Source organism: Oncorhynchus tshawytscha, linkage group LG09 (genome assembly GCF_018296145.1).
Source record: "Oncorhynchus tshawytscha isolate Ot180627B linkage group LG09, Otsh_v2.0, whole genome shotgun sequence".
Lineage (NCBI taxonomy): Eukaryota > Metazoa > Chordata > Actinopteri > Salmoniformes > Salmonidae > Oncorhynchus > Oncorhynchus tshawytscha.
The window spans coordinates 78,933,844-79,063,841 of record NC_056437.1 but is presented as its reverse complement, the minus strand read 5'-3'; the positions used below and the strand labels follow the sequence as shown (position 1 = coordinate 79,063,841).

At 41.9% G+C, this 129,998-nt stretch overlaps 8 protein-coding genes, 2 long non-coding RNA genes and 1 other non-coding gene across 18 annotated transcripts; 6 read left to right on the top strand and 5 right to left on the bottom strand.

Annotated features, from left to right (window-relative positions):
- The first annotated feature begins 22,394 nt into the window (after positions 1–22,394).
- Positions 22,395–25,886, top strand: LOC112258796 (cdc42 effector protein 1). Its single transcript, XM_042327544.1, has 2 exons — positions 22,395–22,848; positions 23,937–25,886. The coding sequence occupies exons 1-2, from the start codon at positions 22,395–22,397 to the stop codon at positions 24,578–24,580; spliced, it is 1,098 nt and encodes a 365-aa protein (XP_042183478.1). The 3' UTR covers positions 24,581–25,886.
- An 11,076-nt stretch (positions 25,887–36,962) lies between these two features.
- LOC112258798 (galectin-2) lies at positions 36,963–44,925 on the bottom strand. Of its 4 annotated transcripts, XM_024433388.2 has the most exons (6): positions 44,718–44,925; positions 44,407–44,504; positions 38,607–38,706; positions 38,123–38,202; positions 37,502–37,673; positions 36,963–37,236 (listed from the first exon to the last, which is right to left on the bottom strand). In XM_024433388.2, exons 3-6 carry the CDS (start codon positions 38,619–38,621, stop codon positions 37,090–37,092), a joined length of 414 nt encoding a protein of 137 aa, XP_024289156.1. In that variant the 5' UTR covers positions 38,622–38,706; positions 44,407–44,504; positions 44,718–44,925; the 3' UTR covers positions 36,963–37,089. The 4 variants fall into 4 exon arrangements, with proteins under 4 accessions (XP_024289156.1, XP_024289157.1, XP_024289158.1 ...); XM_024433389.2 differs by lacking the exon at positions 44,718–44,925 and having other exon boundaries at positions 44,407–44,508; XM_024433390.2 differs by lacking the exons at positions 44,407–44,504; positions 44,718–44,925 and adding an exon at positions 39,229–39,316.
- LOC112258797 (PRKCA-binding protein) lies at positions 40,049–50,278 on the top strand. 3 transcript variants are annotated; one of them, XM_024433386.2, is made up of 13 exons: positions 40,049–40,229; positions 40,915–40,980; positions 44,101–44,212; positions 44,429–44,557; positions 45,559–45,625; positions 46,274–46,363; positions 46,888–46,941; positions 47,034–47,096; positions 47,298–47,431; positions 47,623–47,715; positions 47,843–47,893; positions 48,022–48,166; positions 48,721–50,278. In XM_024433386.2, exons 2-13 carry the CDS (start codon positions 40,940–40,942, stop codon positions 48,978–48,980), a joined length of 1,239 nt encoding a protein of 412 aa, XP_024289154.1. In that variant the 5' UTR covers positions 40,049–40,229; positions 40,915–40,939; the 3' UTR covers positions 48,981–50,278. The 3 variants fall into 3 exon arrangements, with proteins under 3 accessions (XP_024289154.1, XP_024289153.1, XP_024289155.1); XM_024433385.2 differs by having other exon boundaries at positions 40,911–40,980; XM_024433387.2 differs by lacking the exon at positions 40,049–40,229 and adding an exon at positions 40,561–40,654 and having other exon boundaries at positions 40,911–40,980.
- A 3,859-nt stretch (positions 50,279–54,137) lies between these two features.
- Positions 54,138–54,210, top strand: trnar-ccu. Its single transcript has one exon. It is a non-coding gene; the product is annotated as a tRNA-Arg (tRNA).
- A 4,159-nt stretch (positions 54,211–58,369) lies between these two features.
- LOC112259434 lies at positions 58,370–61,964 on the top strand. The gene is made up of 3 exons (XR_002954846.2): positions 58,370–58,557; positions 58,945–59,109; positions 61,079–61,964. It is a non-coding gene; the product is annotated as an uncharacterized LOC112259434 (long non-coding RNA).
- Positions 61,965–62,492: 528 nt separating this feature from the next.
- Positions 62,493–84,801, bottom strand: LOC112258800 (heat-stable enterotoxin receptor). The gene is made up of 27 exons (XM_024433392.2): positions 84,078–84,801; positions 83,803–83,915; positions 76,623–76,690; positions 76,174–76,392; positions 75,847–75,965; positions 75,569–75,665; positions 75,365–75,470; positions 75,088–75,244; positions 74,375–74,460; positions 74,141–74,258; positions 72,327–72,408; positions 71,795–71,897; positions 71,459–71,521; positions 70,332–70,403; positions 69,829–69,933; positions 69,489–69,575; positions 69,052–69,184; positions 68,780–68,917; positions 68,416–68,504; positions 68,235–68,326; positions 67,258–67,416; positions 66,313–66,505; positions 64,347–64,521; positions 64,073–64,171; positions 63,841–63,935; positions 63,674–63,750; positions 62,493–63,562 (listed from the first exon to the last, which is right to left on the bottom strand). The coding sequence occupies exons 1-27, from the start codon at positions 84,352–84,354 to the stop codon at positions 63,358–63,360; spliced, it is 3,327 nt and encodes a 1,108-aa protein (XP_024289160.2). The 5' UTR covers positions 84,355–84,801; the 3' UTR covers positions 62,493–63,357.
- Positions 84,802–89,207: 4,406 nt separating this feature from the next.
- LOC112258801 (phosphomannomutase 1-like) lies at positions 89,208–105,085 on the top strand. Its single transcript, XM_042327546.1, has 8 exons — positions 89,208–89,632; positions 91,730–91,847; positions 92,665–92,741; positions 92,967–93,058; positions 96,713–96,812; positions 97,240–97,315; positions 102,616–102,731; positions 103,079–105,085. Exons 1-8 carry the CDS (start codon positions 89,552–89,554, stop codon positions 103,199–103,201), a joined length of 783 nt encoding a protein of 260 aa, XP_042183480.1. The 5' UTR covers positions 89,208–89,551; the 3' UTR covers positions 103,202–105,085.
- On the top strand, positions 97,854–98,066 carry LOC121847228. The gene is made up of 2 exons (XR_006084167.1): positions 97,854–97,884; positions 97,953–98,066. It is a non-coding gene; the product is annotated as an uncharacterized LOC121847228 (long non-coding RNA).
- Positions 105,086–105,490: 405 nt separating the features above from the next.
- On the bottom strand, positions 105,491–110,281 carry LOC112258802 (cold shock domain-containing protein C2). Of its 2 annotated transcripts, none has more exons than XM_024433395.2 (4): positions 109,675–110,281; positions 107,947–108,298; positions 107,605–107,727; positions 105,491–107,374 (listed from the first exon to the last, which is right to left on the bottom strand). In XM_024433395.2, the coding sequence occupies exons 2-4, from the start codon at positions 108,126–108,128 to the stop codon at positions 107,200–107,202; spliced, it is 480 nt and encodes a 159-aa protein (XP_024289163.1). In that variant the 5' UTR covers positions 108,129–108,298; positions 109,675–110,281; the 3' UTR covers positions 105,491–107,199. The 2 variants fall into 2 exon arrangements, with proteins under 2 accessions (XP_024289163.1, XP_024289164.1); XM_024433396.2 differs by having other exon boundaries at positions 107,947–108,295.
- Positions 110,282–110,447: 166 nt separating this feature from the next.
- Positions 110,448–117,237, bottom strand: LOC112258804 (DNA-directed RNA polymerase III subunit RPC8). 2 transcript variants are annotated; one of them, XM_024433398.2, is made up of 7 exons: positions 117,033–117,237; positions 116,650–116,764; positions 116,383–116,479; positions 114,210–114,296; positions 112,184–112,247; positions 111,754–111,970; positions 110,448–111,144 (listed from the first exon to the last, which is right to left on the bottom strand). In XM_024433398.2, the coding sequence occupies exons 2-7, from the start codon at positions 116,758–116,760 to the stop codon at positions 111,094–111,096; spliced, it is 627 nt and encodes a 208-aa protein (XP_024289166.1). In that variant the 5' UTR covers positions 116,761–116,764; positions 117,033–117,237; the 3' UTR covers positions 110,448–111,093. The 2 variants fall into 2 exon arrangements, with proteins under 2 accessions (XP_024289166.1, XP_024289165.1); XM_024433397.2 differs by having other exon boundaries at positions 117,037–117,236.
- A 1,472-nt stretch (positions 117,238–118,709) lies between these two features.
- Positions 118,710–128,905, bottom strand: LOC112258805 (aconitate hydratase, mitochondrial). The gene is made up of 16 exons (XM_024433400.2): positions 128,783–128,905; positions 127,102–127,244; positions 126,564–126,822; positions 125,926–126,018; positions 125,520–125,678; positions 125,234–125,384; positions 124,965–125,069; positions 124,722–124,813; positions 124,501–124,606; positions 124,123–124,280; positions 123,840–124,025; positions 123,468–123,746; positions 123,020–123,211; positions 122,770–122,902; positions 122,239–122,360; positions 118,710–122,119 (listed from the first exon to the last, which is right to left on the bottom strand). The coding sequence occupies exons 1-16, from the start codon at positions 128,882–128,884 to the stop codon at positions 121,988–121,990; spliced, it is 2,412 nt and encodes an 803-aa protein (XP_024289168.2). The 5' UTR covers positions 128,885–128,905; the 3' UTR covers positions 118,710–121,987.
- Positions 128,906–129,998: the final 1,093 nt, after the last annotated feature.

Sequence of the window (129,998 nt, the reverse complement as noted above, 5' to 3'; positions counted from 1 at the left end):
TGTTTTGTGTTGGGTTTTGTGGGTGGTTGTCTCCTGTGTCAGTGTTTGTACCACACGGGACTGTTTCGGGTTTTCTTGTTTTGTAGTTTATTCATGTATAGTTTCATTATTAAAGAACCATGAATTATAACCACGCTGCATTTTGGTCCGCCTCTCCTTCCCAGGAAGAATCCCGTTACAAATTCACCTTTCTTTCGTCAATATCTTTGGAAGTTCCATTGCTCACACCAATAACACCAGTTGTTTTTATTACATCTTTGATTAATTCTATTGAATATATAAGACAGTTTAGTCCTATGTTATGTTTTGTTAGATAGCTATACCCAGGGGCTCTTGCCCAGCATGTGACTCACCCTGGCCTGGTCCACTGAGCACTGACTTATTCATGGTCTCTCTTACTACAAGATCTTGAATCATGATGAAAACCTATTACCTATAACTGCTGTAGCAGTCTACGATAGAGGGACCACGCCTTACATACACAATTACCAATCATTTCAATATTATGTAATTGCTTTTGAAAGGCTGCTGCTACCTTAGGAATGATATTTAGATAAGCCCACTTAACGCGTACAGTTAAGACTGATAGTGTGTTAGCGCTTACAATTCGACAGATTCTGTGTTATTACAATAGAAGTCAGCAGTGACAATGCAGAGGCATTCAGGCTGATGCGTCTGGCCTGGGCACAGTAGGGTGGTTTAAACGGGGAAGGTGTTAACACCCTGTACTCTATCTGTGTGGTGCACTTTGTTTTGTTGTCTGTGTAAACCCTGATCAAAATTGTTTACACAATTCTAATAAAAAAAGATAATTACAAAAAAAGGCTAAAAAATTACATTTAATAATAATAAATAAACTGGGAATGTGTCTCTCAGTTACAGTGCAATGTGAGATAGGAATTGCGGGGTGCCTGACAAACGAATGTGTCTTTCTCTTGACACACTGAAAGGAAATGTCAACCTACCCTCAGTCCCTGGGCCTCCCCTGAATAAACAAGCAGACCAGTGTCTCAGAGCTGCTGGACTGAAGCAGGGCCTACAGCACAGAAGCCAAAGCACTGGGGCCTACAAAAAACAAAACAAACATACGTTACTTTGTTTTTAGATATTCATAGGCGCCTTAATGTTCAGAAATAGATGTTTGAAACAACTTTAGCACGTCCTCTCCCCATCTCTCTTTCATTTTCATATTTTCTCAAAGCCCTCCCCTGCTTCTCACATTCAGAAGCACTACGGCCACAGGCCAGGCCCAGAGGGGACATCATTCTTCTAATTTCTGAGGTGACAGAAACAGAGAGGGCATTGAGAGAGCCCCAGAGCCCAGTGCTGCAGTGGTGGAATACGTTGTCCCAGTCCAGCACAACCACACTGGCCTTCACCCAGTAGACCCACAGCCCCATCTCTGACTCGGGCCTCACTGTCGGCTCTGCTGCAGCAGAATCAACCCTTTGTCCCCACAAAGAATGTGTCTTTCCTCACTTTTTGGGGGATAACAGAGAACAAAAGAGGGATGGGTGGCATGAGTAAATTCAAATCTTGCTCTGTAATTTATTCTCCTCTAATTGTCCCCATATGATATGGAAGAGATTATGCATTTTCTGTTTTAGATTCAGATCAACACAAAAGATGCAACAACACCAAGGAGGATCCAGAGTGTCAGAGTGTAAGGAATTGTTTATTTAAACAAACAGAAGTCTGAGGAAAAACAAAGAAGAGAGAAAAATAGGAATGCTTCTATACAGAAAGAAAATTCCTCAGCCCATCAGAGGAGGCTCTCTTTGGGCATTATGCACTGTTTTCAAAAGTTGGAGGGGCTCTCTTTCAATGGATTCACCCCGAGTGATTTGTGATTCAAATAAGTCAGCTGGGTAGTGACATCTTTCAAAAGCCATTAACTCTCAGATAGAGGCTGATGATGAGGGCAGGGCCCACTGTGATGGTCAGGTGTCTCAGCAGCCGCTCACTCCAGTCCAGATAACACAGCAGCTTCTAGCATTCTGGCTGTCGCCAAGCTCAGTCAGTCAGAAAAATAACGATTTCCTGGAGACACAGTGACTGCTCCTCAAAAAACGGCAATGCACTTCACTAAGGCATGCGTGCCTAACTGTGGAAGCGCTGAGAGTAAACAGGAAAGGAGCAGGCGTTTCTCAAGATCCCGTGCTGACCCCCCTGCATTTCTTGATGTCTATACAAAGTTCTAGTGAGAGAACACAGCACTGTGAAATAGGTTAGCACTCTCACTTAACCCACATTATTTCCTAAGTCCTATAATTAGTAACAATTATAGTCTGTATAGTTTTTTTTATGATTGGGCAGGTCTCACAAGCTCAGAGGAAACAGGATGTTTGCTGAGGGGTGAGTGACTGTCACTGGCAGCTTCTTTGTTTTGCTTTGTCAACGGCTGCTCAGCCAGCAATTACAAAACACAGATATACTTCACACAAATGAGTTCAGTCCACTTTCTTGCCAACAAGTTCAAACCCTGTGGTGAATAATAAAAAATAAAAATACAGGGTTACACACTTAGAAAATAGGTTTCCTCAAGGATTATTTGGTAAGGGTTTGTGCCCTTTAATGGTTCTTTGCAGTTCAGGAAAGGGTTAGTTTATCTTTTTGTGATAATTAAAATGTAGTGGCGGCAGTTCATTTGAATATTTTGGGGTGTGGTTTTACCGTGAGTGAGAGTGTCATTCCAGTTGATCTAACCTGTTGTGTTATGTTTTTAAATGTTAATTATGACTATGGCCAATAACGGTGTCTTGTGAAAGACTCACTCACGTATGGCCTTGTGTCAATTGAGAACTGTTGACTTAATCAGTGGTTCTCAATTCTCCCCTCAGGGACCCCTAGGTGTTCCAGAGCTGGCATGCCTGATCCAACTGGTCAAGTAACACAATAATAACACCTATGGAATTTTAGCAATATAACATGCCTAACCAGAATTTTAAAAACTTGCATGGTTATCCAAAAGGTTCTTTGTAGAGCCTCTGAGTTTGAGAAAGGTTCTTTATTTAACTGTTCTCCATAAAGGTTTCGCTATGGTTCTTTATAGAACCATTAAAAAGGGTTCTATCTAGCACCCAAAAGGGTTATAACCATAGTTAAACTCTGCTGTATGTATATGAGTATGGTTCTTTATAGAACCTTAAAAAAGGTTCTATATACCACCAAAAAGGGATCCGCTTTGGTTAAAAGCCAAAGAACCCTTATTTTGCACTATATATATATATATATTTATTTTTTTGTGTGTGTGTGTGTGTAGGTCATAGAACTTCCATTAGAACAGAGGCTTCTTTGGAACAGTGTTTGAATCAACTCTGTCAATCACCAAAGCACCATGAAGAAGCTGATAGCTGCCAACTGAAATATAAAGGAACTGGCCACGGATCAGAGACTTTGAGCCAGCCAATGTCAAGTTGTTAAAAAATCTAAAATGGATGAAAGGATGCAATTAATGTAAAACATTTCAGTGAAGACCAAAGGTATCTGTATATGTCCCACTACTGGCAACTGAGTGAGAGAAGAAAGGTTTGAGAAAGGTTCTTTATATAAGAACAACTTCTCTCCCTCTCCTTCCATGGTTCTCCTCACTATAAATGTATTTTTCAGTCAGAAAAACCATCCAACACCATTAAACTCAGCCCATTGTGTTTTGTAGATCTAGTAACCATTCCAGGACATTCCCTCTCTCCTAACCACAGAACACTATACTGGGATCTGGGCACAGAGCCATGGGTAGCAGAGCAGCCACATCCACAGACCTGTCTGTGTTTTCCATCAGGCCCTGTGTAGCGCAGGACGCAGACTGTAACATAAAGCCCAGTTAAAAATGGAGCATATTGGCATTAGTGGTTCAGTTTGTATAGTTAGAGAATTTGCGGAGGGGTCATGGGTTGAAATTTGAGGCCTTATTTGTCTTAATAACTCCCTCACTCACACACACCTAAAAGAAAACACACCTAAAAGAAAACATCCCTCTACCCAAAATGTACATACCTTGCACATGTACACAAATGCACCACCCAACATCACCTTATTCAATATTAGCCTCATGCCAGCTATATCTTTATCACTTTCTTTCCAAAAACATGTGGTTGTCATTAACCTTTAAATTATAGGATGTACTGTATGTAGCATGCATGGCTATCTAAATGTAAGCACTGCCACACATATGAACTGCATTTATAGACAGCTTTGTTGACCACTCAGACTTCATAAAACATTTTGATTTTAGAATGTTCCTTTTCATGTTTTCATGTTTAGTGTTGTGCTAAATGGGTTTTATACACATTTTAGAAAAAGCACTCAAACAGAAATGGAAAGTTGTGGCAAGGCCACACAATAAATACTGAATTTTTTTTCTTTCCTATTAGAGGGACTCCCAGTAACGTTGAAAATGGAACAGTAATACTTGGCTGACCAGTTACAGTCGCATCTGAAATTATTGGCACATTTGATAAAGATGAGCAAAAAAGACTATATAATAAATAATACATATACTGACCTATATTGTAAGCTCCAAAAAAATGTTTTTTATTTTGATTTGGTACCTATACAATTGAGAAAAATATTTTGTTTAAAGGCCCAGTACAGTCAAAAACACGATTTACCAGGTTTTATATATATCCCCACACTGAGGTTGGCATAATACAGTGAAATTGTGAAAATTATGATAATGCCCTTTTAGTGTAAGAGCTGTTTGAAAAGATTGCTTGAAAATTTCCCCTGTTTTGGTGGGATGGAGTTTTGGTGACATCATCATTAATAGACCATTAAGAAAGAGAGTTCCAAACCTCTACCAATGACAGCTAGTTTTCAGTTTCCCCCAAAAAGAGAAGTGTCAAAATTATTAGCACCCTTGTTTTCAATACTTTGTGCCCCCCCTCCCCTTGCGAGGACAACTGCACTTAGCCTTTTTCAAATAAATTGCATGAGATTGAAGAACACATTGGGAGGAATCTTAGACCATTCCTCCATACAGAATCTTTCCAGATCTTTGATATCCAACAGTTTGCACTTATGGACTGACCTCTTCAATTCAAACCACAGGGTTGGTGTTCAAGTCCAGAGACTGAGATGGCCACTGCAAAATGTGGATTTTGTGGTCAATTAATAGTTTCTTTGTGGATTTTGATATGTGCTTATGGTCATTGTCTTGCTGGAAGATCCAGTTGTGGCCATGTTTTGGCTCGTGGCAGAGGCAACCGGGTTCTTTGACTAAAATGTCCGGGTACTTGGTATAGTTTATGATGCCATTGACCTTAAAAAACTCCACAGGACCAGTTGAAACAAAACAGCCCCATAACATCAAACATCTACAACCATATTTTACAGTAGGTATGAGGTTCTTTCCTGCATATATGCATCCTTCTTCGGGCATGGCCAAAGAGCTCTGTTTTCATCTCATCTGGCCATAGCACCCAGTTCCAATCCAAGTACCAATGCTGTTTAGAAAACTCCAGTTGTTAACATTTGTGTGTGTGTGTGTGTGTGTGTGTCAATAAAGTATTTTTATGGCAACCCTTCCAAATAGCCTATTGGCATGAAGGTGGTGTCTAATTGTAGATTTGGTGACCCCAAAATGCGACCAAGTTCTGTAATTCTCCAACTGTGGCTCTCGGACATTTATTTTCTTCCTGAACCATCTTCCTCACTGTGCATGGGGACAATATACACTTGGGCCCAATACCAGGCAAGTTCACCACTGTTCCAGTAGTTTTAAACTTAATGTTGCCCTAATTGTGGTAAGTGGTATACAGTGGCTTCAGAAAGTATTCATACCCCTTGACTTATTCCACATTTTGTTGTGTTACAACCTGAATTCAAAATGGATTAAATAGATTTTGACAAAGTTAACCTATTTTTCGACATTTTAGCAAATATAAAATAAACAAAAAATACAGACATATCTTATTTGCATAAGTATTCACACCCCTGTGTCAATACATCTTAGAATCATCTTTGGCAGCCATTACAGCTGTGGGTCTTTCTGGGTAAGTCTCTAAGACCTTTGCACACCTGGATTGCACAATTTTTGCACATTATTCTTTAAAAATTCTTCAAGCTCAGTCAAGTTGGTTGTTGGTCATTGCTAAAACCGCCATAAAAAAAGCCAGACTAAGGTTCGCAACTGCACATGGGGACAAAGATCGTACTTTTTGGAGAAATTTCCTCTGGTCTGATGAAACAAAAATAGAACTGTTTGGCCATAATGACCATCATTATGTTTGGAGGAAAAAGGGGGAGGCCTGCAAGCCGAAGAACACCATCCCAACCGTGAAGCACAGGGGTGGCAGCATCATGTTGTAAGGGTGCTTTGCTACAGGAGGGACTGGTGCACTTCACAAAATAGATGGCATCATGAGGACAGAAAATTATGTGGATATATTGAAGCAACATCTCAAGACATCAGTCAGGAAGTTAAAGCTTGGTCAAAAATGGGTCTTCCAAATGAACAATGACCCCAAGCATACTTCCAAAGTTGTGGAAAAATGGCTCATGGACAACAAAGTCAAGGTATTGGAGTGGCCATCCAAAGCCCTGACCTCAATCCTATAGAACATTTGTGGGCAGAACTGAAAAAGCATGTGCGAGCAAGGAGGCCTACAAACTTGACTCAGTTACACCAGCTCTGTCAGAAGGAATGGGCCAAAATTCACACTTATTGTGGGAAGCTTGTGGAAGGCTACCCGAAACGTTTGACCCAAGTGACCCAAGACCCGAATGTGATGACTGAAATAAACTCTGAAAAAATCATTCTCTTCACTATTATTCTGACATTTCACATTCTTAAAATAAAGGGGTGATCTTAACTGAGCTAAGACAGGGAATTTGTACTGGAATTAAATGTCAGGAATTGTGAAAAACTGAGTTTCAATGTATTTGTCTAAGGTGTATGTAAACTTCCGACTTCAACTGTATATATTTCTTTGGAGCATACAATATTGCTCAGTATTTGTATTATTTATTTTATATAGTCTTTTTCTGCTCATCTTTATCAGAGATAATATGCCAATGAGTGTGTGTCTGTTACTGTGTGTGAGCACGGGCATGCAAACACATTTGCATGTGCGTATTAGAGAAGCAAGACATAGAAATGTCTCAGAGTGGTCTAGACCCTCAGTCACAGGTCAACAGTTAAAGGTCACACAGGGACATTTTTCATGACTCTTGACGGCAAACATCCCACTCCTCACATTCCCTTGGCCCAAGAGAATCCCACTAAATCTGTAATAAAGTCAGCAAGCAGGCACAGAAGTGTCATCTCTCATGAGGATCATAACAATGGGAAGAGTGGTGGGGACGGGATGGGAGAATGCAGGGTAACAGCAGGATATGCTGTTGTATTAGTGTGTGTGCATTTTATCTGTTATAATTAGATGAGTGACACTATTTAGGAATTGTGTTTGTACGTTAACGTTTTAGACAGACATATTTTCATACTTCAGTATACTGTGTAGGGGAACGTCTCACACAATGAACCACAGTGCACTAATGCATCCAGCACAACCGTTGAAGGACTGTTTTGATGTGTGCGTGTCTGGACCATGAATGTGTGCATGTTTAGGCGCACAATGGGCTGTTTCATACAATGGACTGTCTCGACCAGACATCCAAATACAGAGAAAGGGAGAGGGTATGAACCCCTGTGTCTCTATGACTCACCCATGACTCAAACTGGAAGACTCCACTCCACTATTGTCCCCTCTTTTCAACTGGGTTCCTCTGACCCCGTCCGTTCAATCCACCCCTCTTCTTCCACCTTTGACTGGAGAAACCTGGTTCTCTAGTTTCTTTGGTGTGTCAGTAAAACATACAGTACCGTTCAAAAGTTTGGGGTCCTCTAGAAATGTCCTTGCCACATTGAGCCTGTAATCGAACCCACAAATGCTGATGCTCCAGATACTCAACTAGTCTAAAGAAGGCCAGTTTTATTGCTTCTTTAATTAGAACAACAGTTTTCAGCTGTGCTAACATAATTGCAAAAGGGTTTTATAATAATCAATTAGCCTTTTAAAATGATAAACTTGGATTATTAGATAACACAACGTGCCATTGGAACACAGGAGTGATGGTTGCTGATAATGGGCCTCTGTACGCCTATGTAGATATCCCATTAAAAATCAGCTGTTTCCAGTTACAATAGTCATTTACAACATTAACAATGTCTACACTACATTTCTGATCAATTTGATGTTATTTTAATTGACAAAAAAAAAGCTTTTCTTTCAAAAACAAGGACATTTCTAAGTGACCCCAAACTTTTGAACGGTAGTGTATCTGTTGATTGGTGTGTTAAAGTGAGCATCTAATACTATAAGTGCATATGAGACTATTTACCTTTGATAGAGAATATGTCTTTGAAAGAGTTCTAACTTTTAGAATCCCCCTGTTTGGTTCTTTGAGGAGCCCTGACTGCAAGATATGCCTAAATTATGGTTGAATTTCCTTGGAAAAATTGTACGGAAAAAGACGTACTGGAAGAAGGAAAAGTAGTGGAAGGGGAAGGATTGCAGGATACCTTAAGGGCTCGATACTGTGCCGGATCATCTGTCAAGTCATGTTCAGTGTATCATCTGACCCCGGAGACACACAGGGCTATATATAGCCTGGCTCGTAAAAACACAGAGGTGAATTTCAGAGTCTCACAGCCTCTCAGTGTGTGTGATTGAATTTTTCAATGTGTGTCACTGCATGAGTGTGCATGTCTGAGTATATGTGTATTTGTGCACACTCAAGTCAGTCTTCCTGTTTTAGCCTGACAGGAGCGGTGGCTGGACAGCACAATGATCCATTGTCTCTGAGCCAAGCATGGCTTCCTGACCGGTCAGAATTCACGGAAATAGGGGTGCAGTCCAAACAAAAACAAAGGGTGGAGACTTTGACCCACAGTCCCTTAGTATGTACCCCCTAACCCAACCTTTACATACATGACTCTTTCAACCACAGACACACACACACACACACACACACACACACACGCACGCACCCACACACACACATGCACACACACACATTTGTTTTACTATCCTTGTGGGGACCAAACAATTAATTCCCTTTCAAAATTATATTTTCCCTAACCCCTAAACCTAATCCTAAACCGCAGCCTTAACCCTAACCTTAACCGCTAACACTAAACCTATCCCTAACCCTAAACCTTAACCTTAACCCTAACCTTAACCCCTAAAACTAAACTTAACCCTAAACCTAAGCCTATACCCTAACCCTAATTCTAACTTTAATTCTAACCTTAACTCTAACCCTAACCCCTGAGCCTAAAATAGCCTTCTCCTTTTGGGGACTGGTGAAATGCCCCCATAATTTTCCTTGTTTTACTATCCTTGTGTGGACTTCTGGTCCCCACAAAGATAGTAAAACCAAACACATGCACACACACACACACATGCACACACACTGTCTCTGTCTGGATGGGAGTCAAACTGAGGAGATCCTATTCCTCCTACACAAAGAGGACAAATAAATCTGAAAGGGAAATGTATGTGACACAGTGAATGGGTTCATATACGCTAGTACTAGGAACCTTCAGTATACCAGAGACCAATTGAGTCTGTCAGAGCTATGATCCCCCTCTTCCTATTTTACCACAGACTGTGCGATGCCATCCCATCCATAGTGTGGTTATGACAGAGCGGTAGCTGCATAATTCTGAGATCCTGCAGGGAAACCCTTGACTCTGGGTCCGAAGAGACGTTTCCCCAATGGCACCACCATGGTCTCCCTGAATCCCCCTCGTACATCCCTCCCCTCCCCTCCCTGGCTGTCCCCTACGTTCCAGGAGAACATCTGGGTTTCATAAGGGATTCTAACTCCAGCCCTGCTCTCCACAGCTCTCCTAATGCACTTTAATAGCACGCCTGGCAAGGTAGCGCTGGAAGAGAGGCAGAGGAAAATACAGAAATGAACCATTTGTATTTGAAAAATATGTTGATGTATTTTTCCATATCCCACCAGCTTTGTACTGTATGTTTGATTGACTGTTCTAGATACAGGTTAGTGGCTAGTTTTAGTAAGGACTGAAGAGGCTTTGAACAGACCAGTAGGGGACTGGAAAGCATTCATAGACACACATTATGCCCCCTGCCCTTGGCCATGCTGCTCTTGGCCCATGCTGTACTAAAGTATATTCTTGGTATTGTTTTGTTTGGCCAGCTAAAGAGATGGTCGATGCAACATAATTCAAAACTGTTTTCATTCCGGTGATCACACACAAATAATTCATCTTAACTGAGGGATGTGGTCTGCGGAGTGGTGACTGATGCATACTGGTCTGCCACTTCGATTTATGCTCTGGGTGCAGTGGATAGATGATTGTATGAACATAGTGCAGCATCAGCACCACTACTCTACAATATGACTTTATTAAAGATAACCCACTAGACATAGACATCAGTTCAAAGTTTAGTTTTGATGAACATTTCATTGAATTGTCATCTAATGTGAATTCAACGTGATATCAACAAAAATGTTAAATATGTAATTGGATTTAGGTTAAAAGTTTTGGTAAAAAAGACAAACATTCCCAAAATGTCTTTGCGTTTATGACTCTTTGCAAATTCAATCAGTTTTATCCGTTTTACATGTTGATTCAACGTCACTGCATTGAATTTCGTTGAAATGATGTGGAAACAATGTGGATTCAACCAGTTTGTGCCAAGTGGGAGAGCACGTTTAATGCCCACAAGTATTTTGATGTACTTGCAACAGTGAGCACTCAATTGGAAACATGTGTGGTAGAAATGAGCAATACAGCATCACACATTAAACAATAACTTTAGTATGACAAGCCAAATTAAGTAGTTGTTCCTATTACAATCAACTAACAAAACGTTCATATCTTACAATTTAGCGTATTTCTACTGTAGTTAAACCATATACAGTAAGTTAGTGAAAGTGTTTCTTGGCAGCCTGTAAAAACTGTGTGAAAGTAATTTCCTGAGGAGAAATCCCTTTTCTGTCTGAGAGACTTCTCATCCTGTTTTACTAGCCCTCCTTCCCCTCTACCTCCCTCACGTTCCTCCTCTCATGCCCACAAGGCCTCCCCTCCTCCTTGCTCTATCTTCCTTCATCTTTTGCTCTCCATGTCTCTATGTCCGTTCATCCTCTTTTTATGCATGTCTCTTGGCTCTTCTTGTTTCTCTCTCATCTTTTTCTCCCTCTCCCTCTCCCTTCCTTGTTTCCCTCATTTTATTTTGTTCATGTGGCTCCCCTTAAAAGAAATGGAACACTGGTTGACAGAATTCCGAGCTTTCTTTTGGATGTGAAATTTCTGCTCAGCTCCAGCTCTCTCTCTCTCTCTCTTTCTGTCTGTGTGACTGGCATGGGTCCAGCTCTAAACCCCCTCTAGTTTCAATCTAAAATGTCTAAATCTCAACAGGAAAACAACAACAGTGTCAGCCTGAGGCCATCAAAGCAAATCACTCTTACAAACAGAGATACTCAACACTGTGTACATTCCCACATGTGAGTGCTGTGTACGCAGCGGCGACTGTGGGTGTATATGACTACAAGAGGATCCTATAATAATAAGCAGTTGTGACTGTTCCCAGGCCAGTGTGTGTGCGTGTATATGCTAGCGCATTTGTGCATTTGTGCGCATGTGTGTATATTTTATCAGCATATGAAAGTGAAAAGCCCTCCAGTCTCTGAACTCAGCAGATTCCCGTCTTAACCTCAGGGCTTCTGGTGTGAAGAGGGCCTGCTGTTCCCAGGCTGCATCTGTACTCTCTGCATCAGGGTGTCAGATGACATCACATTGCTCATTTGTCACCAGCAATCCCCTTCAATCCCTTCGATTCTAGGGTCTGTCACACTTCAGGTGGTTTGTTTTGGGGATGCATGCGAATGCACACTCATCTCATTACTGTAAATCATGACAAGACAACTGGTATTGCATAGATACCTCATCAAAACTTATTTTGCACAGTAAAACATATTGGCACAGAACTCACGTACAATTGAAAGGAAACACACGTATCCATGCTTGCACATGTAACAGTATAACTTTAGACCGTCCCCTCGCCCATACCTGGGCGCGAACCAGGGATCCTCTGCACACATCAACAACAGTCACCCTCCAAGCATCGTTACCCATCGCTCCACAAAAGCCACGGCTCTTGCAGAGCAAGGGGAACTACTACTTCAAGGTTTCAGAGCAAGTGACGTCACCGATTGAAACGCTATTTAACGCGCACCGCGAACTAAGCTAGCCGTTTCACATCAGTTACACACACAAACAAGCACACACACACACATTCACACACTCAAAAGCTGCCAGTGGAGCTTAAAAATATATGTTCCCCTAATTGGTCACAAAGGAGCCATCAGTCCTTTTCAACTCCTCTCTCATTCCCACTGTGTAAACAGTGTGTGTGTGTGTGTGTCTGTGTGTGTGTGTGTGTGTGTGTGCGTGTGTGTGAGTGCGAGTGTGAACTGTGGAGATCATACTCCATTAGTACCCAGCCACTGTAGGCTACTCTGAGGCAGATCTAATGAGCCACAACATCACACAGGCGTGTATGAAGAAAAGCATAGACGTATGGGTAAATTACTAAACAAGAAGTCCAAGAGAATAGCACTTCCTAAAACAGGAAAATGAAGGAATAGATAGAAATGCAAAAAGAATGCAGAGACATGCAGACCAAGACCCTTTATTCTGTATAATTTGACTGATCTATGTATCCATTTACCATGTGTTACTACTGTATGTGTTATGCATTATTAACTTGACTGACCCTTGACTGACTTCAGTTGCTTCAGTAAGTGGTTGATTGGATTCTGGCCTGCTGACTGGTTTATGAGTGAAGTGGGTCAAGTGGGAGCACCGATATCATCATGAGGGATCAGGACCTGAAGAACATGGGAATAGAAACTTCACAGCCACCAAAAACTATGCAGAATCAGTCAGAATTCACTCTGTGACAGTCAAGTCTACACTCAAAACTTTAGAACAACAGTGCTGTATGTGCCAATGCCTCAACCAGCATACAGGGTGTCCCATAAAAACGGTCCTATAAGTTTGCCAGACTTTGCCACTGTACAAAGATATCCTGGGTGATTCTGAACATCCCAACGATGTGGATATTGTTTGTTCTCACCCTCAGATCATCAGTTCATATTTTACTTCAACTTTGCACCAAGGCTTCTGGGGTTCGTGGATGTGCCTGTGGTTTCACTGACGCCTACTTCAGGAAGGCCTGGCAGCTGGAGAACTGAACAAATAGAGACTAATGGCAGGAGAGGCTTTCATAGTTGCCTGGGAAATAAGTGATCAGTGGAGAAATCCATTTCCCATGAAGGGGAATGTGCCGGAACCTCAGAAGCCAATAGGGAGGGATGGAGAGAGGGAGGGAGGGAAGGAGGGAAGGAGGAGTGGGTGTAAAGGATGGATTTGGGGGCTGATGAGGTCAGACAGACTTCTGTAAATGTATGAGGACTACCAGGTCCTGTTGACAACAGCTGCAGAACACAAGTATCTCTAATTCTGAATGAGAGCATGGAGGGGAGAGCATGAGAAAAGGTGATTAAAAAGGTGAGGATTAGAAAGTTGAGAGGGTACAAAAAGAGAGGAGAGCGATGGAAAATGGCAAATAGTGTGTGAGGAATTAATTCTATGTATGAGAAAGTGTGAGAGGGAGAAAGCGTAAAAGAGGGGGTTGTAATCTTGCCATCCTTTAGGGACCAATGTCTGTCCAGGGTCCAAAACTGTCATGCTCTTTTTTGTTGAAGGACCGGCATACTCAGCCCAAGACTGTTTTCCTTGGGATAGAGTGGAGTGGGAAATTGTGAGGGAGAAAAAATAAGGAAAAGAGGGAGGGAGGGAGCTGACTTAGAGAGGGTTGTATGAGTAAGGGAAATCAAGGTTCCAAACTATGCCTCATCGTTCTGGTCTCAGGGTGTCTTCGGTGTCTGACATCCTTTACACCCCCTCTTCTTTCTGCCTTCTAACTTCAGCCCAGTGGTATGTGGTTTTGTGTTTTGGGGACAGACATGAAATGTAGCACATTGACCCCCAGACACTCCAGAGCTGCCTGCCTTCCTGCTGTTCGCCTGATGTTTTGAGAAACAGCCAACAGCCCAGGTCACCAGGGCTCAAGGAGTTTTACAAGATTAGCCCAATCACTAACCACTTTGGAATTTGGAAACTATTTGTTGGCACATCAAGGCTTTGTCGATTCTTGGGCATTCCTGACGAGGCTGTATCCATTTGGAGTGTCCAGCAGTGCAACCCCCCGCCTACCCCCCCGCCCACCCCCTAACCCCCTCCATCTAACTCCCTGTTCCAAGCTCTTGCTGGCTGGAATGGATGGCAATGCTTTGTAGACATCAAGACCTACAATCTAGGGAAAAAAGGGTTCCAAAATGGTTCTTTGGGTGTCCTCATAGGAGAACACTTTTTGGTTCCAGGAAGAACCCTTTTGGATTCCATGTAGATACCTCTATGGAAAGAGTTCTACATGGAACCCAAAAGTGTTCTACCTGGAACCGAAAAATGTTCTTCAAAGGTTTCTCTTATGGGGAGAGTCAAATAACCATTTTAGATTCTAGATATCACCTTTTTCAAGAGTGTACAAATAATTAGTGGCACGTTTTTGTATTGGACTAAAAAACATCCTTCAGGAACTAAAATAAAGAGAACGTATCAATTGAATTTAAAAGCCGGAGTTGATTAACAACCACATTGTATTTGAAAAAAGAAAATACAATTAATTGATGTATCATAAAGGCGCTTGCTGCTGCAACAGTACAGCGATTACTGTGCATAAATGTTACAAGACTTCCAAGTCCCCTCCCAATTGATTTTTTTTACGGTGAACGTTTGTTGAAGGCGTCATTCAAATCCTGATTTGACAACTGTTTTGTCGCTCACGTTCCTGCGGCGCAAACATGTATCTCCTTCCCATCTTCCAGCGAAACAATTTCTAAGCAGCATCGCAACACCTCTGCACAGCACATTATGGACTTTACTGGAAACCTTTTAATACATCGAAGCATATCAAAGAAGACAAGGGTGGCACACATTGAAAATACTATTTTCTATATACCTTTTCCCTTTATAGCTTATGCAGCGATAACGAACTTTCAGCGGATTTTATGGTAAGATTACATCGGAATAAATTATTACACTGTCTGTACTTCGTATGGAAATGACTTTATTCACATATATTTATCCTAACTGCTGATACATTATTATAGGCTAATGCATAAATAAACTGTAAAGTATAGACAAATTGAAACAATTTGTTTTCAATTTAGTTGCTGATGGGTAATGTACTGGTATAAATCACGTTGATCAGTCCCTTAAATTTTGTATCAAATCTGTAACGTATAGTAATTTTCTACATCGAGACAAGGTAGACTGTCGGATATTCTAGACGGGAGTTGGGATCCGTTGTGTCCCTGGAGCGCATAATTGTGTGTAGAGAGAGAGAGAGCTGACAGTGGCGCATAGCTGGGGACAGAGGGACCAGTACACAAGGTGACACCAACCGCCACTTAGTGAATGTTCTCAGTCCAGTTACCAAAATATCATTAGAAATTGTTATTGTGTTTCAGTGATTATAATTTCAAGTAGGCTAAAGGAAGGTAGGCTAATTATTTTGGAGTCTGGGACCATCATCTCTTATGCATTAATGTTTTATTGTGAGTGTCTGTGTGTGTGTGTGTGTGTGTGTGTCACCAACAATGGAAGCTCTGGAAATTTGAAATCCAATCTCTGTGGGAGATAAGTTGTGTTTGTGTTTTGATATTTTCTTTCTCCAATCAAATTTGTGGCCCATTACATACTTACATTCTCAACATCCCCAGGTGCATACTGTAGAATGAACCTAAAACCAGACCACTCATCTTGGCTGCATGTACATGTTTAAGAAACTGTATATCAGGGTTAACTTACAAAATGAGGTCCAAGTTGATTAACATTGATTGATTTCCTCTGAATGTGTGCACCCCTACATCAGGGAATTACTACCCACTGCCAGTATTCAGCATGATGTGTAAATAGAACAAGAGTAACCAAAAGCCTAATTCATTGTCCTGTAACAATTTGAATATGTAATTCTAACTCAATCCTCTCTCATTTAAATTCTATAGAGGTTAATTATTTCACAAACAGGTGTCTTAAAATCTCTATGGCTTTCAATTGGACCCCAAGAAACCCAATACTTCGAAACAGTGAAATCAATTGGCTACTGCTGGTGTGTCATGGCACAACTGTACTGAGATCCTGCCAGCATCACAGGCCAGTGAATAGTGAGGCTTGCCTCACACAATCACTCTGATAAGAACTGATCTGAGAGCAGCAAGAAGGGAGCAACATTTCTGATGGTATTTCTGTAAATGGCCTCTACTGATGTTTGCTATGTGGAAGTTTAGAGAGCAAACACTCTCTGGTCTGGTGGTCTAACATGCTATTGAAATGGAATGTATTACACTCCACTGTTGTTCTGACTTATTGCCCCTCTGTTGTGTTAACATACAGTAAGTATGGTCAAGAAGACACTGGTTAATGACGAGAGAAAGTGTTGGCAAATTAACATCTTTGGAGATTTATTTGAGCATTAGGCAATGCAGTGTTGAAATGTTGCAATCTACTGCATCAAGGGAATTATGGGGAGGGAGGACTATGTACACACACACACACACACACACACACACACACACACACACACACACACACACACACACACACACACACACACACACACACACACACACACACACACCACACCACTAGGGGACCTGGCAGACCTTCTATAGCCACGTCGCAAAAGTAGATCCTCGTAAACTAAGTGACAGTATTTGGAGTCATGCGTCTTAACCCACAGCCTGGTGGTGCAATGCTCTAAAACCGGGATAATCAACTAGATTCTGCTGTGGGACGGATTTTTCTTGAGCAGATGTATATTTTTAGAATAAAACAAAATAATTTCAAACGTTGCTTACATTTTGTATATGGTCACATGTCTCTCTATAATGCGTGGGAATACCTGCAAACAGATTTACAAAATTAAAATCACTTGGAGCTGATTTCCTCCTTTTTTATGTCCATCAATTATTAATTTTTCTTTATAAATCGGGGGGGGACCCGGGTGCGGTTGAAAGGGACCAGGACTATCCAGTGGAAGCAGCCTCAGAGCTGACCCACTGTGGCTGGACCGTCCCAGTGCAGAGCTCAGTTCTGCAATTTGCGGGCTTTGTGGTACCAGCTGTTCCTCTGAAAACTAAACCCATTTACTGGGCAAGCAGGAGGACAAAGAGAGGGAAAAGAAGAAAGAAAGAAAGAAAGAAAGAAAGAAAGAGAGAGAGAAAGAAAGAAAGAAAGAAAGAAAGAAAGAAAGAAAGAAAGAAAGAGAGAAAGAGGCAAGGAAAGAGTGACGAGAGAGAAAAAAGAGTAAAGGGAGACAGAGAATGAAAACATTTACAAGAAAGGGAGATTAAAAGTGTTTCCATTCAAAGCTTTAGGTCCTTTATTTGACGGCCATAATGAAGCTCGCCCGGCTGTCTTCCCCTCACACACTGCTCCCATCACAGTTTCAGATCGCCATGTCTCCCATAGTTTAGATACAATCAGACAGGCTGCCCTCGCCAGCCTTGCGGCATAACTCATCTTGTTTACGGATGTGTGCCGGTACAATTAAATAATAAATATAATGTTTAGCAGTGCCATGCATCTCCCTGTGAGTCTTTAACCAGTCCATGTACTGTATAAAGAGCCTGCAGTGGATTCCTGATCTGCAGTATAGGGTTTATGAGCACAGAGGCATCTAAAAGCTCACAGAAAGTTGTGGAAGTACTGATAAAGAGAGGGAGAGATGGGACCGTGTAAAATGTCAGGGTAGGAGAAGGAGGGAGCCATTTAGTGTGAGATTAGAAGAGCTTGCAGAGGTGCTATAAGAGACAGAGACACCCACTGTGAACGATAGGAGTGGCAACTAGCCAAGGACAGGCATCCCTTACAACAGATTGGTTTTGACGCACCAGGCACCCAGCCAGCATCGACCGTCCCTCCTCCCTGTCACTCGTACGCTACCGTCGCAGACGACTAATCAGCCTCTTAATTGAATTGCAGCTAATCGTTAATGAGAAGACGAAACAGTACAGGCGCCAACGACAAACATCCTCAGCCCTCCTTCCCCCTTTCCTTCCCTCACTATCCTAAGCCCGAGTAGCAGCAGCCACAGGTGCCTCTACTCTAACCCCTGTACTCCAAATGAGACACCACGTCACACTGACAGGCCGTGACACTAATCCTCAGAGACGCTGTGGAGCAGTCAGCCAAAGCCACATGGGGCTAAGTTAGGTGTTCACTTCCTCAGCATGCAGGAAGAACATGGCAGACTAGAGTAGACCTACATAAACATGGCTACCTTGTACCTACACAGTCCTGAAGTGCCTTAAATACAGTTAGTGGTGTAAAATTAGAGGTATATTGTAACTCTAGAATACATAATTGTCATTCCGCATTCTTCCTAGGGTGTCAATTTAGTTAAGAGGGTTTGAGACAAACCTGACAGTTAAACAATTAAGATTCTATAAAGCAGGGATCACCAACTAGATTCAGCTGCGGACTGATTTCTTTTCTCGAGCGGATGGTCAGGGTCCCGGAACATAATTACAAATAATTTGTAGACTGCAAATTGACCGCAAGAAGCCTGAAAAACTATCATGTTTGACCAAAACATAATCACATTACATTTGAATTAAATCACACATCTCTCTATTGTACTTGGGAATAGTTTGGAACAGATTTCCAAAATCACTTAGAGCTGATTTTCTGGTGTTTTTACAGTCTTTTATGCTTTTTTTTGCTCAGAAAACGGGAGGACGAATAAAATCACCTGACCTGCAAGTTGAACCCTGCTGTAAAGACCTCTGTGTGAAGTGGTCTTGTTGAAATGGATATATTGCATTTGGAGACTGGCAATGACATGCAAGGCTCTCTAAAATGTGTCATGGTGCTCTCTTATTTAGGAAAACAACTCACATACCAAAAAACAAACATTTTATGACCTGTTGGCCGTAAGAAGTGACTCATGAGCCAAAACTGGGGGAAAAGAAGCATTCCCAAAATAAGTCAATCTAGATGTTCAGCAACCGGACACATTTATGTGACCCCATTTATGTGTCCTATTAATGGTTGCCTTTTCTCTAACTCTGTAACTCTCTGTGAAGTCTTCTCCAGGCAGCCCTGACGTGGTCTCAATGAAGAAAGAGAGAGGAGCCACTTACCTGTATCTCAAAACACTATCTGGATTGTGAGAGGCAGAGAACGAGAGAGGAGCCACTTACCTGTATCTCAAAACACTATCTGGATTGTGAGAGGCAGAGAACGAGAGAGGAGCCACTTACCTGTATCTCAAAACACTATCTGGATTGTGAGAGGCAGAGAACGAGAGAGGAGCCACTTACCTGTATCTCAAAACACTATCTGGATTGTGGGAGGCAGAGAACGAGAGAGGAGCCACTTACCTGTATCTCAAAACACTATCTGGATTGTGAGAGGCAGAGAACGAGAGAGGAGCCACTTACCTGTATCTCAAAACACTATCTGGATTGTGGGAGGCAGAGAACGAGAGAGGAGCCACTTACCTATATCTCAAAACACTATCTGGATTGTGGGAGGCAGAGAACGAGAGAGGAGCCACTTACCTGTATCTCAAAACACTATCTGGATTGTGGGAGGCAGAGAACGAGAGAGGAGCCACTTACCTGTATCTCAAAACACTATCTGGATTGTGGGAGGCAGAGAACGAGAGAGGAGCCACTTACCTGTATCTCAAAACACTATCTGGATTGTGGGAGGCAGAGAACGAGAGAGGAGCCACTTACCTGTATCTCAAAACACTATCTGGATTGTGGGAGGCAGAGAACGAGAGAGGAGCCACTTACCTGTATCTCAAAACACTATCTGGATTGTGGGAGGCAGAGAACGAGAGAGGAGCCACTTACCTGTATCTCAAAACACTATCTGGATTGTGAGAGGCAGAGAACGAGAGAGGAGCCACTTACCTGTATCTCAAAACACTATCTGGATTGTGAGAGGCAGAGAACGAGAGAGGAGCCACTTACCTGTATCTCAAAACACTATCTGGATTGTGAGAGGCAGAGAACGAGAGAGGAGAGGGAGGAATGGAGAGAGGGATTAGAAACTAATCCAGGACACAGCCAATCCCAGAGGAGCTCCTTTTCTTCCAAGACGCAGACAAAACAGTCGCACGGATTACTGCACTTTAGTGTATTGCCTTTTTTAAAGCATTATCCCTTTTTGTATGGTGTTTCATTGTCCCTAAATGCCTGGTGTCCCGGGCCTGTGGTAAATTTGCTGAACTGTACAACAAAGGATAAAAGAGAACAACAGTCCCGGTGAGAGGGGAGCGAAGTGACAGGATGTCCCATGGACTGTGCGGTGCCACACGCAGATAAAGCGCTTTAGTGGAGACGACATGTGTGAACGGACCCCCTGCTCTTTCTGCTGGGTCTCAGAGGGACTGAAAGCTGACACCCCTGTGGACGGTACATTCAAGATTAAACTTCTATGAGGGAATACTAAAACGACTGAGCGGCTAGTGAGTGACAGGTTGGAGATATTTTAGTTGTTGATTACAGGGGAGTATAAGGTGAGGTTGCTTTCAAAGCAGGATTACAAATTCGTTTCTGGAAACACTTACTGTATCTGAAGGGAAGAAGGACTTGATTGAGGGGACCTGCGGCAGCCTAGAAACTTCCATCACTAATGGGCAGGACCTGAGTTGTCAGTTAAGTGACTAAGTATCAAGTGTGTGTTTTGGTATTTGAGTGCAGTGTGTTCATGTGTGTAGGTGCATTAGAGAAGATTATTAGCTGACAATCAAAGGTGTCAGCCTATTGAGTCACTCCTCAATAAGCCACATCTAAAGTGACCTGGTTGGTGAGAGTTGTTGTCTTGGTGTTGTCTTGGTGTTGTCTTGGTGTTGAAACCTGTAGTGGTAAGAAGAGAAAGCACTGGGTGATTGTGAAGTGGTAATAGAGGTTGTTTTAAAGCTGACACAATCCCATTACAGTTCCTTAACAAGTTATTTATAATCTCCAACAACTTTATTGGACAGAGCACACAGGGCCAAGCAGCTTAAACATAACCACTTTCAGATGTACAACACAGCCTGACTCCTATCTACTGTACTGTGTACTGGATGGTTTTCACAGAAAGGGGTCTCTAGGTAACACAGCCTGACTCCTATCTACTGTACTGTGCCAAGTCAAGAAGGAATTTTAACTAGGTTTACAGAAAACATAAATAGTTCTTCTCATTTACGAGGATCTCGTAAACCTCTGGCAAGGTGATTAGTGTCTAGACGGGTGGGATGTTCGTTAACTGTTTGTAAACAAGACCTTGGATGGTTTTCACAGAAAGGGGTCTCTAGGTAACACTGCTGGCTGTCCAGCCTTGACAGAAGACATCGGTGCTCATTTTAAAGGAGGTAGGTATAGACTTCAGTTTGGACTGATCCTAAAAAGAGAAGAACAAGAATATTTTTTTTGTAAAGCCTCATTGCTTAACTTTGAGAGGGACGTTTAAGGACCTGTATATTTTTGTTGCTGAAGGGAAAGGTGCATTTAAGTGACCTAATTATAGAAATAGTTGTGCACGTCTAATATTGATTTAGCTCTAGAAACGTTCACAGGTATGAGCTTGCCAACAGAGAGAGCATCATAGTTATACTGTTAGTGTTCACAAGCAGAAACACAAGTTCAAAATAGTGAAATGTATTTTGTCTGATGGACAGAATATGAGCATCTCTTGGTATTCTCTCACTCTTTCACTGCACAAATACTGGATGAGTTATGTTTCACTGTCAGTATATATTTGATAGCCGCAACTGGATATATTTTCTGAACTGATATTCAAAAACCCACCGTCTGGAAAAAGCCTAGTGGATCACAAGCTCTCAGACCACATAGGCTGTGGTTATTCCAGAATCCCTGGGATGTGTCATTCCTCCTCTTTTTATTCCTCATGACTGAAAGCTGCTGGGAAGGACAGGCCTCTTTGAGGCTGGAGTCATTCTAAAGCACAGAATTGGCCCTGAGAGAGAACGCTTTGAATGTTGACTGACTCCAATAGATAACCATCATTCAGCTGAAAACTTCAGTGGGACTTCCTAAAGCCAAACTGCAGGCTTACGCTCGATGAATAGCTGGCACTTGCTGCCGTGTGGAGAATGTAATTCTACACACATTCTCAGCACACAATTTGTGTTTTTCTTTTTTTTAAGGATCCAGAAAGTTGTTTAAGTGTCTTTTAACACTCCTTTTACATTGGAAAAGTTGACTGATTTCTTACTGGATTTATTATCCCCGTGATTAATTATATTTAAAGGGTATTCATCTCTGCTACCATGAGTCTGGGAAAACTGCCAGGAATTAAAGGCCTAGTGTCGGGCTCTCAGGGGAAGAGGCGCTTTAAGAGCGAACTCTCCGTGGACATGATCAGCCCACCGCTCCCAGACTTTCGCCACACCATGCACGTGGGCCGCGGTGGCGATGTGTTTGGAGACACCTCCTTCCTTAGCAACCATGGGGGCAAAGGGGAATCAGTGAGCCCCGATTCACCCACCAGCAGCACAAAGACCACCAGCTTCTTCTCCCGCACCTTGAGGCATGTACGCCGGTCCCCTGTGCCCCGTGCCAGGATCGGTTCCCGTGATCTTTCACCCCCACCGCCTCCTGTCTCACCCATCATCAAGAACGCCATCTCACTGCCCCAGCTGAACATTGACATGCCCAACGGCTACCAGAGGGTGCTGTTCCCCAGCTCAGAGAGCTCCCCAGATACCTCCCTCTACAGCTACGGTAAGAACATCTGTAAAGGAAAAAGCACATATTGCACGCACACACACACACACACACACACACACACACACACACACACACACACACACACACACACACACACACACACACACACACACACACACACACACACACAGGTTGCCATTTCCTCTTCTCAAATCACCAAACAGTCAACAAACAGATTATTTTGTTCTGAGTCATCTGCAATTACCTTGGTTACACCTGTGCACAATTACACCTATAAACACAAACAAACACAGCTGGGGAGAGAAAGATACCGAGAGGGCATTTCCTGTCATCTTTAGTGTTTGTGTGCTGCTTGACTGCACCGCATAAACCCAACACTCATTTCCCTTTTAAATCACTGCTGGTACAGCAAAACTGTGTGTGTGTGTTCAGGGGTAGGGTTTTTAGAATAGTATGTGGGATGTCTGGAATTCCCCCCAGACACTGGAATAGTTACCCAACTCAGATGGAATGTACCCAAATAAAGAGCACCAACAGAGGGCACAGAGAGCTTGATGATCTGGGGGATCTGTGATGTACATGTTCATTTGTATATTCTGGTCATTTCTTTAGCTCTTCTTTCTATCCTCTCCTGTCCTATTTTCCTCTCATTCTTTTTCTAGTCTCCACATCATCAACTTTTTAAAAACTTTAAGTTCCTTTCTCTTTCCCTCTCTGGTATCCTCTTTATATATCTTTCTGGGTCCTCCCCTCACTTCTCTTTCAGTAGCGGCTGAGAACTGTCCACTATGCATAAAACCAAGCCCCCCAGGGAGCATTCAGAACCAGGAACCAGTGAAGTCATGGCACTGTGGAATGTGTGTGGGTTGGGCTGGTGCTCTGAAAACACTAAACACCTTGCTTGTTTTATACTGTCACCCTCTGGCGATTGTGGCAAACTGCAAGGCTCCCTGACATGATTTTCAATGCACTAATTTGATAGTTGGTTTCTCTGTCTAATGAAAGTAATTGGATATTATACTGTAGATGCATTAATAGAATAGACAATTGACTTTTTCAAGGCATGAACTGTTCTAAAAATGTTTTACATTTGAATATGTTTGTCTCCTTCCTGTCTGAAGGTCTGCAGTCTGGTTTCGTCACACTACCCCGCCACTCCCGCCTTGATAAACAGCTGCAGGACGGCACCGGACTGTTCGCTCAGAACTTTAGCTGTGGCTCGCTCCCAGACAACGACAGCTTCGCGCTAACTCGCTCCGACTCCTTCACTTCATTCACAGTGGACCTTGGTCCCTCCCTCATGAGTGAGGTTCTGGGAATGATTGACAGCCCCGGTTGCCTCACTATGCCCAATCACAACTGGGAGTTGGGGGAAGAGGAGGAAGAGGAGGAGCAGAGCTCTGTGTTTGAGCTGGCTGTGCAAAGCCCCATGCTAAGCTCATCAAACCCTTCCATGTCAAGCACTCCGCTCAAAGTGAATGTGAACAACAGTGGGCGCTCTTGCAGCTCAGAGTGGGCAGAGGGAGAGGAGGAGGATGAGAGGGCTCTTAAGACGCCAGATGCATCTATGGGGTCTCCTACACAGGTAGAACCAGTTATGGAAGCTGAGAGGTTCCAGAGAGCAGCTGACATGCTGGCGCGTCACTACGGGGGAGGTTCCTTCTCCAGGAGTCATCGCAGCGATTCTGCCTCCTCCTCCTCCTCACCCCTCAGCCAGCCTAAAGCCCCTTACGCCTTCCCTGAGGAAGAGGAGATCAAAGTCTGAAACATTTACCAAATGTCTACCATTGTGAGGAGAAGAACCCATTTGATCGTTAGACTACTTACTAGGTGACCTTGGTTCTGAATCCTTGCACTCAAGACCTTCAGAGGGATCCATGTTTTTCTATAAACCTTTTACATGAATAATTTGAATTGGAAAGCTCCTCCTCATAATGATAAGAGCTCTCTTGTCTACCATCTAACAACTGGATCAATACTGTCTCTTGTTCAGTTCTAGAGAAGCTTGTGTAGAGTTTCTCAGACATGATCTGACAGCAACATTGGACAGGGTACATATAAAAAACAACCTTTAAAACATGACAGTTTTCATTATATCTTCATAAGAAATATACCTTATACTAAGCAGATTCCATTAAACTGTCATTAAATTCTGTGATGGAACAATCTCTTGATATTGCGCAACTCTGTGCTATAGCAGCTGCAGTACAACAGTCACACAAGATCCCGTACAACAACCAGAAGGAAGGGCACAGGTGTCATGAGCCAAGGCTGTGTCTGTCAAAAGCACTCGTAGTGGTCATTCACAGAAGTAAGGAACATAATACGTTTTATTTTTAGAAGACAAAGGTAGGATTTCCAGCCTAATGACACACTCCTGTGAAAAGGATTGAAAAGGGAAATAAAACATGACTATCTGCAAAACTATTTGTCACAGTATGTGGATACTAAAGGGACAATACATTTTGTTTTGTTTGATTGTGTTTCTATCCACCTGACCTAAATTGACATATCTTCAGTGAGTTCAGTGGTCACAGTTTTTTACTTTCATTTAGACCTAACACAAAGCCAGTTTCATCATTTATCATTTCCTGAGAAAAGTTTGAAAGGAATAAAGCTTTTCTCACTAATATCTGGAATAATATCTGAGATTGTACTGCATGCTAAGGTGGAAATGAAGGGCGTGCCCTGTAAAATGTATCAAACTAATTTGGGTTACACAGCCCTATAATCGTTTAAACCTATAGCTGCCTTACAGTGATAGTTATTGTCAAGTACTTTTTCCAAGTATGTTTGTTCTCAGTGTTATGTTCATACATGGGAGTATACATTTTTTTTAATAACAAGGAAACGAATGCATTGTCATACATGAAGGTAATCAAATTAAGTTGAATATTAGCTATGTTCATAAGACTACAGGCACTATACTTAAAATGACCAGTACAGACTTGTATGTGATGTCACATATGAATACAGTATGTATACGGAATAAAATATGACGGTATAATTTGATCCATTTACCAGTAGCTGTCATAGCAGTCATATTCTTAATAAATACCGTTTTTTAATAAGCATTGGTTCTGTCCTTTTTGACACATTGAGTGGATAAAGAAAATATACAGATACAAGCAGTGATTTTCAACCAGGAATGGATATTCACTATAGACCAGAGGTAACTTGATTCAGCCGTGGGACAATTTATTTCTGAGTGAATAGGGGGCCGGAACATAACGATAATCATTTGTACACTGCAAATTGACCACAAGTAAGACCAGATAGATATTGTATTTGGAAATAACATTATCATTTCATACCATACATTTAGACACTATCACATGTCTCTCTCCTTATTCAAGGGAATACCTGGGAACAGATTTACTAGATTAACATCATAATTTGTACTAAAAACTACATTAGACATACAAATACTATATTGTCCCTTCATTCAGATGTAGAAGCTAAACACTCAAATTCCACTTTCTGAGATCCCAATGACTAAGAATGAGGACTCCATGGCACCTGTTGTATAGGACTGGGCAGAGCTGCTTTTAGTTCAGAGCAGAGGCACTGCATCTCTTCCTCTCTCTCTGTCAACTACTTCCTGCACACACACACTTGAGGTTATCTTGGTGCAAGTAAGATGACATTTCACAAAAGCATTCACAGACAAGCACGTGTATGAACACAAATGCACTTCTACATCTACCCACCACAGCCCACACACACAATGCTATGCAATTTCTCAGAGCAAACGAAACTCATTATCCTTGTAAACCTGCTTTATAAAGGTGAGTCATTCAACTCTGTCTTCATCATATGATAGGGTGGGGGTATGCATTCTCAAAGGTCTACAGTTGAAGTCGGAAGTTTACATACACCTTAGCCAAATACAAATATAACCAAACTCCGTTTTTCACAATTCCTGACATTTAATCCTAGTAAAAAAAGTCCCTGTCTTAGGTCAGTTAGGATCACCCCTTTATTTTAAGAATGTGAAATGTCAGAATTATAGTAGAGAGAATTATTTATTTCAGCTTTTATTTCTTTCATCACATTCCCAGTGGGTCAGAAGTTTACATACACTCAATTAGTATTTGGTAGCATTGCCTTTGAAATTGTTTAACTTAGGTCAAACGTTTCAGGTAGCCTTCCACAAGCTTCCTACAATAAGTTGGGTGAATTTTGCCCACTGAGCTGGTGTAACTGAGTCAGGTTTGTAGGCCTCCTAGCTCATACACACGTTTTCAGTTCTGCCCACAAATTCTCTATAGGATTGAGGACAGGGCTTTGTGATGGCCAATCCAATAGCTTGACTTTGTTGTCCATGAGCCATTTTGCCACAACTCTGGAAGTATGCTTGGGGTCATTGTCCATTTGGAAGACCCATTTGCGACCAAGCTTTGACCTCCTGACTGATGTCTTGAGATGTTGCTTCAATATATCCACATCATTTTCTGTCCTCATGATTCCATCTATTTTGTGAAGTGCACCAGTCCCTCCTGTAGCAAAGCACCCTCACAACATGATGCTGCCACCTCCGTGCTTCACGGTTGGGATGGTGTTCTTTGGCTTGCAAGCCTCCCCCTTTTTCCTCCAAATATAATGATGGTCATTATGGCCAAACAGTTCTATTTTTGTTTCATCAGAGCAGAGGAAATTTCTCCAAAAAGTATGATCTTTGTCCCCATGTGCAGTTTCAAACCGTAGTCTGGCTTTTCTATGGCGGTTTTGGAGCAGTGGCTTCTTCCTTGCTGAGTGGCCTTTCAGGTTATGTCGATATAGGACTTGTTTTACTGTGGAAATAGATACTTTTGTACCTGTTACCTCCAGCATTTTCTCAAGGTCATTTGCTGTTGTTCTGGGATTGATTTGCACTTTTCGCACCAAAGTACGTTCATCTCTAGGAGACAAAACACGTATCCTTCCTGAGTGGTATGACAGCTGCGTGGTCCCATGGTGTTTATACTTGAGTACTATTGTTTGTACAGATAAACGTGGTACCTTCAGGCATTTGGAAATTGCTCCCAGAGATAAACCAGACTTGTGGAGGTCAATTTATTTTCTGAGGTCTTGGCTGATTTCTTTTTATTTTCCCAGAATGTCAAGCAAAGAGGCACTGAGTTTGAAGGTAGGCCTTGAAATACATCCACAGGTACACCTCCAATTGACTCAAATGATGTCAATTAGCCTATCAGAAGCTTCTAAAGCCAAGACATAATTTTCTGGAATTTTCCAAGCTGTTTCAAGGCACAGTCAACTTAGTGTATGTAAACTTCTGACCCACTGGAATTGTGATACAGTGAGTTACAAGTGAAATAATCTGTCTGTAAACAAATGTTGGAAAAATTACTTGTGTCATGCACAAAGAAGATGTCCTAACCAACTTGCCAAAACTATAGTTTGTTTAACAAGAAATTTGTGGAGTGGTTGAAAAAACAGTTTCAATGACTCCAACCTAAGTGTATGTAAACTTCCGACTTCAACTGTATATAACTTTTAAATTAGGTCAAATTTATACTGCATTACACAAATTCATGAGTTTTGTTTTCCTACCACTCCAATAAAGGATTGTGTGCTAACACACCTTTGATTGGGATTTGTTTCGCTGATTTGGGGGTGTTTGAAGGATCTACGTTTGTAAGTGCCATTGCATTGAGCGCAGCTTGTAGTTTCCATCCGGTAGAGGTGTTGTGCGGTGGTAAATGTTGGTAAATTTTGTCAATTTAAATTTTGGGGTGGTAAATCAGAGTTTAACAATTGTGCTCTGAGATTTCTGTCCCGTGAGAATATGTCAGAAAACACATTACCGATTTCAGAATGTGCCAATATTTGCAAACGATGTCCCTTAATTTGTTCATAGCTCTTGATTTTAACCTTCATTTACCTAGGCAAGTCAGTTATGAACAAATTTTTATTTTTACTTGCGGTCTTGTTCAGGGGCAGAATAACAGATTTTAAAAAACCTAAATAGCAGGTAGTAAGAATGCTTATTTTCTTCTTTCCTTTTTGATCTGACCATTTGTGTACTCGCTCTCCTTGAATTTACTTTGCATCTCAGCCATATTTCTCTCGAAATCTGATCGTTTTTTGCAAATTCTTTTGATTCGACAGAATTGGTTGTAGGGAAAACTGTTTTTCAAGGGAACAGCTATCAGCCCTCAACAAACTCTTACGATCAGTAGGTTTCCTGTATAGATCAGAGTACAGAACATTATCCTCACACAAAATCAGAAGATCAAGGAAACGGATTTGACGTGTGCCAGACTGCATAGTAAATCTCAGGTGCTCAGAACAAGAGTTAAGAAAAGCATGGAATGCCTGGAGCTGTTTTTCATCACCCCTCCATAGAACAAAAATATCAATGAACCGTTTCCATATAATAATGTTAGGCAATACATCTTTTTTTGAGTATTGAGTACTGTTTCACATACAAATTAGCATAGTTAGGAGCCAATGGATGATCCCATAGCAGTACTCTTGGTCTGAATGAAGAAATAATTTATAAACATTGAATAGTTTCTAAACATGTGTGAGTACTATTTCAGTAAATGTTATAATGCATGCACTGGAAGGTAGTTCGTTAGGGTAAGGTTGCAGAAGAATATGTTACATGGTTTCAATACCGCCCTCGTGTGGAATATTCGTGTATAAGGATTCAACATCAAAAGTAACTAAGTATTCACAGGGAGAGAATCAATAGATTCAATAATAGAGATCATACTGCTGGTGTCCTAAGGAGGGGAGCTGTTCTGCGAGTGGTCTAATAAAAAAAGTCAACAAAAGTTGATAAAGGGGCAGTTACTGCGTCAATGCCCGCTACAATAGCATGCTCTGGAGGTTTAGTAACATTCTTGTGTCATTTCGACAAAGTATAGAAAGTGACAATTTTAGGGTGATGAATAGCCCTTGGGTTTGAAGTGAATGCAATCTGATCACTACCTTTTAATTTACACAGTAACTATAACAAAATACTTGTAGAAATGTTTGTACTCAAATGATGTAATCCAAATATGTATTTTGATACTCCCATGATAATGATTCACCCACTACAACTATTTCTATAGTTGGAACCTGAGGGCCTTGACATCACAGACAAAGATGAAGAAAAGACAGACATCACAACAATTTCTTCTAATTTCCCACAAAGCAGTAAGATAGGTGGGAGCGTTTTAGTCAACCATCATTTAATGATCACAGTATATCTTTGATTTAGAGATACTTCTCTAAATTGCTCTTATTATTATGCACTATATTTTTTGTGACACACCTGATAATTGCATTGTTTGGTGACATTGATTCTGTTGGCTCTATTCTCTGCTGGTGCCAAGGCGGTTATTGTCAAACAGTTAGTTAGTTAGTAATTTTGGCTTGTAAAAACTGGCGCTCTGGCATTTTCCACCTTTTGCACCACGGTTGGCAATTTATCTGTCTAACATCAGCTCGTTTGCGCAGGTGTGAGAGGGGTGGCAGGTGAGGACATTTGAGAACCACTCAAATCACCTCTTTTCCCAAACGCAGATGATTACAGCATGGATTTTGTCAGCGGTGGCCATGGTGCAATGCCCATGTAAATATATATATTTTTGTACATCTTAATCACCAAAGATTTATCAAAACCATGTTTGTGAGCAGCAAAACAGTGAGCGGACATTCCCTTTTTATCTATGTATTGGACATTATTTTATCCAGTTCCTGTTATTATTTTGGATGTGCGTAAAACCCCCTCCATGGACATATGCCCACCATGGATCGAGAGATGCGATGATGCCGGTGACCCTAGTATTTAGAAACGTTTAAGTTATTTTCCTGTACAATTTCTTGTTTTACGTTTCATTTAATTCAAAACCAGGCCATCAATAGGCTATCCTACTACAACAAAGTCTGGTTCATCTGCGTCTGTGCATATTTTTATGGCCATGCATTAGTCAAGCAACCTATCAATAAAAGGTTTTAAAATTGTCTACTCAGAGTGCCAGAGGTTTTTGCCCGCATGCTTTTGTATAATTCACACACTGTACCTGCGCCGTTACACTCAACAGCCACTGAATTGGTGGCAGGGTGACAGGGTGAATGGAAGCTTGTTGTGTGTAACAGGGAGTGGCAATTGAATGCTAGCTTAATATATATATTTTTTTAGTTAACAATTCTAACCTGTCTATCAATGGGTAAAGGGTTGACGTGTTATGCTCGACCTGCTCAGTTTGGCCACAAAACACCAGGAAATTACCAAAAAGAGTAGAACCAGTCCAACTGCTTTTACACTATGATTTGACTATGATTTTCAATGTCTCTTTTGAAAGAAATTATATTGAAAAAGGAATAATTTCATCATTTTAATATGAGAGTTCAGTTCCTGTAACAGGGACGTAGATGAATCACTGATCACATGAAATAAATCATTATATTCCCGAAATGACTTTGTCAAAGCTACAAAATAACTAGGGCTTTACAATGATGGTGAACACTGAGACATGTTGGGGTTAAGTGGATTCAAATCTTCCTAGAAGTCACAGAGCGTGCATGGAGGGACATGTCAAAATGCAGAATTTTGGCACTTTAGCAAATCTTTATTAATATTCCAAAAAATCTGATTTATTGCACTCTCCATGTGGTCTATATGAAAGGGCACTTAAATTTAATATAAACGGCTTATAAAATGCAATATTAGTGTACAATTTCTACCTAAAATATCAAAGGGTTATGGCACTTTTTGTAGAATGACCCACCTGCATACTTCATTTCGCGTGTTCAAATATCCATCCCCATTTTCAAAGAACGCGTCTGGTCCGATTACCAAAGCCACGCTCCTTTAAATGTATTTAAATGTTTCAGTCCTATAACGCCATATCAACGGCAAAATGATCTTGCCTATTGAGAACCTGCCTCGCACATGAAATATGAATATGAAGTGCGACTGTGATGTGTAAAGACATGTATACCTACATGTTGAAGCCAACTAGAACAATGTGGATTGCAAATAACATTTTTAGCTAAACTGGATGCATTTTATTGTTGCTATTATTCGTTACTGTATGCTATTTAATAATTGTATCAATCCAGAATATTGCGTGCCTTCCAGACGAATAGGAGTTGATTATAATGCAAAGACGGTTAATAATCTACACAACTTGAGACAACGCATACAATATAAAGCCATGAAGAACGTTGATTGGCCTGTGAGTGGTCGAGCCCTTGTCACACCTACAATTTATTTATTCATCCAAACCCTGCCCTTTTGCGTCACCAGCTATTGAAATATTTCTGCCACACCCACAACTTGACAGCACTGCGTGATTGCACTAAAAGTTACCATTTTTCAAATAGAACCATGTGAATATGAAATCTTGAAATGTCCTAACAAAAAACAACTCTCCTGTCTCCGTCTATACCTAACAGACATTGAAAACGAAAGTAATGATTTGGTGGATCGTTGTGATGAAAGTTTAATCCCCACTTGCACAATTCCTTCGGCTCATCAAGATACCATGGTTCACCTGGATCACATTACTGACACCCATATTTCAAGAAATGTGGATAATGTTGACACAGTGAGCAAAAAAGCTGTAAGAAATATTGCAACAGCAGTGTTTATACTATTGTTAAACCATTTGGGGGTCATTGAAATGTTGAAGATAAGTGATATTGCGTTTCCTGTACAAGTAAGGTTAAACCTCTTTCAAGAAGACTTGGCAATTTGGACCAACATCTCTCAGTAGTTAGAGCTTTTGTTTTAAAGCACTGCAACTATTTCTACAGTTGGAGCCTGAGGCCCTTGACATCACAGACATTGAGAGTCAACACAGCAGAGACAATCAAGACTGATAAAGAAAATAAAGAAATCATAACATCTTCTAATTTCCCAGAAAGTAGTAAGAAATGTAGTAATTTAGTAGATGCTCTTATCCAGAGCAACTTACAATTAGAAGTAAGACAGGGGACAATTGTTTTGGTCAACCATCATGTCATAGCATTGTAAGTGATTTACAACTACTAACTTACAGTATGTATATTTAATTGTTCTTAATCCTTTTTCAGTGACGCCTGTTCTGACAATTGCATTGATTGGTGGCTCTGATTCTATGGAGATTGAATCTAGAAATCTCCTTCTTGGTCAAGAATGATCTACCAGCAGCAGAACTCTCACAGATAGCACCCAGGATTTGATTTGTCCCGTCGTAATGTTTCTGTCATCAACATGCTGGGCTTGCAGAGTTCTGAACTTACCCAGGAGAATCACAAAGGTCCACTTGTGCATAAGCAGGGTATCAATGCTGTCCTCTTACTTCTACCATTGGGTCAGCATATTGATGAATTCAAAATGGGAGTGGGGTGGCTGGAAAGAATGCTTGGAGAGGGAGCCCTTGCCTTTACAATAATCGTCTTTACCCACAAGAATGAGCAAGACTTTGGGTTGGGTGATCTAAAGGACAACAATGATCTGATGAACCTCATAGAGATGTGTGGAAATAGGTATCTCACCTGCAAAAAGAGTATGAATGATCTAATCGAGATTTCAACATTACTTGAACAGACCGACCTCATGGTGTCTGAAAAGGATCCATGCTGCTACACAGGATAAATGTATGATGAAGAGATCAGGAAACGGCAACAAAACAGATTGGGGTGACTGATCACAAAGCGAGGAGAAAACTGCATCAGGTATGTCCCCAATGCATTTGTTGCAGCAGCCGCATATTAAGAAAGGCAGGGGGGGGGGGTCAATTTTTTCAGAGAGTACAGTGTGCGCACTGCGCACTCACATCAGTTGATGAATGGAAAGAGACATTTGTTACAAAACACCAAAAAGTGTAATGACATTTGGCGATTGTCATTGACCACGTTTACATGGAAATCAAATCAAGCTTTATACAGCACATTTCAGAAATGGAATGAAACGCAATGTGCTTGACAGGAAAAAACTATGAAAATAAAAGCTGCAATATTTACTACACAACAAACATAAGGTAAAAAACAAAAGAATGACACAAACTGAACAACTAAAAAGCACCCTAAGGAAAAGCAAAGCTAAAAACATATGTTTTAAGATCTATTTGAAATATGTCCACAGTTTCAACCCCCCTCAGGTTCTATGGGAGGCTCTCCATGCCTCTTGGTCCTTGTCTTTGGATAGTTAAAAGGACAGTGCCAGAGGACCTGAGGGACCTACTGGGTACATAACTTAAAAACATGTCTGACATGTATTAGGGTGAACAATCGTGGATTGATTTAAAAACCAAGAGAAGAATCTTAAAATGAATTGTAAAACTCACAGGCAGCCAATGGAGAGACCTTAAAATCGGTGTCATGTCTGCTCTCTGTCTGGTCTTGGTCAGTACCCATGCTGCAGCATTCTGTATGTTTTACAGTACAGAGACCTTTAAACCGGTGTAATGTGTGCTCTCTGCCTGGTCTTGGTCAGTACCCGTGCTGCAGCATTCTGTATGTTTTGCAGTTGACCAATGGCTTTCTTGGGTAGACCAGACAGGAGAGCATTACAGTAGTCAAGCCTACTTGTAATAAAAGCATGGATGAGTCTCTCTGTGTCAGCCTGAGAGAGAAACGGCCGTACCTTGGCAATGTTCCTCAGGTGGTAAAAAGCTCTTTTGGTCACATTCCTAATGTGTGATTCAAAATGTAGTCCAGAATCGAAAATAACACCAAGATGTTTTTACCTGGTGTTTTATCTTTATTAACCGTGAATTCAAATGTGCGGCCAGATCCTCTCTCTGTGCTTTGGCTCCAACAATAAGTACCTTGGTCTTTAACTGAAGGAAGTTATGAGCCAACCAAGTATTTAAATCACTAATACAGTCTAATAATTTATCCATGGAGCTAAAATCCTCTGTTGACACAGAAATGTAAGGTTGTGTATCGTCTGCGTAGTAGTGAAAATCAATGCTCTGCTTTCTGATAACACTGCCAAGGGGTAACATAAATAAACTGAACAGTTCCGGACCCAAACTCGAAACTTGTGGAACGCCACGTGATATGTATTTTCTCTGAGTTATGATCACCAAGGGTCACAAAAAACTCTTGACTGGTTAAATAGGTATAAAACCAATTTAGAACCGGAGAGGCCAACCCACCTCTCCAGTCTGTCCAGAAGGACATCATCGTCAACAGCGTCAAATGCAGCACTTAAATCTAAAAGTACAAGGACAGAAAGCTGTTTGGCATCTGTGTTGTCTCTATAATAATTTACTACCTTAACTAAGGCTGTCTCTGTGCTGGGCACAATAACCATTGGATTTTCTTTTTTTTAAATACAGTTGGAACTTAAATCATTTAGCTGTTTGAACACCAATTTCTCCAGAATTCTGCTTAAGAATGGAAGGTTGGAGATTGGCCAAAAATGGCTAAAAGCTGAAGTATCTAGATGATCTTTCTTCAGAAGGGCTTTCACCATAGCAGTTTTTAGTGCACACCAATATCCCGTTATTATTCTGGATACTTAAGTATTCTGTTTTTGAGTTGAGGCATATGAACATCATATCCAGTTTCCAATAACCCAAAAAGCTTGTATCCCGTTTATGAGAAACCTGGATAAAATGCCTGGGATATGATCATCTTAGACGGAATACTGTGGCATGGAAACATCTTATCCCGTTTACTGTTATTTTTCAGTCTGTGCAGGCTCAGTTTCACATTACATGGGCGTTGTGTGATGTTTTCATCTGATTGTCAAACAAATCACTTCAAAAAGTAGGTTTGATCCACCATACTCAATTCATAATCATTTATTTTGCTGATACTCATACTGCACCGTATTGCCTACTGGCTATTTTCACCCTTAATTTAGACAACTTTCAATGACAATGACAGTTACATGCAAGAAATAGCAACTCATGTCAAAGAAAGCATAAAAGGAATTTGAATCTAAGAAAATATGCATTCAAAAAGGAATTTACAATTGATCTTTCACTTCATGTGTGTGAGCTTGTAGGAAGTAAGTTAGCAGATTCCCATAACAAATTCAGAAGCAACAATGATGCCCTTACTTACCTGGAGCAGAAGAGAGCACAATACAACAACATTTCCAAGAGACACTGCAAAGGCTCCTCATCTGCAGCTGTGATTGGTGAGTGAATTTGCAACACACTGAAAGAATCTATTGTACAGGCGGTTTATGACCAGACCGCCATTGCCTTGGCTGGAGAAACGCAATTTAGCCACCCACCATTCAGTGGAAACAGGCCTAACACAGAGAAACACATCCTGACATCACTGGCGGAGGAAAACTTTGACAAGTTCATGACCTACATTCACAACCCAAGGAAACACTTTGAGAAATTTAATGAGAGAGAATGTAGAGAAATATATGCTCACAGAAAGGTCCAAAGTCCTTGCCTTGATTGAAGGGAACATAACAGTTAAAGAGCAGCGTGTGAGCCATGCATTGCATACAGCAACAAGACAGTCAAAAACAGGAATGGAGACACCAACATGTGGCTTAGAGAGCTTTCCAGGGCTCTAAAAGATTATCTGAAATTAGCAGAAAATCATTTCAGGGATTTCTGTGACATAACCGACTTTGACTTCCTCAAAGAAGAGGTAAAGGAAGGTCTTGCCAACAGAATCATGGAGATCAACAGAAGCCTCAGCAATGTGTCACTCCTGGGCATGAAGCAGTTCAGGGAGAGGCCAGATGAGATTCTGATCAAACACTTTTGTGATTGCTGCTGGGTACGGTGTCCCTTCTGTTAAGCCATCTGCACAAACACCAAGTGGCATCCAAACCGAAGGATCACAATGTCCCTTTTCATCGCCCTAAACTAATCAATGGATGCCACTTCAAGGACACAGTAGAATTTTGGATAGATTTTTGTACAACTTCAGTAACAAGTAATGGCTGGTTTTACCCATCCCATGAATCAGAAGATAAATATATGTTGAAAGAATACTGAAAAAATGGCCCAGGATTTGCTGATTGGAGCATCACACCAGACCTCTCTGAAATTCCATACTGGAAGTGGTTTGTTTGTCAATTTCAAGAAGATCTGGAAAGGTATTATGACCTAAATTTCCAGGGCAAATAGTTCCATAACCTCATCTTCATATTACCCTTGAGTTTAGTGTACGTGAGATTGTGAATATTATTGCAACAAATATACCATACTATGGGGAAAAAAGATACAGTGAGACTGTGGTCAACCCAGATACATATTTAATATGCCCAACAGTTCACTAATACATATATTAGAACAATGATTTGATGTGTCATTGCTCCTGTCCTAACCCATTGATCTAACTAAATCACCCCTCATATATTGGGGTCTAGTAGATTTTGAAAGAAGTAAGTTTGAGGTCTCCTTTGATACGAATGTAGGTAATGACGTGTAGGCCTTCACGATTGGGGAACTGGATCTCCTGTCCATCAGGCATCTCCACTTCAAACATGTCGCCCGTCAGCTTCAGCACAATCTTGAGAGGGAGAAACCCCATTTGTTTACATCATTAGTGTTGTAGCGCATTCACCCTTACACCCACATGGCCAATTGCAACGAACAAGCGGGACTAAGCATTAGCGCTAGTTTCCTTAAAACGATACTAGCGGGAGATTACATGGACATAGGCCCTAATTGTTTCTGTTATATTGAAGACCTGAAACATTATGCCCAAGATTCTCAATTTTTATAGTCAGGACCAAACCCCCCTCCCTCCATATTTTCAACCTCCATTTTCACACCTTAAATGTAGAACCCCTTTGGAGTGGATTGTGGATCTCTCTCTTCTCATCACCCCAGCAGCCGGCAATCTTTGAGTTGCACACGAGCACAGTCCCATCAGTGTCATCATTGAAGCGTGGGTTAAAGTGCAGTGCCAGGTCATCTTCATCACAGCCCAGGTCGATCTGGAACCTGGATATGGGAAATAGGAAATCCAGAAACCCTAATACATGTCTGTCTAACATGAATTGATTTCACACATACAGTATACCAAAACAAAACCCTTCTCTGGTCCGTCCTCTCCTCTTTCGAACAATAATTTGTGAAACTGGTCGTTTTATTTGTATTTTTATGCAAAAGATTAATTTATGGGTCCCTCTGTGTGATATAAACACACAAAAAAACAGTTAAATGCAGCTCCCAAGTGGTGCAGAGATTGCATCTCAGTGCAAGAGGCGTCACTGCAGTACCTGGTTCGAATCCAGGCTGCATCACGTCTGGCTGTGATTGGGAGTTCCATAGGGCGGCTCACAATTGGCCCAGCATCGTCCGGGTTTGGCCGGGGTAGGCCGTCATTGTAAACAAGAGTTTGTTCTTAACTGACTTGCCTAGTTAAATAAAATGAAAATGTGTAAATGTACCTCTCAGCCTCATCCATAATCCTCCCCTGTACTTTGAACTGGTCTCCAGCTCTCAGCTCCACATGCTTCAGCTCAAGTTCCTATGAAGAACAATATAATTAAATGGAGTGCTTTTGAACATAAGGTAAAAGTGATTTTGTATTTTAATATGACATGTTGGGTTATAAAATATTTAATGACTGACCTTTAATAATCATTGGAATCACAATGTACAGTGCATGCATATATTTATTTTTCAACAATTACCATGTTGTCAAAACATAATCAAGACTCAAGGGCCTGACCTTTTAAATTAATTCACTCAGCAACACATATCTGAGTGCAGTAAGCATGTAGGCCACTATGGCTGCGTTTACACAGGCAGCCCAATTCTGATCTTTTCCCACAAAAGATACGATTTGGGCTGCCTGTATAAACACAGCCTCTTCAGTAAGTAATTGTGGAATAAAGGTATCAGCCATGCATGAAAGTTAATGAGACTTACCATTGGCATTGCCATGTTGTCACTGGTGGTGAAAGGGGCCCTGAATGTGGTTTGAGTTGCAAGATGGACGGACTGGGATCAGACAAGATAGCCTTATTTCCTGAGATACAGAGAGTAAAATGTTAGTTGGAAGTTTGAACTATCCTTTTATGTGCGCAACTCTCCTCGCACAGGTCACTCACTGATTAGCATGATAATGAGGCATGATTAATGATGATTCAATAAATAAAAATGATTATCTCACTCACACCCTAATACTAGGTTATTAGAAGAAGCTTGGTGGCAGACTGGCAGTGAAGATAGTTGCCTACTAAACTGATGCTTTTACTCACATGGAAAAGCCGGATCTTTGATCAAAGTCAATCTGATCAGTAATCAACTGTGTAGTGCTGCACTGTATATTATTATCTGGGTGGTTTGAGCCCTGAATGCTAATTGGTTGACAGCCTCTAGTGGTGCTGTAATGACAGTGTTTAAAGTAAATGACTGTCTAGTGAAAAATCTCACTTTTAAAAGCTCATGCTGTGTTAACTCAAACCCAAATAATGTTATCAACTCATATTTTACTCATATTTTGTGGCCAAAGCATACATTTCAGAAGAAAACACACTTCAAACCCCACCTTAAAGTTGTATCTCAAACAGACCGTTAAAAAAATGCTTGCTATATCCTCATATAACGTGATGTCACGTTTTTGTCCCAGACGTCCTATTGGCTCATTGGCTGAGCTGGCTATTAAGTCGTTTACTTGTCATTAATATTTTTAATGACTGGTATACACCCACAGCATTCTGTTGTTTCAAACACAGAAAAGCTGCTTTTAAACATAATTTTAAAAATTAAGGAAATAACTATACAACTAATATTGTAATTAATTATAGGTCATATTTAATAGAAATCTGGAACCACTGGACAGTTAAAGTGCATGATCTGCCCTTAACAAATACAACAGTGAAAAGATTTTATGAATCAACAGTATATTCAGATATATGTGCTGTGAAAGTGTGACTACGTCCCTATCCTATCAACCTTTTAGTCTTTGAATGATCTTCCAAGTGCAAAAAAACACAAAAACGCTATTGAAAAACTTTTAGAAAAGGCATCAGGTAGAATAAGTAGATGAATCCACAAATACAAATTTATACATATCTTAAATTACAGCGTGTTCATGAATTTTATGATATAATATTGAAATCCAGTCCAAAACAGTATGGTCCTTGCTATCTGGAATTCTTGGGACCTCCCTACCCCATTGAAGTAGAAACGTTAAATGGTTAAGGTAAGGGTTAAGGTTAGGTAAGGATTATGGTTAGGGTAGGGGTTAAGGTAAGGGTGGGACGTCCCAAGGGTTCAGGATAGCGCTGTTTTGCATGTTACTGTTTAATAAATAAAAATATCTTTGGGGAAAGAGGAAAACGGAATCAGTGACAGTTTCCGCTAAATTCCCGGAAGTGACGAGAACAAGTAAACAGAATCTTCTTTTTGACAGATGAATAACCCGTGAAGTGGTCCGAAGAAATACAAAATAATCTAAAAGAAAATGTACATTTAAAGAAACATTCCCCAGGGGCATGAGATAAACGTTTGTGTTAAGATAACAACGCGCGTCATCAACTGTCGGAGGTAAATAGCTGGCCAGTGGCCACCTTTCTTTTTTTTATCTTGCTCATTTGCAATATACATACTGCTGACACCTGCCAACATTGGGTAGCCTAGCTAGCATGTAGGCTAACCAGTATTTAGGGAAGTGGCTAGCTACGGTGCAGCGGTCCAAGGCACTGCATCGCTGTGCTAGAAGCGTCACTACAGACCCTGGTTCGATTCCAGGCTGTATCACAACCGGCCGTGATTGGGTGTCCAATAGGGTGGCGCGCAATGGGCCCAGCGTCGTTAGGGTTTGGCCGGGGTAGGCCGTCAGTGTAAATAAGAACTTGTTCTTAACTGACTTGCCTGGTTAAATAAAAGCCTAGCTAGGCTTGAACCAGGACCGACTAACTGTGCTTGTGGAGACGACGATCTCGTCATATTCGTCGTCTACTAAAGCCCAGGTACTGGTTCAAGCTAGGCTCAGCTATTTACCGTTGGCTTCATCATTAACTGACAAGCTAATTCCAATTTCTTGCCAGCAAATAAAGGAATGCTTTCTAGTTATATTTGTTGCCCACACATTCTGTTACACTTACTGTGTCAGCATTGGCAACCATAACCTGTGATATAATTTTGTGTGACATAACTAGTTAACTTATTTTTTTAAATGTCTTTATAGACTAAGATTAATCAATGCCATTCTTGTTTTCCTCTTAGCCAGATTATACAGGATAAACAGTCCTGGAATGTTCACAGACATGGACTATGAGTTGGAGGAGGACAAACTGTAAGTAAATATGATTTGCATCCTTTTCAAAAAGTTAAAACAGGTTTTTAGAAATGTTTGTGTGTATGTGTGTATATATATATGTGTGTGTGTGTGTGTATATATATATATATATATTACTGCCCCAAAAAATAAAGGGAACACTTAAACAACACAATGTAACTCCAAGTCAATCACACTTCTGTGAAATCAAACTGTCCACTCAGGAAGCAACACTGATTGACAATAAATTTCACATGCTGTTGTGCAAATCGAATAGACAACAGGTGGAAATTATAGGCATTTAGCAAGACACCCCCAATAAAGGAGTGGTTCTGCAGGTGGTAACCAGGCCACTTCTTAGTTCCTATGCTTCCTGGCTGATGTTTTGGTCACTTTTGAATGCTGGCGGTGCTTTCACTCTAGTGGTAGCATGAGACGGAGTCTACAACCCACACAAGTGGCTCAGGTAGTGCAGCTCATCCAGGATGGCACATCAATGCGAGCTGTGGCAAGAAGGTTTGCTGTGTCTGTCAGCGTAGTGTCCAGAGCATGGAGGCGCTACCAGGAGACAGGCCAGTACATCAGGAGACGTGGAGGAGGCCGTAGGAGGGCAACAACCCAGCAGCAGGACCGCTACCTCCGCCTTTGTGCAAGGAGGAGCAGGAGGAGCACTGCCAGAGCCCTGCAAAAGGACCTCCAACAGGCCACAAATGTGCATGTGTCTGCTCAAACGGTCAGAAACAGACTCCATGAGGGTGGTATGAGGGCCCGACGTCCACAGGTGGGGTTGTGCTTACAGCCTAACACCGTGCAGGACGTTTGGCATTTGCCAGAGAACACCAAGATTGGCAAATTTGCCACTGGCGCCCTGTGCTCTTCACAGATGAAAGCAGGTTCACACTGAGCACGTGACAGTCTGGAGACGCCGTGGAGAACGTTCTGCTGCCTGCAACATCCTCCAGCATGACCGGTTTGGCGGTGGGTCAGTCATGGTGTGGGGTGGAATTTCTTTGGGGGGCCGCACAGCCCTCCATGTGCTCGCCAGAGGTAGCCTGACTGCCATTAGGTACCGAGATGAGAACCTCAGACCCCTTGTGAGACCATATGCTGGTGCGGTTGGCCCTGTGTTCCTCCTAATGCAAGACGATGCTAGGCCTCATGTGGCTGGAGTGTGGCAGCAGTTCCTGCAAGAGGAAGGCATTGATGCTATGGACTGGCCTGCCCGTTCTCCAGACCTGAATCCAATTGAGCACATCTGGGACATCATGTCTCGCTCCATCCACCAACGCCACGTTGCACCACAGACTGTCCAGGAGTTGGCGGATGCTTTAGTCCAGGTCTGGGAGGAGATCCCTCAGGAGACCATCCGCCACCTCATCAGGAGCATGCCCAGGCGTTGTAGGGAGGTCATACAGGCACGTGGAGGCCACACACACTACTGAGCCTCATTTTGACTTGTTTTAAGGACATTACATCAAAGTTGGATTAGCCTGTAGTGTGGTTTTCCACTTTAATTTTGTGTGACTCCAAATCCAAACCTCCATGGGTTGATAAATTTCCATTGATAATTTTTGGGTGATTTTGTTGTCAGCACATTCAACTATGTAAAGAAAAAAGTATTTAAGAATATTTCTTTCATTCAGATCTAGGATGTGTTATTTTAGTGTAGTGTTGAGCAGTGTGTATATATGTGTGTGTGTGAACAGAAATACCTTATTTACATAAGTATTCAATTGAGCTCAGGTGCATCCTGTTTCCAGTGATCATCCTTGAGATGTTTCTACAACTTGGAGTCTACCTGTGGTAAATTCAATTGATTGGACATAATTTGGAAAGGCATACACTTGTCTATATAAGGTCCCACAGTTGACAGTGCATGGCTGACCAAAAACCAAGCCATGAGGTTGAAGGAATTGTCTGTAGTGCTTTGAGGCAGGATCGTGTCAAGACAGAGATCTGGGGAAGGGTACCAAAAAATGTCTGCAGCATTGAAGGTCCACAACAACAGTTGTCCCCATAATTCTTATATGGAAGAAGTTTGGAACCACCAAGACTCTTCCTAGAGCTGGCCGCCAGGCCAAACTGACCAAGAACCCGACGGTCATGCTGACAGAGCTCCAGAGTTCCTCTGTGGAGATGGGAAAACCTTCCAGAAGGACAACCATCTCTGCAGCACTCCACCAATCAGGCATTTATGCTAGAGTGGGTTGACTGAAGCCATTCCTCCAGTAAAATGCACAAAACAGTCCACTTGGAGTTTGCCAAAAGGCACCTAAAGGAATCTGATCATGAGAAACAAGATTCTCTAGTCTGATGAAACCAAGATTGAACTCTTTGGCCTGAATGCGTAGCATCACATCTGGGGGGAACCAGGCACCGCTCATCACCTTGCCAATACCATCCCTACGGTGAAGCATGGTGGTGGCAGCATCATGGTTTGGGGATGTTTTTCAGTAGCAGGGACTCGGGAGACTAGTCAGGATCAAGGGAAGGATGAACGGCGCAAAGTACAGAGGGATCCTTGATGAAAACCTGCTCCAGAGCGCTCAGGACCTCAGACTCGGGCGAAGGTTCACCTTGACAACAATGACCCAAACCACACAGCCAAGACAATGCAGGAGTGGCTTCGGGACAAGTCTCTGAATGTCCTTGAGTGGCCCAGCCAGAGCCCGGACTTGAACCTGATCAAACATCTCTTGAGAGACCTGAAAATATTGGGAGAAACTCCCCAAATACAGGTGTGCCAAACTTGTAGCATCATACCCAAGAAGACTTGAGGCTGTAATCGCTGCCAAAGGTGCTTCATCAAAGTACTGAGTAAAGGGTCTGAATACTTATGTAAATGTAATATTTCCGGGGGGGGTTTATTATACATTTGCCAAAATTTCTAATAACCTGTTTTTGTTTTGCCATTATGGGGGTATTGTGTGTAGATTGATGAAGGAAATAAAACATTTAATACATTTTAGAATAAGGCTGTAACGTACCAAAATGTGGAAAAAGTGAAGGGGTCTGAATACTTTACAAATGCACTGTACATCTAATCTAATTGGCTTTGACAGCGCTTTCTTTCCCAAATCATATTGTAGACACTAGACAGACAATGTATTAACAAGATCTACAATTCTTCTTCAACAGGGGGATCCCTACAGTCCCTGGGACTATATCCCTGACGAAGGATGCCCAGAACCTGATAGGGATCAGCATCGGGGGTGGGGCGCAGTACTGTCCCTGTCTCTACATTGTACAGGTATTATGTACCTCAGTCCATTAGAGCGGTTGTTTGGTTCAGTAGCTATGTATCCAGAGTGTTAACTAAATCAGGAACATTAGATTATAGATGCATTGCATAAACCATTATCTTGAACTTTCTTAAAGCAGTTTGTTTTAAGACTCTGTGCTCTTTATGGCTTGGTTTTTGTCATTATTGGATATATTCTTTACCTGTAACTGGGATCTCTGTCAGGTCTTTGACAACACCCCTGCAGCTCTGGAGGGGACTCTGGCGGCTGGCGATGAGATCACAGGAGTGAACGGCAAACCTGTGAAGGGCAAGACAAAGGTGGAGGTGGCAAAGATGATTCAGGCTGTCCAGGTACATTAAGAGGGCTTGGAATCAGCTTTTCAATCAATTTTTGTTTGATACTGCAAAAGACTACAAACCAGTTAGTGTGTTTCCTATAGTTATTTTTTTGTTAGCCACACAACTCAAACCTTGTACCAACACTGACAAAACTAACAAGACTAACACTTACCAGTAGATAAAAATAGAAAGTCCAAAGCCACAGTATTTAATGATGGATTCTGTGTTTTTTATCAGTAAATTACCAGTCAGTCTGAAAAGGACTGCGGTCACTATTCAATGTTAAATAATAGGGACACCTCCAATCGCTCAGCGGAGCTAGTGAGAACAGGACAATAGCCAGGAGTTTAGACCCTCACGTCACCAGTGTGGAGTGGCAATGTTGTTTTTAAATCCATTGTGACAACACAGGAAGCTATGCGAGTTCAATGACTACCCCACCATGGTCTGTGCTCAGGATTAGAGAGATGGGGAGAGACGCTCCACTGTTTGTATAAAGGATTAGTATGTGCCATTGTAGCCCTTAGGCTTCGCTGACTCTTTCATTTATTTGCATGCTATGCCCACTGAGTTGAAATTGTCAGTGGTATTTATTGATATTACTTGCAAACGTTGTGCAGTTTTATCAGAGAATCTGTCATTCTTATGTTTCTACACTTGCAGAAGCACCTTTGTTTGGCTTAAAGACTGCTATATTGTGCAGTCTTGTCCTTCATGATTTTCAGTTGAAATTAGTTGCAGACACACTTTGTACACATGGATTGTTTGGCAATACCTTGTTGACTATAACCTGCCTGTAACACGAATCCCCAGATAAACCAGGGGAGAAAGCCAATGTTGGGTAGATCTAGCAATACTGTATTGCCTGGGAAACTCCATAGGCTATATATTTTAGTTTGAGTAATATGATCCCTGGGGGAAGTGTCTGTGGATTTGCATCATGGTTTTATTATACTGAGGTGGTGTTTGAGTGACTGTCTTATCTCTTCCATTCATTCCTCTTGTCTTTGCAGGGAGAAGCAACGATCCACTACAACAAGCTGCAGGCTGACCCCAAACAGGGGAAGTCGCTGGACATAGGTAACAGTCGCAGAATACATCTCTAAAACATACAGGTAATTGACAAAATAAAGGAAACACCAACATAGTGTCTTAATAGGACGTTAGGCCATCACAAGCCGCTAGAGCAGATTGAATTCTCATTGGCATAGATTCTACAAGTGTCTGGAACTCTACTGGAGGGATGTGACACCATTCTTCCACAAGAAATTCCATAATTTGTTGTTTTGTTGATGGTGGTGGAAAAGGCTGTCTCAGACGCCGCTCCAGAATCTGTTCTGGGGTTGAGATCGGGTGACTGGCAGGGCCGTGGCATATCATGAAACATCAGCAAATTGAGCAGTCTTTTTCACTGAAGCTCTTGTCAAACTAGCCCCAACAATCATCCCTCTTGCAAAGTCACTAAGATCTTTTCTAGCCATGGTAGCCAAAATATTGGGCAACTGGGCCTGCCCAGCATTTTTATACATGACCATGCATATGACGGGATATTAATTCCACAACTGTGTGGAAGCACCTGCTTTCAATATACAGTACATTGTATCCGTCATTTACTCAAGTGTTTCCTTTATGTTGGCAGTTTCCTATATATGGGTAGAGTACCATTCTTACCCACCAGACCGACAGATGCTACCATCATAGTATGTTTCTACATCTGGTGTGTTTTAGTGCTGAAGAAGGTGAAGCACCGCCTGGTGGAGAACATGAGCTCTGGTACAGCCGACGCTCTGGGGCTCAGCAGAGCCATACTCTGCAATGGTGAGACTGGGACAAAACACGCTGTCCATCTGTCTGGCCATATTATACATTTCTATTATTTCTGACTTTACTTTCCTCATTGCATACACTTGAAGCCAATTACAGTCAATTGAAGCCAATTTAGTTGACATCACCCCTAAGATACTGGCCCTGTCCGAATAACTGTACTGGCGTACTACATACTTAAACTATGTACTAATTTTGGCATTTGATCTCGTAGAATTCACTTGCCTTTTCTGACTCGCGTGTTTGACAAAAGCTGATAATCAGATAAATTGATGCGCAGTACCAAAGTGAACGAATGGCGGGAGTCAACGCAATCACGTATTCCATGACTCATTCGGAGTACTATTTAAAATATGTCAACCTTTTTCAGATACTATCTAGTATGCTAGTATGGGTATTCGGACACGGCCACTGCATAAGCTCTGTGCAATCTCATGATGACTGATATCATCTGGACCGGAGAGGGGCACTATGCTACTACTGTAAGTGTCCTCATACTAGGCCCTTTTCGTTTTCAGATGGTCTGGTGAAGAGACTGGAGGAGTTGGAGAAAACAGCAGAGCTGTACAAAGGTATTTTTTAAATGATTAATGTTATTATGTGTGACATTCTCCATACGTTCTCCCCTCTTCATGCACCACTGTCCTTGTTTGTCTCTTCACAGGCCTGATGGAGCACACGAAAAGACTGCTCAGAGCCTTCTTTGAACTCTCTCAGACACACAGAGGTGAGTTGCCACGCCTTGAAACTACACCAACATTATGTTAAACTACAGATCTAGACACAATATAACCATGTACTATGATCATACTCAAGCTCCCTCACACTGAAAGTGAACAGGTTTGTATTTACAGTAATGTGTTGCATGCCATGAGACTGGATGATGTTTGATTGTTCCACTCTCTCCCTCTGCCTGGACGACCCTCAGCGTTTGGGGATGTGTTCTCTGTGATCGGGGTACGGGAGCCTCAGGCTGCAGCCAGTGAGGCCTTTGTGAAGTTTGCTGAGGCCCATCGCAACATGGAGAAGTACGGTATCCAGCTGCTGAAGACCATCAAGCCTGTGAGTAGTAGAAGAAATTAACAAACAGTCAAATCAATACACAAACCATTAACAGGATTCATATGCCAACACCCAACAAGATTGCATTCACTCCTGCATATACCTAGATTAGATAACTTCCATCCCCACACATCCATATATATATTGGGAATCAATTAATCATGTTCCTCTCTCTGTCTCCTGTTTTGTAGATGCTCCATGACCTGAACACCTACCTTCATAAGGCTATACCAGACACCAAGCTCACCATCCGCAAATACCTGGATGTCAAATTTGAGTACTTGGTGAGAGCAGACCCCTTATTCAAAATGTCAACATTGATCAACTAAAAACTGGGCCTAAACTGTACCGACGCGTTTATTTCTAATGTGTAATTCATTGGCTTAAAGGTTAATCCATTTTGTATTCCAGTCTTACTGTCTGAAAGTGAAGGAGATGGATGATGAAGAGTACAGCTGCATTGTGAGTACCTTACCTTACTTCCTATGCCTGTAGTCCACACAGAAACATTGATATATCAATGAGCAACAAAGTGGATCTCTAGCGTGTTTGTGATTTAGTTTTTCTTATATACCTGTGTGCTTCCTTAGGCGATGGGAGAGCCCATGTATCGCGTCGGCACCGGGAACTACGAGTACCGGCTTGTGCTGCGTTGTCGACAGGAGGCCCGTGCTCGGTTTGCCAGGATGAGAAAGGATGTGCTGGAGAAGATTGAGCTACTGGACCAGAAACATGGTTTGTTCTCTCTGTTTGTCTACCTAGGAGAATCATCCTCTCCATTAACGCTCTGTCCAGCTACCTGTAATAAGTGGACAGAGTATCTCTCCAAACAGTATCTGTCTGTTTGCCCATTACTAATGGATATAAAAGCCTTTCCACAGGGCAAAAACTGGGTATAGCAACGTTGTTTCCACGTGGAAAACTGATTGGATTTGCAAAATCATCAACACAAGGGAATTAAAATAAAATAAAAATTCACCCAACTTTTTAATAATTGTTTTAGATTGTTGGATTCAAGTTAGTTGAAACCTCAATCAAATGTAAATCAAAACTAGACGTTAAACTGACATCTGTGCCCAGTGGGGGTAAATTTAATGTATGATCAGTCCCTCTCTCCCTGCTTCACGATATACTAATGTAAAAAGGCTGAGCGTTTCTCGGCACAGATGGCCTACTAATTGTAAACAACTCTTTCTTTGACCTCTGCACTGCTAGGAAATACCAGATCTGTCTAAAGTATGGTATAAAGGTAGGGTGCATGTTCACATCTTTCTCCCTTCCTGCTTCAGTCCAGGACATCGTGTTCCAGCTGCAGCGTTTTGTGTCAGGCATGTCGCGCTACTATGACGAGTGCTACGCCGTGCTGAAGGATGCTGACGTTTTCCCCATTGAGGTGGACCTCTCCCGCACAATGATCAACTACGGCAGCCAGTCACGCTCCTTCACAGAAGAAGAGGAAGAGGAGGGGGGGGAGGGAAGTGAAGAACAGGATGGGGGTGCTGGCAAGCAGGCTGAGAACGGTGCTGAAAAACTGATTGATGATTATTGAGAGTTAATATGATTGTTTTCTGGAGCTAAATTCCACCTACGTCTACCAACTGCCACTCTGCATTTATTTAGCAATGATTAGTTAAATATGTGGAAATGGTCAGCAAAGTCATCACAATGGAAAATACTACTGTAAATTGCTGCTATTCAACTGTACTGGAACTAACTATTGCAACCTACTGTAACCAATACCATTTCCACAACTGACAGCCATCACTGTAACTAACTTTTTGGGGCTTGAATTGATTCAACAGGTTTTTTCTGGGTCAGTTTATTCTGCAAGTTTATTTCTAGTTCCTACCAAACACGTATATCAGATTGGTGGATGATATTTCCTTAAAAAAATGTTATATCGTTGCTAAATGAGTGCAGCATAGTATGTTACAGAATGATTGGGCAAAGTGTATTTTTATCTACAGGTTTTAGGAGGTGCTGATGCTTCAGTTTAGGAGTGTATATATGTTTGGGGTGCCTTCAGTCTCATTTGAATCATATGTGAGCAGACGAGTCTATTCTCAACAAGTGGCCAGTCCTGTCTTGATGAGATGACAGTGGTTAAATGCTGTTCCCATTAAAATGATGTAGTCATTTGGGGCGAGCACATGACTAAGAGTGATCATTAACCAGGACTGGCCACAGACCAAAATAGGACTAATTTTCCATTGACACAAGCCCTGATGTTACAAATTTAACAGTCCCACTCAATATTTTGCATTGTATCTGCACTAAACCACATGAAATTTTAATGGGGTAGCTGAACATAGTGAGGCACAAATCACTTGTAAAGGATGAGTGTGCAAGGGCAAGGTTCAGCCCAAACCGCATTTTAAACTAGATGAAGGAACCTCGGTCAAATGAAATGTTATAATTCCAGTGTGTTTTTTTTTTGTTACTTGACATTTTCTGTCATTGTTAAGAATTTCTCTGCCTCGCTGCTGCACCCGATGCTAGATTCTCAGCCCCACTACAGTTTAATAATCATATAACAAGTGCAGTAGAGGGCTGTGTTCTTTCAAATTGGAATGTATTTAATCAAAGGGACCTTTGTTGTCTTTATGTTTTGATTTGTCAACTACTGAACTGTATTGATTTTGTGCTGAAGCTTGAATCTGGTTACATTGCTACTCTCGCTCAGTTCCACAAACAAAGTGAACATTATACCAATTTGATATTTTTGTGTAAATTGTTTTTATTTTGCTCTATGCTTCATGTATTATTCAAATACAGTATGTATTCATTGTGAAAACCATGGACTCATAAAGGATTTACAATATTAAGAATATATCAGAATTTACATTGCTGGAGCTTCCAGAATGTCTTATTTTATGAAGATATTGAATATTTTTATTTCTTATGGGTGTTTTAATCTTGTGTTGAGCTCTTCTGTCTTTGTTTGTTACATGTTGTGTGGCAGAAGGATACATTCATTATTCTGATTGAATTAAAGTTTCTGCAAAAAAAGATTTGGTAACCATTCTGTGTGTAAAGATGATAAATATAACTGGATTGTTTGGATCACATGTTTACATGTGACCTTCTTCGCACGCTTTGAGGATAACACAGTGCCCCCGACGCAGCCCGCTACCAAGGACTGTGTGCTCTCCTTCTCCGTGGCCGACGTGAGTAAAACATTTACAGTGGCTTGCGAAAGTATTCACCCCCTTGGCATTTATCCTATTTTGTTGCCTTACAACCTGAAATTAAAATAGATTTTTTGGGAGTTTATCATTTGATTTACACAACATACCTACCACTTTGAAGATGCTAAATATTTTTTCTTGTGAAACAAAAGAAATACATTCTTTTTTTAAACAGAACTTTTCACCCTCCCCAAAGTCAATACTTTGTAGAGCCACCTTTTGCAGCAATTACAGCTGTAAGTCTCTTGAGGTATGTCTCTATAAGCTTGGCACATCTAGCCACTAGGATTGTTGCCCATTCTTCAAGGCAAAACTGTTCCAGTTCCTTCAAGGTGGATGGGTTCCGCTGGTGTACAGCAATCTAAGTCATACCACAGATTCTCAATTGGATTGAGGTCTGGGCTTTGACTAGGCCATTCCAAGACATGTAAATGTTTCCCCTTAAACCACTCGAGTGTTGCTTTAACAGTATGCTTAGGGTCATTGTCATTGAAGGGGAACCTCTGTCCCAGTCTCAAATCTCTGAAAGACTGAAACATGTTTCCCTCAAGAATTTCCCTGTATTTAGCGCCATCCATTATTCTTTCAATTCTGACCAGTTTGCCAGTCCCTGCTGATGAAAGACATCCCCACAGCATGATGCTGCCACCACCATGCTTCACTGTGGGGATGGTATTCTCAGGGTGATGAGAGGTGTTGGGTTTGCATCAGACATAGTGTTTTGCTTGATGGCCAAAAAGCTCAATTTTAGTCTCATCTGACCAGAGTACCTTCTTCCATATGTTTGGGGAGTCTCCCACATGCCTTTTGGCAAACACCAAACGTGGTTGCTTATTTTTTACTTTAAGCAATGGCTTTTTTTCTGGACACTCTTCCATAAAGCCCAGCTCTGTGGAGTGTGCTGCTTAAAGTCGTCCTATGGACAGATCTTCCAATCTCCGCTGTGGAGCTTTGCAGCTCCTTCAGGGTTATCTTTGGTCTCATTGTTGCCCTCCTTGCCTCGTCCATGAGTTTTGGTGGGCGGCCCTCTCTTGGCAGGTTTGTTGTGATGCAATATTCTTTCCATTTTTTTAATAATGGATTTAATGATGCTCTGTGGAATGTTCAAAGTTTCAGATATTTTTTTATAATCCAACCCTGATCTGTACTTATCCACAACTTTTTCCCTGACCTGTTTGGAGAGCTCTTTGGTCTTCATTGTGCCCCTTGCTTAGTGGTGTTGCAGACTCTGGGGTCTTTTAGAACAGGTGTATAGATACTGAGATCATGTGACACTTAGATTGCAAACAGGTGGACTTTATTTAACTAATTATGTAACTTCTGAAGATAATTGGTTGCACCAGATCTTATTTCGGGGCTTCATAGTAAAGGGGGTGAAAACATCTGCACGCACTACTTTTCTGTTTGTTTTTTTAAACTTAAAAAAAATTTTTTTAACTAGTTATTTTTTTCATTTCACTTCACCAATTTGGACTGTTTTGTGTATGTCCATTACATGAAATCCAAATAAAAATCTATTTAAATTACAGATTGTAATGCAACAAAATAGGGAAAACGCCAAGGGGGATGAATACTTTTGCAAGGCACTGTAAAAGTGTTAACCCTCGCAAGGCTGCCGGCTCAGATGTCATCCCTAACCGTGCCCTCAGAGCATGCGCAGACCAGCTGGCATATTCAATCTTCCTATCCCAGTCTGCTGTCCCCACAGGCTTCAAGGTGACCACCATTGTTCCTGTACCCAAGAAAGCAAAGGTAACTGAACTTAATGACTATCGCCCTGTAGCACTCAACTCTGTCATCATGAAGTGCTTTGAGAGACTAGTCATATATCACCTCTACCTTACCTGCCACCATAGACCCACTTCAATTTGCTTACCGCTCCAATAGATCCACAGTCGATGCAATTGCCATCACTCTGCACACTGCCCTATCCCATCTGGACAAGAGGAATACCTATGTAAGAATGTTGTTTATTGATTATAGCTCAACATTCAACACCATAGTACCCTCCAAGCTCATCATTAAGCTCAAGGCCCTGGGTCTGGACTTCCTGAGGGGCCGCCCCAGGTGGTGAAGGTAGGAAACATCACCTCCACTCTGCTGATCCTCAACACAGGGGCCCAACAATGGTGTGTGCTCAGCCCCCTCCTGTACTCCCTGTTCACCCATGACTGTGTTGCCAAGCACCCCTCGAACTCAATCATCAAGTCTGCAGACGACACAACATTAGTAGGCTTTATTACCAATGATGACGAGACAGCCTACAGGGAGGAGGTGAGGGTTCTGGGAGTGTGATGCCTGGAAAACAACCTCTCACTCAATGTCAACAAAACAAAGGAGATGATCGTGGACTTCAGGAAACAGCAGAGGGTGCACCACCGATCTACATCGACGGGACCGCAGTGGTGAAGGCGGCACAACAGAGCCTCTTCAACCTCAGGAGGCTAAAGAAATTTGGCTTGTCACCTAAAACGCTCACAGATGCACAATTGAAAGCATCCTGTCGGGCTGTATCACCGCCTGGTATGGAAACTGCACTGCCTGCAACCGTAAGGCTCTCCAGAGGGTGGGGCTGTGCTTTGGCAAAGTGGGTGGGGTTATATCCCGCCTGTTTGGCCCTGCCCCCAGACCCCTCCTGGCTCAGCCTCCAGGATTTATGCTGCAGTAGTTTGTGTCGGGGGGCTAGGGTCAGTCTGTTATATCTGGAGTACTTCTCCTTTCTTATCCGGTGTCCTGTGTGAATTTAAGTATGCACTCTCTCTAATTCTCTCTTTCTTTCTCTCCTGTATTTCTTTCTTTCTCTCTCTCGGAGGACCTGAGCCCTAGGACCATGCCTCAGGACTACATGGCCTGATGACTCCTTGCTGTCCCCAGTCCCCAACAGCTCCTTTCTCAAGGCCATCAGACTGTTAAACAGCCATCACTAGCACATTAGAGGCTGCTGCCTATAGGCATAGACTAGAAAACACTGGCCACTTTAAGGAATGGAACACTAGTCACTTAAGTAATGCAAGACATGTAAACATTATTAATCTCATATGTACTGTGTTCTATACTGTTCTACGTTATCTTAGTCACTTAATAATGTTTACATATCTGGCATTACTCATCTGATATGTATATACTGTTTTCTATCTTTCTACGGTATCTTTGTCACTTAATAATGTTTACATATCTTGCATTACTCATCTTATATGTATATACTGTGTTCTATACTATTCTAATGTATTTTAGTCCATTCTGCTCTGACATTGCTCGACCATATATGTATATTGTCTTAATTAATTCCTACTTAGATTTGTGTGTATTGGGTATATGTTGTGTAACTTGTTAGATATTACTGCACTGTTTAGAAGCACAAGCACTTCGCTACACCCGCAATAACATCTGCTAAACACGTGTATGTGACCAATACATTTTGATTTGATATGATGCTATGCTGTGCGTGTTAGGAAAATGAACGTTAACGAATTACTCTACATTTAAAATGACACGCCCCCGCGTGTTTGCTCGCACTCGCCCCAGTGGCCTAATGGATAAGGCACTGGCCTCCTAAGCCAGGGATTGTGGGTTCGAGTCCCATCTGGGGTGTACTATTCTTTTGCGTCAAATTTCCGAATTAGGGTTTGATCATTAAACAGTATTCTGGATGATGTATTTGGTACCGTATGTACATATAATGTAATGACTTTAGTGGAGTATACTTGTTTCACTTTGTAGGCTGATACAATGGGATCTTGCTTCTGGTGAGAAATCCAAGATGGAGGGTAACCAATCGTGATAAATTGTGTGTCATGAACAACATTCCCGAGAGCAACAATAGTGGAATCGGCAGGTTCGTCTTTGAAATAAGAATCCGTCATTGTAACGGATGTAAACTGATAAAAAATTGTGAAAATATGCCATAATTGGACTAGATAATGCTACACAAGGTTAGAATGTTGTTATATAAATTCAACAAAAAAATGATTTGTTCATTTGAAGAATATATATTTTTTTAATGTGGATATATTTGAATTTAGAATTGCATTGGGCGCATAATTACAGTTTATGCACTGAACAGCCTAACCTATGGATTGTGCACCCAGACATGGAATATCAGCCTACTCAGTGACACTCACAGAACACAACTGTGAAGAGTTTACACACCAAAAATATACACAGTAGGCTGAATAGCGTGGTGAATTCCCACAGTCAAAGTCCTGCAATAAGAGTTAAGATGCTAATATTTGTGTAAACTCATTTTAACATTTTAAATTTGTTTTTAATTTAACCTTTATTTAACTATAGTTGTGTTCTGTGCGTGACACTGAGTAGGCTGATACCCCATTTCATGGGTGCACAATCCATAGATTAGGCTGTACAGCAGTGGTGGAAAAGTACCCAATTGTCGTACTTGAGTAAAACTATAGATACCTTAATAGAAAGTTACTCAAGTAAAAGTGAAAGTCACCCAGTAAAATACTACTTGAGTAAAAGTTAAATATCAAAAGTAAAAGTATAAATAATGAGAAATTCCTTATATTAAGCAAAGCAGACAGCACCATTTTCTTGTTTAAAAAATGTATGGATAGCCAGGGGCACACTCCAACACTCAGACATCATTTATAAATGATGCATTTGTGTTTAGTGAGTCTGCCAAAACAGAGAAAGTAGAGATGACCATGTGTTGTCTTGATAAGTGTGTGAATTGGACTATTTCCTGTCCTGCTAAGCATTAAAAATGTAACTAGTACTTTTGGGTGTCAGGGAAAATGTATGGAGTAAAAGGTACATTATTTTCTTTAGGAATGTAGTGAAGTAAAAGTAAACGTTAAAAAAATATTAATAGTGAAGTAAAGTACAGATACCCACAAAACTATTTAAGACGTACTTTAAAGTATTTTTACTTAAGGACTTTACACCACTGCTGTACAGTGCATATAAGTATGCCCCCAATGCAATTCTGAATTGAAAGACATCTGCAGTGCAATTTCAACTAACTTTTTAGTCAAATTAACGAATAATTGTTTTTTGTGGAATTTATATAACAACATTCCAAACTTGTTTAGCACTATCTAATCCAATTGTGGTATAATTCCACTATTTTTATCAGTTTGCGTCAGTTTCAATGAGGAACTTTTATTTTGAAGGCAAATAACTGATTCCACTATCGTTGTATATGCTAATATTGTTCAAAACACGTTTGTGATAAATTCCCCACCGGCTCCAACATTAAGGAAACTATAAACTAGAACCAGACTTTCAGTTCCCCACTGTTTTTATTTTGTGAATAGTGTGATTTATTCAGGTAATATTCATCTGTAAATCACGCATTTAAAACCTGTATTTTCTTCGAACAGAAATGAAGAGGCTGTGTCTTGTGTTTTCTTTCTATGTTGCTGCGACTTTCGCCAGTGCTGACAGTAAAAGTGAAACATTGTAGCCGAAGTTATTTTGTGAGCTGTATTTGATTACACACAGCGAATGCGTGTATACGTGTAGGCTAGACGAAATAGGCTGACATCTCAGATAGTGAAACTTACAGTGAAACGTCAAGGGTTGTACTGTGGTCGAGACAATTTGTTCCATTAAGTGCAGAAATGAATCCATTTAAATCAATGATAAACCCAGGAATTTCCAAAGCTTGTGTTTCTGTAATGATTCATTTCATTTTATTTTTTCATTAAAAAAAACTAACTTTTTGGCTATCCTGCACAAATGGAGCTAGAAACATAAGTATTTCGCTGCACCTGCGATAACATCTGTAAATCTGTGTACACGACCAATACATTTTTACTTGATAATGTCAATAGAAAGAAATACTCTAATGTTTCTGTATATTGCCTGCTTTACAGAGTTGAAAGCAGCCACAGTGTACTGGGATGCTACACATAAGACTGTCCAACTGAAAGAAGGAGTGATAGAAAAAGAGGGGGATACATATGGATACCTCAATGACAGCCTCTCAGCCTCTGTTAACATGCTTCAGAATTCATCAGTACAGAAACAGATACTGTGAGAACACCCTCTACACAGGCTTCCTGGTGTCTCTGGATGACTTCTACCTCATGGGCAGTGGCCTGATGATGGCCCAGACCACCAACAACGTCTTCAACACGTCCCTCTTCTCCCAGGTCCCGCCCCACAGCCTGCTGGCCTGGCAGAGGGTGCGTCTGGCCCACACCCTGTCACACACTGGGGAGCAGTGGGCCAATACCTTCTCCAGATACAACTCTGGTGAGGGAGGTGGATGACACAAATGGGATATGTTCCGCACTGCGTCCAACAACAACATTGACGAATACACTGATTCGGTGAGCGAGTTCATTAGGAAGTGCATTGAAGATGTCGTTCCCATAGCAACGATTAAAACATTCCCAAACCAGAAACCGTGGATTGATGGCAGCATTCTCGTGAAACTGAAAGCGCAAACCATTGCTTTTAACCAGGGCAAGGTGACCGGAAACATGACCGAATACAAACAGTGTAGCTATTCCCTCCGTAAGGCAATCAAACAAGCTAAGCGTCAGTATAGAGACAAAGTAGAGTCGTAATTCAACGGCTCAGACACAAGAGGTATGTGGCAGGGTCTACAGTCAATCACGGATTACAAAAAGAAAAACAGCCCCGTCACGGACCAGGATGTCTTGCTCCCAGGCAGACTAAATAACTTTTTTGCCCGCTTTGAGGACAATACAGTGCCACTGACACTGCCCGCAACCAAAACATGCGGACTCTCCTTCACTGCAGCCGAAATGAGTAAAACATTTAAACGTGTTAACCCTCGCAAGGCTGCAGGCCCAGATGGCATCCCCAGCCGCGCCCTCAGAGCATGCGCAGACCAGTTGGCTGGTGTGTTTACGGACATATTCAATCAATCCTTATCCCAGTCTGCTGTTCCCACATGCTTCAAGAGGGCCACCATTGTTCCTTTTCCCGTAGCACTCACTTCCGTCATCATGAAGTGCATTGAGAGACTGGTCAAGGACCATATCACCTCCACCCTACCTGACACCCTAGACCCACACCAATTTGCTTACCGCCCAAATAGGTCCACAGACGATGCAATCTCAACCACACTGCACACTGCCCTAACCCATCTAGACAAGAGGAATACCTATGTGAGAATGCTGTTCATCGACTACAACTCAGCATTTAACACCATAGTACCCTCCAAAGTCGTCATCAAGCTCGAGACCCTGGGTCTCGACCCCGCCCTGTGCAACTGGGTACTGGACTTCCTGACGGGCCGCCCCCAGGTGGTGAGGGTAGGTAACAACATCTCCACCCCGCTGATCCTCAACACTGGGGCCCCACAAGGGTGCGTTCTGAGCCCTCTCCTGTACTCCCTGTTCACCCACGACTGCGTGGCCATGCATGCCTCCAACTCAATCATCAAGTTTGCGGACGACACTACGGTGGTAGGCTTGATTACCAACAACGACGAGACGGCCTACAGGGAGGAGGTGAGGGCCCTCGGAGTGTGGTGTCAGGAAAATAACCTCACACTCAACGTCAACAAAACTAAGGAGATGATTGTGGACTTCAGGAAACAGCAGAGGGAGCACCCCCCTATCCACATCGATGGGACAGTAGTGGAGAGGGTATTAAGTTTTAAGTTTCTAGGCGTACACATCACAGACAAACTGAATTGGTCCACCCACACAGACAGCATCGTGAAGATGGCGCAGCAGCGCCTCTTCAACCTCAGGAGGCTGAAGAAATTTGACTTGTCACCAAAAGCACTCAAACTTCTACAGATGCACAATCGAGAGCATCCATGCGAACATGCACGCACGCACACACACACAGCTCCATGAGGGCAGAGGGAGGCAGCAGGTTTCTCTAGTGTGGGCATTAATTACATGACCAGGCATCGACATGGCAAAGAAGACCTGTAATCCGGACACAACCTGCTCGTCAGCTGGACAAGTCCTCAGCCAAAGCCAGACACAGGTGAGTTTCACTGCTCTGGTTTGTCTAAGGGCTCTATTCAATCAGTATCGCAGAAATTCAACATTACAGCATGGAATTTAAAGACAATGTACCCACTTTAGCAGAGACTGCATTCAAGGTAAACGCTGCAGATGTCGGCACAATAGGAAATGACCTTTACATTTCTACAGCGATACAGATTGAATAGAGCCCTGATCTTGGTTGTCCTCACTTATTGTCTGCAAGTGCTTCTTTTAGGAAAAATATTTATTTCACTGGCTTCTCTATAGTATGGCATTGATATGGCGCTATATATCCTCCCCATTGTCTTAGCGATGGATGCAGCATAGTCACTGATAAGCAGCATTGATACAGTATTATGGGGACTTTGTCATCCTTTTCCACCAGAATCCCAACCTGTAAAATGGAGTAGCGATGTTCCTCCCCAGTACGACCCGGCAGTGAGTCCAGCTGTCTGGATATCAGTGGTAGTCGTAGTGAACGGCTCCATCCTGGCAATGTTTCTAAGGTTCATCATATACAAAATGCAGGCAAGGCACAATCACACTGCAGGTAAGGAATGCCATTTGGGCTAATGGAGAATATGTGTATTTTTATGTGTGTTTCACAGCAAGTGTTTTGTTCAGTGCTTTCATTTGAGTGAAGTGGGGTTGAAGACAAATTAAGCATGAAGCTCCTTTAGTTTCTGTTCCCCTCTGATAGGCTCTCTGGGGACTGCCCTACTGTCTATTCAACTCTTAACACACATCCGTTGGTTTTTGAGGACCAAAAAAGTATTCTTCACACCCAATGACCTCACACACTCATACTTACACACACACACACACACAAATAAACCCCCAAATGGCAGCAGTTTCAACTACATGCGAGTACACCACTGAATGGTAATGAGATTACTAGGTTAGCTCCATTACATTCAGGGATACATGCCCTGAATACCAACCCTCATTTACATCTCTCTTGCTCACAGTTCACTCTGTGTTGAGCTGGATAGAAGACATAGAACAACCATTTAACTTAACAATGTTTGGAATTGGGTGTCGGGTAGAGGGCGGCATTTAAAAAAATAAAAAAAAACATTTCACCTTTTATTTAACTAGGCAAGTCAGTTAAGAACACATTCTTATTTACAATGACGCCCTAGGAACAGTGGGTTAACTGCCTTACAACATATTTCATACTGCAGAACAACATATTTTTACATTGTGAGCTCGGGATTTGATTTTGCAACCTTTCAGTTACTAGTCCAACGCTCTAACCACTAGGCTACCTGCTGCCCTATTGTTGTATATACATTACCATTCCATTGTTTGGTGCCACTTAGAAATGTCCTTGTTTTTGAAAGAAAAGCACTTTTTTGTCAATTTTTAAAATAACATCAAATTGATCAGAAATATAGTGTAGAAATTGTTCATGTTGTAAATTACTATTGTAGCTGGAGATTTTTATTTTAATGGAATATCTACATAGGCGTACAGCAGCGCATTATCAGATACCATCACTCCTATGTTCAAATGGCACGTTGTGTTAGCTATTCCAAGTTTATAATTTTAAAAGGCTAACTGATCATTATAAAACCCTTTTGCAATTATTTTTGCACAGCTGGAAACTGTTGTGCTGATTAAAGAAGCAATAAAACTGGCCTTCTTTAGACTAGTTGAGTATCTGGAGCACCAGCATTTGTGGGTTTTATTACAAGCTCAAAATGGCCAGAAACAAAGAACTTTCTTCTGAAACTTGTCCGTCTATTCTTATTCTGAGAAATGAAGGCTATTCCATGCGAGAAATTGCCAAGAAACGTATAACGCTGTGTACTACTCCCTTCACAGAACAGCGCAAACTGGCCCTAACCAGAATAGAAAGAGGAGTGGGAGGCCCCGGGGCACAATTGAGCAAGAGGACAAGTACATTAGAGTGTCTAGTTTGAGAAACAGACGCCTCACAAGTTCTCAACTGGCAGCTTCATTAAATAGTACCCACATAAACACCAGACTCAACATCAACAGTAAAGAGGCGACACCGGGATGCTGGCCTTCGAGGCAGAACAGCTGTGCTAACATAATTGCAAAAGGGTTTTATAATGATCAATTAGCCTTTTAAAATGATAAACTTGGATTAGCTAACACAACGTGACATTGGAACACAGGAGTGATGGTTGCTGATAATGGGCCTCTGTACGCCTATGTAGATATTCCAGAAAAAAATATGCTGTTTTCAGCTACAACAGTCATTTACAACATTAACAATGTCTACACTGTATTTCTGATCAATTTGATGCTATTTTTATGGACAAAAGCTTTGCTTTTCTTTCAAAAACAAGGACATTTCAAAGTGACCCCAAACTTTTGAAAGGTAGAGTATATATTAATTTAGTTTTTCCAAGAGAACATTCTTCTTAACTCTATCCAATTGCTGCCAATTATTCTGTGATTCAGATTAGAAGTATAGGCCTTCTTTATCATGTTGATGTATATTTCTCTTCAGGAAGAATAATGCTGGGTAATGCTTGTTTCTGCTCCAGGTGAACCAGAGGCAGGACTTATCCCTCCAGCTGTGGATGGAGACTGTACAGCAGCTGTGGTACAGAGAGAGGAGGAGGCCCCTCCATCCTGTCCTCAGCTGAACAGTGGGCCCCAAACATGCTTCAGGCAGGAGGTGTCTACCTACAGCGGTGCTTCGGGGTGTGGCTCTCTTGGGGAGGTCGGTGGCATGTTCATGTGCAATGGTCTGAGGGAGCATTGGATCCCACTTCCTGCCACTGAGCTGGGGGATGCTGCTTTGGTGACCACCAAGACTGTGCAATGCTCCGACTGAGAGGACATCATTTTGACATATAAAACCACATGGCCATTGTTAAGCAAAAGGACTTGTTCTTTACAGTATTGTTGGTACAGTATAATAATTTAGATGTAAAAATACACATTTGTGATGGTGTAGGCATAAAGACAAACCTGTAAGCCTATACTGTGGGAGACAACTATGTACTTGTGTTTCTATACTTAAATATTTTCAAAGACAATAAGACAAATCTGAGTAGATTGGGTTAACTCCAATAATAACAGGGCTGTTATAGGATATTTCTATTTCAACTCTTATTCTGTGTAGATTTTCCTGGTAGTTTTAGAATGAAGGTATTATCTGGACAATTATATGGCTATATATTGTGCATGATGTGGAAAAACAATAACATGGAATTCATCAAATGCTGCGAAATGTTTTGATGCAATTTGGCGATATGTCAATGTAAAACCAGTTTTAAATATTACTTTAAAATGAGCAAAAATTAGGAATAACATTTACATGAACTTTATAATTCACTTTTAGATAATGTTGTCATGTATTGTCATATTATGTCTTGTTCCTGTTCTTTCTCTTCACTCCGTTTCCCTCTGCTGGTCATATTAGGTTACCTTCTCTTCCTCTCCTTCCCCCAGCTGTTCCTCATCTTCTCTAACTACCTCGTTCACCCTTTTCCCACCTGTTCCCTTTTTCCCTCTGATTAGGTCTCTATTTCTCTCTCTGTTTCTGCTTCTTTCTTTGTCAGATTCTCGTTTGAGTTTCTCATGCCAGAACCAAACTATCGTCTTGTTTGCTTCACCCTTGTCCCATCCTGTCGGAATCTGCCTGTTCTTCTGATGCTACGTGTGATCAGGTACCTCTGTCCGCTACGACCCGCGCCTACCCAGAGAGACCAGCAGTCTGTCGCCGCAACCCAGCTATTCTCCTCTGCTGCTAAGAAGGGGACTCTTTTGTAAATATCAGAAGGACTTTCTGTTTCATTTGTCGCCCTCTCTGAGGGTTGTCTATTTTGCCATTTTCTACATCTGAAGAGGATCTATGTCTTCCCTGTGTTTTTACATTAAAGGACTCTGTTTTTGTTAAACCGCTTTTGGGTCCTCACTCAAGTGCACAACAAATGTAGAAGTAAAGGTGGCAACTGCTATTAACATGGGGATATATTTGACACAACAGTCAACAAAACAAAAAAACGTATCATGTAGAAATTTTACCCCGACTCATATATAGTACATTTTGATAAGAAAGAGGCAAGGTTTGTGGTTAAACAAAAGTATACTCATCTTTTACAGAAAGTAATTTTGTTCCAATTCAGTGGACACACTTTACTAATAAAGGTTGGAAAACCTAGAAAGAAAATTGTGGGCCTTTAAAATTATGACATATTAGTGTTTCAGACTACTATCAAATTTGAGGATAAAAACACATTTCGTACTATGAACCAATAAAATGCGTTGAGATTACGATAAACTATGACACAATAAAATGCACTGAGAAACTATGAACCAATAAAATGCACTGAGATTACAATGAGAAACTATGAACCAACACTGTGTGCATACATCATTTATAAGATGTAATCATCACATTATTGATGGCAATATTAAGCTTCAGTATTATTATGCTTCGGTGATAATCAGTGATATTATTTTGAACAATTGTTCATTGTTGATCGCTGGGAAAATGCAACAATACTCATATTTGTCTTTTCTTCAGGGGCTTCTTGGTTTACTGGTTCAGGTTTTCCTAAAGCATCTCCGTTACAGACTATTTATGGAACGTCCCCACACATTTTGCTCATGTGACCCAAAATAACCTTTAGCTCAAACCAGAAAGCCATGTCTTTTACCCAGACATTCATTGGAAAAAGTCAGGTTTCCTATGTATAAGGCATTACTGTAACTATTGTATCAGGTGAATATAAGGCTACTTGACTCCACTGTCACCATTTGACAGCATGTAGTAGCCCTGTATCTCCACAGGAGGCAGTCTGGTCCTGGGTGGCTACAGGTAGGTGCTGGGAATGTCTGTGATGGCCAGGTGCAGGTACTCTGGCAGGCCGTCCTCCTGGCTCCCATTGGTCTCCCTCCTCCTGACTCTGGTGGAGAGGGTCTTCCTCTTCTCCATGCTGTTGTTCCCCGGCCCTCTGTTCTCCAGGCTGGACACGATCATCTCAGACAGATCCTGCTGTAGCCTCTGGAAGTTCTCCCTGAGGAGACAACCAGGGACAATGTGTTTGAATTATTTGACATACATAATACTCCATTTAGATATGGTTGATAGATACAGTATACGATCAGGATGGGTGGTTTCTACTCACGCTGTCGGGGGTGTTGGCAGGTTGTATTCTGTCCCTGTCACCCCTGTTAACCAGTATGTCATCTCATTGCCTTTACCCTATAATACATACACAAACATACAAATTGTTGGCATAATCTGAACTCTATACTCACAAAACCATCGCATAGCTTTATGAACCCAGCTTACCTTCAGAAAGGTCTCTCCTCTCTGCTCATACTCAAACTTGCAGTCTGTCCGTTGTAGAATGTTTATGGTGGACTGGCTGACATGGATTCTTAGTGCTGGAGAGGAAGCGTGAGAGGTGTCATCCTATGGTGAATATATGCTGCTAGAATGGAGTTGTGCTTGTGATAGCTGAGGAGAATGTATGTAAGAGATCATGTTTGATGTGTCGGTGTCTGTGTGTGCTGTCTCTTACGCAGGCCTGTGGACTCCATGCGTGAGGCAGTGTTGACCGTGTCTCCAAACAGACAGTAACGTGGCATCTTGTTCCCCACCACACCCGCCGCACACGGCCCTGTAAATACACCAGACACAGTGAAAGCTAAACACATAGCAGGCAGTGAAAGTGTTGCTAACAGGACTGTATTGGCCCAATATTATGAACTTAAAATAAAACTAAATTGTGGCGAAAATTAAAGCCCCATACAAACTACTGTATGGGCCAGTTATATTGTGCTGAGATGGGGTACCTGAGTGCACCCCGATGCGGATCCACAGGGGTATGCCCGGTAGGTGTTGGAGCTGGAAGGTCCCTACGAAAGCTAGAATGTCCAGGGCCATGTGGGCGATGTCCACTGCGTGCCGGTTGCCATTGCGCCGCGGCAACCCCGACGCCACCATGTACGCATCACCGATCGTCTCCACCTGGCAGAGAGAAGAGACAATAACCCTCTGAAATGTCATCTGAATACAATAGTAACATTCATATGAAAACTGTTTTCCCCACTCAACTATTCCATCTTAAATGGTATGAATGCTTTCAATTCCATAATACTACAGTAACAACAGTACTGTAGATTCTTCTTTAGTACAGTGGCTTGCAAAAGTATACACCCCCCTTGGCATTTATCCTATTTTGTTGCCTTACAACCTGGAATTAAAAAAAAAATTTTTTTGGGGGGGGGGGTTTGTATTACTTGATTTACACAACATGCACAACACAACTTTGAAGATGGTAAATATTTTTTACTGTGAAACAAACAAGAAATAAGACAAAAAAAACAGAAAATTTGAGCATGCATAACTATTCCCCCCTCAAGTCAATACATTGTAGAGCCACCTTTTGCAGTAATTACAGCTGAAAGTCTCTTGGAGCATGTCTCTATAAGCTTGGCACATCTAGCCACTGGGATTTTTGCCCATTCTTCAAGGCAAAACTGCTCCAGCTCCTTCAAGTTGGATGGGTTCCGCTGGTGTACAGTAATCTTTAAGTCATACTTTGACTAGGCCATTCAAGACATTTAAATGTTTCCCCTTAAACCACTTGAGTGTTGCTTCAGCAGTATGCTTAGGGTCATTGTCCTGCTGGAAGGTGAACCTCCGTCCCAGTCTCAAATCTCTGGAAGACTGAAGCAGGTTTCCCTCAAGAATTTCCCTGTATTTAGCGCCATCCATCATTCCTTCAATTCTGACCAGTTTGCCAGTCCCTGCTGATGAAAAACATCCCCAGAGCACCATCCCCCATGCTTCACTGTGAGGATGGTGCTCTCGGGTGATGAGAGGTGTTGGGTTTGAGCCAGACATAGCATTTTGCTTGATGGCCAAAAAGCAAAATTTTAGTCTCATCTGACCAGAGTACCTTCTTCTATATGTTTGGAGAGTCTCCCACATGCCTTTTGGCGAACACCAAACATGGTTGTTTATTTTTTACTTTAAGCAATGGCTTTTTTCTGGCCACTCTTCCATAAAGCCCAGCTCTGTGGAGTGTGCTGCTTAAAGTGGTCCTATGGACAGATACTCCAATCTCCGCTGTGGAGCTTTGCAGCTCCTTCAGGGTTATCTTTGGTCTTTTTGTTGCCTCTCTAATAAATGCCCTCCTTGCCTGGTCCATGAGTTTTGGTGGGCAGCCCTCTCTTGGCAGGTTTGTTGTGATGCCATATTCTTTCCATTTTTTAAATCATGGATTTAATGGTGCTCTGTGGAATGTTCAAAGTTTCAGATATTTTTTTATAACCTAACCTGGTCTGTAATTCTCTACAACTTTTTCCCTGACCTGTTTGGAGAGCTCCTTGGTCTTCATGGTGCCCCTTGCTTAATGGTGTTGCAGACTCTGGGACCTTTTGGAACTGGTGTATATATACTGAGATCATGTGACACTTAGATTGCACACAGGTGGACTTTATTCAACTAATTATGCGACTTCTGAAGGTGATTGGTATCACCAGATCTTATGTAGGGGCTTCATAGCAAAGGGGGTGAATACCTCTGCACGCACCATTTATCTGTATTGACATTTTTTACATTTTTTGAAACAAGTTCTTTTTTTCATTTCACTTCACCAATTTGGACTATTTCGTGTATGTCCATTACACGAAATCCAATTAAAAATCGATTTAAATTACAGGTTGTAATGCAACAAAACAGTTTAAACGCCAAGGGGGTGAATACTTTTACAAGGCACTATATGTGAACATGTCAAGCCTCAGTCCCAACTACCTTGTATACATCATGGTGGTCCAGGATCCTGTCAAAGTTCTTGTAGATGTCATTGAGCATGTCCACCACCTCCATGGGCGTGCTGTAGTGGCACAGGGTGGTGAAGCCCACAATGTCGCTGAAGTAGACCGTCACCTCATCAAACAGCTCTGGCTCCACACTGCCCGTCTCCTTCAGGGAACGCACCACTGGGCTGAGGAAGGAACCAGGGGGACGGGAGGTTAGGCTGAGCGACTCCTTATCGTTCTGTTGGCTTCCAAAAGCTAAATAGGCTGGCAGGTGTGTTAAGGTTAAGCGTTAAGAGGATTAGGGTTGTTAGAGTTGAACCGGGATGTGAACATAAAGCTCAGTTTAGGGTTAAGGTTAGGATGATAGATAGGGTTAGGGTTGAACCAGGATGTGGACATGAAGCTCAGTTTAGGGTTAAGGTTAGGGTGATAGCTAGGGTTAGAGTTGAACCAGGATGTGGACATGAAGCTCAGTTTAGGGTTAAGGTTAGGGTGATAGCTAGGGTTAGGGTTGAACCAGGATGTGGACATGAAGCTCAGTTTAGGGTTAAGGTTAGGGTGATAGCTAGGGTTAGGGTTGAACCAGGATGTGGACATGAAGCTCAGTTTAGGGTTAAGGTTAGGGTTGTAGCCAGGGTTAGCGTTGAGCCAGGATGTGGACATGAAGCTCAGTTTAGGGTTAAGGTTAGGGTCAGGGTTGTAGCCAGGGTTAGCGTTGAGCCAGGATGTGGACATGAAGCTCAGTTTAGGGTTAAGGTTAGGGTCAGGGTTGTAGCCAGGGTTAGCGTTGAGCCAGGATGTGGACATGAAGCTCAGTTTAGGGTTAAGGTTAGGGTCAGGGTTGTAGCCAGGGTTAGGGTTGAGCCAGGATGTGGACATGAAGCTAGTGTTAGAGTTAGGGTTAAGGGTTAAGGTTGAGCTGGGATACATGACATACGCTGGCAGGAGCAGGAAGTTGAGCCTGTCAGCCCTGTCCCTCTCAGCCTTGTACAGAGAGGTTCTCTCCTCCACCAGGTGCTCCAGGTTCCTGGAGTACATCTGCAGCCGACGGATCAGGTTGTCCATGTAGCTCTCATTAGCCTGGTTGTGCAGGTTGCTGAATGATTGTGGAACATGGAAAAAAATGACCAAATCTCTGTAATGGTAAAAGCACAATAGCTCAGAAAATCTTTAACAAGAGAAAAATCCAAATTGGAGATTGTCTATCACTCCAACGTTTGCATTGATAGAACTCTACATTTCTAAGACGTCTGTATGTTAAACACAAATCAGCTGTTGACATGCCATGGCTTTTGGTTTGTAAAAAGGGTTTTGATTGACTGAATGTACTGAGTGTACAAAACATTAATAACACCCGCCTTTTCCATGACATAGGCTGACCAGGTGAATCCAGGTGAGAGCAATGATCCCTTATTGATGTCACTTGTTAAATCGACTTCAGTCAGTGTAGATGAAGGGGAAGAGACATTTTTTTTAAAGAGAAGATAATTTTTAAAAGATATATTTTTACGCCTTGAGACAACTGAGACATGAATTGTGTATGTGTTCCATTCAGTAAAGTGCTTTGAATGGGGTATGGTAATAGGTGCATGGCACACTGGTTTGTGTCAAGAACTGCAACGCTGCTGTTGTTTTCACAGTCAACAGTTTCCTGTGTGTATCAAGAATGGTCCACCACACAAAGGACATCCAGCCAACTTGGCACAACTGTGGGAAGCATTGGAGTCAACATGGGCCAGCATCCCTGTGGAACGCTTTCAACACCTTGTAGAGTCCATGTGAGGTGCAACTCAATATTAGGAAGGTGTTTTGTACATTCAGTGTAGATTTGGAATATCAGGCATTTTGTAAACACACAAACAAAGTCACACATCATGCACTCACACTCTCCCTCACATAAAGCAGTGGGCTTACCTGAATATCTTACCCAGAGATCCCTCTATCTTCTTGAAGTCTGGCCTCCTCTCTGGGTCCTCTTCCCAGCAGTTCTTTATCAGCATGTAAAGCTGCAGGAGACAAGTACAATGACAACCATACATACAAACTAACACAGATATGCATGCGTACTTGAGGAATAATATGAGGGGCCTTGTACCTCCGCCTCGTTTTCTGCTGCTGTCTCAAAGTTCAGATCTGGCCTGAAGAAGCCAGTTTGACTTGGGTACTGCACCATGTACAACTTCTCTGGGGAGGAAGGAAAGGGGAATTCAGTTGACAGACATGTCCTCATTTACAGTAAAATAATACGAATTCCACTCTCCTTTTGCAAAATCCCTAGAATAGTAATTGATAACAGTGATCCCTAGTGAGCAGAAGTTGTATTTACATGTAATAGCCAGCAGGAGCCGCTGTTAAATTACCAGTGTGAAATGCATAGACATAAAAAACCTGATAACTTTTACTATTGCTGAAAACTGTTCTGCATGACTCTCTGACTCTAGCCGCCAGACCGTTGTTACCTGCGACGTCGGAGCAGGCCTTGGTGAAGAAGGGGTTCTTCCTCAGTATGATCTCCTGAGCGATGATGGCAAAGCTGTAGACGTCGCCCTTCTGGGAGATCCCCTGCTTCCGGAGGTGTTCTGGAGCCGTCCACAAGTCTGACAGAAAGGAGAGGGACCAGAATGGGATATCAAATCACTCTCCTGCTTGAGTTTTTTTACTAACTTCATGGCATAATACTTTCAGGTTGAATCATTTACTTGTGAGGGACATAGTGGGCAGAGGGCTTCACCTTTGCAGGGGTTGAGGATGGTGTTGCAGCCAAAGTCTGTGATTTTGACCACCATGCGGTTGTCCACCACACAGTTTGAGGACTTCAGTCGGCCATGGACCTCAATGTTGCTGGTGTGGAGGTAGGACATGCCCTGAAACCGCCACCAGGGTGAGCCCCACACAGCTACAGCATGCAACACCAGTGGTTCCCAACCAGGGGTACTAGGACAACTGGGGGAACTTGGCCTATCCATAGGGGTTACTTGAGAACTCATGAGACCATAGACTTACTGGTTCAATGCACATGAGGGGGTAAGGGGTACCGCGGCCAGAGCAAAATTCAGTTGGTGGTACAGTAAGCAAAAAAGGTTGGGGGGCACTAGATTACACCATATTACAATGTCAGTGCATTTACCTACAGTAAACACATAGTACAACCAAACTACATAAGCATACCTTAGCTATGTCATACATGACTGATATCTTGAATTCCAAGTCCATGAAGGTCTTTTCAGGATAGGAGATTGTGTCATTAAGGACATACTGTAAAGACAGTGAATTACAGAGTTTACTGCAGTTCAGTTTATGCTTGAGTGTTTTTGTTTCTGCCTGGTAAGGTATTTGAAAACTGAGTGAATGTAACTGTGATTGTGACCCAGGCGCTGTCGGTAAAGGAGTCCTGTAATTAACATGTGTGTAAATGTCATTTGCTTATCATTGCACAATGAAGATATATGGGTGGAAAGTAGGCCACTGATTCCCACCATAAAGTCATGTTCTCTGCCAATCCTCTTACCCTCAGGGATCCCCTTTCACAGAATTCAAACACTCCAAACAGGCCATACTCAAACTTCACCGTGCCATAGAACTTGGTCAGGTTGTAGTAGTCAATACGCAGGAGCTGAGAGAGGCAGAAAGAGAGAGAGGAAGCAGGAGAGAGAGAGAGTCAGTGTGAAAGACATCCTCTCATGGGTGATCATGACTTCCTCACACTTATCTACCTTTATCACCTAATTGCTCACATAAGGTTACATAGTCTATCTCCTCTGATTGACAAGGAGATGAGAGATTCCTCCATAGGGCCACAAAGCCACAAAACATACATACACAAATCCGCAAACCTCTGTTGTTCACATCAAGATAAGCAAATATATGGTTGACCTTGAGCTTGGGCCATATGGACACTCAAAATGGACACTAGATCAGTGGATAGCTGACTGGACTAGTGTTTGAATCGGCAGGTTAGGAGGAACTACGATAGCAGGGGAGAGGAAGTGACATCACTAGCAAGAACCTTACAGTGTTGAGCTCAATCCTCTGGATCTCACTGAAGTTGCCGTCTGTGTGTTGCAGCTCCTTCAGGATCACGGGCTGAAAATAATAGATCCATAATAATAGAGTAGAAGTTATGCCCATTTCAGCCTTTGAGAGTAGTTACTGGTGGGTCGTTCCTCCAATTCAGTGCCTTTCAAGAAGTGTAACTGTCACAAAGAGCACATATTCAGCTTCAAGAAAAACACTTTTTCACCATCTCAAGGGGTTAAATAAAAATATTACTATAGTAAGTGCCTGTTAAGTGTCAAATAAAGTAACAGGGTTGACGATTTCATCTTAAATCAGCCATAATCCCCGTGTGACAGGGGAAATGGAAGCTTGTTGTGTGCAACAGGGGGTTGCAATTGAATGCATATTTTTTAAATTGTTCTATCATTTCTAGCCTGTCTATCTATGGGTAACCTGGTTGACGTGTTATGCTCGAACCACTCAGTTTTCCACCACAAAACACCAGAAAATTGCTACAAAGACTAGAACCAGCTCACTTGCTTTTTACATTATGATTTGACTATTAAGGGAAAGGGAAAGGGGATATCTAGTCAGTTGCACATCTGAATGCATTCAACTGAAATTTTTCCTCCGCATTTAACCCAACCTCTCTGAATGAAAGATGTTTATTTTGAAAAACATATTTAAAGGAATAGTTATACCATATTAACGAGAGTTCAGTTCAAGTAACAGAGTTGACCTTAAAATGAGGAACAAACGTAAATGAACCACTAATCACATGAAATAAATAATAACCTTCAGAAACGACTTTGTCAAAGCAAAAAAAAAAACTAGGGCTTTACAATGATGGTGAAATTCGGGGGTTAAGTGGGTTATAATCTTCCTAGAGGTCAGAGAGGGGGCACAGAGGGACATGTCACAATGCTGAATGTTTGCACTTCAGCAAGTCTTTATTAATTGATTGAATTCTCCATGTGGTCTACATTAAAGGGCAATTCATTTAATATAACAGGCTTTTAAAATGTTATATTGGTGCACAAATCAAAGGGATGCAAAAGGCAATCTTTTCGCGGAACGACCCTGTTATGACAACTCACACCACGTCTTTAAGTCAGTTTATGGACCAAAGAGTGTAATGGCACCTTTTTGTCATAGCGAGCCCTGTGAATCTGGTAACAGCTGTCCTTCCTGTTGTCTTCATCGATCTGATATATAGAAAGAAAAAGCGATAAATAATGTGGAATTAACCGTCAACATAATAAAATATTAAAATATCACAAGACTATAGGCATCCAATTAGATCCCTGGGTATTAGAGAACACAGGGAGTATCAGAATGTAAATGAAAGAATTTAAACCAACATCAGTGTTCCACCAGCTTGTGTTGGCCATGCATTATGGGAGTTTGAGAGATGACATAGTAGAAATAGAAATAGACAGGCAAAAACATAATGACAAGGAGGTGGTGAGGGAGCTCACCTTCAGTGAGACCAGGCTTAACTCTTTCCCATCCATTGGACTAATCAGGTCTTGGCTGATGTGGGACCACCTCTTTTGGTTTTGACGTTCCTTCATGTTCTGCCTATCGGCCATAAATCAAATCAAATCAGAGTTTCTTTGTCACGTGCACAGGTTACAGCAAGTGTAAACAGTACAGGGAAATGCTTGCTTGCCAGCTCTTCCTCAACAATGCAGTAATGCTAAGTAACGTAAAAGAAAAATCGACACGAGAATAAATACTATACTACAAGGTCAACATCAGTTCCAATCAATGAAATGGATTCTGGTGACAGTTGTGTAATCAGGTTTAAAGTGACTGAGCAGAAGGGTAAATATAATAATAATAATAATAATAATAATAATAAGGTTAATAATAATAATAATAATAAGTTTAATAATAATAATAATAATAATAATTAGACAAACACAGAGGTGAATGAGACATGTCATCAAGTAACAATGTGATTGGACAGAAGTGAGAACACAGAGGTTGGTGTGGTGCATATTTGACCTGTAGAAGATCAGAGCGATGGCAGTCACCACCACAACACTGACACTCAGGACGATCACAATGATATCCTTTGTCTTCAGATCTGGAATCACAAACATAGAATAAGTATTTCCCCCACCAATACTGTATCTTTGTAACAGAAACTTCAAAACGGCTTGTGTACTAGAATAAACTTTGTACTGTTACTAGTAGCACTAGTGTTTATAAATAAAATAAAATAAGTGTTTGTCACATGTGTTGAATACAGCAGATGTAGACCTTGCCATGAAATGCTTACTTACAAGCCCTTAACCAACAATGAAGAGTCTTTAAAAAGTAACAAAAATGTGCTAAATAAACTAAGGGGAAAATAGTAACACAATAAAAAAAACTATAACGAGGTAATGTACAAGGGGTAACGGTAGCGAATAAATGTGAAGGGGTGTGGCTTAGTCGAGGTAATTGAGATAATATGTAGGTAGGGCTAAAGTGACTATGCATAGATAATAAACAGAGAGTAGCAGCAGTGTATTGGAAGAGTGTGAACAAATGTGCATGTGTGTGTGTGTGTGACTGTCCAGTGAGTGTACATTGAAATGTATGCACTCACTACTGTAAGTCACTTTGGATAAGAGTATCTGCTGAATGACAGAAATGGAAATAAAATAACGGGGGTCAATGCAAATATTCCGGGTAGCCACTGTTCAGCCGTCTTATTGCTTGGGGGTAGAAACGTCTACTGGCCTGTTACAAGAGCTTATACAGTGCATTCGGGAAAGTATTCAGATCCCTTGACTTTTTCCACATTTTGTTACGTTACAGCCTTATTCTAAAATGGATCAAATTGTTTTTGTTTTCCTCATCAATCTACACACAATACCCCATAATACCCCATAATGACAAAGCAAAAACAGATTTTTAGACATTTTTTAAAATGTATATTTACGTAAGTATTCAGACCCTTTACTCAGTACTTGGTTGAAGCAGCTTTGGCAAAGATTACAACCTCAAGTCTTCTTGGGTATGACGCTACAAGCTTGGCACACCTGTATTTGGGGAGTTTCTCCCATTCTTCTCTGCAGATCCTCTCAAGCTCTGTCAGGTTGGATGGGGAGCGTCGCTGCACAGCTATTTTCAAGTCTCTCCGGAGATGTTCGATCAGGTTCAAGTCCGGGCTCTGGCTGGGCCACTCAAGGACATTCAGAGACTTGTCCCGAAGACACTCCTGCATTGCCTTGGCTGTGTTTTTTAGGGTCGTTGTCCTGGTGTAAGGTGAACCTTCGCCCCCAGTCTGAGGTCCTGAGCGCTCTGGAGCAGGTTTTCATCAAGGATCTCTCTGTACTTTGCGCCGTTCATCTTTCCCTCGATCTTGACTCAACTCCCAGGCCCTGCCGCTGAAAAACATCCCCAGATCTGTGTCACGACACAATCCTGTCTCAGAGATCTACGGACAATTCCTTCGACCTCATGGATTAGTTTTTGCTCTGACATGCACTGCCAACTGTGGGACCTTTTATAGACAGGTGTGTGCCTTTCCAAGTCATGTCCAATCAATTGAATTTACCACAGGTGGAAATTGAAGCTGTAGAAACATCTCAAGGATGATCATGGGAAATAGGATGCACCTGAGCTCAATTTCGAGTCTCATAACAAAGGGTCTGAATACTTAAGTAAATAAGGTAAACTTGCTTTCACTTTGTCACTATGGGGTATTGTGTGTAGATTGATGAGGGAAAAAAACAATTTAATCCATTTTAGAATAAGGCTGTAACGTAACAAAATGTGGAAAAAGTCAAGGGGGCTGAATACTTTCCAAATACAGTGTATGCCATTACCGTTAGGGTTGATTGGTTTGTCATCTGGCAGTTGGGACCCGGGCCAGGGCAGTGAGGGGGTGTTGTCCTCCACTCTGGTCTCATTTATGGACGTATCAAACACAAACAGGGTTTTGTACTGGAGGGGAGGTGCAATGACAGCGTTATTAAGTGATCATTAAATGATGTCCTGCTGCTGTTTAACAGGGGACGGAGATGGTGACCATTCCAACAGTTACATTGGATGAAGCCTACCTGTTTATCAATGGTGGATGTGTAAATCACAGAGAAGTTCACGTCCCTGTCCCCATTCTCATCCAGCACGTAGTGTCCCCCCATACCTGCACACAGACACTATTATGTCTAACCCTTTAAGAGTGTCACCATTTATCCTCCTGAGCAGAAAACTGTTGACTGAAACACCTGCCCTTAACAACCATTTGCTCCCTTATTATAGCACCAATAATCACACCACTGTGAGCAACAATTCCAAAGAAATTGAGGCTATGACCTAGTGCTATACTCAAGGTTCAGGTTGGGAAATGTTATCTAATACAAGAGGTTGCAGAAGACATATAACCAGCTGAATTACTATGGTCCTCAGCTTTAAATGGACAAAATGTGAAATATTGCCCATAAAAGTCAGCCAAGAGAGAACACTCCAATTAGCCATGTACTGCACTGTAAAATAAATCTAAGTGAATGGGTTTCTGCATAATGTGTGGCTTTTTGTTCCTGTGTGGAGAATGACGGTGGTGTGACAAAAATGAAACATTTACTGTTCTGGTTTGCGCAAGTTCCCATTGGACGAGATTCAAAGATCAGATGCTAAAGGTTGCCGCCGAGCAGCTTTGCCAAGTCCAACAAGTATAGGTTCTCACCATTGCCTGACGTAAAATGTTATGGTGTTTAAATGGAGGACTGAGGACAGGATGGACCATGGCCCTGGCCATTAGGCCCTCCTATACCTTGAAAAGAGACATTCCTGAAGGGGTTTACATCGGAGAGCTCTGTGGTGGTGGACTGTGTTGCTCTGCCTCTCAGCTCACTGGTCAACCTCTGCCTCAGCACATGGCCAAAGAGCAACACACCGTCATGGTATCCCGCCACATAGTCATTTAACTTCTGCAACAGGAGAGGAGAAGCAGTCAGGAAGACAGAGAGAGAGAGGTGTTATCTCTGTTTAGACTTTAGGAAGTCAGACGAACTGAGGAATGAAGACGGATGAGTGGAGCAGGGACTAACCGTGCTGTTGTAAACTACTGTGTTGTTGTATTGTCTCTCAGGCAAGGTGAGCACCAGAACATTGTCCATGCTTGGGTTGGCAGTCATGTTAGTGTGATACCCATGGCTAGGAGATAGAAAAGTTACATGGTTTCAACTTTCAATCAGTGTCCTCAAAAAAATATAAAGTAATGTAGTGTAACAAACTACCAAAACCAGTCTCACTTATAGATATCGATGAGGATGAAGACAATTTCTGGGGGAATCGTTGTTTCGTTCTTTATAGTGGTGATGTCATCTGGGGTTCCACAGAGAATAAATACTGGAAAATATTGTGCAGGGGCTATAAATCTGTGTGATGAAATAACATCTAAAGGTTCCAAAAGTTTTGTTTGAAGTATCCATTGATTTACTTCCTATTCGTGGTGGAAACAGTGGCTGGAGTGTAAGGCATATGGATAAGACTTGAGAAGGTATTGAAGAAGACAGAGGGAGATACACACCGTTGCTGTGTCTGTTTTCAGACTGAATAGCTTTCTTTAGCTCTTTCTTGCTGCGTAGCATCTCTCTTGAGATTGACATAGCAAACTGGACCGAGGGTGCCTCCAGCGCATTGATGTACCTATGACGATGGCAAAAGGGAAGTGATGTAACGGTGCACCATGGAGCACCCAACAATAAACTTTTCTCTCCCAGACATCAAACTTACTCTAGATATGTATGTTACAGTGTTACAATCTACCATACACATGCAATGAGCATCTCTGTACTGTCTGTATGTGTGGACGTGGCAGAAATCCCCTTTCAAATGCACAGGTGTTCCATCTCACCAAAAACAGTCTTCAGTTTGGTCTGCCTTCTTGTAGACATAAGCCCTCCCCCAGTGCATCTTCAGACCATGTCTGGTGAAGTTCCAGAAGTGGACAAAGAAGTTGGAGATCTTGCGTGCCGGGGGCAGCAGGCGGGACAGGTTGGCCTTGTAGTCACAGGACAGGCCGAAGCTCCCGGCGGAGATGATGGGGATAGTCAGGGTCAGGCCTATCTCCACGCTGAGACACACAGACCGGGGGTCACAATCTGTCCTTATCTTACAGGACAGCATATTATAAACCAGCATAACAATAAACACTGTTATCATAATCACCTAGTGGGTCATTTACCACACATACACATCATCAACTACTAATAATCAGGCAAAACAAAAACTTGTTCAATGGGGATGACAGAGACAGGGATCATTAACATGCGTGTGTGCGTGCAAGACAGAGAGAGTACTTACTCCACCATAAAGAAAGTGGCAAATGTACAGGAGGGTCCCAGCATGGCACATCCCACCTCACCTTTAGTCTGGAGCACAAACAAATATGTACATAAACATAGACACTCATGTTGTTGAGTAATGGGAAAGGGCTTGTCCCTGTCTCGTTTCTCTTACTGAAATAATGTCATCTTTATTCATCTTATAGGCCCTCTTCATCAGCCCAATTTTAATCTGACTGAAATTACTGCTTAGTTTCAGTATAGTAATTGCAGTATACATCAGTAGGAATGGAAACTTCTCCACCTGATGTCTTAGAACAGTTTTACTAGCCAAGCGGATCCGCCAACAGTGAAGGGTCGAAATTACACTTCAATGGCAATTCATCTTCTCATCTGCACATCAAAATCAGTCTGTCAGTCAACATATAGAGTTGAAGTCGGAAGTTTACATACACCTTAGCCAAGTACATTTACATTCAGTTTTTCACAATTCCTGACATTTAATCCTAGTAAAAATTCCCTGTTTTAGGTCCGTTAGGATTACCACTTTATTTTAAGAATGTGAAATGGCAGAATAATAGTAGAGAGAATGATTTATTTCAGCATTTCTTTCTTTCATCACATTCCCAGTGGGTCAGAAGTTTACATACACTCAAATAGCATTTGGTAGCATTGCCTTTAAATTGTTCAACTTGGGTCAAATGTTTAGGGTAGCCTTCCACAAGCTTCCCACAATAAGTTGGGTGATTTTTGTCCCATTCCTCCTGACAGAGCTGGTGTAACTGAGTCAGGTTTGTAGGCCTTGCTCGCACACGCTTTTTCAGTTCTGCCCACTAATGTTCTATAGGATTGAGGTCAGGGCTTTGTGATGGTCACTCCAATACCTTGACTTTGTTGTCCTTAATTAAGCCATTTTGCCACAACTTTGGAAGTATGCTTGGGGTCATTGTCCATTTGGAAGATTCATTTGTGACCAAGCTTTAACTCCCTGACGGATGTCTTCAGATGTTGCTTCAATATATCCACATAATTTTCTTTCCTCATGATGCCATATAAATTGTGATGGCAAAGCACCCCCACAACATGATGCTGCCACCCCTGTGCTTCACGGTTGGGATGGTGTTCTTCGGCTTGCAAGCCTCCCCATTTTTCCTCCAAACATAATGATGGTCATTATGGCCAAACAGTTCTATTTTTGTTTAATCAGACCAGAGGACATTTCTCCAAAAAGTACGATCTTTGCCCCCATGTGCAGTTGCAAACCGTAGTCTGGCTTTTTTATGGAGGTTTTGAAGCAGTGGCTTCTTCCTTGCTGAGTGGCCTTTCAGGTTATGTCGATATAGGACTCGTTATACTGTGGATATTGTTGCGTGCCTACTGAAGATAAGTGAGGAGTCAAACACAGGAGAGCAGAAATATCAGTGTAGCGTGTAACATTTAATCAGGGCAAGTCCAAAACAAACACAGTCCAGTACAAATGCACAAAATCCAATGGGAACAAACAGTTCACCCGTAAAGCGTAGAACCACAACGCACCTTACTAAAATCACTACACGCAAAAATACACTGAGGCAAAGCCTCCACAAGCAACAAGGATAAATAATCCCGCACAAACCTAAGCGGGGAAACAGGGTAAATATACACATAGAAATCAAAGCAAATGAAAACCAGGTGTGACAGAACCAAAGACAAAACAAACGGAAAAGGAAACATGGATTGGTGGTGGCTAGTAGGCCGGCGACGGCGACGCTGACCGCCGAACCCCGCCCGAACAGCGAGAGGAGCCAAGTCGTGACAGTACCCCCCTGACGAGCGGCCCCCGCAGCGATACGTTATATAAATTATTCAGCCCCCTTAAGTTAATACTTTGTAGCGCCACCTTTTGCTGCATAGCCCAAGCGACTTACATAGCCCAAGCGACTTACAGCTGTAATCGCAGCAAAAGGTGGCGCTACAAAGTATTAACTTAAGGGGGCTGAATAATTTTGCACGCCCAATTTTTCAGTTTTTGATTTGTTAAAAAAGTTTGAAATATCCAATAAATGTCGTTCCACTTCATGATTGTGTCCCACTTGTTGTTGATTCTTCACAAAAAATACAGTTTTATATCTTTATGTTTGAAGCCTGAAATGTGGCAAAAGTTCGCAAAGTTCAAGGGGCCCGAATACTTTCGCAAGGCACTGTATGTCTTCAGGCACCCCGTAGTGCCAGAAGACATGTGTAAACAGGGCCTCCACAGTCTGTAGGGCCGTAGGGAGACCGGGCAAAGGGAGGAGACGACAGGACTTAGAAAACCGATACACAACCAGGATCGTGGTGTTTCCCTGTGACGGAGGAAGATCGGTCAGGAAGTCCACCGACAGATGTGACCAAGGCCGCTGTGGAACGGGAAGAGGGTGTAATTTCCCCCGGGGCAGGTGCCTAGGAGCCTTGCACTCAGCGCACACCGAGCAGGAGGAAACATAAACCCTCACGTCCTTGGCCAAAGTGGACCACCAGTACTTCCCACTAAGGCTTCACACCGTCCTACCGATGCCCGGATGACCAGAGGAGGGGGACGTGTGAGCCCACCAGATCAATCTGTCACGAACATCAAACGGAACGTACACCCGTCCAGCTGGACACTGAGGTGGAGTAGGAACGTGAACGTGACGCCCACTCAATGTCCGCGTCAACCTCCCATACCACCGGTGCCACCAGACAAGAGGCCGGAAGTATGGGAGTGGGATAGATGGACCGCTCCTCTGCATCATTCAATCGTGACAGTGTGTCCGCCTTAGTGTTCTGGGAACCCGGTCTATATGACATCGTAAACTGAAACTGGGTAAAAAAACATAGCCCACCTTGCCTGGCGAGGGTTCAATCTCCTCGCCGCCCAGATGTACCCTAGATTACGGTGGTCAGTCCAGATGAGAAAAGGGTGTTTAGCCCCCTCAAGCCAATGTCTCCACGCCTTCAGAGCCATAACGACAGCCAACAACTCCCTGTCCCCCACGTCATAGTTTTGCTCCGCCGGGCTGAGCTTCCTCAAAAGAAAGCACAGGGGCGGAGCTTCGGTGGCATACCCGAGCGCTGTGAGAGCATGGCTCCAATCCCAGCCTCGGACGTGTCCACCTCCACCATGAATGCCAAAGAGGAATCCAGATAGGCCAGCACGGGAGCCGAGGTAAACAGAGCCTTCAGGTGACCAAAAGCTCTGTCCACCTCAGCCAACCAGCGCAGATGCACCGGCCCCCCTTCAGCAGTGAGGTAATGAGAGCAGCCACCTGCCCAAAACCCCGGATAAACCTCCGGTAGTAGTTGGCAAACCATAAAAACCGCTGCACTTCCTTTACCGTGGTGGGAGTCACACTCCATCACCAACCCCGTGGAAATACGATATCCTAGGAAGGAGACTGCCTGTTGGAAGAACAAGCATTTCTCAGCCTTGACGTACAGGTCATGCTCCAACAGTCGCCCAAGTACTCTGTGCACCAGAGACACATGCGCGGTGCGTGTAGCGGAATATATCAGAATGTCATGATATAAACCACCACACCCTGCCCGAGCAGGTCCCTGAGAATCTCGTCTACAAAGGATTGGAAGACTGCTGGAGCATTCTTCAACCCATACGGCATGACAAGGTACTCATAATGACCTGATGTGGTACTAAATGCTGTCTTCCACTCATTCTCCGTCCCGGATACGCACCAAGTTATACATGCTCCTGAGATCCAGTTTTGTGTAGAAGCTTGCGGTGAAATGACTCAATCGCCATGGCGATGAGAGGTAGTGGGTAACTGTACCACACTGTAATGGAATTTAGACCTCTGTAGTCAATGCACGAGCGCAGACCTCCCTCCTCCTTCTTCACAAAAAAGAAACTTGAGGAGGCAGGTGACGTGGAGTGCCGAATGTACCCCTGCCCCAGAGATTCAGAGACACATGTCTCCATAGCCACGGTCTCTTCCTGTGACAGGGGATACACGTGATTCCTGGGAAGTGCCGCATCTACCAGGAGATTTATCGTACAATCCCCTCATCGATGAAGTGGGAATTGAGTCACCTTCTTTTTATGGAAGGCGAGAGCCAAATCGGCATATTCTGAGGGAATGCGCACGGTGGGGACATGGTCTGGACTCTCCACCATAGTAGCACCTATGGAAACTCCTAAACACCTGCATGAGCACTCTTCTTTTTAATTTTTTTAATTTTTAATTTTACCCCTTTTTACCCCGTTTTCTCCCCAATTTCGTGGTATCCAATTGTTTTTAGTAGCTACTATCTTGTCTCAACTCCTGTACAGGCTCGGGAGAGACGAAGGTTGAAAGTCACGCGTCCTCCGATACACAACCCAACCAAGCCGCACTGCTTCTTAACACAGCGCGCATCCAACCTGGAAGCCAGCCGCACCAATGTGTCGGAGGAAACACTGTGTACCTGGCAACCTTGGTTAGCGCGCACTGCGCCCGGCCCGCCACAGGAGTCGCTCGTGCGCGATGAGACAAGGACATCCCTACCGGCCAAGCCCTCCCTAACCCGGACGACACTAGGCCAATTGTGCGTCGCCCCACAGACCTCCCGGTTGCGGCCGGTTACGACAGAGCCTGGGCGCGAACCCAGAGTCTCTGTTGGCGCTGCAGTACAGCGCCCACCCGGGAGGCCTGAGCACTCTTCTGACCACCCCTTCAGAGCCCTCTGTTGCCACGAGATCTTGGGGTTGTGACGGGCCAACCAGGGTATCCCCAGCACCACGGGTAACGCAGGTGAATCAATAAGAAAGAGCCCCGCCCGAACAGGGAGAGGAGCCACCTTTGGTGGAAGTTGCGACAGATATACAGTGCCTTGCGAAAGTATTCGGCCCCCTTGAACTTTGCGACCTTTTGCCACATTTCAGGTTTCAAACATAAAGATATAAAACTGTATTTTTTGTGAATAATCAACAACAAGTGGGACACAATCATGAAGTGGAACGACATTTATTGGATATTTCAAACTTTTTAACAAATCAAAAACTGAAAAATTGGGCGTGCAAAATTATTCAGCCCCTTTACTTTCAGTGCAGCAAACTCTCTCCAGGAGTTCAGTGAGGATCTCTGAATGATCCAATGTTGACCTAAATGACTAATGATGATAAATACAATCCACCTGTGTGTAATCAAGTCTCCGTATAAATGCACCTGCACTGTGATAGTCTCAGAGGTCCGTTAAAAGTGCAGAGAGCATCATGAAGAACAAAGAACACACCAGGCAGGTCCGAGATACTGTTGTGAAGAAGTTTAAAGCCGGATTTGGATACAAAAAGATTTCCCAAGCTTTAAACAGCCCAAGGAGCACTGTGCAAGCGATAATATTGAAATGGAAGGAGTATCAGACCACTGCAAATCTACCAAGACCTGGCCGTCCCTCTAAACTTTCAGCTCATACAAGGAGAAGACTGATCAGAGATGCAGCCAAGAGGCCCATGATCACTCTGGATGAACTGCAGAGATCTACAGCTGAGGTGGGAGACTCTGTCCATAGGACAACAATCAGTCGTATATTGCACAAATCTGGCCTTTATGGAAGTGGCAAGAAGAAAGCCATTTCTTAAAGATATCCATAAAAGGTTTCGTTTAAAGTTTGCCACAAGCCACCTGGGAGACACACCAAACATGTGGAAGAAGGTGCTCTGGTCAGATGAAACCAAAATTGAACTTTTTGGCAACAATGCAAAACGTTATGTTTGGCGTAAAAGCAACACAGCTCATCACCCTGAACACATCATCCCCACTGTCAAACATGGTGGTGGCAGCATCATGGTTTGGGCCTGCTTTTCTTCAGCAGGGACAGGGAAGATGGTTAAAATTGATGGGAAGATGGATGGAGCCAAATACAGGACCATTCTGGAAGAAAACCTGATGGAGTCTGCAAAAGACCTGAGACTGGGACGGAGATTTGTCTTCCAACAAGACAATGATCCAAAACATAAAGCAAAATCTACAATGGAATGGTTCAAAAATAAACATATTCAGGTGTTAGAATGGCCAAGTCAAAGTCCAGACCTGAATCCAATTGAGAATCTGTGGAAAGAACTGAAAACTGCTGTTCACAAATGCTCTCCATCCAACCTCACTGAACTCGAGCTGTTTTGCAAGGAGGAATGGGAAAAAATTTCAGTCTCTCGATGTGCAAAACTGATAGAGACATACCCCAAGCGACTTACAGCTGTAATCGCAGCAAAAGGTGGCGCTACAAAGTATTAACTTAAGGGGGCTGAATAATTTTGCACGCCCAATTTTTCAGTTTTTGATATGTTAAAAAAGTTTGAAATATCCAATAAATGTCATTCCACTTCATGATTGTGTCCCACTTGTTGTTGATTCTTCACAAAAAAATACAGTTTTATATCTTTATGTTTGAAGCCTGAAATGTGGCAAAAGGTCGCAAAGTTCAAGGGGGCCGAATACTTTCGCAAGGCACTGTAGATACTTTTGTACCTGGTTCCTCCAGCATCTTGACAAGGTCCTTTGCTATTGTTCTGGGATGGATTTGTACTTTTCACACCAAAGTACATTCATCTCTATGAGACAGAACGTGTCTACTTCCTGAGCGGCATGATGGCTGCGTGGTCCCATGGTGTTTATACTTGCGTACTATTGTTTGTACAGATGAACGTGGTACCTTCAGGCGTTTGGAAATTTCTCCCAAGGATGAACCAGACTTGTGGAAGTCTACAATTTAGGTCTTCGCTGATTTCTTTAGATTTTCCCATGATGACAAGCAAAGAGGCACTTGAAGGTAGGCCTTGCAATACATCCACAGGTACACCTCCAATTGACTCAAATGATGTCAATTAGCCTATCAGAAGCTTTTAAAGCCATGTAATAATTTTATTGAATTTTCCAACCTGTTTAAAGGCACAGTCAACTTAGTGTATGTAAACTTCTGACCCAATGGAATTGTGATACAGTGAGTTATAAGTGAAATAATCTGTCTGTAAACAATTGTTGGAAAAATTACTTGTGTCATGCACAAAGTTGATGTCCTAACTGACTTGCCAAAACTATAGCGAACAGGAAATAGAAATTTGTGGAGTGGGTGAAAAATGAGTTTTAATGACTCCGACCTAAGTGTATGTAAACTTCCGACTTCAACTGTAATTCAAGTAGCAATGGTCTCCTGGAAGAGATGGTATCAAGATGGGAATGGGCATTACTGTCTAAAAAAGACTGGCTCACATGCAGGGACTTGAGTATCTCCACTCCCTCACAGGTGCTGCTCCCACAGCCCCTTCGTTTGTACAGCGTGGTGTTAAACCCATTGAAATTGGCCGTTAAATTGGTGTTCAAACCTTGGCAAGGGAGAGAGTGTTATAGGAGGATGAGATAATAACTGTTATCGAGCATAATGAAATGTCCAATAGGTTTGTGTGGTAGGTTACAGCTGAATTTTGTTTAATCACTGACATGTTTGTTTTATGTTGAAATGAAAAAATAAATGCATGTTTCTGTACCTGCTGCCATGTTCAGTTGCCTGTCCGCTTCAATTGCTTGCAACACTGCACCCTTTACAAACCTGAGGCTCCAGTCTGAGGTTTGATCCTCCAAAAGTACAACGTTCATGGTGTATTTGGGTTTGGATTTCATGCATTTGTCCAGCATTCGGCTCTCAACAAGTGCCACAAATAAGACTCCCACGCAAAGAAAACAATGTGAATTCAGCATTTTGATGCTGTATAGAACAGGATTTTTTTTTAAATACTGTAAAAAAGACATAGAAATTCTTAACATCTTTAAAGACACACCCTTAAGGGTTACAGGCCACTCCAAACCAAAAAGGTAGAAAAGTTAGAAATAGAAATAAGAAAATATATTGTTTTAAAAAGCGGGACTGTAAAAATAAAAAATCTATTTGAGTAAACTACTTCAATTCTTAGACAGGCTAAATATAAAATGAAAAATAATGGACAGACCATCAAATACAAAAAACAAATGAGCACTAAGTAAGTTGCAATCACAGGAGACACACCTACCAGAGCTAAGGTAGAACAAGAACAAATGGGATAGAAAGAAGTTGTTTATGTCAGCTCAACCAACTCTCTGGATAAAGTAATGGTAAATTAACAAAAAAGTAGACAACCCTCTGATATTAAAAGTAGAAAGGTTTGAAGGAGTAGCAAAGGCAATAGATCCACCAGTGAGCACTTCAGTGAGATAGTACCTGCCAGCCACTCTGTCCCACGCGTTAATGAACAACCATCAGTTGTGCACACAGAAGAGGGAGGGCAGCTATGCCTGACACCTACAGTTAATTTATTTATATATCTCAATATGAAACTGAATGATTTAATCATGTTTACAAACATGCTATTTGTCGACCCTGTTAATTTATGGGAATAATCCTGTAGTATGCAGAACACCCTATAGAAACATTGTAATTGCCCTTATTAACTTATTGTAGGCCCTACAATAATCTACTTGCCTCTGAGAATGTATCTCTTTAAGCATGGCCTTTATTGAGTCTCTATTGTTTCCTTGTGTAGGACACAGGTGAGTAGGCCTAAATCCAATGTTCAACTGACTAGAAGAAGGAATTGGAAAATGAGAATTAGGAGAAACGAATATACAAGAAAGGAAAACAAAGACAAAGGAATATTGACCAGTTCCCAAGGAGGTATGTGAAAATCAAACAGGTAGATGTGAAATCGTATTGAGGACAAACAGATGTGAAATCAATGGAAATTACAGAATTATTATACAGCAACACAGTCTAGAATGCCCCAGAAAATCCATGTTCAGTAGAACGGAGAACTTTTGCAGGGAGAGGTGCGAAGGTCACAAAAGGCCATAAAATGGATGTCTTGTGTGCTACAGATAAATGTGTCGGTTATAAAAGCAGGTAGATTGCAAGCCTATAAAACTGTTTGCTAGCCCTTTAAAGGGGCAATCTGCAGTTGTAACAATAACAAAGTGCTTCCCTGCCACTGTTTTGGTAAAAAGCTGAGTAATGTGGCTGGAGAAATGTAACCACTCTCAAATTCATAGATAGAACTATGAATGCAAGGTCTGACTATCCAGGCTGCATCACATCCGGCCATGATTGGGAGTCCTATAAGGTGGCGCACAATTGGCCCAGCGTCGTCTGGGTTTGGGCGGGGTAGGCCATCATTGTAAATAAGAATTTGTTCTTAACTGACTTGTCTAGTTAAATGAAGGTTAAATAAAATAAAAAATTAAATATCCATGATATCAAAACAATGCAATTTATGTTAACATTTACACTGTTTACAAACATTGGAGTAAAACAATCAGATATTTTATGGTTCTGATGGGGTATGACAGTTGAACTAAGCTCATGAGTTATATTCTTCAAGAACAAATGGGTACATACTACTAATGTATAGGTCCAAAAAATGGATGTAACAACTGCAGATTGCCCCTTTAAAGCACACACACTACAACATTTTGTGAAATATACACATTTTGGAGAGACATATCAACTAAAAATGTTCATACATTTATAGGCTATTACACAGTTTTATTTTCAATTATCCAAAACATGTATAGTTCATGTAAAATCAAGAGAACTGGTTGCAGAAACAAATATGCCTTCTCTGTGGCAGAACCTGTGCGTACTGTAGTCTAGACTATAATACATTTTCCAGACTGGCATATGTGTTTGAGTTGTTATATTCCACCCCTCCTTACTGGCCTCCTTCCAAGATTGTGCCCAGTCTCCATGTGTATCATTCATTATCGTGCTCGTTATTGTTCATGTTCTCACATTGCTGTTGTTTTGCTCCTCAATGAATAGAACATCATGACTTGCAGTGTGTGTGTATTGTTAGGGTTGCCACCTTAGCGTATTTACTCTGAGTGTGCATCTCTTTCTGGCATAAAAACATCTTCACCCCAATACCTTGAACTCTGACAGTAACTCCATCATGTTCTGAGGCAATGGGCTGTTAGTTCTGTTTACTCAAGTCATATACTCTGCACACACTCTTACATGTAGACCGGTGTGTTCAGGAAGGAGAACTGGACACCGGGGCTGTAAAAACGTATATAAATATTACATGGAATGTGTCTAAGTGTAATGACTGGGTTGGTTGGGAAACACGGTTATTCTGTCACGTTAACACACAGAGAGAGAGAGAGAGAGCTGATAATGCTTCCGTCTTCAAACACCCCAGTTGATTAGCAAATGGAGTAATAATGTGTTAAAGGAACAAGAGATTGTTTTTATAGTGACTGTAAAGCTCTCTGATTGCCACTGGACAGAGTGGCATGACACATGCCTGTTATGGATGTTTTTGTTTTCCTCAGAAATATGGACTTTGCTGAACACTTCAGTGCATCTATAAAAAGATACATGTAGAAAGGCTGTCTATGTAAATGCTTCCATTCACACACAAACACAGACAAAACATGTAGGCATACTATAAATAAGAAAGAAGTCATTTTTAATAGAAGTACTACTACTTAAAACATGAACACATTTTCGAATATAAATCATAAATTGTGTAAAAAGTTCAATCTTGCCTACTGCATAGAGTGATTTGTTGTGCATCACAAAGTGTTTATGAGCAATAAACGCCCACACGTCCAAGCAGAGGATTTCCTGTTCTGCTGAAGGGTCTCTCAGTGTTTTTTTTTCTCAATGACTGAGGCTCATGATGGGATACCTATGGCCTGAGTGATCATCTTTCTCCTTTAGCCAGCCCTATTTATCTCTGTCCGTCCTGTAAATAAAATATTTAGCAAAAACACAGGTAATACATAGCTCTGGATACTGCAGAAGCAGACTGTCACCCCGACTAGGACCCTGACACATTTTTAATGAAGGGGAAAGTGAGAGTTGAGTAATGGTAAACTTACTGAGGCATGCTGTAAGTTGTGTGTTGTGACTTGTGGGTGTAAGTAATCCTGTCTCTGCTTCACAGTATCTGCTCTGTTATCTCCTTCCTCATAGGGCAGCCCCTTATCTATTCATGGCTTTGGTATTAATGGGGCCTTTTAAAATACAGACTTAGTGACTGGCCTCAATATTCATCACGTTAATTGATATTATATTACTAAAGCCAACTGAAGCGTGTCTTTAAAGTCAAACATAGATGGCTTTTTCTTTAACATCATTCTTATATTCACTATACATATACATACGCACAGAAATAATATCTTGTTACAAATTAAAGGCACAAATAGATTCTAGGCCAAATCAATGATGTGATTTATTGCTGTTGTGAAATGTGAGAGGTATATTGGTCATTAATGGTGGCTATGCAAAACCATTCATCACCTGCTGCAATTCAGCATTGTATGATCTCCATTTCTGACCTCAGTTCATTGTCCATTAATCACATTACAACAATATTTCTTGACTAAAAAAGACACACACAAAAAACAAAGACTACCTAACCTAGTCTTAAATGTTGGTTAATGGACCCTTTGTGAATTGATCAGATGGCCCTTATACCTAGTATCTCCTTAGAATAGTCTAGTGATGGGCCTATTAATAAAAAAAACTATCCCGACCGATGCTGTTAGTCTTATTGTGTTCATGATTATGTAGCCATTCTCTTGAAAGTGGTGAATGAGGTTATACAAAACCATCGAATTCTATAAAATATGCCTCTGATATTGATTCCTAGATGAAGGTGCATTGTGCGTACCAGCTAAATATAGAGCTAGGGTATACCAAGATAACTGGTAGATAACTGGTAGAAGGATAAAAGACACACAACATGAGTTTTAATTCATTTAGTTGCAAGTTCTATTCGTCGTATGTACAGGATACACACGGTCCAACGAAATGCGTACTTGTAGGTTCCTTCTCGACAATGCAACAATAAGAAATATTTTCGAAATCTATTTGAAATGCATGGTTTTCATGTCCATTCATGATGTTAGAATATCAAAATATGGACTGTTTATTAAGGAGTGACGCAGAACAAATGGCCATCTGTGCTAATAAGGACCAGGACTATAATCATGTCTTCATGTAAAACAGATACCAGATATCAGATACCCTTAACAGACAAATCCATCTAACAGCCCTCAGAACCTCCTTCGGGATATAGCTGTTCTGCACTATGCCATTTGGCTTCCATAGTGCACCGGCATGTATATTGTTTTTGCCTGCCCTCTTGTGGACAACTAATTTACTGATAATAAAAGCGACCGCACACAAACGTCCTGGTAATCCTGCACAACAACTCTATCCAGACGGAGCCAAGTGTGAGTGTGTATCTTGGAAGTTGGATCTATTTTACATTTTACAGAGGTAATTAAACCAACATTTGACGGATCTATCACCTAAACGTTATTCATCATACATTTCTCACTGCCTTGGCTGGCCTGATTAATGCCCTGGCTGGCCTGACATGCAGTAAGGAGGAATCATTCCATTGCTTGGGCTGTGAATTTATTATACGATAGCGTACATTGTACATATCTAGGCACAGTCTGAGCACTGTCCTCCCCTCTAGGTGAATGGTCGAATGACTGTTGAGATTGGTGTTAATCAGTCTTGATTTGACATGGGGAGCAATGGACTTCTATGTTTATATATCTTTGCCAACGCCCACCTCGCGTCATCAAACATAGAAGCTGCGATTGGCTGTTTGCATGTAGTTTACGAGAGTCGAGACACTGTTGCAAAATAAACCTGAGACGTGTCGAGCTGCATGTGATGATTCTCTGAATTCGATCGAAAACGGTGGCAGAACTATTCTTCAGTCTGAGGATAAGCTACAGTTCAATAACTATTGGATATGGTTTGTCGTTATCTACTAGACCGCGTGGCATAAATTATTAATCCAACTAGTGGTAGGCAATACATTGTACAGTATTGTAGCCTATACAGTAGTCTTTGTTTTGCATAAGAGGCTAGATCAGAAAATCATCACTCTTACCCAGAATATTTCTTACATATTAGTAACATTATCATTACTTACACATTCGTAACACTATCATTGAAAAATAAGAAATGGATGAATCAAACGGTTCTTCAAAAAGGACTATTCTGTGTTTATTTGACGTGGACGGCACTCTTACCCCACCGAGAGAGGTAGGCTAAATAACATTTTTCATTATCCCATTGTATTGTGTTTGTCATTTTCTTTCTTCTAATGTTGCTGTCGAACTTGTCAAGGCTTTCTATTTTTAAAGAGTTATACGGCGCTTTGCCAATTGCCGTGCCATCTTGATAGCGCAAAACTGTTGCAATAATGTCAATGTCTTATCTGCTGCAAGGTCTGGAATGTTCCTGCACGCTATGTAATGATTTACTATTTTCTGTCGATATACTTCATGATAATGTAGGCAAACAGCATCATTTTCTGTCCTTCCAAGTTCTTGCTTTCATATATTATTTAATCCCGTGGTTGTAGCCTACAAATGCAGTCGTCCGCCAACTCTTTTGAATGAAACTGAAATGTCTTCGTTTGCGTTTCACTAAAAGTAGCGCGCGCCCCATGGAGCAGAGATATAATTAATTTGGAAGAACGTTATGTCCCCCGTCCGTACGAGAACACGACTGTAGGCTACTGTTGCCTACTTGCACAACACGTATGATGTCAAGTTTCATATAGCATCCTGGTGATGGTCAACCCTAGACCACTGTTACACTGCTTAATGCTTATTCAAATTACCCTATAACTGCTGTTTCCTGAAAGTTTCAAGTCCGTCCATATGAAGTATCAATGACCTTGCAGCTGTTCGCGCCAATTCTTAAAAGCACAGTGTTTTATATATATATTGCCACACTATTAGGTTGGAATAATACTGTGAAATTGTGAAAATTATAATAATGCCCTTTTAGTGTAAGAGCTGTTTGAAAAGACAGCTGTTGGAATTTCAACCTGTTTTGGTGGGATGGAGTTTTGGCATGCCTGGTGATATCACAAGGCAGGAAATTAGTTAATAGACCAATGAGAAAGAGACTTCCAAACCATTCTGCCAATAACAGCACCATTTTTCGTTTCCCCCTCCCCACTCAGACCACTCTCAGACAGTCCTAGCTAAATTCTTGCTTGAGAAATTGCTCTTTGCTCTGAAGCTATTTTTTGTTATTTTTGACAATTAAGGTACTTAATTTTTACCCAGATTTTGAGATAACAACAGCTGCATTGGAACTTTAACAGAGATATAACTGTAGTAAACAACTTAAATTGGGAACATGGGGTAAAGAGTCTCATTAAGGTCCTACCCTAAAAACTCGGACTACTTTGATCAAGGATGTTGACATTCATAATGGGGGTAGCCTATTAGTTATGTCCTTAGCCTCTTTTGACCCTCAGACTTGAAATGCAAGATAATCAATTAATAATCAGTGAAACGGCTCTCTAGTGCTTTTCATAATGATTTCAGTAGTTTAACAAAAAATTACTCATTCATATGTTGATAAATGGTTAACTCTGTTGCACAACGCTGCATCCAATGAATGTCTTTGCAATTGTCATGTGTGAAAATAGGCAGTTCTCCATGTCTTCAAATAATTCAATTAAACAGGAGGATAAAAATGTTGATTATCCCTCTTATCTCTGCCCATCATCACAAGATAGCCTACAATATGATCGTTTTTTTGTCTATCTGTATTCTTGTCTCAGTGTCTGGACCGGTGATGTACAGAAACGTTCAATGACCGTCGTATAGGCAGTGTCCAGTTCAGCAGCCGCTGGTCGGTCACAGAGACAGAAGAGTGCAGAATAAACCCACTGCCCTTAAATTATGTAATGCAGTTTCCTCATGTGAACATGAAGAGGTCCCTTCCTGATCTATCTGCCCAAGTCTCTCTGGCAAGATGGAAAGCTGGTTTAATAGGATTATTTCTGAAGAGGATGAATAAACAACTATCAAAGTTGCTCCTCCTTCAGAGACCGATGCCTATGTCACTCTGTCTATGCTACCTAACCTCACAAACAAAAGCATTCTCCTGCTTTGTGGTCAGACAACAAAAGCAGTTTTCAGGACTGTAAAATGCCTGTCTTGTCACAGTTTATATTATGAGTCCCTAAAACTGTGTTTTCAATGATAGACAACACAAACAGGTACAGACTGTGTGTGTGTGTGTGTGTGTGTGTGTGTGTGTGTGTGTGTGTGTGTGTGTGTGTGTGTGTGTGTGTGTGTGTGTGTGTGTGTGTGTGTGTGTGCTTACATCCTGCAGAAAATTGACCCTACGCTGGATGAGTTTTTCCAGTCCCTGCGCAGGAAAGTGAAGATCGGCATAGTGGGTGGATCAGACTACTCAAAGATCGCAGAGCAGCTGGGTGAGGGAGATGAAGGTGAGCGCTCCTCATACTCACTTTGGTCTCATTTCAGTCTCACATATTCAACCTCAAACCCACATTATTGCCTTTCTCTCACAGGGCTTTGCAAACCCCAAAAGGATGTCACTTTCATGGGAATTAAATTATTTCAGGAAAATTCACCAGAGAGACAGTTTAGGGGTTTTCACGTTGGCAGCCCACTCTCATTTGACATCAGTCCATAAATAACAGACATAGACGAAAGCAGCTACATCATAACTGATGTCTCTGCTCCGGGTCGCACATGGACCCTGGTGGAGTTACATGTTTGCTCATGTACCTGTGTTACCTTGACACACTGACCCTGTGGTGGAGTTTACACACAGCAGTGGAGACTGGCCACCAATACACTGACAACTGACAGTTATCACTCAGAGCAGCAACAAAAGTAAAGCAATGAACGATAGAGTAATTATAAGTGGGAGTGCTACTAGTGCATTCAAGGTTTTGTTTTCAGTGCATTTTTTGCATCAACAGTTCTCTATCCTGATCATCCCCAGACTGCATTATGCAAGACAGATTGAGATGCTCAGTACTTTGATACTCTAGCCATGTGAGATATGTGTACAGTGAATGGACAGGACAGAGATTAAACTGGACTGTTCCAGGTAGTGTTACATAGGTGGTAATCTGCAATGACCAATAATCCCGCTGCACCAGGTACAACATGCCTGTGTTCCAGTTGGGGGAGGATTTTTTTAGGCTCTGTGCTGGTAGCTTGTGTTATCTATTTACTATGAATGTTCTCACAGTAACACACTTTTACCTAATTTGCCCTCTTTTTCTCTTATAGTGATACAGAAGTTTGACTATGTGTTTGCTGAGAATGGCACGGTGCAGTACAAAGATGGGAAGCTCCTTTCCAAACAGGTGGGTGTGACTGAGGTGAGGGAAGGAGTCAAATATATTTTGGCTCACTAACAAGCTATTGAAACCTGATTCCATGTAAACAACATGCAGGGACAACCTTTTTTCTTGTAAATTGTACTCCGCTAAGATTGGAAGGGAAAGTTAGGATCGGGCCTTTAAGAGAACTGCACTGTGTTAATAAGAAAAGACAGTTCAAATATTTGAACTATGTCCTCTGTCTTACAGGCCATCCAGAACCAGATAGGAGAGGAACTACTGCAGGACCTCATTAACTTCTGTCTCAGCTACATGGGGCTGATCAAGCTGCCCAAGAAAAGGTGAGACTCCCTCCCTCTGACCTACTTCCAGCTCCTTTTCCTTTCAGCTCCTTTTCCATTCTAGTCATTCAGAGGCCCCATGGCCACTACAACCTGTCTATCACAGCTGTAGGCATTGGAGAAAGGAATGTATTATTATTTATTTTACCTTTATTTATATAGGTTTTGTCTCATTGAGATAATCTCTTTTCCAAGAAAGACCTGGTCCAATAGCAGCAGGGGGAACAACGTTTCAGACAAAACTATGTACATACACTAACACAACATTAAACAAAACTATAAACACACATACAGTACAACAATTACATATTACATTAAAAACACAAACATCTTGACTAAAAACAGCTGGCCTACAAACAATTACACTCTTCTATGATATATACATCGATCAAGTGTTTAAACTCCACCAACGAAACTAGATCATCACATTTTAAAATGTTCAGGAGAGAATTCCAGGACCACGGTGCTAAGTAACTAAAACTATTTCTACCTTGACCTGTTCTAATTTTTGGTACTGTTAGAAGCAAATCAGAATGGGACCGTAATTTATATTTATTTACTGACCTGACTAAAAAACAACAGAGATAAAATGGCATTTTACCCAATATGGCCTTATGAATCAGTGTATACCAGTGTTTAAGCCTACGCAAGGTCAATGACGACCAGCCAACAGCGCTGTAGAGATCCCAATGATGTGTTAGACGTTTCTGATTTGTAATGAACCTAAGGGCTGCATGATACACTGAATCAAGTGCTCTCAGGGTAGTGGCTGAGGCCTGCATATATATATATATATAACATAACATCACTAAAATCTAAAACCGACAGTAATGTACATCGTACCAGCTCCTTCCTGGCCTCAAAAGAAAAACAAGCCTTATGCCGGTAATAAAATCCTATTTTCAGCTTGAGCTTCCTTATCAAGTTCTCTACATGCACAATGAAGCTCAGCTTATCATCAACCCACACACCCAAATATTTGTACACTTTAACTTGCTCTATATAGTATGTTCTGCCAATGTAGCAATGACATGATTTGTAACATGCCTGGCATTTGAAAATACCATGCATTTTGTTTTACCCAAATTTAGAATCGGCTTTAAATCATACAGATTCTGTTGTATGATGTTACATGCTCTTTGGGCATTTTCAAAAGCTAAAGACAAACTACTACCACTTGAATAAAGAACAGTATCACCTGCATAAAAATGAACATCTGCTGTTTCAATAAGATTTATATACAAAATAAACAACAGTAGGCCAAAAATAGAACCTTGCGGAACACCTGAGTACACCCCTATGGACTCAGATTTACAACCATCCGCCATTACACATTGTGTACGATTTGATAGGTCATTTATAAACCAATCTAGAGCTTGACCAGTAATTCCACAACATTTTAAACTTTGCACTAACACAGCATGGTCCATGGTGTCAAAAGCCTTCGACAAATTAATAAAAACAGACACACAATGTAACTTCTAATCAAGAGCACAGTGGATGTCATTTAAAACATTCAATGTTGCTGAAACAGTGCTGTGGCTAGACCTAAAACCTGATTGCATTCCATTTAAGATGTTGTTTTCTTGGAAGTAGGTCTTTAGCTGCCAACTAACTAAGGACTCCAGTATTTTTGACAGTACCTTTTGATTTGGGTCGATAGTTGTCAAGTAGTGAGGGATCTCCACCTTTCAGGAGAGGCAGTACAAAAGCAGATTTCCATAACTTTGGGATTTCCTTAACATCAAGCGTAAGGTTAAAATACATGTTAAGGGGGAGCAATGATGTCTGCTAGGTGTAAGAGGCGGGGGTCTAGTTCATCAGGGCCAGGGGATTTTTAAAATCAATTTCTTTCAGGGCTCTACACACTTCTGAAACAGAGAAGGATGAAAAGGAGAACCTGGTGAAGGAGTGCACAGGGGTGTCAGATAAATCCATAGGGGCTCAATTATACCTTTGACCTTTAAAAATAAACTGCCTGCATCTAAAAAAAATGCTGGTTCAAGGCTTTCAGAATGGAGGTTCTCTGAGTTACAATCTGTGTGTCGACCAACAATTGTTTAGGAAGCTGTGTATCTTTTCTGCACTCCAACATTTGGATGGATTATTAACATTTTGTGAAGTAGATTTCAGGTAGTGGTCTGCTTTCAATTTACAAATCATAGCCACACCCATATTTCGAAGATGTTTACAAGCCATCCAATCATCTGCCAAACCAGTCCCTCTTGCTTTAGCCCACAAAGCATTTCGTTCCCTTAGGATTTTTGTAAGTTCCTTAGTAAACCAAGGGTTCTCTCTGCCCTTAATCCTGAATTTTTGTAAAGGGGCCTATTGCATACATCCTGGAATGTGTTGTGGAAGTAAGAAAAGGCTAGTTGAACATCAGGGATTAATTCCATTCTATTCCATTCAATGCTAGATACATCATGTAAAAACCTTGAACATCAAACCGCTTCCAGTTTCTTTTCGTAATAACATGTAGATTTCTTAGGAATTTTACCATCTCTCACACAGGCAATAGCACAGTGATCACTTATGTCATTTGCAAAAATACCAGAAGCATTAAAACGATGAGGAGTATTGGTTAAGATCAAATCAATCAAAGAGGATTTCAGAGGATATTTTATATTCAACCTAGTTCCACTGTTGACAATCTGAGTGAGATTGTAGGTATTGCACAGAATTTTAAGTTGATCAGAGCTAGATGTTAGCCAGTCCTGATTCAGATCACCCATCAGGACAAACTCTGTGATAACAATTTGAAAATACAATCCAGAGAGCCAACAGTAGCAGATGGAGGTCTATAACAGCAAGATACAACAATATTTAAAGATGAGCCAAGGTTTAGGTTCAAAGACAAATATTCAAATTGCTTAGGTTTAGTAACCGAAGTCAGAACGACCACAGAGAACTTGTCTTTTACATTTACAGCAACACCACCACCCTTAGATTTACGATCTGTACGAAAAACAATGTAACCATTTATGCCAATATTTTTGTCTGTAATAGATTTTTTAAGCCAGGTTTCAGAAAGCATAAATACATCCGGGTCGGCAGTTTTTATCCATATATTCACAAAATCAAGCTTTGGCAGAAGACTTCTTACATTTTTATATGCAAAAACTTTAGGCCACTCTGACTACTTAATTCGACAGGGGTAAGAATGTCAGGACCTGGATTAGACTGGACATTTCCAGACAAAAGAAGCAGCAAGATATGGCAAGTCTAGATCGAGGGTTACAACATTTGGAGTTACAGACATGAGAATCCGTAGTCACCAGAGTCTTTAACGCCACATATTTCAGGAGATATGTAAAGTCCAGAGACATGGTTAAGTACCAAGAGAACAGTCCTGACATGTTAGCACAAGAGTCCCATTTCTCCCATATTGTCCGGGAGAAATGTGCATAGTTCTCATGTACATTTCCGGAGCAAGCGTGGGGTTTCTCATTAACTTCTAATGGGTGGCTCTGTCAGCATTCCTAAGGGAGAGACTAAGACAGAAGGATTGATCTGTATCTGGGTGGAAATACTTATTTCCTTAAGTCCAATTCTGACTTTAACGCTAGAATCTCTAGAATTTTTGTATGATGGTTGGCAACAAAGCCAGACTAAAGTCTCTTCTTACAGATTAATGCCTTATTCTGCCCTCAGGGGCACCTTTATCGAATTCCGCAACGGAATGCTGAACATCTCCCCCATTGGCCGGAGCTGCACACTTGAGGAGCGAATCGAATTCTCTGAAATTGACAAGGTATTACACAGTATAAGAGTGCCTAAATAATGATCCAAACAGCAGTCATTAACTTCTAAGGAAAACACCTAAACATCTCAACTTTTTAATACGAATAGTAAACAAACAAAGCACGTGTTATTGATTGAGTCATGCTTTCAACCTCTTGTAACCTCAAATCACTGCACAGTGCAAGCAGGCATGATTTTCTCTTATACTGTTATGTTGGCTCCTATTAAAAGAGGACGAGAGTAAACAAGTCAAAACAATGCTGAGCTTTCAAGATGGCTGAACAGACATTGATGTTTCACAGCCACACATTATGGAGGGTCTAGTGGTCTGATGGGAGATGTGGAGAGGCTTAACCCTTTGTGGTCTGATGGGTGATGTGGAGAGGCTTAACCCTTAGTGGCCTGAAGCCTGACCCCTTTCCTTAACCTCTTCACAGAGAGAGAAAATCCGGGAGAAGTTTGTTGCGGCCCTGCAGGAGGAGTTTGCTGGGAAGGGTCTACGATTTACTAGAGGTAAGACCAACTGGCAGGAAGGGTCTACGATTTACTGGTAAGACTGGCACCGGATGTGAGCTGGGAAGGGTCTACGATTTACTAGAGGTAAGACCAACTGGCACCGGATGTGAGCTGGGAAGGGTCTACGATTTAAGAGGTAAGACCAACTGGCACCGGATGTGAGCTGGGAAGGGTCTACGATTTACTAGAGGTAAGACCAACTGGCACCGGATGTGAGCTGGGAAGGGTCTACGATTTACTAGAGGTAAGACCAACTGGCACCGGATGTGAGCTGGGAAGGGTCTACGATTTACTAGAGGTAAGACCAACTGGCACCGGATGTGAGCTGGGAAGGGTCTACGATTTACTAGAGGTAAGACCAACTGGCACCGGATGTGAGCTGGGAAGGGTCTACGATTTACTAGAGGTAAGACCAACTGGCACCGGATGTGAGCTGGGAAGGGTCTACGATTTACTAGAGGTAAGACCAACTGGCACCGGATGTGAGCTGGGAAGGGTCTACGATTTACTAGAGGTAAGACCAACTGGCACCGGATGAGCTGGGAAGGGTCTACGATTTACTAGAGGTAAGACCAACTGGCACCGGATGTGAGCTGGGAAGGGTCTACGATTTACTACGATTTACTGGGAAGAGGTAAGACCAACTGGCACCGGATGTGAGCTGGGAAGGGTCTACGATTTACTAGAGGTAAGACCAACTGGCACCGGATGTGAGCTGGGAAGGGTCTACGATTTACTAGAGGTAAGACCAACTGGCACCGGATGTGAGCTGGGAAGGGTCTACGATTTACTAGAGGTAAGACCAACTGGCACCGGATGTGAGCTGGGAAGGGTCTACGATTTACTGTAAGACCAACTGGCACCGGATGTGAGCTGGGAAGGGTCTACGATTTACTAGAGGTAAGACCAACTGGCACCGGATGTGAGCTGGGAAGGGTCTACGATTTACTAGAGGTAAGACCAACTGGCACCGGATGTGAGCTGGGAATTAATATCAGTGTAACTATTAGCACCTCTAGTCTTGTATTTCAGTATTCTTTTGTGTGTCATCTGTGCATGGTGTGATATCTACATTTGAAGACTAATTTATCTTTCAGATAGAACCCTGTTATGACTTGAATATACTTGCTCATTTGCTGTCTTTTCCTTGCTGTTGTTTCCTATCTGCGAGTTCACAAAGACGATCTGCCATGCGTAGTCAATCTCCTGGACACATTGTGCCCAACTTCATTAAACATTACTCTCCCCTGTTCCACTCTCTGAGGTTCAGACATGTTTTTCTCTGGTTAGTCAGACTAGGTGTTTGCTGACTGTAACGAGGTGTGGGGCTTACTTAATGGTCTGTGAAACTGTACACAATTCAGGCAGCTGCACAAACAGCTGGAGATAAGGCTGCTGTCTTCATAAGGCACTCTGTTAAAGCCTTGGGCCAGTAGCAGCAGTAGTTACAAACACACACATTCAGCCTTACTTCATCCTAACGGCCTTACTTCATCCTAACGGCCTTACTTCACCCTAACTGAGTGACTGCCCTGGGAATCCCTCTGATTGCTGATATTAACTGAGAATCCTTCTGGTTGCTGATGTGGAAGCTGATGCTAATAGCACTGGCAGCAGAGCCAGTTGGAGGGCTGTTTGTACTGCAGCCGCAGAGCCTGATAAAACGAGCCAATGAGAAGGCTAGTGGATAAGATTTATGTGTTTGCTCATTGCAGTCTGTATCTGCACGTCTACCCTGCATTGGTTTGTTCACATTTCACATATGCAATGCTGTTTACGCCTATGCAGCACTGTCTGTTCTTACGCCATAGATTTTTGCCCGTGTCACTCAGCTCAAAAGGCGACATTGCAGCGTCACTTCAAATACAGGCACCTTTGTCCTGGCTCTGTTTTCTTCCACCTTTATGGTGCATGGCCAGGGGCGGGGAAGGAACTGTGTGGGGGATGGGCTGAGGATGTGGGCGTTTGTGGCCAATACACCCTCTGATTGGCTGAAACCTCCCTAGCTGTTGCATTTGAGAGCTTTCCCTTAGGGTCAAGCAGCAGTTGCTACATCCACTTCTGGACTAATAAATTAATGATATGTTTTTTTTTATTTTTTTATTTCACCTTTATTTAACCAGGTAGGCCAGTTGAGAACAAGTTCTCATTTACAACTGTGACCTGGCCAAGATAAAGCATAGCAGTGTGAGCAGACAACACAGAGTTACACATGGAATAAACAATTAACAAGTCAATAACACAGTAGAAAACAAAGGGGGGAGTCTATATACAATGTGTGCAAAAGGCATGAGGAGGTAGGCGAATAATTACAATTTTGCAGATTAACACTGGAGTGATAAATGATCAGATGGTCATGTACAGGTAGAGATATTGGTGTGCAAAAGAGCAGAAAAGTAAATAAATAAAAACAGTATGGGGATGAGGTAGGTGAAAATGGGTGGGCTATTTACCAATAGACTATGTACAGCTGCAGCGATCGGTTAGCTGCTCAGATAGCTGATGTTTGAAGTTGGTGAGGGAGATAAAAGTCTCCAACTTCAGCGATTTTTGCAATTTGTTCCAGTCACAGGCAGCAGAGTACTGGAACGAAAGGCGGCCAAATGAGGTGTTGGCTTTAGGGATGATCAGTGAGATACACCTGCTGGAGCGCGTGCTACGGATGGGTGTTGCCATCGTGACCAGTGAACTGAGATAAGGCGGAGCTTTACCTAGCATGGACTTGTAGATGACCTGGAGCCAGTGGGTCTGGCGACGAATATGTAACGAGGGCCAGCCGACTAGAGCATACAAGTCGCAGTGGTGGGTGGTATAAGGTGCTTTAGTGACAAAACGGATGGCACTGTGATAGACTGCATCCAGTTTGCTGAGTAGAGTGTTGGAAGCCATTTTGTAGATGACATCGCCAAAGTCGAGGATCGGTAGGATAGTCAGTTTTACTAGGGTAAGCTTGGCGGCGTGAGTGAAGGAGGCCTTGTTGCGGAATAGAAAGCCGACTCTTGATTTGATTTTCGATTGGAGATGTTTGATATGAGTCTGGAAGGAGAGTTTGCAGTCTAGCCAGACACCTAGGTACTTATAGATGTCCACATATTCAAGGTCGGAACCATCCAGGGTGGTGATGCTAGTCGGGCATGCGGGTGCAGGCAGCGATCAGTTGAAAAGCATGCATTTGGTTTTACTAGCATTTAAGAGCAGTTGGAGGCCACGGAAGGAGTGTTGTATGGCATTGAAGCTTGTTTGGAGGTTAGATAGCACAGTGTCCAATGACGGGCCGAAAGTATATAGAATGGTGTCGTCTGCGTAGAGGTGGATCAGGGAATCGCCCGCAGCAAGAGCAACATCATTGATATATACAGAGAAAAGAGTCGGCCCGAGAATTGAACCCTGTGGCACCCCCATAGAGACTGCCAGAGGACCGGACAGCATGCCCTCCGATTTGACACACTGAACTCTGTCTGCAAAGTAATTGGTGAACCAGGCAAGGCAGTCATCCGAAAAACCGAGGCTACTGAGTCTGCCGATAAGAATATGGTGATTGACAGAGTCGAAAGCCTTGGCAAGGTCGATGAAGACGGCTGCACAGTACTGTCTTTTATCGATGGCAGTTATGATATCGTTTAGTACCTTGAGTGTGGCTGAGGTTCACCCGTGACCGGCTCGGAAACCAGATTGCACAGCGGAGAAGGTACGGTGGGATTCGAGATGGTCAGTGACCTGTTTGTTGACTTGGCTTTCGAAGACCTTAGATAGGCAGGGCAGGATGGATATAGGTCTGTAACAGTTTGGGTCCAGGGTGTCTCCCCCTTTGAAAGAGGGGGATGACTGCGGCAGCTTTCCAATCCTTGGGGATCTCAGACGATATGAAAGAGAGGTTGAACAGGCTGGTAATAGGGGTTGCGACAATGGCGGCGGATAGTTTCAGAAATAGGGGTCCAGATTGTCAAGCCCAGCTGATTTGTACGGGTCCAGGTTTTGCAGCTCTTTCAGAACATCTGCTATCTGGATTTGGGTAAAGGAGAACCTGGAGAGGCTTGGGCGAGGAGCTGCCGGGGGGGCGGAGCTGTTGGCCGAGGTTGGAGTAGCCAGGCGGAAGGCATGGCCAGCCGTTGAGAAATGCTTATTGAAGTTTTCGATAATCATGGATTTATCGGTGGTGACCGTGTTACCTAGCCTCAGTGCAGTGGGCAGCAATGTAACCATTGATTCTTGAAGGATATAACTTATAAATGCCCTATGATCTTAGTTCAACTGTTGTACCCAATCAGAAAACAAAATATAAGCTAGTTTTACTCCAAAGTATGTAAACAAAGTAAATGTAAACAAACACTGTATAGCCTGAAAACATGGTTAAAGTTATACTTTTGATAACATGGAAGGTCAGTCCTTGCATTCATAGCCCTGCCTTTGAATTTGAGAGTGCTTACATGTTTCCAGTCCCATCGCCACACCTTTTACTGAAACAGTGGTGAGGAGGGCACTTTGTTATTGCTTCAACTGCCGATTGCCGCTTTAAACACTGGGGGGTAATGAAGTAGAATCTGAAGGCAGGGGGGATGGGCAAGAAGCAGAATTTAAACTTTGCTGAGGGCTTTTCGTGCACATTCACGGCTCGTTGACCTGAATATGTAGCAGAATTTAAAGACTAACTGCTCTGGTTGTAGAATGAAAAGAAAAGAGCGATTTAAAAGAAAGGAGTCAGCCACAGGCTGTGTTTGTGGAACTGAGTCCACCTCATGGGGCAGCCTGATGGCTGTCACATACTGTTAGGGACCTCATGGAGGTCAGCCAAGTAGTGAATAATCACCAATAATAAGACTGTCCTCCCTGGACACAGACTGTATGTCAAAGCCATCATCACACAGTCGATGCACAGGGCATAAATAAGTCTGTTCTGCTGAACTGAGCACAGTGATTGGGGCTTTTAATAACCTTCATGCTTTTCGAGGGGAGAATGTGTTGGGCTCCAAGTCTGTTGCAGAGAAATGTGCAGCATTAACCGGTTGAAGTTGCAGATTAAAAAATATCTTAAAGCTGCTGTTCCTGTAATGGGGGAAATATCACACCTATTTTACATGCATTGGGCATCCTCACTAATCAGTGCATTGACCAACCAAAACCAATATCCCTGACATGGCATGAGAGAGCTGGTTGTAGTGCGTTAATAATCATCCTAAAACATGACAGGGTTTATTTTATGGGGGGGACTAATATTCTGTTCAGTAACATGATGTCAAATTGTAATGTATCAATTGAATTTGACTGAATTATTCCCCCTTTTATGCCTCCCTATTCAGGCGGTCTCATCAGTTTTGACGTGTTCCCTGAAGGCTGGGACAAGAGGCTCTGTCTGGACGTGCTGGAGGGGGAGGGCCTGGACGCTATCTACTTCTTTGGCAACGAGACGTCGTCTGTAAGTGAAGGGGAGGACCTTGTGGACGTGTCAGTGGTAGGGAATGCTCTGAGGCTAAAGATAGCAATGAGAGTAGGATTGTGCTGTGGCTTGAATGTTAAAGGTTAAAGTTCAGAGATCATTGTTGTTGTCAATCTAAGTGGAGTTGACCCCTGCCTGAAACAATGTTGCATGAGCTTTGTGATGGTTATGTGTTTATTTAACTTATTTTACTGAGACATAGAGAGAGATAAAGAGTGAGTGAGGAAACAAGGAAAGAGGTCGACAATGGTGAAAAGGGCAGTTGGTGCAAACCTATTTGTGAACAAGCAGATTCTAAAGCCGTATCTACATTCCTCTCTGTTCAGGGGGGAAACGACTATGAGATCTTCAACGACCCGCGGACCATTGGTTTCACAGTATACTCACCAGAGGACACAGCCAGGCACTGTCGAGAGATTTTCTTCAAAGCTCCCGCCAATGAGTCGTGATAAATCATGCAGCAGGCACTCTCACAGTCAGCTTCCCCTGGGCTCCCCCTGCTGTTCAGGGCAGGTACTAAGAGCACCTGAAGGAGAAGAGGTGGAGATGGGAGGTAAACCACTACAGATTTGTTAAGTAATCAATGCATTGTTGTTGTATAATATTATTCTAACTAGCACTGGACATATAAAGGGATCATCAGTTATTCACATTGGCTGGACTCCCATGGAAAGTACTATGAGATGTGGACAGATCTGCTTTTTTAAAGGGATGGTAGCTCAAACAATGTGAGGAAGTTTACTAATATTTTCAGTTTTTTTATCATGACTAAGTGTTTCTCTAAGGTTTTAATGTAATATCTGACTATTTAACATCTATCAACCCAGTGGTTTTTGTAGTGTGTCCCTGTATTTGTATGTAACATCAAATTAACCATAATGTCTTATAGGCCCTCCTGTAAGACAATCCTCTTTTGTGAATATCATGTGAAGAATTCTATACATTTTGAGTATATAATGTAAATACCCACTTGTGTTTTGCACTAATATTGATACAGTTATCTGACTAACTGGGTTTTGGATCATTTGTTTTCTTTGTAAATGTAGGAAGTGACTAGTGTTGTCTTTGAACAAAATGGAGCAAAACAGGAGAGAGAGAGTTGTTTTGCTCTGTGCCAGTCCACTTTCAGATTAATCGCCTATAGAAAATCTGCACCCCCTTGAATTTGTTTCACATTTTGTTGCGTTACAAAGTCGGATTGAAATAGATTTAATTGTAATTGTTTGTCAAGATTTTTACAAATGTAAAAACAAATTATAACTCAAATATAATTGTTCCTTAAGTATTCACCCCCTTTGTTTATCAAGCCTAAATTAGTTCAGAAGTCAAATGTGGCTTAACAAATCACATAATAATTTATATGGACTCTCTCTGTGTGAAATAATGGGGGTTGATATTATATATTTAGGTCTATTTTTTTATGACCACCTCTTGCTCTGTCCTCCCAGGGCTTTTCCGAAAGCTTCAGAAATAAAGGGCAGTGATTGGTAGATAGATAACAATAACATATCAGACATTGAATATATCTTTAAGCATGGTAAAGTTAATAATTAAGTTGTGGATGATGCATTAAACCACCCAGAGACATCAAAGATGCAGTCGTTCTTCTGAACTGAGCTGCAGGACAGGAAGGAAACTGCTTAGGGATGAGGCCATTGGGGATTTTAAAACAACTACAGAGTTCAGTGGCTTAGATGGGAGAAAACTGAGGATGGATCAACAATATTGTAGTGACTCCACAATAATGACCTAAATGACAGAGTGCTAAAAAAATAATAAAAACACACAGAATAAAAATATTCCAAAACATGCAACAAAAGTAATACTGCAAAAAAAACACAGCAAAGGAATGTATTTTTTGGCCTAAATGCAAAGCCTTATGTTTGGGGCAAATCCAACACAATGCATCACAGAGTAATTGCCTTCATGGTATGGGTATGCTTGACATCGGCAAAGACGGGAGTTTTTCAGGATGAAAACCAATGGGATGGAGCTAAGCACAGGCAAAATCCTACAGGAAAACCTGCTTCAGTCTGCTTTACATCAGACTCTGGGAGAGAAATTCATCTTTCAGCAGGACAATAACCTACAACACAAATCTGAAAATACACTGGAGTAGCTTACCAAGGAGACAATGAATGTTCTGGAGTGGCCAAGTTACAGTTTTGACTTAAATCTGCTTGGAAATCTATGGCAATACTTGAAAATTGCTATCTAGCCATGATCTACAACAACTTGACAGAGCTTGAATAATGGGAAAATATTGCATAATACAGGTGTGCAAAGCTCTTATGAAACTTACCCAAGATGACTCAAAGCTGTAATCGCTGTCAAATGTGTTTCTAACATGTATTAACTCAAGGGGGGTGAATACTTATCTAATCAAGGTATATAAAAACAAATGTTCAAATTTTTTCTTCCACTTTAACAGAGTATTTTGTGTAGATTGTTGACAAAAAAAAATATAATATTATAATGAAATCTATTTTAATTCCACTTTGTTACACAACGTGAAGAAATCCAAGGGGGGTGTAGATGTTCTACACAAAATGGTTCTTCAGCTATCCTCATAGGAGAACCCATTTCGGTTCCAGGTTGAACCCTTTTTTATTCCAGCTAGAACTCTTTTGGGTTCGATGTAGAACCCTCTTTGGAAAGGGTTCAACCTGGAACCAAAAAGGGTTATTCAATGGGGACAGCCGAAAAACCCTTTTAGGATCTAGATAGAAAAAAAGATACTAAGTGTTTAGGTACTGTAGGGAGAAGTCTTACCTCATCTATGCAATTACATATAAATGATTCCTGCTACTTCAGTCTGCACCACTATAAGAAATGGATCTCACAGATGGCTTATACAGCCTTTACATTACCTACCCAGTATTCACAGGTACACATCCTTTAGTTGTATCAAATCAAATTTTATTGAAAGGTTAATGCCGTCTGCTACAAATATAATAATCTGGATGTCTTCACCCTCTGCCAAAGGCCATTAGACCTTCCTGAATGACAAAGGTCCAGTGGATTCACTTGTACAGTTTGATCGACATACACTAATTGTGAAATCATCAAGTGATTGTTGAGTACTGTATTAATTTGAACTATGTTCATTGTAATAAATTATTTTATATCATTGTGCCAAGTGTGACTTGTTATTTTTTTGTACAACAGATGGAAATTATAACTAAGGCATAGGCATGGCATTCTAATGTCAGACTATGTGTACACCCTTATCTCCAAAGACAAATACTAAAAAAAGATAAGCCATCATAATTGTGAATCATGAAATGTTATTAGTGCTCTTTCAAGGCTCACATAGAAATGAGGGTAAACTATAGCCACAGTGGCTTGTGTAACAGAAAATTCTCTGAACTGTGACCAATGGAAAACCTAGCATTTTAACTAAAACTAAAATATGAAATAAAACAACCCAAAACAGTAAGAATGAAGGATATAAATATGCATAGAAATGTCCTAAATATGGAGAAATGCTAAACATAATAGGCAGACATGAAAAAATATGAATAATGGTTCACTAACAATCAAATGATCATATCAAAACTTAAACAAAAACATTCAAATGTATTTCAATTCCATTGACAGTGTGTTACAGTGTCTCTCAGACAATAGAAAAGGTTCAAATAGTTTCAAAAACATTGCAGTAATTTTCTCATACCATCATGGTGAGTTACAATTTGCAAACAGGACTACATATTGCCACATGATAAAGCCTAATAGGAGTTGTAGTCGGTTCGGCAGTATTTCAGAATGGAAGTTCAAGTTTTTAAGTGCATTTGTTTGACTACCCAAAACTTAAATCCAGTAACCTCAAAACTAACAGATACAAAAAAATCTAAACAAAATGATCAAATAAATATATATAAATAAAGATGGTTGTGTACCTCGAGAACATATTAGTGGCTTTTCCATTCACAGTCAAATAGAAATCATTCTTCCAAGCTTTTTTTTGTCTCCCATGACATCTCTCCCTCACTTCTCGATTGCTCTCTCAATCAGACGTTTCCAATTCTGTACCTCTAAACCTTCGTCAGTTATTTTCTCTCCAACCTCATTTTGATTTCATACCAATAGTAATGTTTCTCCTCAAAATGGTGTCGGATTTCTCATTCTATTTCCTCCACCACTCTGCTCTGTCCCCTCACCCATTTTCAGTACCTTCAGGTTGAACATATTCTCCTCCCTTACTTGCTTTTATGACTTATCAATCCAGTCTGTACCAACCACATCCTAGTTCACGGATGGCCAACTTGTGTCCTGAGGAGCCAGTCAGTGTATCTAGAGTTTTGTTTCAGCCCAGCTCTAGCACACCTGATTTAGACAGACTCTCCAGCACCAGTTGGCCATCCCTGCCTGCCCTAGCCAGACCCCTCCACCTCCCACCCTAGCCCTCCCTGTAGCCAAGTGTAGATAAACAGGCCAGCGCTGAAGCCTAGCTCTCGTCTAGCTGGCTGATGATCTGGCCAGACCAGGTCTCATGCTTCGTCCCTGGGTTCAGATGAACAATCTTCACCTCCACGGCCTGGATCTTCAGGTTTTTGGGTGGGATCCGGGAGACTTTGTATGTGACCTCATCTCCTTCTACTGGGACATACTCGCCCTCGATACTGAAATAGATTGAATTAATGATTTAGATGTTCATTTACTGCACAATATGAATATGCAGTCAGTTCTTGCTCTGAACCTTGCCATATTTTATCTGACACTGAACACTGATGTTACATTGCTGCTCTGAGATAGAAAGCTGTGAACAGAATATTAAAAAAGCAGGGCATTCTGTTCATTTTAGCAATTTGCCAAGCTAAAGAAGGCTGTTGTAGTGATGAAGGCCACTCACTCCGAGATGTGAACAAAGATGTCATCTCCGCCATTGGAGGGATGGATGAAACCATGACCTTGTGACCTGCAGAAGCTCTTGCACACGCCCTTAAACGCTGGCCCTGAGGTGGCCCGCACCGTGCTGATGAGAGACAGGGGAGAGAGCATCATGTCCACTCTCAACAAAACATTACATCAACACACCATATCCCTTCTGCTACTGCTTGTGGAAATAAGTTATTCTCTAAGAAGTTAAGGAATGTATATATAAACGTCATAAAAGTGAAGGATAATAAACATGCACTATCAAACCAATTATAATACAGAAACGCATTCATGAGCAGCATATCTAGATGCTTACGCTGAATAGGTGCGGTTGCGTTTGGTGGGAAGTGGGCTGGGCAGTGACCGGGGTAGTGGTGGCACTCCTCTTTCCCACACACGGCTGCCCTCCCTCAAAAAGGGGAAGGAGAGGGAAAGGGGTGCAGCCCGGGGGGAGCGCAGAGGGGCCTCTGAGGGGGACGTCAGGCTTGGGTCTGCCATGGATGAGTCACAGGCCAGGTCGCTCTTCTTACCACTCTACTGGTTCTTCACCACCTGGCCTGATGCTGACACTCCAGTTATGTGTTTGTCTGCTCACTGTCGCTGCTTTAATATATCTTGCTATTGAGTACACAGGTCAGTTTGTTTCAGCAAGTTTCTTAAGGGGCCTGCTGTGAAGAAAGAAAGAGAAGAAAACAAACCAAAGTAAAAGGCAAAAGTGGAACCAGAAGGAACAACTGAAACAAAGACAGATTTCATTAAGTTCATCCCTACCGCAGAGAACATTATGTATCATTCATAACAGCTTCATATTAAGATGGATGTTTGGATATACATTACTGGACACTTATGAAGCCATTTAGTCGAACACCCTGGTTAAGAGTATCAGCCTAGTGGCAATGTTTTACCAAAAATGACACTGGCCGCCTTTCAATTCATTACAGACAATTTTTACTTTCAAATCCCATACATTTAAACTGCAAACCATTCCCAAGTCTGCCCACAAACAATAATAGGCTCAACTTAGATATATGACTGTTCTTTACATTATGTATCAAGTCCTTCAAGCTCAAGAAAAGCACAGCTTTAGGAATAGCTGCAACAAAAGCAGTTAAATAAATGGTTAAATAAAATAAATAAATAAAGCAGCCATTGTGTGCCAAGACATGGTGGAGCATATTGATGGCATGTGCACACAATAAGACAGGACACAGCACACACTCTAAGGCCAAGATGGCTTTGCATGGTTTAAGATTGTTACATTCTTTCGCTCTGCCTGCATCATCAAGGTTACAGTAAATCAGAGTTCTCTTGACAGCTCGCACGCTTTCGACAGAGCTGCTGGCAAAACGCTAGCCGTGTGTTTCTGACGTCAGCATGGAAAGCGTTGGATAATGACGACAAAACCAAAACATTAGGACTGCTACATTGTAACACCAAAATGGTCAAATTAGAAAAGTAGATGATCCTTTCACGCGAATGAAAAATGACTGTTTAAAGAACGAGATGAATCCGTTTTTATAAAGTAAAAATGAAAAAAGAGAAACAGTGAAGTCCATCTCTCTGGATACTTTCTCTGGGCTACATCAGAATTAAATATCTGAAATAGTCAGTTGACTCGGCTCAACGTGTCTAAATATCGCAAGAAAAATCCCTCTACGTGAGACATTGATAACATTGTATGATTCGTCATGTTGCGGAGGCGTGCATTTCGGGCTAAGTGAATGACCAGTTTGCATTGCCAAATTATTCTGTAATAAACACGCATATCATCCGACTTTTTCCTCATTTCCAGAACATTCGAAAAGTCCGAGCGCGCAAACAGACGGTATAGGGATGAGAGGATGAGTAGCCTCGTCAAAGGTATTCTATACCCAACAGTTGTCATTATCATACATTTCCTTTAGCCTATACTTTGGTCAAAAAGGCGGTCACACGTTAATGAATAGGCGACACAGATGTTCTACAATCCAAACAATAGCAGGCATACCCATACTTGAATATTTGTACAATTATATATTTAAAAAAAAACATGGGCCTTACTTACTGCATTGCTAGAGTCCGTTTTTGTCGGTAGAGGACGGGTGTGTGCCTTGTCAGTTACTATTATATAACATCAATTAAATAAATAACTCCAGTAAATACGCGTAGTCGCGGAATACCCTGATCTGCAGTGTGTTGTTGAGGCTGCGCAGCTGCCGCTGGCTACGATCACACCGTAGTTGAGAGAATGGGCGTGATGCTTGTTTGCCGAAAAATTTGTAGGCATAACAAGACTGCTATGCTCATACGTGTCAAATCAGTTATTACATTAAACATTTATATATTCGTATTGTAAACCATACTGATGTATTCCTTCATGTAATGGTTTAAGTAAAAAATAACCAAAATCAAGATCAGAATATGATACATTCATTTGGCCTGGAAGACACTGGCTTCTATGGTTTATCAAAAATGTTGTTAGGCGCTTCAGAGGACTCCACACCCACTAAAATAAATAAATTACAGTGAGGTGTAGTGCTTGTGGGTTCATGACAGCATTTCCTAAGGACTGTACTTTTTAAATTATATTTTTGGGATATATATCCTATACACAATTATAAACTGGGTGGTTCAAGCCCCGAATGCTGATTGGCTGAAAGCTGTGGTATATCAGAACATACCACAGGTATGACAAAACATGTATTTGTATTGCTCTAATTACTGTTGGTAACCAGTTTATAACAGCAACAAGAAACCTCAGGGGTTTGTGATATATGGCCAATATGCCACGGCTAAGGGCTGTGTCCAGGCACTCTGCGATGCGTTGTGCCTAAGAACAGCCCTTAGCCGTGGTATACTAGCCATATACCATCACGTCCTTGGGCCTTATTGCTTAAATAACCCAACTCAAAATCATGCAAACAAAAATGATCACTGAGGAAACATTATACTGGTCACAAAGACAACACACAACTGTATATTTAGGCACACTCACTCCATTATTTGTTCAACTGAACACTCAGACTTACATGGTGACACTAAATAGGCCAATTGGGGACCTTTAATCAGTCTTTCTTACAGTCATGTGCACCGGGTGTAACTGCTAACAGTTATGGTGGTAGTATTTACAATATACAGGGGGAAGTGGATCTACAGCTTTGCAAGTGAGACAGTTCTCCACGTCCCCGGCCTGTGTGCTCTATTAGAAATCCTTGCTACTGGTCCCTTGTCCTTGGGTCTGCCATTATGAAGGCAGATAGGGCAGTTCCTATTATGGGAATCCTGGCTCCTCTACTTGAGCCCACAGTTCTGTGTCTATTAGCCTTGAGGACACTTAACAGAGGCATGTTTCTCCAGTGTTAAAGTCACAACCTGGGAGGAGTGACTGAGAAGAGTCCAAAAAGAAGGTGTATGTCCATCAGCTGGGATGAATACTTGACAGCAGTCTCCCCTGTTTTCTCTACTGTAATGGTCTCTCATTTCGCTAGCTGTTCCACCAGGACAGGAGGCCCAAGCCTGGCTCGCTAATGGTACCCTGATACACAAGAAAGGGAGGGAAGGGGTGGAATTAATTAAGGCCATTATTAGAAAAAAGAACTGACTTATAGTATTGAAAAATACCTTAAAATAGTCATTTGTAATAAGGATGTATGATGTAAACCAGAAGTACACCTATGTGACGGACATCACTGTGCTGCTAACAGTTTTGCCTTCTCGAACAAGTGGTCCTTTGCTTCACACGCACAAGTGACTGCTTGAAAAAGCACTAACCAGTTGCACTACCCAAAAGGTACCAATTTGGCAGCACCATCACCATAGACTTAGATAGACAGCTCCAGTGCCCCAAAGCTTGTTTCAGCATGGGCAGCGTCATTGAGGACTGTAAAAATGTTGAAGTAGTCAACTGGGTGGGTCTTCCTATGGGTTAAGGAAAGATCACATAATTCCATCCAGGTCATCAGGAGAATTCGTCCAGTGAATTATAGTCCTGATCAAACATCCAATACTTGGTCACTGGACGTTTTGAGTGAGCTTACCGGTACCATTTAACTCAGTCACATATACTGTATATGGATACTGAAATTATTAAATTCACAACAATAGTAAAAATAAGTCTGTGTTATATCAGTGAGCGCCTTCTTACTAGCAGTGTGTAAGGGGCCTCTTTCTTCTGGCCACCCTCCTCTGCTCCTGGAGCTGCAGGGGTGTTGGTTGCTGCGGCAGAAGGGCCTGTGGGCGACGTGTCCAAGAAGACTTCATCTGTGATCCGGAAGCGGATGTCCTCACCTTGGTCCATGTAGAGGTCATGGGCCCCTTCGTCTGTCTCATACTCCCACACCCACACCTGCTCCGCTTCGTCGCTGAGGCAGCAGTCAAGGAGTGCTTGCTGGATTGCTTTATTTTCAGCAGCTTTTACAGGTAAACTAAAATGTCTATCAGATAGCTATCAACATGAGGAGTTGAATTAACATTTACATGATTGTATTCCAGAGCCATCAACTCAGCTTTAAGCCACAATTGTCAATGTGCACATTGGTAAGAAATACACAAAAACACATCACTGGGCAGGATACAATTTTGCAGGCTGCTGTAGGGACTCTGGGGGAATGACGATGTCATCAAAGAATCCTAGGCTGACTGTGAAACAAAATATGGCATTGTGAACAAATCTATACAGACAGACTGCCACATCAATTTTATACTTCATACTGAGACATTCTCCCTGTTGATCCACTTTATGCATTGAGAGAGACGGGGTCAGTAGAAATCACACTGCAGTGTGTACAGACTCCTCTGGGGCTGTGACGGCGGTGTATAAAAAGCATCTGACCCAAATTAGTGTATCAGCAAATAACAGCATGTTCAAGTGTTCTTATTTTGACACGATGAGGCCTATTAGTCAAGAATAGACATAGGTACAGTTGAAGTCGGAAGTTAACAAACACTTAGGTTGGAGTCATTAAAACTTGTTTTTCAACCACTCCACAAATGTATTTAGAACAAACTATAGTTTTGGAAAGTGGGTTAGGACATCTACTTTGTGCATGACAAGAATTTTTCCAACAATTGTTTACAGACAGATTATTTCACTGTATCACAATTCCAGTGGGACAGAAATGTACATACACTAAGTTGACTGTGCCATTCAACAGCTTGGAAAATTCCAGAAAATTATGTCATGGCTTTAGAAGCTTCTGATTGACTCAAATTATGTCAATTAGCCTTATTGGAGGCCTACCTTCAAACTCAGTGCCTCTTCACTTGACATCATGGGAAAATCAAAAGAAATCAGCCAAGACCTCAGAAAAATAATTGTATACCTCCACAAGTCTGATTCAGCCTTGGGAGCAAATTTCAAACACCTGAAGGTACCACATTCATCTGTTCAAACAATAGTACGCAAGTATAAACCCCTTGGGACCATGCAGCAGTCATACCGCTCAGGAAGGAGACGCGTTCTGTCTCCTAGAGATGAACGTACTTTGGTGCGAAAAGTGCAAATCAATCCCAGAACAACAGCAAAGGACCTTGAGAAAATGCTGGAGGAAACAGGTACAAAAGACTCTATAGCCACAGTAAAACGAGTCCTATATCGACATAACCTAAAAGGCCACTCAGCAAGGAAGAAGCCACTGCTCCAAAACCACCATATAAATGCCAGGCTATGGTTTGAAACTGCACATGGGGACAAAGACTGTACGTTTTGGAGAAATGTCCTCTGGTCTGATGAAACAAAAATAGAACTGTTTGGCCATAATGACCATCGTTATGTTTGGAGGGAAAAGGGGGAGGCTTGCAAGCCGAAGAACACCATCCCAACCGTGAAGCACAGGGGTAGCAGCATCGTGTTGTGGGGGTGCTTGCTGCAGGAGGGACTGGTGCACTTCACAAAATAGATGGCATCATGAGGACGGAAAATGATGTGGATATATTGAAGCAACATCTCAAGACATCAGCCAGGAAGTTAAAGCTTGGTCGCAAATGGGTCTTCCAAACAGGCAATAACCCCAAGCATTCTTCCAAAGTTGTGGCAAAATGGCTTAAGTACAACAATGTCAAGGTATTGGAGTGGCCATCACAAAGCCCTTACCTCAATCCTATAGAACATTAGTGGGCAGAACTGAAAAAGCGTGTGCGAGCAAGGCCTACAAACCTGACTCAGTTACACCAGCTCTGTCAGGAGGAATGGGACAACATTCTTATTGTGAGAAGCTTGTGGAAGGCTACCTGAAACATTTGACCCAAGTTAAACAATTTAAAGGCAATGCTACCAAATACTAATTGAGTGTACGTAAACTTCTGACCCACTGGGAATGTGATGAAAGAAATAAAAGCTGAAATAAATCACACTACTATTATTCTGACATTTCACATTCTTATAATAAAGTGGTGATCCTAATTGACCTTAGACAGGGAATTTTCACTAGGATTAAATGTCAGGAATTGTGAAAAACAGTTTAAATGTATTTCGATAAGGTGTATGTAAACTTCCGACTTCAACTGTATATGCGTTATGGACATATAGGCTACTAGGACTTAACATTCAGATGGGTGGGGAGAAAACTGGAAGGTGGGGGAAAGATGAGGTGTTTCTCTCACCATGTACTCCTTCTTGACTGCAGTATTTGATCTTTCCAACAAGAATCTCATCCAAGAAAGGGTGGAACACAACATACCTGAAGTGGACTAACAGAGTAGGGAAAAGATAAGTTCACATCAAAATGGACAGTCAGTCCTAAGAGAAAGTCCCTGCCCAGAAACATCCTAGGCCGTGACCTCCAGGCACTTGTGTAGATCTGATCTGATAGTAATATGGTGCAATGTGGTGAAAGTTCCACCTAACCTATCAGAGGGCAAGGTGGAGCTACTTCTTTAACATATGGAATGCCTTTTGGGTCTTTACGTGTCAAAAAAGATACACGTCAATTAAGCTTTTAATTTGATGTGTCAAATAACAAAATTCTATTCTAGAATGTTGTGTTAACTAAATGTGCATGCGCAAGCTCGAGCGCCACCACTATAGTCAGTAGCACGGTCAAAGCTGGGAAAAAAAAGTCTGCAAACAATCACACACATCGGCCACAATGCGTTTACAATACCGCTTTGGTAATAAGCCATTATTTGTTAGACTGAATTGGAAAACGTCCGTGTGAGCATTTGGAATAAGATCAGGATCAAACGAGCAGGATCAAGAATGTTAGTTAGGTAGTCCAACATTCTCCCAGACTTCAACCATTCCAGAGGCAGGGGAGAAAGGATGGTGAACCTGCTGCTTCTGACACCTAGCTAGTAACCGATTATGTTGCTAGATCGAATCCCCGAGCTGACAAGGTAAAAATCTGTCATTCTGCCCCTGAACAAGGCAGTTAACACACTGTTCCTAGGCAGTCATTGTAAATAAGAATTTTCTTAACTGACTTACCTAGTTAAATGAAAAAGGTAAAACAAAAAAGTAATACAAATAAAATAAAAACGGCACTGGTCCAATGAATGTGATTATTTTCGAAACGCTCCACATGGAATTATTACGTAGTCTATCCTAACCTGTATTTTTTCTACCTTAGATAAGACAACCTAATAATTCCATGCGGAGCGTTTAAAAATAAACACGTTTATTGGACCAGTGCCGTTTTGATTTAATTTGAATTATTTTGCTGTGTTTTGATCACGATTATTGCATGAATATTGATTTGCATGTAACAAGTGAATACATTTGTGGGCTCAATCCTAAAATAATGTATTCACTTGTTACCTGCAAATCAATATTCATATGAAACATGTAGGCCTATCAGCAACATTAAGCAGGTTTCCATCCAACCATTTCATGCAGATGAATTACACATTAAAAAAATAAACTCACAGCAGGCCTGATAGAAACAGCACATTTGAGGGCAAAATGTCAACACAAAATACACTAGAACAAGGGTGGATATTTTTTTTGCCTGTGAAAGATTATGCAATAATCATGGTCGAAACGCTGCAACTATTGATATATTAACCATCTTGTCATGGTTAACTTGGAGTCACGCAATGATATGTTACGTTGTAGCCTACTACCACTATGCCATGGAAAAGCATGTAGTTAATAGGCAGATTAAATAAATGGTGGTTAAAGGCCCAGTGCAGTCAAAACTGCAATTTCCCTGTGTTTTATATATATTTACATACTATAAGGTTGGAATAATACTGAAATTGAAAATAATGATAATGCCCTGTTATTGTAAGCGCTGTTTGAAAAGACAACCTGAAATTTCAGCCTGTTTTGGTGGGATGGATTTTTGGCCTGCCTGGTGAAATGATTTGATATTACGATACAAATGGCTGTACTGGCCCTTTAAGTACACTGTAAGCTTGCAAATGTCCAATAAATATTGAGGGTATTATTTGATTGCTAGTGACATGATCCATGTTTGGCTTTATCCACATCTCATCATATAACCTACTCTGTCAACTTTATAAGTGAACTGTTGTCTAGAGAGCATGCGCCAAAACCAGATTGAGCACGTTTGCTATTAATTGTAACAGTTTGTAACAAAACCATCGGTCGAGTTGAAAATGCAATGGAAACATCGAACTTCCATTTTTTTTTTATTCAGTACAAAGAAATGTAAGCACAAAAGGGCTTTTTATGTGCACCGTCATCGCACAGCTTTTTATCTGCAACAAGTCCGTTTGATGGAAACCCACCTCTGCCGGGAAAATGTGCAAAATATTTTTATGCTGATTTTTAAATATTCACATGAAAATCTGTCACAAATTGTAATTTCCTTACCTTTGGTGTGGGAAGCTCCATCACCTGGGAATATGTAGGAATCCTCCAGTTTTGTGATGTCATACAAACAGATACAGAGGCCAACCTGGTAAACCACCTGTCGAGATGCAGTTAAAGAACAGCCAAACATAAATAAAGCAGATAAGTTAACAAGACTACAATGTCACAATTGTGTTAGGCTAAACAAAGCAAAACAATATACAGAACCCCTGTCCACTGATGAATAGGGGAGTAGGTTACAGTATCTTTGGTACTGCATCCTCTCACCTTATTGGCCAATTTCTTGTTGAGTTCTTCGGCTATGGCTTCATTGAACTGCCGCTGGAAATTCCATGGGGGGATTCTGACAGTGTCAACCATCTCCACTGCCACGAACATGATTCTGGTCCGAGGAAAAACAAGAAACAATATACAGTAGCTATGAAATCACAGAACAATTACCTTTCAGACAGGGTGGTATGACAGTAAGTCTGCAATATGTTAAAGTACTATCGCACAGGTACATTTACCAGCTACTTTATCATATTAAATTCCATTGTTACAGTGTAATGAAACAATGTAGCTAGTAACGTATAACAATTTCACCAAGAAACATGTTATCTCCCTAGTTAGCTAACAAAGCATCACTGTCCTGAAACTGTTAACGTTACCTACTTTTCCTTTGAATCCTTTAAACTACTCAAATTATTAAAATTCTGACAATGTATCTTCCATTGCAAGGACCAACATCGTATTAGTTTGAATAAATACTGGTATCATAGATAAATTGACACCAAAATCCTCATCTTCGTGTCGCTAGCTTCATAAAATCTTCTCTTTTTTTACACGTGTTATTGATTTACTACATTACCGTTTACGGCAGGTCGCAATCTTAAAGGCACAGAACGCTTCATTTTTTTGCTGACATTTTATTTGATTATTTTGTTCGTCAAAGTTCTTGGCTTCCTCCTCTGGTCTCCTTTCCTTATCTGGTCTACTGATTTGAGAACTCATACATTTGTTCTCACCTGCCCAGTTCTTCAACATAGTGTAGAAAAGGACACACAGAAAGGAGGCCACTTTTTAATACTATTGAGATACACATTATTTGTCCTTATGCTCAGTCATGCAGTTTCCTCTGTATGTATGTATGTAACACATGCATAGTGAGTTTCCCTTGAGGATTTACCCTGGTTGTTTACCCAAAAGACTCAGACTTGTCTGTTTTACATAACACTGGCTAACTGTGAACTTCAGCACCTTCTCACAAATCAACCATCTTGAATGACGCAGAGGTTGTTGATTCTGCTCACCCCGTCTTTAGTGTCACACTCCTGAAGGAATCACAATTACACTGGAGCTTACATTAAACATAAAACACTGGCAACCAACTGGTGTGGGGGTAGAGGTTTTCATGGGTTCGATTGAACCCGAAATTTGTCTCTAGGTCTGGTTGTCATTGGGCCCATTCAGGTTAAATTGTTCTCGGGTCCATTCAGGTGAGGGTCACCCTTTAAAAAATGTGTTTGGGCATTCCGAGTGGTGCAGCGGTCTAAGGCACTGCACAGGCACAATTGGCCCAGCGTCGTCCGGGTTCGGAGAGGGTTTGGCTGGCTGGGATTTCCTTGTCCCTTCGCACTCTAGCGACTCCTTGTGGCAGGTCAGCTGCCTGCAAGTTGACTACAATCGCCAGTTGAACTGTGTTTCGTCCGACACATTGGTGCGGCTGGCTTCCGAGTTACGCGAGCAGTGTGTCAAGAGGGAGAGGGGTTTGGCAAGGTCGTGTTTTGGAGGATGCACGGCTCCCGACCTTCGCCTCTCCCAAGTTTATAGTGTAGTTGCAGTGATGGAACAAGATTGGATTTCGCAAAATTGGGGAGAAAAGGGGGAAATTGGACTTGGGTCTGGGTCCAACTTTTAGGACCCGTGAAGATCTCTAGTGTGGGGTTAAGTCTCATTCGAAAAGCACCATAATTGCATATTTCCACTCGACACTTGCCTCAGTTTTTCACCAAAAAGGCTCAGACTTATGTTTCCAATTCCACAGCCCTGCTCGAAAAAAAATAACACTAGAGTCTACATTAACATATTCACTGGCAACACAATGGTGCTGTAATGGAAAAACCCAGACACAGGTTTAGCCTAGTCATGGACTGAAAATAGCCATTGAAAGTACTTCATCCAGGACTAGGCTCAATCTGTGTCCGGGAAACCGCCTCTATTATGGCTAAGGGATACTATATTCACAGTGCTGAATTGTGTAGTATTTTAACTGTATTACTTGTACAGTAACTATAAAAGTGCTGAATTAAATCTAATTAAACTTGCAAAAAATAAAAATTAGAACAAAGATTTTATTCATCTTTATTAAATATGAATTTACCACATGAAATATCCTAAAATCTCTTTTTAAATCTCGCACGCTATGAAACTGCAAGCATTCAAATCACCTAATACAAAACCAACTTTAAAATCAAAACAAATACAGAAAATCCATGAAGCGGAATTCACCACTTGAGATTACATTAAATAAAGCCTGTCAATGGGTTTCTACATTTAATTGTTTGCAGTGTCCGAACAAAATTTGCATTCTTATGAAGTCAATCATTGACAGTGTTTCTAAATGGAAATAAATAGCTAGGCCAATAAAACAAAGCAGTTCAGGTTTTGGATTTCCTGAAGACAACTTACAGAGTACAACTAAGCATTTGCTTTGTCATGTCACAGTAGCATTTCAGAAACTCCGATTTAAACCAGGGATCAACATACTGTATATTGCATACTGCTTCACGGGTGGCTGTTATTCTTATGAATTACAATGCAAAGGAATGGTTCCATTTAGAGACTGCATTAAATACTTGGGAATTTAAGACTGTATGAATTTCTTTTTAAAATACACAACAAACAAACTTAAATGCTGCTGGCATTACACTGGTCATCTTCATACTCAAACATGGGGTTCATAGACATGAAGAAATTAAACAGAATGGCAAACCTTTGTAACAACACTTATGTTTGTTTTAGTATGTAATGGAGCATTTTCATGAGGCATCTTTGGCAATTAACTTCAGTAGACAGACCAGAGAATTCATCAGCAGTATGTTAACTTTGCTAAGGTTAAGCAAATGACAAACTAGTATAACAAGTTGGTTAATGTGCTCTAAACCGCATACAACATGGGTTAAAGTTGCAACGATCTGGAGCCAATCCTGTTTCGAATCAAGGGTTCCTTCATCTGCATCAAATAACTTTAAAACAAAACCTAGGCATGTCTCACCTGACCAGTCTCTCCCTTTACATTGACAACTCCAACATTCACCTGGGAGCAACATACAAAGACGGACCACTGCACAGCACCAAGACCGACAAAACATTGAGACGTACAGTACAACCCTACTTTAGTGCTTCAACAACAATTTACCTTTAATTTAAAACCTCCAACCACCTGTTAATTCATTTGACAAGTTGTGAAACCCTTAGATTGGAGAGGGGGGGAAATGGAAAAACTATTTTAGGCTTCAGATTAACAAAAGATAATTGATGGGAGATTAAATGATTAGTTTGATACAGTGGGTTTATCAGAGAATGAAAGGCTCTGCATTCAACCAGGCAGCTACTGCCCACCCTCTCTCCATTTTATAATATAGTGCATATGTACACCTCTATATCACATTTACACACAGGCCCAAAACAAGTTCCTTTAAATACATTTGGGTTTGACAGAGCTATTGCCATTCATCTGAATATATTGTCACTGAAGTCAATATGCTAGTGGACAAAAATAGGCATTGCATTTCTACTTTCATTACACCCTACTGCAACTACAAAAACTGAGACAGTTAGCGCTTCAGTTCATCACTGACAAGCAAAATAAACTGACATGAAAATAAATGTTGATTTGATAGCAACATTAATCATCTTGGCTCCATAATCAAAGGATTTAATGGAAGTAGCCAATCCAAAGTAATCCCATGAATACTTTGATTAAATTAAGTTATAAAGTAAATTAGTCCTTAGTGACAAGACAACAAATGCAATGAATAGGTGGTCATGCCCCCCCCCCCCCAAAGCCAACTTAAAACAGTCACACTTAAAGACTTAGCTGCAATATCCTCAAACACAATGTACCATTTAAGTGGCAACATGTAGATACAAAATGGCAAGAGTTTTAGCCAAATGTAATAACTTGAATCAGATAATGGTATACATTTCTCAAATTACATTTGTATCCTGTTATTTCAAATGAAAAATCACATCCTTGCTTTAAGATGCTATGGAGTGCAGCATTTGCGATGTATAAGTGAAAGCGTGGATGAGTGTCTACAATACTACTAGATATAGCGCTAGTGTACCGCAGTCTGGAAACTAGATTGTGCGTTCATTTTGTAAGAAGAGGTCCCCTCAAGCTGTGCATGGAGCCCTGGTATTAGCAAGGACAGAGGAGCAGCACAAAGCCAGACAGGGATATGGACAGGCAATGGTCTGATTAGCTAGCTAACATATATGGACACGCACATGGAAAGTAATGGCAAGACGAGTACAACACAGCAGTCTGTAGCATTTTACTCCCACCTACAGAGACACATAGAAAAGGGCTGCTAGGATCTAATAACTTCATGCAATAGCCCTCAAGTAGAAACAAATGGAGCATGTGGAGGAAACAGCAGTAGAGATTTAAAGTGTGGAATCCAAAGGAGTGACAAACAGTACCCCAAATTCCATGGGTTAAGAGAAATGCCAGAAAAGGAAAACCCTACAAAAAAAAGTAAATGATTACACTACACTCTGTAGAAGGATTGACCTTGTCACTACAACCTGGTCCTGGGGCCACATAATCTAATGGTTCCATTGATGCCTTTAGTCTACTCTGTGAACAGTTATTAGGCCTGGGTAACCAGGTTAGGCTACTTGCTCTCTAATCAATGACTAAAACAGATCAATTCAGGTCAGTCACAGGAAAAATGTGCAGCTCCTGAGGCCCACTAGAACTATGGTGGACTTAACAAAACAAATATTCACATTCATCTTCACTAGCAGTAATATTGAACTAACAAGAGTTGCAAATCCTGGGAATGAGAAGGATACATTCAGTGAATTAAAATGTACAACTGGGTTAACCAGCTCTGTCTGTGTTGGAGGAAACAAGTGGAGGTCCAGGTACACAGCTTAACACAACTATGACAGGGAAAGGAATGTGAGAAGGATTCAAGCTACAGACCAGATATGGAGAGCTAGCAGTGTGTTTGTGAGGTAAGAATGAATTGAATACTGCCGCATTACAGTCAATGGCAAAAAGCGTGACAAATGTGATTACACAGAGTACTGCCAACAGGAGCAGTGCTGCCTAGAACGGGAACACTTAAATGCTATGCTGAAACAAAAACAAGGGTTCTTGTGTGTGTTATGTCAGAGCTTGTCTGTGCGTATACAGCTCTACCTGTCTGTGGGGAGAGCTTTGACAGTAATCCTGTATGTGTGCGTGAGCATTTCATCTGTACAGCGGCATGGGGTGTGTTTACGCTAGGCAGGCTGCTACCGCCCATTTCCCACCTCTGTGCAGCCCCTCCCCCCCAGTATCTTCAGGCCCGCCTCTCTCTGTGCTCCTCCGCCCCCCGGGTCCCTTCAGTTACTGAAGCTCCTTCATTCTGTTGAGGGCGCTGCCGGCGTGGAACCACTCGACCTGGTTCTCATTGAAGGTGTGGTTCAGGGTGATGATGTCCTGGCTGCCGTCACCATGCTTCACCACTCCCTTCAGGGGCTAGAGGAGAAAGACAGCTGGCCTGTAAGGCATCCGTGTAAAATACACATACTACCAAGTCCCATCCCCATTATATGGAGGGAAGTAATTTGGATGGCTGAATGGTCAATGACACTCACCTTGCCGGGGGCAAAGGTTGCGAGGCCTGTGATGGAGAGCTTGTCATCGGGGCGGATTTTGTCATAGTCGGTGGGGTCGGCAAAGGTCAAGGGCAGCATGCCCTGCTTCTTCAGGTTGGTCTCTGAGAAGAGGACAGAATGGCAATGAGGAGAAAAGAAAGAAAACAAGACAGAAAAAAAGAAAGTGGGGAACAAGAGGGAGCTTTGGGAATTGGCTCGTATCGAGCTCCATTGTGTAAACAGAGAGGCCTTCTACCACAGCGGGGCAGATCCATTACATGCCAAGTCAAGGTCATAGAGAACAATGTGCACATTCAAAGTGTGTGGGTGATCTTGTTTCTAATCACGTTTCCCCTCTTGTGCAATGGGTCTCATGATAGCTACATGAGCTCTGTCTCAACAGAAATAGTCTTAGATTGAGCAGGTTCCCACCAAAAGCTTTTCCTCTCATGCTACCCACCCACATTCCCCGCCACACCCCTATAACCTCTCCTCTCTCTTGGTGACTCCACATGTAACATCTAAGCGTACCATGGATCCTGGCAAAGCTCTTGACGAGGATGACCCTGCCTCCCAGGTGTCTGGGCTCCAGGGCTGCGTGCTCTCTGCTCGAGCCCTCCCCGTAGTTGTCATCCCCCACAACCACCCACGACAGACCGTTAGCCTGGCGGGAGCAGAAAGGGAATATTTCTTAAAATCAGATTCTAATTTAAATACTGTCATTCTGGGATAGCCCAACAGCCTCTATAGGTCCTCTCCTGACAGTTACTGTCTGTCACACCTTGTAGTGGCGAGCCACGTCAGGCACGCCCCCGTACTCTCCCGTCAGCCGGTTCTTGATCTTGTTCACCGCGTCGTTCTCGATGTTGATTGCTCCAATGAGCATGTTGTTGGAGATGTTGTCGAGGTGACCGCGAAACTTGAGCCAGGGGCCAGCAGCGCTGATGTGGTCTGTGGTGCACTTGCCTTTCACCTGCAGAACAGGAAGGAAGAAAAGAGACCGTAGGGTAAATGGCCATCCAAATGTGGCACCACATGCATGAACAACCATCTGCCAACTCAGTGGTTTCTAAGTCTCTAATAATTAGAATGTAATGCCACTGTTGAAGGCCTCTCAATTCCAACCATGATCCTTGGTGGAGGATAGAACTCAGCCAAACAGTGAGAAGAGGCCTTCCTCATCATATAGCTGTCTTGACATCCCCTCTACACCTCTCCCCTTCCCTCACCTTGATCAGCACTTGCAGGTCCTCAAGGTCCTTGCCGTTCCACTTGTCAAAGGGCTCCAGCAGCTGCAGGCGGGTGCTGGTGGGGCTGACGTCCACCATAACAGAGCCGCTCTCGGCAGGGGGGTGTTGGTAGGTGTCCTGGCCGGGGTCAAAGTCACGGGCAGGCAGCTCGTCCCCATTGGGTGGCTCCAACTTGAATTTCTCACCATTGGCCGCAGTGAGGTAGTCAGTCTCAGGATCGAACTTCAGGGTACCAGCGATGGCCAAGGCTGTGACAATCTGTATAGGAAGAGAGAGGGTTATTAAGGCAGTTACAGGGGGACATAGTGTGGACGTCATAATATAAGAAGTGTGTGTTGTAATTATTGGTACCTCAGGAGATGTGACAAAAGCATGAGTGGCAGGGTTGGCATCATTCCTGGAAGTGAAGTTCCTATTGTAGGAGGTGACGATAGTGTTCTTCTCCCCCATCTTCACATCCTTCCTGTCCCACTGGCCAATGCAGGGTCCACAAGCATTAGCAAGGACCACTCCACCCACATCCCTCAGGATCTTAGACTGAAGGAGAAAAAACAAACATAAGAATGTACCTACAAATCAAGTAAAGAGCAACTAGTTTGGCAATGGACATTTTTCCCAAAAGGTTTGAACTCACAAAGCCATCCCTCTCGATGGTGGCGCGGATCTGCTCAGAGCCGGGGGTGACTGTGAACGCAGCCTTGCACTTCAGGCCTTTGTCTAGGGCCTGCTTGGCCAGGGAAGCAGCACGGCCCATATCCTCATAGCTGGAGTTGGTGCAGCTGCCAATCAGACCTAGTGGGACCACAAGGGACCACCGGAAATCAGGTTAATAAAGATAGGAGAAACGCAGGTGATTTTAACAGTCATGTAAATATGCCTGCAAATATATGATAATGAAATGTTACTGTACTTTCCTATTATAGGGCTTTCCTTTAATATTAACAGAGAGCAAAATGTATACTTTTTAAGGGAGTGTTAAAGATACCGTGTGACTGCTGGTGCTGATACTGACCCACTTTGACCTCCAAGGGCCAGCCGTTCTTTTCAGCCACAGCACCAATCTCAGACACTGGGTGGGCCAGGTCAGGAGTGAAGGGCCCGTTGATATGGGGCTTCAGCTGCCAGGGACAGAAGACAGACAAACAGTTAACACACATTGTCAATGCTAATTCTTGAAAATATATTATATAAATACAAGTAATGGATGTCAGCCTAATAACAGAGTGGACTCACCTCACTCAAGTTGATCTCAATGACATGGTCGTACTTGCAGCCTTTGTCAGGGACCAAGTCATCCTTATGTTCGTCAGCCAGGGCAGCAATGTCTGGAAGTAGATGGAAAAAGTCCAAAAGAGAAAACAAAAACACTAAGGGACTATGCTGTATGTGTATCAGTGGCTGCGAGACTGACACGGAACATATTGTGCAATAACAGGCTTTAAACATATTCCAGAATGTCTTATTGTGAGTACTAACCTGCACGTCCAGTCTTATTCAGGTAAGTCTTCATGCGGTGGTTGTAGGGGAAAACAGAGGTGGTGGCCCCAATTTCAGCTCCCATGTTGCAGATAGTTGCCATACCTGCAACCAGGAGGTGGGAAAAGTCACTTCAAGTTTCTATGTAAACTAGCACCAAATGAAGACCAAACCACTGTACAAACAACTGAAACAAGCAGTGCTAAAACAAACAGCATAGAGTAGTTTACTCACTAGTTCAGGTAAACCTTACTATCTTTTGGCCTCACCGGTGCAGGAAATGGAGTCAACGCCTGGGCCATGGTACTCCACGATGGCTCCAGTGCCCCCCTTCACTGTCAGGATACCAGCCACCTTCAAGATAACATCCTTGGGAGAGGTCCAGCCCGATAGACTACCAGTCAGCTTTACTCCAATCACCTGATGGGGAGGATGGAGTTATTACTACATTTGTAAAAGGTCTGTTTTTTTTATTTTTAATACATGTAGGAAGGAGATAGATACATGAGTGGGTGAAGGGAATGTAGTGAGGTGGTTCACTGTCATGCAGCTCACATTGGGACACTTGAGCTCCCATGGGATACCAGCCATGACGTCGACAGCATCAGCACCACCCACTCCGATGCAGATGGAGCCCAGGCCGCCCCCATTAGGTGTATGGGAGTCTGTGCCAATGAGCAGGACTCCTGGGTAGGCATAGTTCTCTAGAATTATCTGTCAAGGGTAAGTGAAATATGTTAGCAAATGCACAACAATCCTTTGAAGTATTGATCACAATAACATTGAGATCTGAATGTATAACAGGTTTGATATCACGAGTGAACAATATATTCTGCTACACGTTTCACAGCAGTATTCCTGAGCTCCAATCTAGTTGTTCATCTAAGTTCAGAAGTGGATATTGTTCAAATACAAAATTAGTCTCAATGGCAGCTCAATCTAACCAGTTTAGTTCCAGTACCTGGTGAATGATTCCAGAGCCTGGTTTCCAGAAGCCAACTCCATATTTGGCTCCAGCTGTCGCCAGGAAGTTGTAAACCTCCTGATTCACTTCCTGGATTAAAAAGGACCAGGGAGAAGAGTTTGGGGTGTCAGTTGAGGAGAATATATTTTCAGCTGGTAGTCCCCTTTATGTAACGTTCACAGCACATATTTGGCTGCAGACCTTAATTCCCCTTTAATCTCTGTCCCTCAAGTTGACCTCTGGAATTGGATGTAGTAAGTGTCACCCATGCTAAATATTCCTCAGGGCTTCGCTTTGTCTGAAAAACATGTGATGTGGTGATGCTGTGTGTGTGTGTGTGTGTGTGTGTGTGTGTGTGTGTGTGTGTAGCAGTTAACCAACATTCACTCTCATTTGGGTCATCTTGGCCCCAATGCAAAACTTATGGTAGGCCGTCATTGTAAATAAGAATTTGTTCTTAACTGACTTGCCTAGTTAAATAAAGGTTAAATAAACTTTTGGTTACCCCTAGGAACTTGTGATACCATGGAAAAGATGATCCCTCTGTAGAACACCCTAAATCTCAGCTAACAGAAATCAGCTGGAACCCAAAAACATCTGGACAGGCCCTTGAGTTTCCTCTGCTCCCTACTGACCTTGGCCCTCTTTAGATCCTCGACCCCTCCGATCTGCGCCTCAATCAGGTGGTCACAGTGGATGGTTGAGGGCACGGCCACCTTGGGCAGGCCGCTGCTGATGAACTGTAGCATAGCCATCTGGGCCGTGGCATCTTGCATGGCCACACGGTCCGGACGCAGGCGCAAGTAAGTGCGGCCCCTGGCGATGTCCTGCCCCACAGGGTCATCCAGGTGACCGTACACAATCTTCTCCGACAAGGTGAGGGGGCGATTGAGCCTGAGGTGAGAGGAGGGCGGGGATTGGAGGCCACTGTGGCTAGAATTTAACTTCTAAAATACATTTTAAAAAGGTTAACTCACTAGGAGGAATGCTTTGTAATCTGAAGTTGGCTCAGTGTGGCCAGTGTTGCTGAACATGAGAAGTCTACACACTAACATGCCAAAGGATTTAGTGAGCAGTTGTAATGGGCATGTCATAGTAGTAGTAGTAGTGGTGGTTATTAACAGAGGAACACTGATGAGCGCTGGGTGTGAGGTTGGAAAGGTAGCTACTGACCTCTTGCGCACAATGTTGATGTTCTCATGCAGCTTCTCATAGCTGATGCTGGTGCCAGGCTCAAAGCGGCTCATGGCCACCTTGGCTTTGGCATTAAAGGCTGCCGAAACGTGGAGACGCCTTGCCCCTTCTCCAAGGACAAGCTAAAGGAAAGGGGGGTACATTTTTAGTAATGATACATCAAACTTGGAAACATGTTCATCATCATGGAAGAGGATAGAGGGGCTTTAAAGTTCCTAATCATTGCAAACATAGGACCTAGTCTCCTCAAACTCAACTCCAGACCTCAAAGCCAGTTCCACTGCATTCTCATAACTGTACCATGTGGGTGCAATTATCAGGTAGATCAGAAAACCAGCAGGTTCCAGACCTTGTAGGGTAAGAGTTGAATTTCCCAACCTAGTCTATAGCCTAATGAACAGAAAGTTTAAACAGAGACATATAGGATTCATACTCTCAGAGAACAAGATAAAGTTTCACTTGACTCATGTTCAAAGTGTTAGGCTCTGTTATTATGGGGTCATTTCAAGTAAACATGTTGGCATTATCAACAGAGAGGCCCAGACAGACAACATTATGGATTTTCATGCTGGTTGAAGAATCCCAAAGCCAAATCAAATAAAACGGTTTAAAAAAATAAATAAAAAACAAGGCCACCATAAAATGACTCATCTACAATCTGCATGATCTCCATGTGACTTATGTTCCATCACCTCTGACACAATGGAGACTGACAGCAAGACTAATAAAGTAAAAACTAGATCATTGCATTACACGAAGTAAATCTGTCAGCCAGCTACTTGTCACTCATTTTCCCAAATACACAGCACCTAAAGTTTCGAATGAGTAGCCTAACTGTTGGTTCAATTAGTGTTTAGCCCTAAAGGAGACACCTAATCCCTACACATTGGCACAACAATTTTGTGACAGCTCAAGTAGCCTAACCTAGTTATGATTTTCAACATTGCATCTTCAACACAGCCAATCGTCCTCAATAAGATGTTAATCAGCCTGTCTAACATGAGTGATCTAGAGTAAAAAGGACGTAAGCAAATGGAATATCACAACCAACTGAGAAAAATCAGTAATGTTAATTTGCCGAATCAAATATAAATCTACCTCATATTAGCAGGCCCTTGGACAAATATCTTTAAAGACGTAGCAGAACAGTATTGGACAGTGTCCATTCAGATAATTTCATTAGGTTTTTATAAGATCATATCATGTTCAATTAAATTTCTAAATGTGGTGCCGCATTGTCCGACATCGTGATTTTACTAAATCTGTTATTAGGCGTGGAAATCAGACAAGTGCGCACTTAACTTCAGTAACCTTGAATCACCTTGCTAACAGCTGGACATTTGGTGCAATTTGAAGTATCCAATTTATAGCATTTCGACAACACATTGTATTGTAAACCAGCATTATAGATAAAGCGTAATTATACACTTCCCAGACTAACTTTTAGCCGTTGCATGGAGCGCTAGTTAGTGACGTGAACAGTCTACTGGGACACCGCGACCAAACGACAAAGCCGCTAAAATGGATTGTTTACAATATTGATTATTTAAAAAAATATCGTTGTGGACAACAATATCTCGTAATTCATTTTTAACTGAGCATTTGTACTTGATGCATAGTGTTGAATATATTTATTAATATAAAATAAAGTTGTACTTACCCGAAGCCGAGTGACAGTCATACAGTAGGACGCCATTTTGTTCACTGACAAAACTGTGTTGCTGTCAGGTGACGTCAGGAACCCTAATTTCAACGCGTCCATTTTTTTTTGTCCTGACAGGTGTGTTAAAACTGCCTACAAGTGTATATCTCTGTGAATCCTTACGACTCACTCTAATAACGCAAAGTCAAAATATAATATTTCCATACAATTATCAAAGTGGTTCCAATAATTAAAGTGATTCCAATAATTATCAGTGGTTCCAATAATTAAAGTGATTCCAATAATTATCAAAGTGGTTCCAATAATTAAAGTGATTCCAATAATTATCAAAGTGGTTCCAATAATTATCAAAGTGGTTCCAATAATTTAAATATTGATGTTTAGTACTTATCTGTAAGGTTGTCATCAGCTCCCTATAATAAACTAGGCCTAGTTAGCGTACAGTCGATGCACTTTCTATTTTACCTAACTAGGCAAGTCAGAGAAGAATAATTTATTATTTACAACGACGGCCTAGGAACAGTGGGTTAACTGCCTTGTTCATGGGCAGAACGAGAGATTTTTACCTTGTCAGCTCGGGGATTCGAGCTACTCGGTGACAAGCCACTAGGCTACCTGCCGCTACACCAGCAGCACCATTAGGCTACCTCCCGGCTATGAGTTTTACTGATGCAAATTAATTGGACATATTTACATAGTACCACTGATGACAATGACTGATGTGGCACAGCAGTCATATAATGACGTTCCTGAAGAAGGTATTTTGACAGAGAACTTGGAATCTATAAAACGAATTATAATAATTACTTTTAAGAATACTCGTAACTCAGTATATTTCTTCCAGTACCTGTCCTGGTCCTGGACCAATGATGTGTCCAAATATTTTCCTTTTCAATCACTCTCTTTATGTGGCTATAGATTGTTGTTGCATATTCAAAAATATAGCATATAAAATCAAATAAAAATACATTAAAAATTATATCAACAGTTAGAAAACAATTCTTAATTTTTGAAAAGTAGGGTTCACTCTGGGGGAGAAAGTAGAAAAAAAGTAGAAACCTTGCCAATCTTACATGGTAACATTACAGCCTTATGTAATTTTATCTGCAGAATGATTTCCCAAAACAAGTCTCAGCGGGAAATTCAAGCAAATATTGTAAATAACGCAATATGTTTGGAACGACATTACCCACAACTCCTGCAAAACGTCATA

Excerpts from the sequence above, each read along its gene's own strand:
- LOC112258796 (XM_042327544.1), top strand. The coding sequence starts at position 22,395 with ATGAGTCTGGGAAAACTGCCAGGAATTAAAGGCCTAGTGTCGGGCTCT. Across the intron at positions 22,849-23,936 it reads TACCTCCCTCTACAGCTACG|GTCTGCAGTCTGGTTTCGTC; the intron begins GTAAGAACATCT and ends TCCTGTCTGAAG.
- LOC112258798 (XM_024433388.2), bottom strand. Across the intron at positions 37,674-38,122 it reads ATTATGGATGAGGCTGAGAG|GTTCCAGATCGACCTGGGCT; the intron begins GTACATTTACAC and ends TCCCATATCCAG. Across the intron at positions 37,237-37,501 it reads AAAGGGGTTCTACATTTAAG|ATTGTGCTGAAGCTGACGGG; the intron begins GTGTGAAAATGG and ends CTCCCTCTCAAG.
- LOC112258797 (XM_024433386.2), top strand. The coding sequence starts at position 40,940 with ATGTTCACAGACATGGACTATGAGTTGGAGGAGGACAAACT. Across the intron at positions 44,213-44,428 it reads CCTGTCTCTACATTGTACAG|GTCTTTGACAACACCCCTGC; the intron begins GTATTATGTACC and ends GATCTCTGTCAG. Across the intron at positions 44,558-45,558 it reads AGATGATTCAGGCTGTCCAG|GGAGAAGCAACGATCCACTA; the intron begins GTACATTAAGAG and ends TTGTCTTTGCAG.
- LOC112258800 (XM_024433392.2), bottom strand. The coding sequence starts at position 84,354 with ATGTTAAGAATTTCTATGTCTTTTTTACAGTATTTAAAAAAAAATCCT. Across the intron at positions 64,172-64,346 it reads CCGCATCGGGGTGCACTCAG|GGCCGTGTGCGGCGGGTGTG; the intron begins GTACCCCATCTC and ends GTGTATTTACAG. Across the intron at positions 63,751-63,840 it reads GAGGAGAGACCTTTCTGAAG|GGTAAAGGCAATGAGATGAC; the intron begins GTAAGCTGGGTT and ends TATGTATTATAG.
- LOC112258801 (XM_042327546.1), top strand. The coding sequence starts at position 89,552 with ATGGATGAATCAAACGGTTCTTCAAAAAGGACTATTCTGTGTTTATTT. Across the intron at positions 91,848-92,664 it reads GCTGGGTGAGGGAGATGAAG|TGATACAGAAGTTTGACTAT; the intron begins GTGAGCGCTCCT and ends TTTCTCTTATAG. Across the intron at positions 92,742-92,966 it reads GGAAGCTCCTTTCCAAACAG|GCCATCCAGAACCAGATAGG; the intron begins GTGGGTGTGACT and ends TCTGTCTTACAG.
- LOC112258802 (XM_024433395.2), bottom strand. The coding sequence starts at position 108,128 with ATGGCAGACCCAAGCCTGACGTCCCCCTCAGAGGCCCCTCTGCGCTCC. Across the intron at positions 107,728-107,946 it reads CGCAACCGCACCTATTCAGC|CACGGTGCGGGCCACCTCAG; the intron begins GTAAGCATCTAG and ends GTCTCTCATCAG. Across the intron at positions 107,375-107,604 it reads ATCTTTGTTCACATCTCGGA|TATCGAGGGCGAGTATGTCC; the intron begins GTGAGTGGCCTT and ends AATCTATTTCAG.
- LOC112258804 (XM_024433398.2), bottom strand. The coding sequence starts at position 116,760 with ATGTTCGTGGCAGTGGAGATGGTTGACACTGTCAGAATCCCCCCATGG. Across the intron at positions 114,297-116,382 it reads TGGAGCTTCCCACACCAAAG|TCCACTTCAGGTATGTTGTG; the intron begins GTAAGGAAATTA and ends CTACTCTGTTAG. Across the intron at positions 111,145-111,753 it reads AGGCCCCTTACACACTGCTA|GGTACCATTAGCGAGCCAGG; the intron begins GTAAGAAGGCGC and ends CTTGTGTATCAG.
- LOC112258805 (XM_024433400.2), bottom strand. The coding sequence starts at position 128,884 with ATGGACGCGTTGAAATTAGGGTTCCTGACGTCACCTGACAGCAACACA. Across the intron at positions 125,070-125,233 it reads TGACTCCATTTCCTGCACCG|GTATGGCAACTATCTGCAAC; the intron begins GTGAGGCCAAAA and ends TCCTGGTTGCAG. Across the intron at positions 124,607-124,721 it reads TTGAGATCAACTTGAGTGAG|CTGAAGCCCCATATCAACGG; the intron begins GTGAGTCCACTC and ends TGTCCCTGGCAG.